Source organism: Tubulanus polymorphus, chromosome 8, assembly GCF_964204645.1.
Source record: "Tubulanus polymorphus chromosome 8, tnTubPoly1.2, whole genome shotgun sequence".
NCBI classification, from domain to species: Eukaryota; Metazoa; Nemertea; class Palaeonemertea; order Tubulaniformes; family Tubulanidae; genus Tubulanus; species Tubulanus polymorphus.
In genome coordinates, this window is record NC_134032.1 from 852779 (window position 1) to 996957 (window position 144179).

The 144179-nt window shown below is 40.8% G+C and overlaps 8 protein-coding genes and 1 long non-coding RNA gene across 13 annotated transcripts in view; 4 read left to right on the forward strand and 5 right to left on the reverse strand.

The window, feature by feature from the left end:
• The first annotated feature begins 215 nt into the window (after positions 1 to 215).
• Positions 216 to 23399, forward strand: LOC141909622 (uncharacterized). Its single transcript, XM_074800136.1, has 8 exons — positions 216 to 329; positions 11141 to 11917; positions 12325 to 12525; positions 13001 to 13112; positions 17305 to 17492; positions 20798 to 20923; positions 21608 to 21743; positions 22517 to 23399. The coding sequence occupies exons 2-8, from the start codon at positions 11153 to 11155 to the stop codon at positions 22738 to 22740; spliced, it is 1752 nt and encodes a 583-aa protein (XP_074656237.1). The 5' UTR covers positions 216 to 329; positions 11141 to 11152; the 3' UTR covers positions 22741 to 23399.
• Positions 23400 to 41963: 18564 nt separating this feature from the next.
• LOC141909575 (uncharacterized) lies at positions 41964 to 65013 on the reverse strand. 5 transcript variants are annotated; one of them, XM_074800036.1, is made up of 23 exons: positions 64897 to 65013; positions 64358 to 64408; positions 63799 to 64060; positions 63003 to 63113; positions 51414 to 51553; positions 50766 to 50838; positions 50384 to 50515; positions 50177 to 50307; positions 49826 to 49916; positions 49615 to 49749; positions 49274 to 49500; positions 49084 to 49195; positions 48546 to 48796; positions 48348 to 48456; positions 47984 to 48240; positions 46703 to 46841; positions 46211 to 46255; positions 46047 to 46091; positions 45729 to 45875; positions 44611 to 44661; positions 44439 to 44522; positions 44301 to 44350; positions 41964 to 43782 (listed from the first exon to the last, which is right to left on the reverse strand). In XM_074800036.1, exons 4-23 carry the CDS (start codon positions 63097 to 63099, stop codon positions 43585 to 43587), a joined length of 2514 nt encoding a protein of 837 aa, XP_074656137.1. In that variant the 5' UTR covers positions 63100 to 63113; positions 63799 to 64060; positions 64358 to 64408; positions 64897 to 65013; the 3' UTR covers positions 41964 to 43584. The 5 variants fall into 5 exon arrangements, with proteins under 5 accessions (XP_074656137.1, XP_074656135.1, XP_074656139.1 ...); XM_074800034.1 differs by having other exon boundaries at positions 51414 to 51556; XM_074800038.1 differs by lacking the exons at positions 63003 to 63113; positions 63799 to 64060; positions 64358 to 64408; positions 64897 to 65013 and adding an exon at positions 55527 to 55687.
• A 7885-nt stretch (positions 65014 to 72898) lies between these two features.
• LOC141909970 (uncharacterized) lies at positions 72899 to 78093 on the reverse strand. Its single transcript, XM_074800655.1, has 4 exons — positions 76606 to 78093; positions 75449 to 75647; positions 74617 to 74740; positions 72899 to 74376 (listed from the first exon to the last, which is right to left on the reverse strand). Exons 1-4 carry the CDS (start codon positions 77778 to 77780, stop codon positions 74159 to 74161), a joined length of 1716 nt encoding a protein of 571 aa, XP_074656756.1. The 5' UTR covers positions 77781 to 78093; the 3' UTR covers positions 72899 to 74158.
• A 5986-nt stretch (positions 78094 to 84079) lies between these two features.
• On the reverse strand, positions 84080 to 90939 carry LOC141909631 (uncharacterized). The gene is made up of 5 exons (XM_074800152.1): positions 89584 to 90939; positions 86888 to 86938; positions 86370 to 86412; positions 84971 to 85019; positions 84080 to 84685 (listed from the first exon to the last, which is right to left on the reverse strand). The coding sequence occupies exons 1-5, from the start codon at positions 90421 to 90423 to the stop codon at positions 84622 to 84624; spliced, it is 1047 nt and encodes a 348-aa protein (XP_074656253.1). The 5' UTR covers positions 90424 to 90939; the 3' UTR covers positions 84080 to 84621.
• Positions 90940 to 93690: 2751 nt separating this feature from the next.
• Positions 93691 to 99174, forward strand: LOC141909787 (tRNA-uridine aminocarboxypropyltransferase 1-like). Its single transcript, XM_074800402.1, has 4 exons — positions 93691 to 93943; positions 95321 to 95458; positions 97935 to 98235; positions 98770 to 99174. Exons 1-4 carry the CDS (start codon positions 93767 to 93769, stop codon positions 99093 to 99095), a joined length of 942 nt encoding a protein of 313 aa, XP_074656503.1. The 5' UTR covers positions 93691 to 93766; the 3' UTR covers positions 99096 to 99174.
• Positions 99175 to 100673: 1499 nt separating this feature from the next.
• On the reverse strand, positions 100674 to 117953 carry LOC141909630 (translation initiation factor eIF2B subunit delta-like). Its single transcript, XM_074800151.1, has 11 exons — positions 117850 to 117953; positions 112602 to 112819; positions 112248 to 112394; positions 107982 to 108030; positions 107402 to 107597; positions 106861 to 107052; positions 106131 to 106233; positions 105209 to 105336; positions 104249 to 104426; positions 102708 to 102888; positions 100674 to 101884 (listed from the first exon to the last, which is right to left on the reverse strand). Exons 2-11 carry the CDS (start codon positions 112788 to 112790, stop codon positions 101679 to 101681), a joined length of 1569 nt encoding a protein of 522 aa, XP_074656252.1. The 5' UTR covers positions 112791 to 112819; positions 117850 to 117953; the 3' UTR covers positions 100674 to 101678.
• Positions 117954 to 118143: 190 nt separating this feature from the next.
• On the forward strand, positions 118144 to 126533 carry LOC141910007 (uncharacterized). Its single transcript, XM_074800696.1, has 5 exons — positions 118144 to 118311; positions 119894 to 120099; positions 121016 to 121229; positions 122662 to 122791; positions 123788 to 126533. The coding sequence occupies exons 2-5, from the start codon at positions 120081 to 120083 to the stop codon at positions 123926 to 123928; spliced, it is 504 nt and encodes a 167-aa protein (XP_074656797.1). The 5' UTR covers positions 118144 to 118311; positions 119894 to 120080; the 3' UTR covers positions 123929 to 126533.
• Positions 126534 to 129388: 2855 nt separating this feature from the next.
• Positions 129389 to 130717, forward strand: LOC141909971 (synaptic vesicular amine transporter-like). Its single transcript, XM_074800656.1, has one exon. It carries the CDS (start codon positions 129389 to 129391, stop codon positions 130715 to 130717), a length of 1329 nt encoding a protein of 442 aa, XP_074656757.1.
• Positions 130718 to 135386: 4669 nt separating this feature from the next.
• Positions 135387 to 144179, reverse strand: part of LOC141909819 (uncharacterized) — an 18123-nt gene continuing 9330 nt past the window's right edge. Inside the window, exons 5-8 of the long non-coding RNA XR_012619790.1 lie at positions 136139 to 136232; positions 135953 to 136046; positions 135769 to 135860; positions 135387 to 135508 (exon numbers count right to left, since the gene is read on the reverse strand). This is a non-coding gene — a long non-coding RNA (uncharacterized LOC141909819). The remainder of the gene's footprint in view (positions 135509 to 135768; positions 135861 to 135952; positions 136047 to 136138; positions 136233 to 144179) is intronic.

Below are 144179 nucleotides of genomic sequence, written 5' to 3' on the forward strand. Positions count from 1 at the left end.
AATTGTGGCGTTTTTAACTTCAGTCCAAACTACGATTCAATAATAACAATATTAATACCTCGACTATGACAACACCGGCGCACGCGGGTAGTAATTATTCCGTGACGTCATCCCGCGAAACGATCCTATTGGTGGAAACCGGAGTAGGAAGTCGCCGGTATGAGTAGACATGCGCGTTTAAACCGTCGGTTCATTTTAACTGGATTCGCTGCGCTCTGACCGTTCCATCAGAAAGCCTTCACACGCATCTGTATACATTAAATTCGGATCATCTTAGCTATACGCGAACGAGAGAGAGAGATAGATTTTTATCAAAAGCTGATAAGAAGGTAAGCTTTAGTGCCGTATCGGATCTTTTCCGAGTTTTATCTCGTGCGGTATCCGCCGAGAACTTATCCGCGCGAGGCCGCCGCTTATCAGGCGCGAGATCGTGTTTGACCCACAGTCGGGCCGGCACTTGTGATACGGATGATGTTGAATTGACTTTTCTCGACTTCTTATCATATCTAGATTTATCAAAGCCACTGGATAAACCGAAGATAAAATCTATATCATTATAAACAGTTTCTTTCCATACTCAAAGCACTACTATATCGCGCTGGAATGTGGTCAGGAAAATCTGCACAATTTCGAATAGTTTATTTCGGTTTTTTTTAATACTCGCCTTAGTTCGACTATCAGACTAAGATATGATGATAAAATTAGTCACGAAAGCAAAATAGATTCCTCTCGGTCTATACGATATTGTATGTAGGCATATATATATATAGATATATAAAGCGAAACTGCTTTCGGAGGCAAATAAATTTTACAGTTTGGTGGCCTACATTGTTAATTGCTTGTAAACGACTGCAATTCCATCTGCAAGATGAATGATGATATATATATAGCAATGCTAGAGACATAAGACATTGATACAGTGCGTGGGTTTCGTAGTGAAAAAAAAAGTTTTTCCGAGCTGAATTCTCTGTAAACGAATTGCGCTACGAAACTTTGGAAAGCGAATAATTCTAATTTTGCGAGTATTTTCGAATTTGGGACAATAAAAAATACAGGGAATTTCTAGGATAAAGCTGCGAATTGAAAATGCGATTTCCGAGCGAGATGATTAGTTTCGGATACGAAGATTTTACGGATTTTACGGGTAAAGCCTCTATGAGACAGGCGGGGTCCGGATCCCCGAAATGCTCCTTGTATCCGCCTGAGCCAGTGGACCAATTCCGTAGCTTTCATATAGTTTTCGCGATCCAAATCATACATTGTCACTCAAATAATGAATAATAAGTTTTCAGATGAAATTTGTATTAGTCTTGAAAGCAGAGATATTGGCTTGATTTTAAAAGAAGGAAAGATAGGTTAGTCTCGATTGTTCCCTAATAATAAATATCGCGTTAAAAAAATCTAATTCGTTCAGTTCTCTAATAAGTAAACTCGTTAGGACCCGCTTATTCAATCAAAACCACTACCTAATTAGTTAAGACTAATTGATACACTAATTGATAGGATTGATACGCCGTGGTCAGCGCGTGGTTCGATCACTAAACCACTGTGTTTAATTGCTTCTTAGGGCAATCTATATTTTCATTGAAATAATATTCATCCGTGTATATGTGTGATCCAATAAATCTTTTTAGATGTTAGAAATATAACATTTAGTTGAAAATCCAACTCAAATATTACTTTAAATCATCATTAGTTTAGTATAGTTTATCATGGTGTCGCTTTCGCATTATTTGAAAGGCTTGTGAGCTACAAGTAATGCAAATATATCATCTGCATATCAATATGAACCGATCATTGGGATTGAAATAAAAATGATAAATGTTGAATAAGCTACACTAGCTCAAGGAATACAGTATTCCTGAAGATGACTATTAGGATATAGTCGAAATGTCAAATAAACTACACTAGCTCAAGGAATACAGTATTCCTGAAGATGTCTATTAGGATAAAGTCGAAACGTTGAATAAACTACACTAGCTCAAGGAAACATTTCAGACTCTTTTTATTCTTAAAGTGCAGGGATTTGGCTCAGAGTGTTTCATCAATGGTTTGAACCTCGACTTTAAGGAACAATATTAATGAATGGCTCTATGGGTCAGTTGCGGAGTGAAGACTTGTCTTTAGGACCGGTATGAGACCATGCATGTCCTAGCAACAATTTCAAACCAAGCTCACTTTTGCTCTTGAGCCAATCTAACCACCTAAAACCAGTCAAACTTCATTTTGTTTTTATAAACAATCTAACAACTTAGGACCCCAGTCTAAGTTCATTTTGTTTCTATAAGCAATCTAACAAATTAAGACGCAGCCTAAGCTCATTTTAGTTCTATAGCCAATCATGTAACGTAAGACCAGTCAAAATCTTTTTTGGTTCTATAGCCAATCTAACAACTTAAGATCAGTCTAAGCTCATTTTGGTTCTATAACCAATCTAACAACTTAAGACCAGTCTAAGCTCATTTTGGTTCTATAACCAATCTAACAATTTGAGACCAGTGTAAGCTTATTTTGGTTCTCAAATCAATCTAACAACTTAAGGACCAGTCTTTTTGGTTTTTAAACAAACTAACAGCTCAAAACCCATCAAAGACTTTCTTGATCCTAATGACCAAATTTACCATTTTACCATTTTTGGACATAGGTTGCGACTGCAATACTTGGCGTATAATAAATAGATGATAATTTTTGTGTATATATTTACGCGACCTCGTACGGATCTATTGTTTGTTCTAAGAAGCTGATAGCGACCTAAATCCGCTGGCCCCGACTATCTCCCTACCACACGGCGCGCGCGCGCGTATACCAATATTTGACCGTAGTCTTTATTTCATTATCGCTCGCTCTGTTTCCGAGAAGTTATCAATGTTTTTCTATCATTGAGTCACATTGAATCTCTCGCCTATCTGAAACTATCTGCAGCCCTTATCTAGGCGCACACATTTCCACCCTATAACAGTCAAGATTGCGTCGGCAAACGAAGGAAATCGTTTAACGCCGCTTCGCTCGGACCCAACCAGTTGAAATCTTCGCATTGATACAGAGATAAATGTTTCGGTCGATTTAGGCTTGTTTAACGGATAATTCGACGGTTTTAGTTTTCGCAATGTTGCGGCGGCGCTTTCGGCTCCGTCTGTTCAACAGCACCATGCGACGCAGTTCCGTTTCGAATAGTTTCCCGACGTCAGGAGACGCCGCCCCGTCGCAGGGCGTCGGTTAAAGTAAGTTCGCCGAGTTAGAAATTGTCATAAATCTAGTCAAATACACATCCATATTATTGGCTTAGTCACATTTAGATCCATTGCGTCGAAGTCGAAAATCTAGTCAGCTTTATTCAAATGTTTTTAATCTACCCAAAATATCATTAGGCCTATTACTATCATTATTATTATTATTATTATTATTATTATTATTATTATTATTATTATTATTATTATTATTATTATTATTATTATTATTATTATTATTATTATTATTATTATTATTATTATTATCATAATTTAATTTCTTATAGTCTTTGCTTAAAAGCGCAATAAGAAAAGGAGTCCCCACTATTACGTGAAAGAAAAATTTAGTCCACATCTAAGTAACGAAAAAGAAGATAATATCATTTATACTCATTGAAATTTTGAAATTGACAATTCCCATTGTTCTATCGCTTAAGCGGATTTTCTTCTAAACTATTGCTGGAAATTTTTTTTTTGAACGAATATATATTACTAGTTAAATCGATGATTTTATTACGGGTATTCCTCGCGAGAATTGCCGACATATTTTATCCGAATTATGCGTCAATTTATGTTCAGCGCAATTACGATATCGTAGATATCGCGCTATACAAGAAAATATATTATAATAATTATGATTATTATCATTATCATTATAAGTATCATAAATAATTATTATTACGAATTTAAAAACGATTTAGTTGAAAAGGACCGGTCACAAAACTACGACGTTTATGCCGAGGTGTAGGGAAAATAAATTATGCATTATAATGTATTAGTATGACGGCCTGTGCGAACAAACAATCGGCTTCCATCTTGGATTTCATCGGCGCTCGATACTTTGAAAGCTCAGATAGCCTCGGATTTCAGTTCGGACGCGACCAGATTTTGGAAAGAAAAGGTATTTTAGGACGCTTGAAAATTATCAATATCCGTATTCGATGTATGGCTTGAAAATTGCGATGGAAATTGGATCCAGCTTAAAAATCTGAAGTTGCTTAGTCGCTCGATGTAAAATTATACAAAATTATAGATCATTCGGGTTGTTCTAACTCTAAAGACGAAGTCTACCTCGCAATTGTGGAACTGGGTTTATAATCATTGAAGAAAATTAGAGTATTCACATTTTAATAAATCGGCGCGTATAGGAATTACAGGCAAAATGAGCGCACTAGAAACCTCCAGTTAAAGCCGAACATCTGTCCGTGAATTCCTCGCTGAACAAGACATAATGATGTTCACTAAATCTTTACGGCGTTCATCGCCAAACGGACGATTCCGTGCAGCATGTGTGGAAAATCTGCGGTCCGGCCGATTTCCCCCGCAAAAATCGGCAACTATTTCAACGGAAATCCCGTGATAAAATAACCGCAGTTGTTTTCAAGCCCGCAAATTCAAAATTTCGATTCATCGCCTGTATATTTAGTTAGATTATTCCCTAATTTATGAATATCATGATTACAGCGCGAAGTATGTACGCGGGGTGGGGGAGGCTGGGTCCTTCATCTTTTATGAACATGCCCAGATAATCATCCGCATATTCTTAATGATATAATGTTTTAAGTCACTATCGCTGCGGATGCCTGGATTTTTTTTCGGCGTTTACTGAAGTCCTCGTAATTGCTTTCAACTTCAGAAATATTCGCGCACAAGTTCACGCGGATAGCTATCTATATCGCAACGTGCTTGAAATCACGTAGATTTAATACAAAATCTAACCGCCGAATTTTAAATCATCTTTTTCAAAGTAACAAATTTCCCATAACGCAGACATAATATTTCCTCATTCCGATCCGCGATATTTTGACCGCACGTTTGTTGTAGTTATGTTTTAGCGGGCGATATTTTCGGACATTCCCTGAAATATTTGCCAACGCGAGCCGGTCATTGTCCATTCACGAATTGTTTAACTGAAAACATAATATAGAGCCTGGTATTTGACCAGCAAATAATACATCAAACTGGCTATGCTATTATTACTATTATTATTATAATAATAATATCCATGCTATTGTATCTTCAAGACCCGCATACGTATATATTACAATACAGAGACCTATTATTCATTCGTGACTTTTTATGATTTATTTTATAAATCGACTAATGATGTTAGTACGCGGATGCTGCTTCGTGTGCTATGTCGAAACGTTCGGGGTTATTGGCCCCCACGCCGTTCAGCATACTGACGGCCTTTTCATGTGATATTGGGTTTCCCGAAGAAAACTGGATAATTTTATTAGAAAAACAACGCCGCTTAATGCGTCGAATTACACAGAGGAATTCAACGCAGGTTTGCTCGCGTCCGTTTCGCCCAGAAAACAAAAGCGTCGCGTTCTAATTTGCCGATTGATATTAAGAAATTTGCCATATAAAATTCCACAATTGTTAAAAGGCTGAAAAGTATATTTAGAATACTCTAGAAATATATCGGTTGGTTCCTATTTTAGAATGAAAAAAAGTAGGTTAAAACCACCCGAAATATTTGTATATATTATTCATACATATATATTTGTATCTAGTTTTTTAGATTTCAAAAGTTTGAGTTTTCCAACGTTTTTCAACAGGGATTTTACATTTATTGTTTGATCGCAAATATTGTGATCTTACTAATCAAAAAGAAATTTTATTTCTAGCAATATATGTTTACAGGATCCAGTTTCACAGTTTTTGAATTAGTTCAGCGGTTCACCCGATGTCCAAAAAGGCCGGCGTTTTTTTTTAATGAAAATATTCTCAATTTACATTGAATTTCAGTTCGAAGTCTCGCGCATCAGAACTGTAACTAAAAATAAACCTGTAATAAGTTCAGGGAAATCAATTTTTCGTATGAGTAGTTTATTTATGAAAAAAATCATTTTCTGGACCACATCCCTTCATTAAGTGAAATACACGTGAATCAAGTGAATAGAGCTACAAGGTAATTAAATTACGAACGGACATTCTCTTCTCTTAAACGAACCACCGAATTTTGGATTGCAGACGCTTATCAGGGCCTTTGTTGATTATCCATATAGCTAGCTGAAGATCAAAATATATCGCATAGAAATACATGTCAACTTAATATAAAGCAGGGAAAACTAGAAGGTTTTGGTTTAGATACAAAATGTCCTATGTATTCTATTTTTGCATAGGTGGATTTAAGTTAAGAACTGGAATTCTGAATTAAGAACGTCAGTATTCTTTTCGCAAATTTATGAGATATAAAGCTGAAAAGAAATGATACCCTGTTCTCCTATATCGGCCGGGTCATTCTGTAAACTGGTGAAATTTGTTATCAGTTTATTTCTATACCTGCCGGGTCTGTTATTGTTAGCTTGATCAAAATTTCATGTAATGTACAGGGTAGATATAGGTAGCTGGGCGGGTCGACTTGAAGCTCAGCAGACACGAGAAACAAGGTATCAATTTTTTCAGCCTAAATATATTATATACAATCGTGAACAAAGACGTGATACAAACTAAGGGCTAATATACCGCATTAGAACAGTCTGAAAGGTCTGAAAGAGTTAGTAGTTTAATCGACTAATAAACATCTTCAGGAATACTATAAATGTTATAACAATATCTAGGACAAAGAGACTAATTAAGCAGTAGTGATACAAAGAAGGGGTTAATATACCGCTTAAAAACAGTTACAAAGTTGATAAATTTAAAAAAGGAGCAATATAAACGATAACGGTAATGCTGATGATAATTACTTCGATAGATGAATATTATGATGATTATTATAATCATAAATGATTAAGTATTTCCTTTATAATTACTGTTTCTATTCTCTGCGTGGGATTTTATGTAATAATAAAGTTAGCCGGATTAGATGGTAATAGTAGTATGAAAGGCGCTTGATGTAAAATGTTCGGTATCGCGGTGTATTCGGCGTCGGTACCTGGCCGCATCTGGATACGATCACATGCATCAAAGTTACAAGGGATAAGTAGCATTTACCGCTGGCAGATCCACGCAATATGTGAAAACATGTTATTTTCCCGTCAATAATGTTATCGAGCCTACTACTCATACGCCATATAGTACAAAATGGCTTCCCAAGCGGTCCATTTGAACAATATATGTATATATGAGCCTATAAGTGTATAGATAAAGGTAACCTGCCAGGAATATATGTAACATGAAATTTTGTATCTCGTAAGCCTTTATTTAGGCCGGTTTTATTTACAAGATCATGAAATTTTACTCAATTTCTCAATTTAACCTTTTATTCCACGATTGCAAACTGACGTAGAAATTATTTTTTCGATAATCTTGATTAAACATTCCATTTTCCCGATTTGTGGCAATTGCATAATTATATTATTTGCTTTCGCTATTACTGATGATTCTATCAACTCTAGAACTTACTCGACAAATTATATATTTTTCAATCGTTTTGGGGACAATTTTTGGCTCTTATATATCAAATGTATCCGAATTTTTATCATTCAGAATTGTTTCTTGTGTCCCTTACAAACCCACCACGCCTGCACCGGGAACGAAACAGGGGGTCTGATTTTGAAATCGGATATCGAAGTGCGGATATAGTTGTGTGATCGGCGGTCGAATTTACAGAATCTATTTTTTGATAATTACACAAAGATTTATTTTCTTGATATAGCGCGATATCTACAAAGTAATCTTTACGCTTCACTTGAGATTAGAAAATATGAAATGGAAAATATTTTCTAAAGCTATCGGTTCCAGTTCGTGTAGACAGTATATACCGACCAGACTGAACCCGCAAGCGACTGATTGGGGTTCATTTTTCTGCTGGCTGTTTAACTTAATGAATCGAAATTAGTAATTTAGTAATTTTCAAAATCAAATAGTCTGAAATGTTTTTGACGCCGTTTTTACGATAATGTTTGTATACATTGATACCTAATATGCGTTATTCAATTAAGGGGAGTCGGTGTGCGCTTTACGTCATCAATATTAGCCTTTTACAATAACAATTACGTTTCAGAATTCTGGCGTTTATTTTCGAATTGAAAACGTTTGATGAATTTTGAAAATCGTTTTCAGAGGATGTGCACTATACGACATCCGGGGCTAGAGACTGGTTGCCGGTCAATTCAATTCAATCATCGATATTCAAATCCAAAATAACTGTATTGATCATAAGTATTATAGAAAATTCATATCGTATTTTCATAACCGACGCTATTAACCAATATATGTGTTATTTTTGCCAGGCGCCAATAAACTTTCAAGTTAGTTTTCTAGTTTCTATAGTTTTCTATATAGTCGAGTATGGGATATTGATGTTGAGTCCGCCGCGCGGGTAGGTTCTGTTCAACCGTTTCCAGTTCAGTTTGTTTGATATAGCGGTATAGAGTTTTATGTTTGTTTGGTTTCGCGTTAAATTGACAGTTTATTTTCTACGAGGTTTTTTTTTGCATAAACGCGGCCGGCTCGGAGAGAGGGAGAGAGTAAGGGGGTAGAGATATACCGCGCGTTCATGATCTGAAAATGACGTTTCGGAGAAATAGCAGGTACCGCGCGCGCACGTTTGCACGTATTGCAGGTGCATTTTCCAGTTAGGATTTTAAAAAGAAAATGTAGAGTATGACAACATTAATATAGATTACAATTCAAAGCAGCGTTCAATCATCGCGGCTATACACTAATGTTTTGCACAGTTTTTAGATAACGTTATTGATGAAATAGCGTGTTTATTTGGCTTACCAGCCTCTCAGGATTCTGGATTCTCTGAGTGCTATTGTCAGTAGGGGCCGATTCCATAGTCATAGCTTCGAGTTAAGACCGTTCTAAGACGAGATTAGTTCTATAGCCAATTCGATATCTTAAGACCAGTCTAGTGACTTAATACTGGTCTTGACAACTTTTTGGCCGAAGTTCGACTATGGAACCGTTGTTAGGCGATCAAAATTGTTAGATTGTGCTTAGACTGGCCTTAAGCTATTAGATTGGCTTTATAACTAAAATGAACTTAGATTAGATGTAAGATTGGGTATAAAACCAAAAGTTATGACTGGTATCAAGTTAGATTGATTATTGAAACAAATGAGCTTAGAACGGTCTTGGGTTGTTAGATTGGTTATAGAACCAACATGAACTTAGACTGGCCTTAAGTTGTTAGATTGGTTATAGAACCGAAATGAGCTTCGACTGGTCTTAAGTTGTTAGATTAGCTACAGGACTAACATAGTCTTAGACTGCTGGTCATGCAATGACTATGCAACTGTCGAACTCCGACAATAAACAATTCAATGATAATATTTTATGATAATTTATCTTTAGAAATTATATTCAGTTTTTTTTGGTTGGGGAATACCTGGATACAAGGTTGCTAAGCGCGGATATTAATATCGCAGCGGAGAAAAATCGTGGAAAAATATATCTTGAAAATATCATCGTTTGTTTTCGCTTTGATTGAGGGTATTTTGAGAAACTGTTTGAAAATAAGCGAGATATTTCGGCGAAAATTGTCGAATACCTAAAATGACACTTGCTTGGATAGTTCTTAACTATCAGCCGACCTATATATCCTCCATCAGATAGCGATATTGTGTTCTAGATAAGGTCAGAAGTCCCGAAGGTTTGTTTTCTACGAGTCAGAACCTCCAAAAACCTCCGCAGAATCGGATGGATGACCGGGCTATCTGAAGGATTACAGCTTATATACGAAACACTAACTATGACTGATTCCTGGTCGATAAATGAGCTGATTAATATCTGAATATATGCGAGGTATGGATACGTATCTGCGCCGCGAGGAAATGTTTTGTGTCGCTGCTTATCTTTTTCATATATACATATATATATATATATATATATATCGGGATAAGGTCCACCTGTTTTTTTTATCGGCTGGTTATCTGCGCGATTGTGGCGCGTGCTGTCGAATAACTCGCACGCGGAATCTGGAATATCCGACGTTCTGCGAATAAGCGACGAATTCGACTCTGACTGGAGTCATTTTTACCGGGCTTGTTCTAAAGACTGGTATTTATCTAAACCCGTTAAACCCCTCTCGATTGACAATGAACGTTCAGTGATGGCTTAGATCTCTAAGACCAGTATATGCTGATTTTGGCTCTAAAACCAATCTCACAACATAAAACCAGTCTAAGCTCATTTTGGTTCTATAGCCAATCTAACAACTTTAGACCAGTCTAACCTCATTTTGTTTCTATGACCAAGCTAACAACTTAGGCCAGTCTAAACTCATAGCTTTAGTTCAATAATCAATCTAACAATTTAAGATAATTCTAAGGTCATTTTATTTCTTTATCCTATCTAACAACTTAAGGACAATGTGTTTACACAACCAGCTTCGGCGGGGCTAATCGAACAGAACCCGGGTTAAAGATGGTACCAGTCACCAGCCTCTGCTATCATGTCCAAGGTCAGATGCATTGTGTATCACATATTTGACATCGCGGTAGAAATTTCATTCTGTTAGAATTTATCACAAAAAACGTAAACAACGCCATTTTATACGTACTCACAATTTGACAATCGTTCGCTGTGTGGAATTCAATGTTAGGGTCCCATGGTTGGTCGCCCGAACTCATGGATCCAATTTTAACCCATGGGGGCTATAAAGAGGGTTGTAATATAGATAAGTAATGAATTTGATTTCGCTTGGCAAGACTTCGCAACATTATGGACAATATTTGAACGAATGAATGAATGAATGAATGAATTTATTTCGCATCTTAAAATTACGATAATAAAATCACAATTACGTAATATGGAATAAGTCTCGATATAATAATGGTCTCAAGTCCAGAGAGAAGGAAAACTAACGCTGACATAAAATTACGTTCTATGATAGAACGATTAGCATGGTTTCATGAATATCTTTTTTACAATAAGTGATAATGAAACGCTGGTGACTCAGAGAAGTAAAAAATTTATCAAAAAATATCAAGAACTCATATTCCCGTTTTCAGGAAGACAGTAACATGGAGGAAAATCATGATTCTTCGTGGTCCGAGCATTCCGAGTCCCCGAGTCCTCAGCCCAATGATCTAACGCAGGCGAACGCAGTCTCGAACGGGACACCGCCGCAGGCGCAGTCACCGAACCGACCAGAAAGCCGTCCACAGTCAACGCACTCCATCGCGCAAGCGCCGACCACTATACACATACCAGAGGACCAGGAGAACGCCATCGTCATCAAAAGCGAGCGTTCGGAACGGGATATTTCAGCGCTGAACAACGACGACTTGATGTCGAACCGCAGCAGTTCGGTACCGCATCATCTCCTACACTCCGGCAGCGTGCAACAACAACAACAACAACAACACCAGTTACACGCGGCGAACGAGTCTGAATCACCACCCATTCCTGAAACGGTAGCGCAACACCAACACGATATAGCGGCTACACCGCACCATCAGGTTTTCCATCACCAACACCTACAGGTACCCACCGCCGCTGCTGCTGCTGGTGCAGGAAACCACGTGCAACACCACCACCACCATCCGAACTCTTCGATGCTACACCAGGAGGATGTGGAAACCTTCTTCAACAGTTTAGACCGACCGCAAGCTACTAACGTGATGATCAACTCGCCGATGGCGCTGTCCGGAAGTTCGGCCAACAATTTGACGTTGCTGACCAGCGGTCAAATGTCCGCGTCGTCGATGTATCACCATAACGGTCACATGACTACAGCTCACCACAGTCCGTCCCCAGTTGAGGCAGCTAACTACCCGCACACTCAGGTACGTGCGAAATAATCTAAGATTCGGTTCCTTCGATTGTAATTCTTCTCAACTTTTCATGGAACAGTATATAGGTTTACTCGCCTTGGGACAATGTTTTATTGGCCTGAGACACACCCGGTCCTCAATGAGTTAAAACTCCTTCAATTTTGAGAATTAGGCAATTAGAATCTTTGTCTAGATTGTAGTTGTACGGTTAACTACGCATCAATCGGTACAGGGACCAGGTCTCGTATTGTAGATTAGACTATACCAAGTTAACGTGGTAGTGCCAGTCATCGTGTCGGGTTCGAATCCCGAAAATCATAACATTCTTTTTCGATGTGCGTATGGCTCGTCGGAAACCCGTGTTATCGCTGCTTCGCTGCCATATTGAATATCGTTTTTATTTCGACAAATATTTCCAGGTTTATCAACAATTACAGCAACAACGATCTCCCTACCCAGCGCAGTATTCACCGACGCCAGCTCAGCCGACAGGTTACTGGCCAGGTAACAGCAGCAGTCGCCTGGCGTATTCGGCGCGGCAAGCAAACCCGACCATAGCCCAACATTTATCATCACCAGTCAGCTCTCCTTCCGAAACCGCCTATAGATATGCACTACAGGTATGTATATAAACTATGACAAAATAAGGCTTTAAAAACGATACCTTGTATCTCCTTATGTTCGTCAGGACAGATCATAAACTGCCATGGTATTTACCATCAGTTCAATTCTATAACTGCCGGGTCTGTTATTGTTAACTGGATCATGATTTCAAAAAAATTAATGTACAGGGAAAGATAGGCGACCGGCCGGGTCAACTTTAACCTCAGCAGAAGTAAGAAAGATTTTCTAGGCTTAATATATTATCATCATTATCATTGTTACTATTATTTCATGATTATCATAATTTATTTATCAATGGTTTTGATATCTTCAAGAATATTATCATCATTGTTATTTCTGATTATCATCGTTATTACAAAATTATTGTAATAATAATTATTATCATTATTATTATTATTATTATTATTATTATTATTATTATTATTATTATTATTATTATTATTATTATTATTATTATTATTATTATTACAGGATCAACAGGCGATCAGTGGCTATGGCGGATACCTTCCAGCAGAAGCCTGGAATCACCACATCAATAGTCGCGTTAACATGTCCGGAATGACGACGCCCCCTGGTGGTATAGGTAGGCATACGTTTTAGATATTACTTTCAATATCAATATCAATATTATCAGGGTCTAGATTCACAAAAAAAGTTTCATTCTTAATAATTCTTAAACTGAACTCAATCTGAAATCGACTAAATCTAAATCGATTTGATTTCTCTACATGTTTGAGATAAATCGTAAGTTTGTTTGTTACATGAGTCACTCGCGTCAGTTTGAGTTAGGGCCTTGCGAACACTATGTTCAAATCATCCTCTATTTCAAACCAATATCATCTAATGCAAAAACCCTTTGGCAGAGGTATACCCATTTGTTTAAAAGCACTTTTTGTATATAAGAAAAGGGAAATTTATATAAAACAAAGGTAAAATTTTGTCAGAAATTTGCGAAAGGGGTCAAAATGGCTGTAAGAATTACCTCTCCGGAGGTGCAGTGACCTGTACAGCTTCTAAGACTTTCAAAGCTACTTTCGTTTGACTGTTTCATTTATTCTAAGCTATCAATGCATATGTAAATCTAAGTTAGATGAAGAAAAAGTGATGATAATTATTATTTCCTAATCAATTAACATTAAATATATTTGCTTAGGCTCTAAAAACAAATCCCGACAAATTTGAAATTCTGAAAAGGTGTCAAAGGGCTGTAAGTAAGAATAATCGCCTTTTCTGATAAATTTAATCTTAAATATATTTGGTTGGACCCTAAAAACAAAGGCACAATTTTGTCCGAAATTCGGGGGATCAAAAAGGGCTGTTAGAATTAACTTTTCCTGATCATATTTGGCCTACATATACTCGGCTAGACCCTCGGATCTAACCCCTGGTAACGACCCTGACAGCATCCGGCCGGTATATTCTCATGCGTGTATAGTATAAGTTTTGATAAATTCATATTTATTAATACGTCGAAAATCAACACAGCGGCTTCATAAACGTGTCACTCTGCAATGTCGGCTGTTTGTATAACGTGTGATTTATACCCGGGAACTAAGGCACCTGCCTAATACAATGAATGACTAACTTCGTCTAATGCGTAATTAGGGTTTTCTGCTGCATTCGTGGAAAATCCTGCCTTTTGCGATTTACCCTTTCCGCCGGGGTCCCAAACGATTCCTTAAGGACTCCTTCAAAACGTAAAAATCTTGAAACTGTGCAGCTCTATTTTGAGAAAAATGACAGAAACTCCTGAAAAAAAGGACCCTCAATCTTGAGAACGGTACTTCAGGAGTTGTACATTAGACTGCACCTAAATCAGTTCAGTTGGGGCCAGGATCTTTTTGTTACCCAATTAGGTAGCTTGATAATTAGAAACCAAAATTTAGTTATTGTTAATGGTAAACACTTGCTTATAAAACCACCGAATTCATGGTTTACTGAGATTTATTATCATAAAATAGGGATTGTCCCTGTTACTTATTTAGTTGGTAAATTTTTTTTGATATTGAGTGTCCCTTACAAACCCACCACACCTGCCGGGAGCGAAACAGGGGGTTTGATTTTGAAATCAGAAATCGAAGTACAAATATAGTTGTGTGATCGGCGGTCGAGTTTATTACAGAATTTTGTGTTTAAATCGAAGTACATAATTGGGAAATTCGGTTCCGGTTCGTTCAAACAATTTTTCAACCGGTCTGAACCGGCAAGCGACTGATTGGGTGAATTCTCTTGGCTGCCTAATTTAATACATCGAAATTTTGGAAATAGCTATATCACAAGGTTGAAGATGATTTTGTCGATTTTTATATTTTTCGAGTCGTTTAGTCGTAGTTTACTGAGATAAACAGTTCTGATTTAGGAGGAGTCTACAGTAATTCGGATATATAAAAGTGGCACACACGCTTCCTCGAAATATGAAATATTCTCCTTGAAAACTCATTATATCCATGTACAAAACGTAGCTGATATGAGAGACCATTGCACGCATAACATCCAGATTTATAGACAAAAAAAAACACCCGCGCAGTTTGTACGGGTTTTTCTGTCCCTATCGCTACCGCATATGTACATTAGAAGATAAACTGTTTAAAACAACTTTTTGCGGTATTATCATCGCGGTTGACACAAGATTAGATGTTGTAAACCAGTCATATACATGTCAGACGCTTGTACTTTCTCCATCATCGCGATAAGGTCCGGTCTTTTTCCGAGCTGAAAGGTCGTTCGGTTCCTAATTCTAGGAGAACAATTCTTAAGATTTTGAAGTCAAATTTGTTGAAATTTGACTTTTCTTTTTTGCGGTCGAAATCGGAAATTTCAGACTTTATTAGCTAGCGATAGAAATGGTATTCGTTTCAGAGATTGAGTATTTGATGCATCTTAAATCTTCGTCATTAGTATCGGTGAAATTTAGAATGAGTTAGTCTTTATTTTGAATGTAGGTAATAAACCCCCCCTCCCAACCCCCCTGGTAAAAATCCCCTAAGTTCAGTTTTTTTTTTTTATCAAACAAGTATTTCAAGGATTTTGACAAGGGGGATTTTTACCAGGAGGATATTTCATGCTTTATTTTCTCTTTGAAAATTCTCTATTTCGTTCGAAAAAGGTCTATATTTAGAGTAGACCTTTGCCACTTTGAACCGTGTCTATACGGCGAGCAACGAGGAACCTTTTACATCCTGGCAGCGAAGCAGATTTATTTGAACACGAAATCCGGTTTATTTCCCAGAGTTGTGTTTAGAATATCGCCGAACAAAAGCCACGAAATAATATCCCATTCCTCTTATACGGCCAGTAATACGTGCGCGTCTGCGATTTTATATTATAGGTACAGACTTGTCAAAAACAATCTGATAAGAATGTTTACCTGCACTGATAAGCGCCGGGGCTTACGACTTGAAATTTCGAAACTTTACCTTTGATGGCCGTTCGGCTGATAAGCTTATTGATCCGACCCATAAATTTTGATGGCTGTCGAAATTCGCAGGGTGTCTCCGGGTTCTAATGAGTCCACAGGTCGCCGCGTAGTGTAATACATAAAATAAATTGGACGTTTTGGAGTGGGCTAACACAGAATTTTAGAAAGTCTACACAGCCAAGACGAACTCGGCGAAACTATATTTATATGTTTAGCGACGTTTAGACTTGACTCATCTTAAACGCGTGATCTTTGAGTGATTCACGCTCGAGGCCAAAACAATCGCTACTTCAATTTTATTCGTCCGATTTCTTCCTTAAGTTTTTCGTATAAAAAAAAATGAGGTCGATCTCGATGGAACACTCCACAGAGTCCGTGGTGTAAAGATTGGTAAAAATCCCACGGTTATAAAAAGGAAAAAAAAAAAGAAAAATGTTTCCTTGAGCTAGTAGTTTTATACCAACGAAGATTTCTCTATTCCTTTAGATGACTATTAGGATATAGTTGAAAAGTTGAATAAACTACACTAGATCAAGGAAACATTTCAGACTATTCTTATTGTGCAGGGATTTTATATTATCTTTACAACACGGACTCAGAGTGTTTCATCAATGGTTATAATGAGGACAACATCAGTATTCCTGAAGATGACTATTAGGATATAGTCGAAACGTTGAATAAACTACACTAGCTCAAGGAAACATTTCAGACTCTTTTTATTCTTAGTGTGCAGGGAATTTATATTATCTTTACTACACGGACTCAGAGTGTTTCATCAATGGTTATAATGAGGACAACATCAGTATTCCTGAAGATGACTATTAGGATATAGTGGAAACATTGAATAAACTACACTAGCTCAAGGAAACATTTCAGACTATTTTTATTGTTATTAGCAATTATTATTATGGTGTTGCTATAATTAATGTACTTTGTACCTGAGCAAACCTTAAACATTATAATTTTTTTTGTCAAATAAAGTCATATATATTAAATTTAAGAAAAAAGACAGAATTTAGTAGAATTGAATTTGTAGGTCGTAAGATCTGGATCCAGTTCCACAGTTGTGAGTTAAAGTTAGTTCATTTTCAATGAGTTAGCCCAGAGTTATATCTTAACTCGGAACTGTGGAACTGGACCTTGAGTTAAAGTTAATTAGGTCGTACGAAATCTACCAATCAAACGAATAACAAATGGCTGTTAGCTGAAACCACTGCGGTTCCATTTCAATAATTTTACCTGAAAAGAAAATGAAATCTGCTTATTGTAGCGAACATTCTTATTTTCTCTAATTCGAAATCAACGAAATTCTACTTTTTCGCATCTAATCGTCGTCTGAATTTGTTCTTTTTTCTAGATCAAGGTGATGGATATACGTTATTTCCTGATATGGAAGGTCGCGAGTGCGTGAACTGCGGCGCGATATCGACGCCGTTGTGGAGACGAGACGGAACCGGTCACTATTTGTGTAACGCGTGCGGTCTCTACCACAAGATGAACGGACTCAATCGACCGCTTATCAAACCGCAGAAGAGGCTAGTAGGTGTAAGTCTTGAATATCAAACTCCTTGATGAAACGCTTGTTGATGGATAGATACTAAAAGAAAAGAAAAAAATGATCCTTGAGCTAGTGTAGTTTATTCAACGTTTCGACTATATCCTAATTGTCATCTTCAGGAATACTGATGTTGTCCTCATTATAACCATTGATGAAACACTCTGAGTCCGTGTTGTAAAGATAATATAAAATCCCTGCACACTAAGAATAAAAAGAGTCTGAAATGTTTCCTTGAGCTAGTGTAGTTTATTCAACGTTTCGACTATATCCTAATAGTCATCTTCAGCAATACTGATGTTGTCCTCATTATAACCACTGATGAAAAACTCCGTGTCGTAAAGATAATATAAAATCCCTGTAAACAAAAAATATTAAGGAATATTGATAGTGGGATAGTCGTAAAATGGAAAATAACATGTCCTACATTGCCAATTAGTTCTTAACGGTATTTTCGTACCAAAACTTATCCCGCATCCTAGCCCTATGCTCGCTGCTCGTAAAAATAACCCAGATTGACCATAGCCCTAGTCATAGCCGGACTCGAACCTGCCACCAGCCACATACTAGCCGAGCATGCTCGCCGCTAGACCATAGACCAGTAACGGTTGACGTGGTTTGTAAGTTTGCCTACTTAGGGTGGCGACCATTAAGCTTTGGTAACCAGTCAGGTGTGGTGACTGGTGACTGGTCGGGCGTGGTGACTGTATTCAACAAAAGAAATACAGGTTTAAGGTTTTACTCTGAAAAAACCACCGTCCTGCTACAGACCTGTTATCATCATTCGACCATTCTGTATGTCCTTGTGTCTTGCGCATTTCAATTAAAGTCGATTAAAAATTGTACAGTCTAATGGCGTGAAGATGATATAAAATCCCTTCAAACAAAGAACAAAAGCCTATCTAGAAATCCGGGTGGCATCTCAGAAACTATTCGCGTGAGACTGCAGCGATAGTCTAACAGTCGTTTCCATTTCTGTATCTGTACACAATCGTTCGAGTATTTCAAAATAGCGGGTAAGGATGGGTGTGGGGGTTGCTTCATTCAACGATGGCCACCAAGCGCCAGCTATTCTGGTCGTTCTTTCATGGGATTTCAGCTAAATCACGAAAAGGACGGTTCAAACATGTTTTAGCCTAGATCTAGCTAGTAGATAATCGTATAGACTCGAAAACAAGTATATGTTTACGAAGACTTTATGCGATTAATTTCATTTTCATTTGATAGAGTTTTAACACGCATCAAAATGATAAAAATGGGTATCTTGTGTCCATGGACGTATCTAGTTTATGCACCCATGCAGTCGTCAGAAATCTTCTCAATGAAACTCGTCAATTAGGACTCGCAATTAAACCTGTCGTTAAGATTAGAATTGAACGATTTTTTGAAATGAACGAGTATTGAATTAAGTTTAGCTGATGTCGTCTGAACCTAAAAACTTGTCATTCAATATACATAGGATAACGTCCTAGCTAAAACTATTGTAGGTTATGGGGGATATATCGTTACCCTAACCTTACCCTAATAATTTTACTGGTTAAATAGTGAAAGTTTTCTAATGAACAGTGTTATCTAAAATGTCTTTTTTTATGAACTCCCTGAAATACCTTTAAGTATTTTGTCGCTACGTCACATTTTTGCTCGCAATAAAAACAGTTATGCATATGTTTATTGACAGAGACTCTTAAACTCTCAAACCAGGAAGTTTGTGGACTTGAAATAAATTTGTTTTGAAAGTCGTAAATTTGCCAGTAATTGTAGTCCCGGGTCTGAGGGGCGGATCTAGGAATGTTTGAACAATTCATAATTTTGATAAATTGACATATACCGAGTTTTTTGCTAAGAAACAGACGAAAATAAAGAATAATTTATTAGGGTTGGGCCTGGAAATTGGAATGGGAACTTTGGCAATGCGAGGGCTACATGTGAAACATCGGTGGAGGTTCTGGTGGCCCAAAAACAATTTCGGAAAAAAGGGGCTTCTCGGCCGATTTAGATTCATTTTTCTTTTTTGTTTTAAAATTTCTTTTCAAAAATGATTTTCCAGACTTGTTGGATGTCACATTAGAAATTTGAGCCCCCCTTATATCCGCCCCTGCCGGTCTACTGCACCACATACTGGCCACTAACTGGGTTAGAGTTCATTAGCTACGAATTAAAAATCAAAAACTTGATGGCGATTTTATGGCGCCAGATGTTGTTGTTGCGCGGTGGTTGTAAATCGTAAACTCTCATAAAACCCTTTATGCATCGTATGTCGACTATATGAAATTAAACTATCGGATACAGGCGGCGCAAATAATAGGCTAATTGATATCTATATTGGTTTTGACAGCGGAATATTGCGGGCACTTAGTCAGCAGGAAATGTTAACTGATAAAGTTAATGCACGATCAATTAATTAACTCGATTCGGCACCAGATGTCGCTACGTCATAGCTTAACTATTGTTTATTCCTTCGCATACCATGAAAATGGAAGTTGAGTATGACATGTATCTTATCTTATCTATTGATCGTAAATTACTTACTGAATTCAGTGAAAAACTTTTCAAACTTGAAATACCTTTAGGAATTTTGATTTATGGAAAAACTTAGATCGAAAATCTATCAAAACAGGGTTTAACATATATAGATCCTGCAATAGAATGCATATCGTTATTATTGAAGGGTCGTTATGGCTCCTTTATTCCTTAAAAGTTCCTTCAAAACGGCCGACAAATGCTTGTGCTTGAGACTCCTTTAATTTGAGCGAAATGTGAGAAACTCCTTAATAACTCCTTTCAACTTTGAGAAATTGGCAATAAGATATTTGATTAGTTGTACTGTTGGAACCAGGAACTTTTTGATACCCTACTAGGTGGTTTCGGAATTAGAAACCTGGTTTAGTAGTGTCAAGGTTAGATATCTGCTTACAAAAACCACTGGATTAAAGGTTTACCGAAATAAACATTATGAATTTACGAGTCTACAGTAATCGGAATATGAAGGTGATGCAGTCGCTTCCTTAAAGTATTAGATCTTCTACTTGGAAACTACTTGGAAACTCCTTATATCCAGGAATGACTGATTATTTGGAACCCTGAATTGAAAACTTAAATAAAAATTCATTTCTAAAAAGGGCTTTGCAATAAGAACAATCTCAAAGCTCTAAGTAATGACTTAATGACTTTTTAAGTATTTTTATTTTCTGTTTTTCTTATTGTTATTTTCTCTTCCTCCATGGAAATGGTTTGAGCGTAGATAAATCTATTTCTAAATCATACATATTATCATTATTATTATTATACCTTTCAGTCGACTGGTCGCCGAGTTGGACTCCAGTGCGCAAACTGCGGCACTTCGACTACCTCCCTCTGGCGGAGAAATAACGAAGGAGAACCAGTGTGCAACGCTTGTGGTCTATATTACAAACTCCATGGGGTAGGTTATTAGTCTCACTGTGCGCATTAGGCCTTAATGAAAATGTTATCAAGCTTTCATCAAAAAAATATACTTAGCCCACTCCTTGGTTCCAACTTATCGCTGTGACTAGCGCCACCAAGCGAGAGAACTGGAAATTGAATGACCGTGTCCATCCTCGCTAGCCAGGGTTTGATAACCGCCCGCCGAAGCTCACGCCAACGCCAACCCAGGCCGCAAACCCTTCATTGGTCTATAGATAACATTGCTCACAATTCTGTTTCTCGATTTAATGGGATAAGGCAATCAGATGCGTTGTTTTTCACTGCCAGATTCGGTATATAGACTGGTGTCGGCCCAGGAAACCGTGGGCAATTCTAATAGATCAATTAAGGGCTTTTTGCCAGGGTTTGTGTTGGCGTGAGCCTCGGCGGGCCGCAATAAAACCCTGGCAAGCGAAGATGTACTGTGTCGATATCTTCCGTTGTATAAAGATATCATACTCACTTACCAGGGGCCGAAGCCCACGTCAACGCAAACCCTGGCCACAATTCCTCCATTGGTCTATGACACCGCTCAAGATTTCTTGGGCGGACAGGAGGACAGGAAAATTGAGTTATGTTTATGGCATACCAACGCTGTTCTGCGGATTTACAGAAATACAATTTGCTCTGCCGTTTATCAATGATACAATTTGTTCTGCAGATTAACCGTCCGTTATCGATGAAAAAAGACGGAATACAGACGAGAAAACGGAAACCAAAGTCAGCGCCACCTGGTAAAGATTCCTCTCACAACGTATCGCCGTTAAGTCACCAGCATCAACGCGATTCAGGCATCGGTGGGTTGAGTTCGATAGCGGGTCGTCTACAGTTATCCCGGTAGATGGCGCGCTTATCTATACGAAAACTCATATTGAGATTTATTTCATTTTCAATGAGCTTTCAAGGGAATTTTTAGCCTCCGACAAATTAGACAAATCCTGCCTCTTTGATAAACTAAGATTGATCATTAAGGTTTAAATCCGTATAAGCGCGACTTTTATTCATGTTCCATAGAATTTGAGAAAAATGGATGGATTTTAATTGAATCTGATAAACAAATCTGGCATCGTTGGCCTACCGCTCACTAGCGACACCTGGTGGATCCTCACTTGCCACAAGTGGAATCCTCTATTGCCACAGTAGTTGTTATCCTACAGCACACTAGCGTTCGACACCTGGTGGATCCTCACTTGCCACAAGTGGATTCCTGGATTGGCGCTATAGTTGATGTCCTACAGCACACTAGTGACACTTGGTGGATCCTCACTTGCCACAAGTGGAATCCTCTATTGCCGCAGTTGTTGATATCCTACAGCACACGAGCGTGCGACACCTGGTGGATCCTCACTTGCCGCAAGTGGAATCCTCGATTGCCGCTATAGTTGATGTCCTACTGCTCACTAGCGACACCCGGTGGATCCTCACTTGCCACAAGTGGAATCCTCTCTCGTCGCAGTAGTTGATATCCTACAGCGCACTAGCGACACCTGGTGGATCCTCACTTGCCACAATTGACTGTGGAGATAATTTTGTTATCATCAATTTCAGATTTTTCTTTCTCTTATTCCAGATATGAAAATGGGATCCTCGCTGCCGTCCCTTGCGTCCGGTATGGATCAACAGTCCGCCTACGCCAGTTACCTCCTACCCGCAAACGCGCAGATGACGTCATCGCTGAGCTCGGCGCTCATGCACCAATCGCTAGACCTACAGCATCATCATCCGTCTCATCATATGCATCATCATCCGCATCATCATCAATCGGAGATCCCGCAGACCGTGACGAATCTGTGAGACAGTAATACTGTGTGGTCGTGTACGCACACGATGAGGCAGTGCGCCCTATACGTGACGCACACGACGTAGCGCACACTACTTAGTGTGACGAGAGAGCAAATACATGGCGTTACATAACTTTCCTTCTAGTATATAAACACGTTAATGATAGGGAAGCGTGAACAAGATATCATCCAGTATTATTGTTAAACCGAAGTTGAGTCGCAGTCAAAAAAAAAACTCTCGTTTTTTTATGCGAAGTTGAGAGTTTAGTAATGTGCATTCTCCTTCGCCGGGATTCGAACCTGATGGCATCGAGAGACTCTGCCGATCAGCTGCGCGGGATTCGAACCCGGTGGCATCGAGATAATCTTGCCTTCTTTATAGAAAACCTGCTCTGGCAGCCAGCCTCGATCGCAACCAGAAAAATTAAAGCTTGAATATATAAATCACGCGTTGGCTAAAAATACAGCGAGCTGGTTTCGAAACAGTGAATTCGCCGATATTCAAATATATTCAGCTTTCGAGGAATAAGCGCAATCCGTTTTATCAATGACACTTTTCGCCGTCCTAAAAAAAAAAATATTTCGATTCCTTTAATTTATATGTGTATGACTTGGTGGGCTGGGTTTAAATCGCTTGTGCACATTCCAAGAATAAATAAATGCTTATATATATATATATATATATATATATAATGATAATATTAATTGATAGTAATAACCTATTTTGTAAATAATAATAGTCACAAGAAGAAGTTAGTGTAGTTTGATGATAGTCTAGATGCAATTGTTGAAATATTGCATATAAATGTACATAGGTCAAACTGTTGGGATACGTTATGTTGACGGGGATCTTGTACGGGGGTTTATTCGTGCTTTGTACTTGTTTACTTTAAGAGATTGTTCACTCTAACGTTTTCGATCAGCTTTGGTCGATTCTTGTTCACGATGGCGAGATGATATCTTACCCGAATTGCGACGTTGATTTCAGTCGAAATCGAGATCACCGATATGGTGTCGAATTCCGCAGTTTTGATGTCGTTACTAGGTTTTTAATCTCGCTTGACTTCGTTCAGATCTAGCTTTGCCGGGACTATAATCGCGATTGGATTGTTCATTCAAACTCACCACGCGGTTTTGAGGTGAAAGCAGCCTGCGGGACTCGAACCCGGGACTGCCGGGTTTTAAATCGGCGCATTATAGGTAAGTATCTAAACTCGCGACTGTGGAACTGTGACGCTTATGATTAAGATTGCAATCGTTACTTTGGTAAACATCGAGAAGAAGTATATCTGAGTTTAAGTTTAGTGGTTTCCAATATTTCAAGTCACATATCGGTGAACTGCATTCAGATACTTTTACTTTCAATGTTATATTCGTTCGGGTAGACTATCAATCGACACTGCTTTTTTTCTGTTTAAACGGTAAAATCGCTTTAAAAGTGGGAACTGCTACACTGGAACCTCGTTATAACGATTCATCGGATATTGCAGATATAGAACTTTGTCCCAAGCAACACAATTTGATTAATTTCATACTGGATATAACGAACTATCGTTTATAACGAACAGATTTTCTGGTCTCCTGAAGTTCGTTGTAACGAGGTTCCTCTGTATATAGAACTATCGGTTATAACGAACTGATTTTCTGTTCCCGTGAAGTTCGTTGTAACGAGGTTCCTCTGTATATAGAACTATCGGTTATAACGAACAGATCTTCTGGTCCCCTGAAGTTCGTTGTAACGAGGTTCCGCTGTATATAGAACTATCGGTTATAACGAACAGATCTTCTGGTCCCCTGAAGTTCGTTGTAACGAGGTTCCTCTGTATATAGAACTATCGGTTATAACGAACTGATTTTCTGGTCCCGTGAAGTTCGTTGTAACGAGGTTCCTCTGTATATAGAACTATCGGTTATAACGAACAGATTTTCTGGTCTCCTGAAGTTCGTTGTAACGAGGTTCCGCTGTATATTCAAACGGTTCTTGATCTCAGAGTGAGGGTGAATTTATATGTAATAGAAATCGGTGGAATTACTGCTGGCAAAATGTATTACATGTACGGTATATTATAGATTGGTCGGCAATAGACACTGTAGAGACATCTAGCGCGCTGTATTCACTATAGGGTCCAGTTCTACAGTCATGACCAATGTCTAAAGTTGTCACAAATTATGAGATTTGGCCTTGTTGATTGTTTATGGAGCCGAAGTGAGCTTGGACTGGTCTAAAGTTTAGATCGGTTATAGAACCAAAATCAGTTTAGACCGGTCTTAAGTTATTACATTGGTTATTAGAACCAAAATTAGTTTGGACTGGTCTTGAGTTGTTAGATTGGCTATAGAATCAAAATGAGCTTAGACTGGTCTCAAGTTGTTAGATTGGTTATAGAACCAAAATGAGCTTAACTGGTATTAAGTTGTTAGATTGGCTATAGAACCAAAATGAGCTTAGACTGGTCTCAAGTTGTTAGATCGGTTATAGAACCAAAATGAGGTTAGACTGGTCTTAAGTTTTTAGATTGGCTATAGAAACTAAATGAGCTTAGACTGGTCTTGAGTTGTTAGATTGGTTATAGAATTTAAATGAGCTTGATTATATTATTATTATTGGTTATAGAATCAAAATGGTCTCAAGTTGACAGATTGGTTATAGAACCAAAAAGCTCAGACTGGTCTCAAATATAAGCATTGCATGGCTGTGCTACTGGCCCCTGTATCACGGGTGTTAAATGGCAGTAAACTGTTACTGAACCCTTTTTAGTCGTTGTGACGCCTAGTGGCGCCTAAAGTGAGTGAGTACTTCTCTACTGCAAAGTTGAACCAAGCTCGAGAACGAATAACTCAATGAAGTTATATATTGTAAATATACATATCAATTTATGAAAAAATATCAAAAGAAAAACATGTCAGGCTTTTATTGCTACCCTAGGGAGTTTCGATCGACGTATGTCGAATGTCGAATGTCTCATATCGTATACGACATCCGACATAAAACTTATCTATGCAAGTCACAAGGATAGCAGATGATCGTCCCCCCTCGAGTACGGCGTTTAAATAAGATGTAAATAACGCGATATGGAGTTGTTTAATTGTGTAAATCGAATTGGGTATCAATTAATTTATGGATTAAAATGAATAAAATATCTTTTTAAAGTTCCGTATTACTTTCTTGTCGTTTGGTAGATTGGTTTAACCAGCTATCCCAAACAGTACGCATACAAATATTAGTGGGTGGCACCAGGACACGGGCCTGTTCTGACGTCATGGTGGCTTAGGTGTTCGACCGGGAGATGTTGATTCCGTTCGGTTCACGGTATAGTCAGAAAATTAACTTATACCTATTTCAATCTTGCTTCAGAAATACTGTGGTCTAGCCCAGTCAGCGCATGCGGTACATCTGTAGGCCGAGTACCGTTTTCGTGGGTGTCCCGGGTTCGAAACCATTAATTATTTCTGATTATTATACTGATTATTATACTGTTTCAGAGTGGTCCAGTACAGGGGTGTCTAGGGTTCAAACCCAGTAATTACTGACACTTATTTAGAGTGGTCCTGATGCTGAATAGAGGATGTACAGGGGTGCCCAAGGTTCAAACCCAGTAATTACTGACACTTATTCAAGGTGGTCCTGATGCTGAATAGAGGATGTACAGGGGCCTCCCGGGATCGATCCCGGTCTATTGGTACTGATCCAGAGTGTTCCTGATGCTGAATAGATGATGTATTGGCGTGTACCGGCCGTACGGTGCTGCCGCTATGCTCATCGTTAGCGGGTTTTTCATACCCGAAAAATTTTGATATCTTAACAAAAGTAATTTCTGGCACTTATTTAGAGTGGTCCTGATGCTGAACAGAGGATGTACAGGGGTGTTCCGGGTTCGATCCCGGTCTATTAGTATTGATTCTGAGTGGTCCTGATGCTGAATAGAGGATGTCCAGGGGTTTCCAGATTTCAAACCCAGTAATTACTGGCACTTATTCAAAGTGGTCCTGATGCTGAATGGAGGATGTACAGAGGCCTCCCGGGATCGATCCCGGTCTATTGGTACTGATTCTGAGTGGTCCTGATGCTGAATAGAGGATGTACAGGGGTGCCCAGGTTCGATCCTGGTCTATTGGTACTGATTTTGAGTGGTCCTGATGCTGGATAGAGAATGTACAGGGTCGTCCCGGGTTCGATCCCTGTCTATTGGTACTGATTCTGAGTGGTCCTGATGCTGAATAGAGGATATACAGGGTCGTCCCGGGTTCGATCCCGGTCTATTGGTACTGATTCTGAGTGGTCCTGATGCTGGATAGAGAATGTACAGGGTCGTCCCGGGTTCGATCCCTGTCTATTGGTACTGATTCTGAGTGGTCCTGATGCTGAATAGAGGATGTCCAGGGGTTTCCAGGGTTCACACCCAGTAATTACTGGCACTTATTCAAAGTGGTCCTGATGCTGAATAGAGGATGTACAGGGGTGCCCAGGTTCGATCCTGGTCTATTGGTACTGATTCTGAGTGGTCCTGATGCTGGATAGAGGATGTACAGGGGTGCCCAGGTTCGATCCCGGTCTATTGGTACTGATTCTGAGTGTTCCTGATGCTGAATAGAGGATGTATTAGCGTGTACCGGCCGTACGGTGCTGCCGCTATGCTCATCGTTAGCGGGTTTTTCATACACTAACGTAAGTCAACTCTGGCAATCGACGTGCTCTCCAGTAATATTCCGTAACCCTTGCTTGCCAGAGTAGACTTAAGTTAGTGTATGAAAATCCCGCTAACAATGAGCATAGCGGCAGCACCGTACGGTAAAATTTTGATATCTTTACAAAAGTAATTTCTGCCACTTATTTAGAGTGGTCCTGGGCCTGATGCTGAATAGAGGATGTACAGGGGTGTCCCGGGTTCGATCCCGGTCTATTGGTACTGATTCTGAGTGGTCCTGATGCTGGATAGAGGATGTACAGGGGTGTCCAGGGGTGTCCAGGGTTCCAACCCAGTAATTACTCACACTTATTCAGAGTGGTACTGATGCTGAATAGAGGATGTACAGGGGTGCCCAGGTTGGATCCCTGTCTATTGGTACTGATTCTGAGTGGTCCTGATGCTGAATAAAGGATGTACAGGGGTGCCCAGGTTCGATCCTGGTCTATTGGTACTGATTCTGAGTGTTCCTGATGCTGAATAGAGGAGGTATTAGCGTGTACCGGCCGTACGGTGCTGCCGCTATGCTCATCGTTAGCGGGTTTTTCATACACTAACGTAAGTCAACTCTGGCAATCGACGTGCTCTCCAGTAATACTCCGTAACCCTTGCTTGCCAGAGTAGACTTACGTTAGTGTAGGCAAATCCCGCTAACAATGAGCATAGCGGCAGGACCGTACGGTAAAATTTTGATATCTTAACAAAAGTAATTTCTGGCACTTATTTAGAGTGGTCCTGATGCTGAACAGAGGATGTACAGGGGTGTTCCGGGTTCGATCCCGGTCTATTGGTACTGATTCTGAGTGGTCCTGATGCTGAATAGAGGATGTACAGGGGTGCCCAGGTTCGATCCTGGTCTATTGGTACTGATTCTGAGTGTTCCTGATGCTGAATAGAGGATGTGTTGGCGTGTACCGGCCGTACGGTGCTGCCGCTATGCTCATCGTTAGCGGGTTTTTCATACACTAACGTAAGTCAACTCTGGCAATCGACGTGCTCTCCAGTAATACTCCGTAACCCTTGCTTGCCAGAGTAGACTTACGTTAGTGTATGAAAATCCCGCTAACGATGAGCATAGCGGCAGCACCGTCCGGTAAAATTTTGATATCTTAACAAAAGTAATTTCTGGCACTTATTTAGAGTGGTCCTGATGCTGAACAGACGATGTACAGGGGTGTTCCGGGTTCGATCCCGGTCTATTAGTATTGATTCTGAGTGGTCCTGATGCTGAATAGAGGATGTACAGGGGTGCCCAGGTTCGATCCTGGTCTATTGGTACTGATTCTGAGTGGTCCTGATGCTGGATAGAGGATGTACAGGGGTGCCCAGGTTCGATCCCGGTCTATTGGTACTGATTCTGAGTGTTCCTGATGCTGAATAGAGGATGTATTAGCGTGTACCGGCCGTACGGTGCTGCCGCTATGCTCATCGTTAGCGGGTTTTTCATACACTAACGTAAGTCAACTCTGGCAATCGACGTGCTCTCCAGTAATACTCCGTAACCCTTGCTTGCCAGAGTAGACTTACGTTAGTGTATGAAAATCCCGCTAACAATGAGCATAGCGGCAGCACCGTACGGTAAAATTTTGATATCTTAACAAAAGTAATTTCTGGCACTTATTTAGAGTGGTCCTGGGCCTGATGCTGAATAGAGGATGTACAGGGGTGTCCCGGGTTCGATCCCGGTCTATTGGTACTGATTCTGAGTGGTCCTGATGCTGGATAGAGGATGTACAGGGGTGTCCAGGGTTCCAACCCAGTAATTACTCACACTTATTCAGAGTGGTACTGATGCTGAATAGAGGATGTACAGGGGTGCCCAGGTTGGATCCCTGTCTATTGGTACTGATTCTGAGTGGTCCTGATGCTGAATAAAGGATGTACAGGGGTGCCCAGGCTCGATCCCGGTCTATTGGTACTGATTCTGAGTGTTCCTGATGCTGAATAGAGGATGTATTAGCGTGTACCGGCCGTACGGTGCTGCCGCTATGCTCATCGTTAGCGGGTTTTTCATACACTAACGTAAGTCAACTCTGGCAATCGACGTGCTCTCCAGTAATACTCCGTAACCCTTGCTTGCCAGAGTAGACTTAAGTTAGTGTATGAAAATCCCGCTAACAATGAGCATAGCGGCAGCACCGTACGGTAAAATTTTGATATCTTTACAAAAGTAATTTCTGCCACTTATTTAGAGTGGTCCTGATGCTGAACAGAGGATGTACAGGGGTGTTCCGGGTTCGATCATGGTCTATTGGTACTGATTCTGAGTGGTCCTGATGCTGAATAGATGATGTACAGGGGTGCCCAGGTTCGATCCTGGTCTATTGGTACTGATTCTGAGTGTTCCTGATGCTGAATAGAGGATGTGTTGGCGTGTACCGGCCGTACGGTGCTGCCGCTATGCTCATCGTTAGCGGGTTTTTCATACACTAACGTAAGTCAACTCTGGCAATCGACGTGCTCTCCAGTAATACTCCGTAACCCTTGCTTGCCAGAGTAGACTTACGTTAGTGTATGAAAATCCCGCTAACAATGAGCATAGCGGCAGCACCGTACGGTAAAATTTTGATATCTTAACAAAAGTAATTTCTGGAACTTATTTAGAGTGGTCCTGATGCTGAACAGAGGATGTACAGGGGTGTTCCGGGTTCGATCCCGGTCTATTAGAATTGATTCTGAGTGGTCCTGATGCTGGATAGAGGATGTCCAGGGGTTTCCAGATTTCAAACCCAGTAATTACTGGCACTTATTCAAAGTGGTCCTGATGCTGAATGGAGGATGTACAGGGGCCTCCCGGGATCGATCCCGGTCTATTGGTACTGATTCTGAGTGGTCCTGATGCTGGATAGAGGATGTACAGGGGTGTCCAGGGTTCCAACCCAGTAATTACTGACACTCATTCAGAGTGGTACTGATGCTGAATAGAGGATGTACAGGGGTGCCCAGGTTGGATCCCGGTCTATTGGTACTGATTCTGAGTGGTCCTGATGCTGGATAGAGAATGTACAGGGTCGTCCCGGGTTCGATCCCTGTCTATTGGTACTGATTCTGAGTGGTCCTGATGCTGAATAGAGGATGTATTAGCGTGTACCGGCCGTACGGTGCTGCCGCTATGCTCATCGTTAGCGGGTTTTTCATACACTAACGTAAGTCAACTCTGGCAATCGACGTGCTCTCCAGTAATACTCCGTAACCCTTGCTTGCCAGAGTAGACTTACGTTAGTGTAGGCAAATCCCGCAAACAATGAGCATAGCGGCAGCACCGTACGGTAAAATTTTGATATCTTAACAAAAGTAATTTCTGGCACTTATTTAGAGTTGTCCTGATGCTGAACAGAGGATGTACAGGGGTGTCCCGGGTTCGATCCCGGTCTATTGGTACTGATTCTGAGTGGTCCTGATGCTGAATAGAGGATGTGCAGGGGTGCCTAGGTTCGATCCTGGTCTATTGGTACTGATTCTGAGTGTTCCTGATGCTGAATAGAGGATGTATTAGCGTGTACCGGCCGTACGGTGCTGCCGCTATGCTCATCGTTAGCGGGTTTTTCATACACTAACGTAAGTCAACTCTGGCAATCGACGTGCTCTCCAGTAATACTCCGTAACCCTTGCTTGCCAGCGTAGACTTACGTTAGTGTATGCAAATCCCGCTAACAATGAGCATAGCGGCAGCACCGTACGGTAAAATTTTGATATCTTAACAAAAGTAATTTCTGGAACTTATTTAGAGTGGTCCTGATGCTGAACAGAGGATGTACAGGGGTGTTCCGGGTTCGATCCCGGTCTATTAGAATTGATTCTGAGTGGTCCTGATGCTGGATAGAGGATGTCCAGGGGTTTCCAGATTTCAAACCCAGTAATTACTGGCACTTATTCAAAGTGGTCCTGATGCTGAATGGAGGATGTACAGGGGCCTCCCGGGATCGATCCCGGTCTATTGGTACTGATTCTGAGTGTTCCTGATGCTGAATAGAGGATGTATTAGCGTGTACCGGCCGTACGGTGCTGCCGCTATGCTCATCGTTAGCGGGTTTTTCATACACTAACGTAAGTCAACTCTGGCAATCGACGTGCTCTCCAGTAATACTCCGTAACCCTTGGTTGCCAGAGTAGACTTACGTTAGTGTAGGCAAATCCCGCTAACAATGAGCATAGCGGCAGCACCATACGGTAAAATTTTGATATCTTAACAAAAGTAATTTCTGGCACTTATTTAGAGTGGTCCTGATGCTGAACAGAGGATGTACAGGGGTGTTCCGGGTTCGATCCCGGTCTATTAGTATTGATTCTGAGTGGTCCTGATGCTGAATAGAGGATGTACAGGGGTGTTCCGGGTTCGATCCCGGTCTATTGGTACTCATTCAGAGTGGTACTGATGCTGAACAGAGGATGTACAGGGGTGTCCCGGGTTCGATCCCGGTCTATTAGTATTGATTCTGAGTGGTCCTGATGCTGAATAGAGGATGCACAGAGGTGTTCCGGGTTCGATCCCGGTCTATTAGAATTGATTCTGAGTGGTCCTGATGCTGAATAGATGATGTACAGGGTCGTCCCGGGTTCGATCCCTGTCTATTGGTACTCATTCAGAGTGGTACTGATGCTGAATAGAGGATGTACAGGGGTGCCTAGGTTCGATCTTGGTCTATTGGTACTGATTCTGAGTGGTCCTGATGCTGGATAGAGAATGTACAGGGTCGTCCCGGGTTCGATCCCTGTCTATTGGTACTGATTCTGAGTGTTCCTGATGCTGAATAGAGGATGTACAGGGGTGCCCAGGTTCGATCCTGGTCTATTGGTACTGATTCTGAGTGGTCCTGATGCTGAATAGAGGATGTATTGGCGTGCACCGGCCGTACGGTGCTGCCGCTATGCTCATCGTTAGCGGGTTTTTCATACACTAACGTAAGTCAACTCTGGCAATCGACGTGCTCTCCAGTAATACTCCGTAACCCTTGCTTGCCAGAGTAGACTTACGTTAGTGTAGGCAAATCCCGCTAACAATGAGCATAGCGGTAGCACCGTACGGTAAAATTTTGATATCTTAACAAAAGTAATTTCTGGCACTTATTTAGAGTTGTCCTGATGCTGAACAGAGGATGTACAGGGTTGTCCCGGGTTCGATCCCGGTCTATTGGTACTGATTCTAAGTGGTCCTGATGCTGAATAGAGGATGTACAGGTGTGTCCTGGGTTCGATCCCGGTCTATTGGTACTGATTCTGAGTGGTCCTGATGCTGGATAGAGAATGTACAGGGGCCTCCCGGGATCGATCCCGGTCTATTGGTACTGATTCTGAGTGTTCCTGATGCTGAATAGAGGATGTATTAGCGTGTACCGGCCGTACGGTGCTGCCGCTATGCTCATCGTTAGCGGGTTTTTCATACACTAACGTAAGTCAACTCTGGCAATCGACGTGCTCTCCAGTAATACTCCGTAACCCTTGCTTGCCAGAGTAGACTTACGTTAGTGTATGCAAATCCCGCTAACAATGAGCATAGCGGCAGGACCGTACGGTAAAATTTTGATATCTTAACAAAAGTAATTTCTGGAACTTATTTAGAGTGGTCCTGATGCTGAACAGAGGATGTACAGGGGTGTTCCGGGTTTGATCCCGGTCTATTAGAATTGATTCTGAGTGGTCCTGATGCTGAATAGAGAATGTACAGGGTCGTCCCGGGTTCGATCCCTGTCTATTGGTTCTGATTCTGAGTGGTCCTGATGCTGGATAGAGAATGTACAGGGTCGTCCCGGGTTCGATCCCTGTCTATTGGTACTGATTCTGAGTGGTCCTGATGCTGAATAGAGGATGCACAGGCGTTTTCAGATTTCAAACCCATTAAACACTGGCACTTATTCAAAGTGGTACTGATGCTGAATAGAGGATGTACAGGGGTGTTCCGGGTTCGATCCCGGTCTATTAGTATTGATTCTGAGTGGTCCTGATGCTGAATAGAGGATGTCCAGGCGTTTCCAGATTTCAAACCCAGTAATTACTGGCACCTATTCAAAGTGGTCCTGATGCTGAATAGAGGATGTACAGGGGCCTCCCGGGATCGATCCTGGTCTATTGGTACTGATTCTGAGTGGTCCTGATGTTGAACAGAGGATGCACAGGGGTGCCCAGGTTGGATCCTGGTCTATTGGTACTGATTCTGAGTGGTCCTGATGCTGAACAGAGGATGCACAGGGGTGTTCCGGGTTCGATCCCGGTCTATTAGTATTGATTTTGAGTGTTCCTGATGCTGAATAGAGGATGTATTGGCGTGTACCGGCCGTACGGTGCTGCCGCTATGCTCATCGTTAGCGGGTTTTTCATACACTAACGTAAGTCAACTCTGGCAATCGACGTGCTCTCCAGTAATACTCCGTAACCCTTGCTTGCCAGAGTAGACTTACGTTAGTGTATGAAAATCCCGCTAACAATGAGCATAGCGGCAGGACCGTACGGTAAAATTTTGATATCTTAATAAAAGTAATTTCTGGCACTTATTTAGAGTGGTCCTGATGCTGAACAGAGGATGTACAGGGGTGTTCCGGGTTCGATCCCGGTCTATTGGTACTGATTCTGAGTGGTCCTGATGCTGAATAGAGGATGTCCAGGGGTTTCCAGATTTCAAACCCAGTAATTACTGGCACTTATTCAAAGTGGTCCTGATGCTGAATAGAGGATGTACAGGGGCCTCCCGGGATCGATCCCGGTCTATTGGTACTGATTCTGAGTGGTTCTGATGCTGGATAGAGAATGTACAGGGTCGTCCCGGGTTCGATCCCTGTCTATTGGTACTGATTCTGAGTGGTCCTGATGCTGAATAGAGGATGTACAGGGGTGCCCAGGTTGGATCCCTGTCTATTGGTACTGATTCTGAGTGGTCCTGATGCTGAATAGAGGATATACAGGGGTGTCCAGGGTTCGACCCCGGTCTATTGGTACTGATTCTGAGTGGTCCTGATGCTGGATAGAGGATGTACAGGGTCGTCCCGGGTTCGATCCCTGTCTATTGGTACTGATTCTGAGTGGTCCTGATGCTGAATAGAGGATGTACAGGGGTGTTCAGGGTTCGATCCCGGTCTATTGGTACTGATTCTGAGTGGTTCTGATGCTGGATAGAGGATGTCCAGGGGTTTCCAGGGTTCAAACCCAGTAATTACTGACACTCATTCAAAGTGGTCCTGATCTGAATAGAGGATGTACAGGGGCCTCCCGGGATCGATCCCGGTCTATTGGTACTGATTCTGAGTGGTCCTGATGCTGGATAGAGAGTGTACAGGGTCGTCCCGGGTTCGATCCCTGTCTATTGGTACTGATTCTGAGTGGTCCTGATGCTGAATATAGGATGTACAGGGGTGCCCTGGTTCGATCCTGGTCTATTGGTACTGATTCTGAGTGTTCCTGATGCTGAATAGAGGATGTATTGGCGTGTACCGGCCGTACGGTGCTGCCGCTATGCTCATCGTTAGCGGGTTTTTCATACACTAACGTAAGTCAACTCTGGCAATCGACGTGCTCTCCGTAATACTCCGTAACCCTTGCTTGCCAGAGTAGACTTACGTTAGTGTATGAAAATCCCGCTAACAATGAGCATAGCGGCAGCACCGTCCGGTAACATTTTGATATCTTAACAAAAGTAATTTCTGGCACTTATTTAGAGTGGTCCTGATGCTGAACAGAGGATGTACAGGGGTGTTCCGGGTTCGATCCCGGTCTATTAGTATTGATTCTGAATGGTCCTGATGCTGAATAGAGGATGTCCAGGCGTTTCCAGATTTCAAACCCAGTAATTACTGGCACCTATTCAAAGTGGTCCTGATGCTGAATAGAGGATGTACAGGGGCCTCCCGGGATCGATCCCGGTCTATTGGTACTGATTCTGAGTGGTCCTGATGTTGAACAGAGGATGCACAGGGGTGTTCCGGGTTCGATCCCGGTCTATTAGTATTGATTCTGAGTGGTCCTGATGCTGAATAGAGGATGTACAGGGGTGCCCAGGTTCGATCCTGGTCTATTGGTACTGATTCTGAGTGTTCCTGATGCTGGATAGAGAATGTACAGGGTCGTCCCGGGTTCGATCCCTGTCTATTGGTACTGATTCTGAGTGGTCCTGATGCTGAATAGAGGATGTACAGGGGTGCCCAGGTTCGATCCCGGTCTATTGGTACTGATTCTGAGTGTTCCTGATGCTGAATACAGGATGTATTGGCGTGTACCGGCCGTACGGTGCTGCCGCTATGCTCATCGTTAGCGGGTTTTTCATACACTAACGTAAGTCAACTCTGGCAATCGACGTGCTCTCCAGTAATACTCCGTAACCCTTGCTTGCCAGAGTAGACTTGCGTTAGTGTATGAAAATCCCGCTAACAATGAGCATAGCGGCAGCACCGTATGGTAAAATTTTGATATCTTAAAAGTAATTTCTGGCACTTATTTAGAGTGGTCCTGATGCTGAACAGAGGATGTACAGGGGTGTTCCGGGTTCGATCCCGGTCTATTAGTATTGATTCTGAGTGGTCCTGATGCTGAATAGAGGATGTCCAGGGGTTTCCAGATTTCAAACCCAGTAATTACTGGCACTTATTCAAAGTGGTCCTGATGCTGAATAGAGGATGTACAGGGGCCTCCCGGGATCGATCCCGGTCTATTGGTACTGATTCTGAGTGGTCCTGATGTTGAACAGAGGATGCACAGGGGTGTTCCGGGTTCGATCCTGGTCTATTGGTACTGATTCTGAGTGGTCCTGATGCTGAATAGAGGATGTACAGGGTCGTCCCGGGTTCGATCCCGGTCTATTGGTACTGATTCTGAGTGTTCCTGATGCTGAATAGATGATGTATTGGCGTGTACCGGCCGTACGGTGCTGCCGCTATGCTCATCGTTAGCGGGTTTTTCATACACTAACGTAAGTCAACTCTGGCAATCGACGTGCTCTCCAGTAATACTCCGTAACCCTTGCTTGCCAGAGTAGACTTACGTTAGTGTATGCAAATCCCGCTAACTATGAGCATAGCGGCAGCACCGTACGGTAAAATTTTGATGTCTTAACAAAAGTAATTTCTGGCACTTATTTAGAGTGGTCCTGATGCTGAACAGAGGATGTACAGGTGTGTCCTGGGTTCGATCCCGGTCTATTAGTATTGATTCTGAGTGGTCCTGATGCTGAATAGAGGATGTCCAGGGGTTTCCAGGGTTCAAACCCAGTAATTACTGGCACTTATTCAAAGTGGTCCTGATCTGAATAGAGGATGTACAGGGGCCTTCCGGGTTCGATCCCTGTCTATTGGTACTGATTCTGAGTGGTCCTGATGCTGGATAGAGAGTGTACAGGGTCGTCCCGGGTTCGATCCCTGTCTATTGGTACTGATTCTGAGTGGTCCTGATGCTGAATAGAGAGTGTACAGGGTCGTCCCGGGTTCGATCCCTGTCTATTGGTACTGATTCTGAGTGGTCCTGATGCTGAATAGAGGATGTACAGGGGTGCCCTGGTTCGATCCTGGTCTATTGGTACTGATTCTGAGTGTTCCTGATGCTGAATAGAGGATGTATTGGCGTGTACCGGCCGTACGGTGCTGCCGCTATGCTCATCGTTAGCGGGTTTTTCATACACTAACGTAAGTCAACTCTGGCAATCGACGTGCTCTCCAGTAAAACTCCGTAACCCTTGCTTGCCAGAGTAGACTTACGTTAGTGTATGAAAATCCCGCTAACAATGAGCATAGCGGCAGCACCGTCCGGTAAAATTTTGATATCTTAACAAAAGTAATTTCTGGCACTTATTTAGAGTGGTCCTGATGCTGAACAGAGGATGTACAGGGGTGTCCCGGGTTCGATCCCGGTCTATTAGTATTGATTCTGAATGGTCCTGATGCTGAATAGAGGATGTCCAGGGGTTTCCAGATTTCAAACCCAGTAATTACTGGCACCTATTCAAAGTGGTCCTGATGCTGAATAGAGGATGTACAGGGGTGTTCCGGGTTCGATCCCGGTCTATTAGTATTGATTCTGAGTGGTCCTGATGCTGGATAGAGGATGTACAGGGGTGTTCCGGGTTCGATCCCGGTCTATTAGTATTGATTCTGAGTGGTCCTGATGCTGAATAGAGGATGTCCAGGGGCCTCCCGGGATCGATCCCGGTCTATTGGTACTGATTCTGAGTGGTCCTGGTGCTGGATAGAGAGTGTACAGGGTCGTCCCGGGTTCGATCCCTGTCTATTGGTACTGATTCTGAGTGGTCCTGATGCTGAATAGAGGATGTACAGGGTCGTCCCGGGTTCGATCCCTGTCTATTGGTACTGATTCTGAGTGGTCCTGATGCTGAATAGAGGATGTACAGGGGTGCCCAGGTTCGATCCTGGTCTATTGGTACTGATTCTGAGTGGTCCTGGTGCTGAATAGAGGATGTGTTGGCGTGTACCGGCCGTACGGTGCTGCCGCTATGCTCATCGTTAGCGGGTTTTTCATACACTAACGTAAGTCAACTCTGGCAATCGACGTGCTCTCCAGTAATACTCCGTAACCCTTGCTTCCCAGAGTAGACTTACGTTAGTGTATGAAAATCCCGCTAACAATGAGCATAGCGGCAGCACCGTCCGGTAAAATTTTGATATCTTAACAAAAGTAATTTCTGGCACTTATTTAGAGTGGTCCTGATGCTGAACAGACGATGTACAGGGGTGTTCCGGGTTCGATCCCGGTCTATTAGTATTGATTCTGAGTGGTCCTGATGCTGAATAGAGGATGTCCAGGCGTTTCCAGATTTCAAACCCAGTAATTACTGGCACCTATTCAAAGTGGTCCTGATGCTGAATAGAGGATGTACAGGGGCCTCCCGGGATCGATCCCGGTCTATTGGTACTGATTCTGAGTGGTCCTGATGTTGAATAGAGGATGTACAGGGGTGCCCAGGTTGGATCCTGGTCTATTGGTACTGATTCTGAGTGTTCCTGATGCTGAATAGAGGATGTATTGGCGTGTACCGGCCGTACGGTGCTGCCGCTATGCTCATCGTTAGCGGGTTTTTCATACACTAACGTAAGTCAACTCTGGCAATCGACGTGCTCTCCAGTAACACTCCGTAACCCTTGCTTCCCAGAGTAGACTTACGTTAGTGTATGAAAATCCCGCTAACAATGAGCATAGCGGCAGCACCGTCCGGTAAAATTTTGATATCTTAACAAAAGTAATTTCTGGCACTTATTTAGAGTGGTCCTGATGCTGAACAGAGGATGTACAGGTGTGTCCTGGGTTCGATCCCGGTCTATTAGTATTGATTCTGAGTGGTCCTGATGCTGAATAGAGGATGTCCAGGGGTTTCCAGGGTTCAAACCCAGTAATTACTGGCACTTATTCAAAGTGGTCCTGATCTGAATAGAGGATGTACAGGGGTGTTCCGGGTTCGATCCCTGTCTATTGGTACTGATTCTGAGTGGTCCTGATGCTGGATAGAGAGTGTACAGGGTCGTCCCGGGTTCGATCCCTGTCTATTGGTACTGATTCTGAGTGGTCCTGATGCTGAATAGAGAGTGTACAGGGTCGTCCCGGGTTCGATCCCTGTCTATTGGTACTGATTCTGAGTGGTCCTGATGCTGAATAGAGGATGTACAGGGGTGCCCTGGTTCGATCCTGGTCTATTGGTACTGATTCTGAGTGTTCCTGATGCTGAATAGAGGATGTATTGGCGTGTACCGGCCGTACGGTGCTGCCGCTATGCTCATCGTTAGCGGGTTTTTCATACACTAACGTAAGTCAACTCTGGCAATCGACGTGCTCTCCAGTAAAACTCCGTAACCCTTGCTTGCCAGAGTAGACTTACGTTAGTGTATGAAAATCCCGCTAACAATGAGCATAGCGGCAGCACCGTCCGGTAAAATTTTGATATCTTAACAAAAGTAATTTCTGGCACTTATTTAGAGTGGTCCTGATGCTGAACAGAGGATGTACAGGGGTGTCCCGGGTTCGATCCCGGTCTATTAGTATTGATTCTGAATGGTCCTGATGCTGAATAGAGGATGTCCAGGGGTTTCCAGATTTCAAACCCAGTAATTACTGGCACCTATTCAAAGTGGTCCTGATGCTGAATAGAGGATGTACAGGGGTGTTCCGGGTTCGATCCCGGTCTATTAGTATTGATTCTGAGTGGTCCTGATGCTGGATAGAGGATGTACAGGGGTGTTCCGGGTTCGATCCCGGTCTATTAGTATTGATTCTGAGTGGTCCTGATGCTGAATAGAGGATGTCCAGGGGCCTCCCGGGATCGATCCCGGTCTATTGGTACTGATTCTGAGTGGTCCTGGTGCTGGATAGAGAGTGTACAGGGTCGTCCCGGGTTCGATCCCTGTCTATTGGTACTGATTCTGAGTGGTCCTGATGCTGAATAGAGGATGTACAGGGTCGTCCCGGGTTCGATCCCTGTCTATTGGTACTGATTCTGAGTGGTCCTGATGCTGAATAGAGGATGTACAGGGGTGCCCAGGTTCGATCCTGGTCTATTGGTACTGATTCTGAGTGGTCCTGGTGCTGAATAGAGGATGTGTTGGCGTGTACCGGCCGTACGGTGCTGCCGCTATGCTCATCGTTAGCGGGTTTTTCATACACTAACGTAAGTCAACTCTGGCAATCGACGTGCTCTCCAGTAATACTCCGTAACCCTTGCTTCCCAGAGTAGACTTACGTTAGTGTATGAAAATCCCGCTAACAATGAGCATAGCGGCAGCACCGTCCGGTAAAATTTTGATATCTTAACAAAAGTAATTTCTGGCACTTATTTAGAGTGGTCCTGATGCTGAACAGACGATGTACAGGGGTGTTCCGGGTTCGATCCCGGTCTATTAGTATTGATTCTGAGTGGTCCTGATGCTGAATAGAGGATGTCCAGGCGTTTCCAGATTTCAAACCCAGTAATTACTGGCACCTATTCAAAGTGGTCCTGATGCTGAATAGAGGATGTACAGGGGCCTCCCGGGATCGATCCCGGTCTATTGGTACTGATTCTGAGTGGTCCTGATGTTGAATAGAGGATGTACAGGGGTGCCCAGGGTTCCAACCCAGTAATTACTCACACTTATTCAGAGTGGTACTGATGCTGAATAGAGGATGTACAGGGGTGCCCAGGTTGGATCCCTGTCTATTGGTACTGATTCTGAGTGGTCCTGATGCTGAATAGAGGATGTACAGGGGTGCCCAGGTTGGATCCCTGTCTATTGGTACTGATTCTGAGTGGTCCTGATGCTGAATAGAGGATGTACAGGGGTGCCCACGTTCGATCCTGGTCTATTGGTACTGATTCTGAGTGTTCCTGATGCTGAATAGAGGATGTATTAGCGTGTACCGGCCGTACGGTGCTGCCGCTATGCTCATCGTTAGCGGGTTTTTCATACACTAACGTAAGTCAACTCTGGCAATCGACGTGCTCGCTCTCCAGAGGCCTTTTTATGAACACTCGATTAGTATATTCGAGTATGCAAAACGTTTTTATGAGCATGGATTATGTCATAATCCGTCATTTTTATGAACATTGGTTATCATAATCGATTAGCATACTCAGCATACTCGCTCGGCGAGCAAGTATGCCGATTATCTAATCCAACCGAAATGGTGTTCTCGGTAGAAGTCGCTGCTGAGTAGGCCATAAGTGAATAATTTCTACCTGGCGTTTTTATCAACCAACATACCCGGTTATGCTAATTGACACTAATCGGCTATATAATCTAAATAGCTAATCTATTTCGATTTTGCTGGTTCATAAAAAGGCCTCAGTAATACTCCGTAACCCTTGCTTGCCAGAGTAGACTTACGTTAGTGTATGCAAATCCCGCTAACAATGAGCATAGCGGCAGCACCGTACGGCAAATCTTTGATGTCTTAACAAAAGTAATTTCTGGCACTTATTTAGAGTGGTCCTGATGCTGAATAGAGGATGTACAGGGGTGTTCCGGGATCGATCCCGGTCTATTGGTACTGATTCTGAGTGCCGGGGTCCTGATGCTGGATAGAGAATGTACAGGGTCGTCCCGGGTTCGATCCCTGTCTATTGGTACTGATTCTGAGTGGTCCTGATGCTGAATAGAGGATGTACAGGGGTGCCCAGGTTCGATCCTGGTCTATTGTTACTGATTCTGAGTGTTCCTGATGCTGAATAGATGATGTATTGACGTGTATCGGCCGTACGGTGCTGCCGCTATGCTCATCGTTAGCGGGTTTTTCATACATTAACGTAAGTCAACTCTGGCAATCGACGTGCTCTCCAGTAATACTCCGTAACCCTTGCTTGCCAGAGTAGACTTACGTTAGTGTATGTAAATCCCGCTAACAATGAGCATAGCGGCAGCACCGTACGGTAAAATGTTGATATCTTAACAAAAGTAATTACTGGCACTTACTCAAGGTGGTCCTTATGCTGAATAGAGGATGTACAGGTGTGTCCCGGGCTCAAAACGGTGAAATGTATCTAGAAAACACCATATTTGGGATGCAAGCTACCCTTCCTTGTGTTTGTCGGGTCTTCCGCGTAAGATATTCATGACGTCATCAAAACGACAGAAAAATAAAACGCTAACGACTGTTTAATGGTTATATTCAAATTATCTTCTGAAATTAATTCATTCCTTTTTAGTTCATACAATCAATGAAAATATGGATCCAGTTTCATAGTGCTGAGATTTATCATAACATTTAAGATTTCACCGCGAAAAGTGGAACTGGAACCACCTGCCGGTTGCATAGTCATTCATGGCTTAGACTTTCGACCAGACTAAGACCAGTTCTACAGCCAATCTGACATAAACTTAAAACAGTCTTAAGATTTAATATTAGACCTAAGACCATAGTTCTATAGCCAATCTAACAACTTACGACCAGTCTAAACACATTTTGGTTCTATAACCAATCTAACAACTTAAGACCAGTCCAAGACCAACTTAGTTCTATAACCAATCTAACAACTTAAAACCAGTCTAAGCTCATTTTGGTTCTATAACCAATCTAACAACTTAAGACCAGTCTAAGACCAACTTAGTTCTATAACCAATCTAACAACTTAAAACCAGTCTAAGCTCATTTTGGTTCTATAACCAATCTAACAACTTAAGACCAGTCTAAGACCAACTTAGTTCTATAACCAATCTAACAACTTAAAACCAGTCTAAGCTCATTTTAGTTCTATAACCAATCTAACAACTTAAGACCAGTCTAAGACCAACTTAGTTCTATAACCAATCTAACAACTTAAAACCAGTCTAAACTCATTTTGGTTCTATAACCAATCTAACAACTTGAGACCAGTCTAAGTTCATTTTGGTTTTATAACCAATCTAACAACTAAAGACCAGTCTAAGCTCATTTTGGTTCTATGGCCGATCTAAAAACTAAAGACCAGTCTTAAGATTGAAGACCACTTTTGGACTCAAGTCATGACTATGCAACTGGCCCCGGGTGGGGGGCAAAAGTAGTAACAATAAACTTTTAATTGTCACTATTAATAGTCAACTATCCACTGGTAACTATAACAACCAACTTAGAGGCAACTGACTCCTGCACAGTCATAAACAAACATTAGAAACATATTACAAATATACAAATATTAGACAGATAAATACTTATTTACAATTTATTATTATTTAAAGAATATGATGTCTTGATTTTTATAAAATTCGACTTGGACAAATTATTATTTATTATTATCATCATCATTACTTTATTTCCTGCATAAATTATGACATAGAATAATCCTGTTCATCAGTTTTTTAAGACAGAATATGATTATATGATCATTATAAAAATCTTACAATATATCGGTGGGACAACATAAAGAAGCAAAGCTTGTCGCATATGCTGACCGAAAAATAAAAATAGTTAGGCTAAAAAAAATTGCTACCTTGTTTCTCCGCTCTGCTGAGCTTAAATGTTGACCCGGCCGGCCGCCTATCTACCCTATACATTACTTTTTTTTAAAATGGTGATCAATTTTACCATAACAGACCCGGCCGCTATAGAAATGAACTGTTTATAAATTTTATCATATTTTTAAAAAATGACCCGGCCGCTGCGGAGAAACAAGGTATCATTTTTGTTTAGCCTTACAGATAATAGATAGAAAAAACAAACAACACAAAAAAGAAATGAGAAAAGAAAATTCAAAACGATAGGAATTGATTGTCACGATTGGGATTTATAATTCACTGGTTTCAGTGTTTGTTTAGTTCTGTTAAAGGTATCGCAGGTCGACTGAAGTCTAATTCACCGTACAATCCGACGTCTTCCTCGGCGCCTAGGATCACTCGTGGAGCAGTACGCCCCCTAGAGGTGCTCGGTTGAAGCCTCGCGGTGTCCGGTCGGGACATGTTGTCTAGTCGTGCATAGATCGTCCCATCTTCACCGATATCCTGGAGACAAAAAAGATGTTTAATTATCTCGCAATTTATGCGGGTATTAACAACCGTTACCGCCCTCAGTGTGGACCCCTCACCCCCTCAGTGTGGACCCCTCACCCCCTCAGTGTGGACCCCTCACCCCCTCAGTGTGGACTCCTCTGTCGAAACCCTGCACCCCCTCAGCCAGAAACTTGCATTCCCTTCAGATTGTTGAAGTGTTGGCTCCATGCTATAGATTGAGGGAGTGTGGGTGGCTCCACGCTATAGATTGAGGGGGTGTGGGTGGCTCCATGCGATAGATTGAGGGGATGTGGGTGGATCCATGCTATAGATCGAGGGGGTGTGGGTGGCTCCACGCTAAAGATCGAGGGGGTGTGGGTGGTTCCACGCTTTAGATCGAGGGGGTGTGGGTGGCTCCATGCTATAGATCGAGGGGGTGTGGGTGGCTCCACGCTATAGATCGAAGGGGTGTAGGTTGTTCCATGCTATAGATCGAGGGGGTGTGGGTGGATCTAGGTCGGGATACAAACCTCAATATAAACACTTTCAGCCGTGAAATCATCATCTTCGGCATTCTCAACTAGAAAAAAAAAATACATTTCAGAAATAGAATCGGTTTAAGAAATTCAAAACGGATTCCGGCTGGACGCGAGGACCTGCGCGCGCACCTTCAATGAAACCGACACCAGCAGCAGGTGGAGTAGCTGGAGTAGATGGAGCAGCTGGAGGAACAGTTCGTCTGCCGATCCGAGCTACAAAACACAGAGAAATATCGCGTTATCACGGAGAATTCCGACGGAGTCAGTTAGGTCATTTCAAACATGTTAAAACACGAGTTACCACTAGCGCCAACGGAACATTCATAAACGACATCCGGTTCAGAAACCACATCTGAAAAAAGAAATAGACGAATATTTAACAGTTCAGTGAAATCATCGCCACATTACAACCTGTCGTCTCTATATTTTGAGTCTCAATTTGTATTTCTAATTCATTTTACTAAGTGTAAGTCGTCATTTGGATAAGTCGTCACATTACTGAAGTCATCTCTATTTTTTAACTCCTAATTCTTATTTCTGATTCATTTCACTCTAAGAGTTTCACTGTATTTCTCATCAACAGTAAACTTTTTTAGGTCAAGGACTCGATGAGTTTTAGGAATAGTTTGTTTCGGAATTAAGGAAGGACTAGTACCGGTACTAGTACTGAACTGTTCACTGCACTAGCCAAATCTACGGATTAGAACCTACAGTTTATAGTTAATTTACGGTTCATATGGTTGCCAGTTATTAAGAGTAAGACAAGAAAATAAGATAAAAACCCACTATCTACAAATTAAAAGAATTCAAAAACAAGAATTAATTTATTCAATCTAAAATATATAGAATACTCGACGTTTCGATCTCACCCAAGATATCATCGTCAGGTGTCTGAGATCGAAACGTCGTGTATTCTATATATATTTTAGATTGAATAAATAAATTCTTGTTTTTAAATTCTTTTTAATCTGTAAATAGTGGGATTTTATCTTATTATCCGTTCACCACGTTTGAGTGTGGTTATCGTTCTATTACAAGAAGTTTTGAGCACCAAATGATAGAACGATATCGGGTATTGTAATCAGGTCATCACACCTGACTGGTCACCACTCGACTGTGATGATTGCTTAGGGCTAATTCCACACGTCTATGTCTTGCCTAGATCATAAATATTTGGTGATAATCTTCGAGTCTAAAAATTCATATTTCTAATTCAATTTTCTAAGTGTAAGTCATCATTTGTATGAACTGTCAGCATCATTATCGGGTTCCTGACTAATATAGACAATCTCTAGATATTACAATAATTTATGCATGGAATATTCACTAGGTTCCGATGCTGATGAAACTGGATTTACAGCAATATTACGACATTGAGTGACGAGTTCTCAAACCCCGTGTAAAAGATAAACAACAAACCAGTAGTATCCCTGTTATACATGTTTCTGCGGTGTATATACAACACGACCGTTACTACGATAATGATTGCGATCACAATTGTGAAACCGATTGCACTGCCAACTGTTGCCCAGAAACTAGCCATCGCAGAACCAGCATTTTTAGAATCTGCAATTATATAAAACCCACCAGTATGTACACAGTTTCAAATTAATTATTTTCGTGGCATTTTTGTTTCAAAAAAAAAAGTTTTTTGAGTAACATGATTTAATCGCGGTATTTATTTCGCAAATGAATGTAAACTTTCTAAACCTTTGGTGATCAATAAAAATAACTCACTTGATGTTGAGGTGGTTTCTGTGACTTGTGTCACTGTTGATGGTCCTACAATTATAAATATATATATGTTTGTTCAATTTTAAAATGGTACCTAACCCAACCTGCAAGGGGCTCATGTAACCAATTGATTGTACACTTTTTAAACATCTGTAAAAATAACTCACTTGATGTTGAGGTGGTTTCTGTGACTTGTGTAACTGTTGATGGTCCTACAATGATATATTATGGATTTTGAATATGGTTCGACTCGTGGCGCCGCCGTGTTTTAACTGAAGTTCAAGTAACAGGACTTAGATTCAACTCCACACTATCAAACAAACTAACAACTTACGCAACCATTTTCGGGCTTAAGAAGTCACAACTGTGCAGGTTGTGCTACTCACCAAAACCTACAGTGTTTAACTCGATGTACTCATTGTGGTACTCACCAAACTGTACAGTGTTTAACTCGATGTACTCATCGTGGTACTCACCAAACTGTACAGTGTTTTTTAACTCGATGTACTCATTGTGGTACTCACCAAACTGTACAGCGTTTAACTCGATGTACTCATTGTGGTACTCACCAAACTGCACAGTGTTTAACTCGATTTACTCATTGTGGTACTCACCAAACTGTACAGTGTTTAACTCGATGTACTCATTGTGGTACTCACCAAACTGCACAGTGTTTAACTCAATAAAAGCCACTTGATTCGATCTAATGTATGTGATGGCGGATGAGTAGATCATCGTTTTTGTTGTGTCAGCGACAAATTGTTGATTCGGGAAAATCTTACTGGAGATCATTGTGAACTACAATGAGAAAATCATCAGAGATAGATTTAAAAACCTGAGTGAGGTGTGAGGTGAGGGAGTGAGGAGAAGCGAGAGGGTATGAGGAGGGTAGAGTAGAAGGGGAGATTGTGAGGGGTGAGGAGGTGAGAGAGTGAGAGGGTGTGAGGTGAGAGTGAGAGGGTGTGAGGAGGTGAGGGAGTGAGGAGTGAGAGAGTTAGTGAGGAGGTGAGGGAGTGAGAGGGTGTGAGGAGGGTAGAGTAGGAGGGGGATTGTGAGGGGTGAGGAGGTGAGAGAGTGAGAGGGTGTGAGGTGAGAGTGAGAGGGTGTGAGGAGGTGAGGGAGTGAGGAGTGAGAGAGTTAGTGAGGAGGTGAGGGAGTGAGAGGGTGTGAGGAGGGTAGAGTAGGAGGGGAGATTGTGAGGGGTGAGGAGGGGAGATTGTGAGGGGTGAGGAGGTGAGAGTGAGAGGGTATGAGGAGGGTAGAGTAGGAGGGGAGATTGTGAGGGGTGAGGAGGGGAGATTGTGAGGGGTGAGGAGGTGAGAGTGAGAGGGTATGAGGAGGGTAGAGTAGGAGGGGAGATTGTGAGGGGTGAGGAGGGGAGATTGTGAGGGGTGAGGAGGTGAGAGTGAGATGGTGTGAGGAGGGTAGAGTAGGAGGGGAGATTGTGAGGGGTGAGGAGGGGAGAGTGAGAGGGTGTGAGGAGGGTAGAGTAGGAGGGGAGATTGTGAGGGGTGAGGAGGGGAGATTGTGAGGGGTGAGGAGGTGAGAGTGAGAGGGTATGAGGAGGGTAGAGTAGGAGGGAGATTGTGAGGGGTGAGGAGGGGAGATTGTGAGGGGTGAGGAGGTGAGAGTGAGAGGGTATGAGGAGGGTAGAGTAGAAGGGGAGATTGTGAGGGGTGAGGAGGGGAGATTGTGAGGGGTGAGGAGGTGAGGGAGTGAGAGGGTGTGAGGAGGGTAGAGTAGGAGGGGAGATTGTGAGGGGTGAGGATGGCGGTGAGAGGGAGTAAGGGGAAGAGGGCAACTGGGAACCTGTATTACTTATTGTTCATCGAGAACTACAACAAGAAAATCATCAGAAACAAATTGTAAAATTTGAGAGAGGTGAGGGAGTGAGGAGGAAAGAGGGGTGAGATTTGTATTGATTATTTCAATCAATTCACCTGAAAAATGTAAATCGTTGATGATCCTCGATTCCAGATAGCGACGCGAGTAGGTTGACCTATATTACGAGCAGGTTGACCTACATTACAGGTAGGTTGACCTAGATCACGAGTTTTGGTGGTTAGCATCTGTATCTGGTGACCTGTAGTGATGTGACCGAGTCGACTGAAACCAGATTGAACTCCATTCGATCCAAACAGATTCATATAAAGCTCCTCAGTTTCTTTATCAGTTTTAATCTTGATTTTCCATTCAACTGAAACAATTAAAACTGTCATTAACAATCACTGTGTTTATAACTGATAGTTATATTCATCAATATTTGTGTTGAGAAATTCATCAAATTCAGATCTAATTTTGCACCTTCTCTGGTTGTATTCGGGACCAGAGAAACTTCGTTGTAATCGTTTCTACCCAAGAGAACATTAAAACCGAAATACGTTTCAGTGACGTTATCAGATTTGAGTTCAACCTGAAATAATGTGCATAAACAAGTGTATAAACGACTGTGAATTCATTTTACCAGTCCGGACTACAGTTTAGGACTTATTGACAACTTACTCGTTTTAGGAACCACCAATTTTCTCCATATCCTGGTTCGCATTTTATTTTTACAGTTTTAGGTTTTCCAATATTTCTCGTGAAGATGATCACATCTTTTCGTTCTCTGTGTTCCCCGAATAGTGAACCTAGATATGTAAACTGTGATTCATTTCGGTCACCGATAATCTGAATATCAACTCTTCCACTGGTATAGTGTAACCTGGAACTACTCCGCTTGATTCCACTAAAAACAGCGATCTGCCATTTAACTAGAAATAACAGGAAAAAAATATGACTTTTCACACTTGACCTCGATCTGTGAGGAGGGACCCTTTTACGACCTTTGAGGATAATTCAAACACCGGATAATCATCATTATCACCATTATTTCAGCGTGGAGCCTTAGTAGACTTTACACCTTGCCCGCTTGGGGCGTTAAGTTGCTCATAACTCAGGTTTTAAAAGAACAGGTTTGTTAGCCTAGGCTTACCGCCACAGTCTAATTATAAGTTCAGTTCATAAGGTATTCTGCGTTCAATAATACGTTTTAACGAACCTGGTTTATGAATTCTTGATTGATAATTACAAGTCTTTGTGTCTGCATAGCTGTTAATACAGTTATACATGTACACAACATTGTCACCATCTATCACACCTACTAGCGCCACCTATTGAATATAAATATATGAGTTAATATCAAATTCACACCGGCCTCTCTCTCCCCTCCCTCTCCATATTTCTATAACCTGGATGACGCGCCAGTTTGTAGTCAGTGCAGTTTTCAGCATGAGTTTTCTCGGTGGATGTGGATTTGTGATGTTCACTGGTAACAACAGTTCGTGAGTCTTGTTTGACCCGGCCTTGAACTCGGTTCCCAGGTGGAAGTACGTGACGTCACTACCTGTCTCACCGAAACCTAACATGACAGTTTGTGTTGTACCTGTATCCCCTGTAAACACTATCACCTGCCAAACTGAACCAGAAAGAAATAACAACTGATTTATGTGGTATCCATGGATCTCATCAGTTTCAGAATTTCGTTCAAATATTTCAGTTTTTACCATTTTTATCATTAAGCTATCTTTACCTTTCCCTCGTACAAACCGCCAGGACAGTTTGAACCCGACATAGTTTCTAGAGGTGTCTGATGTGAATTGTATTGTTATATTTCCAATGTATAATCGTTTACCAGGAGCTGTCCAGCCACAATACTTATCACTCCCTGATGAAGAAATAAATCTGATAAAACTTCATGAATCATAAAAATTATTCACGTTGTGAAGTGTTTAGATTTTTACCGGTTTCACTCCTTATCGTCAACTCGTCACAACAAACAACTTCACTTTTGGTCTCTATACGAAAATTCTTGTCAAATGATATTTCAACCAGCTGCAAAAATATATATATACGAACTTAGAATTAAATTATCATTCATTATCTATTTCAGGAACCGTTTATTTTGATCAATTTTAACTTAAACCCGGAATTATCGGTTAAACTAAATCCCGGGATAAGGTTAGACCTAATCTTAGCCCCATTGAGTTTCTACTAGTGCAAATATTACTCACTCCTGAGACCTGCTCGTGCAGAAATCGCGACAATATCATTTTTTTTTCTCTAGGATCAACATTTCACAAATATATATTTACCATGTTTTCAGGGGATTTAATTATCCAGTAACAGTTGTGGCCGGAATAATAGTCGTCCGGATAATTGGGACTGGTAATGTAACCTGATGTATCATCCTGTACTCTAGGTTTCTTACTACAAGTCGAATCAACTACAAATAAATATTGAATTGAATTGTTTTATATGTGATTTACTGATTCCATGATAAACTTCTCATTATGAGCTACCTTTTAATATCCTCCAAATCAGTTTAAACCCTTTATAGTTTTCACTGTTGTCTGATCTAAACTGTATATACACATTACCGGTATAGAATAGTGTAGAGGGCGCTGTACTGCCACAATAGTACTTTCCCCTTACTGTAATACAATAATCATAATGATTCTAATATATCTTTATTCATCTCCACTTTTACTAAATAATTATTATATAAATACTGATAAAAGATGAAAGTTAAAAGTAAATACACAAATATAATTCAGAGTTCAGTTTCACTGACAAGATTTAAAACCATTCTAAAGAGTGAAGACTATTTTTGGACTCATGCGAAATTAAATCATGATTTGTTTCGTAAAAAGAAAATAATGAAGAACGTAATTCGATTCTTACTCTCTATATAGTCAACGCAATACCCGTTATGTTTGGGCTGCAGGTCGAATGTTTCAAACGATATTTTCAGTATCTGAAATAAAAATAATTTAGATTCATCGTTATTGAAATGTGTTCGCACCATTCTAACTGGTTGTAATCATTAAGGGTTAGCCCTATTGATAATGAGTGATGTAATGTAATAGTTAAACAGTTCAGCACCCGATTGTCAGGTTCAAAGAGAAAAATATAAGTTCCGTTCCAAACTCGTACAAAATGTGCTGACAAAAATATTCTTCCTAAAGCCCGGCGCAAACCTGTGCGATCGATCGTATGATTGCTTCATCACATGGTTTTATCGCTTCGCCGTAAAGGTATGCGGTGGCATCCGGAGCCGATTACATCGCATCATCGCAACAAATCAAACATGTTCGATATTTTCGCATGCCATTTTTCCGTGCTATCAAAATCGTAAAGGTCTGCGGGCTACGCTGCCGATTTTCCGAACGAAGTTTTTTTTAGTAGCTTTTAGAAGTTTTTAGGGGATGATGCAATTTTCATTGTGTCATCGCATGCGATGATATGATGATCGCAAAGGTGTGCGCACCCGGTTTAACAGTGAATATTTCTCACTCTTGAGATTCACAATTTCCTGTGTTTTATATTTACCGTGTTTACAGGTACCGGAATCATCCATAAACAGTAATGGTTGTAACGATAACTGTCCGGAAACCCCGGACTAGTGATGTACCCTGATCTACCGGTCTGTTCTCTATATGACCGACTACACGTTGAATCTGTGTTCTTGTCTGCTAATATAGAAAAAATATCAATGAACTTATACAGAAACTGCTGCCGCCTGATATCATGGCGCGGAAATACTATCAAAATTAAAGCAGCAAATTAATTTTATTCAAAATTCTGTCTCATTTCACAACACATTTTATAGACATACGGCGCTGACTATTAGGGGTTAAGGTTAGGTTGAGGGCTGGTAAAAGATTCCGACTGTATTTGACTGTGCCACGGTGGTCTAGTAGTAAGTAACTGTGCCAGCGCTCGCAGGCCTCAGTTTCAATACTGTTCTATTTTCTCTCCGCTGTATTTTCTGTACACATTTTTAAAGTCGCGCACCTCAGTGCGCATGCGCGGTGTAAATTAGCCAATCAGAGCGAGTTATCGGCAAAATAGTGTTTACAGGAATAATTATGCTACGTCGGTGAATCATCGCTCGCCCCCAAAAACCTGACCTGGTCTGAATAAAGATGGCCGACTAGCGGCCATTATTCTTCGCTGAAATCCGCACTTTAACACATTCTAAAAATTTTTAAGGGAAATTTTAAAGATGCTTTGATCAGTTCATCTTTCTTACATTTGTATCTCCCAAGCGCCGATCGGCTTACGAAATAGGTCGGTCGGCTGTGTGTGATCGTTTTGTTCCCAAAAAGGTCGACTGATTTTGGTTTCACCTTTTGCTCTACGATCCTAGACACTAGGTTCGCGGTGTAATTTATGCCTGAATTCAGAGACCTTCATCTATTCCTCGCTTGCAAGGGTTTGATTCCCTACCGCTAACACAAACCCTTCAATCGACTACTATATTGCCTATGCTTTATTGAAATAAAAGAATTGCCCATGAAAACTGCTTGCTACAGGTCCGGAACAACGGGTCATATTGGCCATTTACTGAAGTAGAAAGTCACAGTTTTAACTGCTGTCAATGTGTAATGTATAAATGCGTCACGTCAAAATCTAATCTATTAATAGATTTACAATCAACTTCCTATTTGATGTGATATATACGAATATGTGCTTGAAATCATTGAGAAAAATCATTTCAATCTATTTTGAATCTTGTGTTAAAATTAGCAGGACTGCAACCTATAAAAACTGCCATCAGTAACAAACTGAATTTTCTATTGAAATATGAAAGACAATTAATCAGTAATCGACAGTAAGACCCTCAGTAACATCTTTCATATTTCTGTTCAAATTAATCAGTAATCAACAGTAAGACCCTCAGTAACATCTTTCATATTTCTGTACAAATTAATCAGTAATCAACGGTAAGACCCTCAGTAACATCTTTCATATTTCTGTTCAAATTGATCAGTAATCAACAGTAAGACCCTCAGTAACATCTTTCATATTTCTGTACAAATTAATCAGTAATCAACGGTAAGACCCTCAGTAACATCTTTCATATTTCTGTACAAATTAATCAGTAATCAACGGTAAGACCCTCAGTAACATCTTTCATATTTCTGTTCAAATTGATCAGTAATCAACAGTAAGACCCTCAGTAACATCTTTCATATTTCTGTACAAATTAATCAGTAATCAACGGTAAGACCCTCAGTAACATCTTTCATATTTCTGTTCAAATTAATCAGTAATCAACAGTAAGACCCTCAGTAACATCTTTCATATTTCTGTACAAATTAATCAGTAATCAACGGTAAGACCCTCAGTAACATCTTTCATATTTCTGTTCAAATTGATCAGTAATCAACAGTAAGACCCTCAGTAACATCTTTCATATTTCTGTACAAATTAATCAGTAATCAACGGTAAGACCCTCAGTAACATCTTTCATATTTCTGTTCAAATTAATCAGTAATCAACAGTAAGACCCTCAGTAACATCTTTTATATATCTGTTCAAATTAATCAGTAATCGACAGCGAGACCCTCAGTAACATCTTTCATATTTCTGTTCAAATTAATCAGTAATCGACAGTAAGACCCTCAGTAACATCTTTTATATTTCTGTTCAAATTAATCGGTAATCGACAGTAAGACCCTCAGTAACATCTTTCATATTTCTGTTCAAATTAATCAGTAATCGACAGTAAGACCCTCAGTAACATCTTTTATATTTCTGTTCAAATTAATCAGTAATCGACAGTAAGACCCTCAGTAACATCTTTCATATTTCTGTTCAAATTAATCAGTAATCGACAGCAAGACCCTCAGTAACATGTTTCATATTTCTGTTCAAATTAATCAGTAATCGACAGCAAGACCTGCAGTAACATCTTTCATATTTTTGTAAGCATCAAATCAAATCAGTATTTCTCTGGATAAAGAAGTAACAAATACTGAAAATCTAGAACAGTTCACAGTTCTGTATTAGTTCATCTTCGATGATTTAATCCTAGAATCATAAACTCAAGTGGAACTATGGAACTGGATGCTGATAATTATTAATCTAAATCTTTGAATAAAAGGATAGAGCCTGCACCAGTGGGGGGAGGGTTTATGAAGAGAGGATGCTACAGTATCCTATCACAACCATGGAGGAGGGCGTGTTACAGGGATCCACACATCAGATATACTTGCAGTCTTCTATATCGTCTTCGGAGCCTCTGGCAATTTGAAAATTGATCATCAAACCCGACCCCAAATTTAATCATTAAGTGTATAAAATAAATCCTGGACCTTCGTAATCTGAATTGAAATACTCTATGATAAAGGAACGATGACTGATATCTACCAGAATCTATTTATCACCTTGCCTTCCTTGTAAATGGTCTCTATTTTCGAAATAACTTAAAGCCCGGCGCACGCAAGTATTGGAGTCATCGAATCAACCTTTTTTGATCTCGTGACAAGTCGGGCAGCAGAGTTTTGGATAAGCCGCAACTTTTTTTTATATTGTACAGACTTGTACCAAGTAACAGACTATTGCAGTAATCAAGTCTAGAAAACAATGAACTAATCTTTCTGTGATTGGATTATTTAAAAAATGTCTAATTTTGCCTATTTTGTAAAGACCAAAAGAAGCTGTCTTGCAGACTTGTTTAACATGGTGATCCATGGTCATATTGATGTCAAAATAATCACCCAGATTCCGTACCACTTTGCTAGGATGTATTGCACAATCTCCGATTTGTATAAACTCTAAAAACTCTGATCTACTTTTTCTTTGAGATTTTGAGGTAAAAACCATTAATCATTAGGTCATTAGACAGTAGATCATTAGACAGTAGATCATTAGAACATTGAACAGTTCATCATAGTAGTGTTACATAACAGTAACATAACAGTTCATCAGTAGATCATTAGACAGTAGATGATTAGACAGTTCGTCATTAAATCATTAGACAGTAGATCATTAGAACATTGAACAGTTCATCATTAGATTATTAGACAGTTGATCATGAGTGGAAAAGGATAAAACAATGATATTATAAATAAAAAATTATAAATAAAATATTATAAATTAAAAAAAATAAATAAAATAAATAAAATAATAAATAAAAATAATTAAAAAAATAATTAAAAAAAAAGATCATTGGGCAGTTCATCATTAGATCATTAGACAGTAGATGATTAGACAGTTCATCATTAAATCATTAGACAGTAGATCATTAGAATATTGAACAGTTCATCATTAGATCATTAGACAGTTGATCATTAGATCTTGGACAGTAGTTGGAAGCTAGAACTTTACTTCGGGTTTGAAAAACAGTATTGTTACTATCATAAGATCATTAGACATTTAAATAACTGGAACATGAAACAACAAACAACGGATTATTAGAACATTAGACATCAGATTAGACAGTTGATAATTGCATTTTAAAATATGGATCAAAACCTCTCCTTATTGTCTATAGTTCTAGATTATCTGTGACTTGCATCTGAATACATCAATTAATTAAAAATGATGTAGATAATAAGGAGAGTGCCTCCTAGGTCGTCGGAGCGTTGAATCAAACGTGAGAATGAATCCATTGACATCGATCGCCCAGAGATATTGATATAAATATGCGCTTACCAAGAGAATTCCCGACGTATAAAAATACAGCGACTACAAACAAACTCTTCATCGACGCCATATTGAGACTTATCGATACTAAACAACTAACTGTGAACCACTAACAAAAACTGTGTTTATATAATATTCACACGGACATCGATATCATCAACTTTATAAATCAGAAAACTGCGTCGCACTGTGCGTTAAACTATCAGGACACCAACGTTTTTATATGAAAATTTCACTTCCTTCTACAAAAAACATGTCCATATAAGGAAGAATCATCGTTTAACAACTATCAGGGCGGATATTAATAAATTAGACGAGAAGATTCACAATATTTGTGTATGATGATGATGATGAGAAATCCCACCAGGGATCATTCATTTATTACGTACGCATAAAATTTGACTTTATCAACCCCCCCTCCCCCTCTGTACGCAAAATCAGCCATTTTTTCATATACATTAAGCATTACAGTACGCAACTGCACTGACCCCTCCCCCTCCCCTAATGCGTACGTAATAAATGAATGACCCCCAATAATGAAGCTAAGATTGAAAAATTCGTTGAACTTCACATTTGAATTGGAAGTTGATGGAAAAATCCCATTTTTAGATGTGTGCATTCATAATTATTTGTCGTGTTTGAAATTCTCAGTTTATAGGAAACCCACTCATTCTGGATCCTACTTGCATTATTTTCCCTTTACCGCTTATAGCATAAAACTCGGTGTTGCTCGGCGATTATTTCTTCGCGCTTTTAGGATTTGCGACCCCCTTTTTCTCGATGATGAACTCACCCAGATCAGGAATTCCCACGGATCACGGATTCTATGACACAAAAAATGGAAGGGTGGCAGGAGGGAAAAAAATTTAAAAAAAATTTTTCCAAAAGACCTTGTCAAAAAGTGGAAGGGTGAAGGGGAAAAAACAAACAAAAAATAGAAATTTTCCCATTTATTGCCTGCTATTATGGGATATCCTGGAAATATAAAAGAAAAAATATAACTTGAAAACGGGGGTGAGAAAAGGGCCCAGAGGGTTAGGTTTAGGGATCCCTTCACGGCTAGGGGAGGTTGGGGTAAACCTTCAGACGATTTGCGATCATCTCAGAGATTGAGATCTCGTTTTTGAATGAGAAAACTGCGTTGTATCAGTGCATAGGAGACCATCATTTTTTGGCAGATAATTTCACTTCCTTGTACGAGACGTTATTTTGTGAATGACCCGGGATCATTATCTCTCTCTCTCTTCTATTGACGCACTCTGATTAACTATTGGAAACTAGAACACATAATCGTCTCTGATTGAAATATCAAGAGGGGTAGGTCTGAGGGGTAGGACCAGGAGAAGTCATATATACCCTAGGGGAGGTTAGGGTAAACCTTCAGACGACTTGCGATCATCTCAGAGATTGAGATCTCGTTTTTGAATGAGAAAACTGCATTGTATTATAGCATAGGAGACCATCATTTTTTGGCAGATAATTTCACTTCCTTGTACGAGACGTTATTTTGTGAATGACCCGGGATCATTATCTCTCTCTCTCTTCTATTGACGCACTCTGATTAACTATTGGAAACTAGAACACATAATCGTCTCTGATTGAAATATCAAGAGGGGTAGGTCTGAGGGGTAGGACCAGGAGAAGTCATATATACCCTAGGGGAGGTTAGGGTAAACCTTCAGACGACTTGCGATCATCTCAGAGATTGAGATCTCGTTTTTGAATGAGAAAACTGCATTGTATTATAGCATAGGAGACCATCATTTTTTGGCAGATAATTTCACTTCCTTGTACGAGACGTTATTTTGTGAATGACCCGGGATCATTATCTCTCTCTCTCTCTTCTATTGACGCACTCTGATAAACTATTGGAAACGGGATACACCCATAATACCTCCACCCATAATACCTCCGCCTAAAATCCCACACCCAGAATCCCTCCACCCAGAATACCCTCATATGTGTCCAAAATACCTCCACCCAGAATTAAAAAAGATACTATAATAAAGAAGTTTCCAGTTTCTAGGCGCCATTTTGTGGCGGTCCCTCGAGGTCGCCATTGTTGCGATAATTTGCGCTCATTTTTGAAACAAAAGTTTAGATTGAATATCATATAGCTCTGCAGTCCCTTGATTAACTTGATTTATACACCGCTATGAAGGAAATGACATCTAGATTTTTCCTAGTGATTCTAAAATATTTTGACTGCAACAATTGGGAGCAGTAATGATATTAAACCAGGGACCGCATATTTTAACCGCGCGTCAAAAAAATCGCAAAGTTCATGCATTTTAAAATATCTAAGTATCTGGTAAAGCTATCTTTCTCATTTTTTCTATGTTTAAAGAACATTATTTGCAGTTTTGGCCTGCGTTGAAATTTTTCAAATATCTTTCCTGACGACTGATCTGTGACCGCTTGAGTTTGAGATTACGCGCCGCGGGAATTTTCCACTGCGCACCGCCGTGTCACTGAACATGGAAATATGCGAACGAAATCGCTAAAAGTTCATATCGTTTTCATGGATACATAACGGTTTCGTAAGATTTACCAAAAATCGGGAAGAAAGATAATTGCTGCGTAAATGGCTGTCAAAATAGAAGAGATAAACCAGATGAACAGAGCGCACGTAAAACGTTTGCAGTTCCATCGACCACCGGTCCCTGGTTTAATATCATTACTGCTTTATTCTATTATTTTAAAAGTACCACCAATATTAACTATAATACATTTATAGGATCATATATAATGTATAACAATATATATATATATATATAAACCTATACTGAATAATAATTGAATAACAATTAATGACAATGAAATGTTCACTTCCAATTAGTTATGGCTGGGAAATTTACAAATCGACCCAATTTGAACAAACAAGGAGATAGGGATTGTAGAATATTAATTAGTTCACCTCATGTCTTTAATCTGATACTAGATTTCTCTGGAAACAATTCAATATTTAGATTATAGAATATTGATTAGTCCTATAATCTAAGAAAACAATGTACTACATTTCGGTTTACACAATGAATTCAGTTTATTTCCATTTAACTGCAACAATGATCTTCGAACAATATACTGAAATCAACATTATACTTTGTTAACTGCTTTTAAACTACAGAACTTTGGTTTATTTGAATATGGCCTGTAAATTCAAACATGGATGGGGACAAATTCTAAAAATTATATTACTAATAGGTTCCTAATTTTTGTCCTTCAGGCATAAACCCATTAGATCTAGGGCCTGGAGATATTTTGGAAACATATGAGGGTATTCTGGGTGGAGGGATTCTGGGGGTGTGGGATTTTGGTTGGAGGTATTTTGGGCGAAGGTATTATGACAAGGATTCTGATTGGAAACTAGAACGCATAAAATTGAGAGAGGGTTAGATTTAACTTTGTCATATACATCGGGTTTGTCTAAAAGAGATTTACATTATAATCATCAAGATCGAAGAAAATAATTTCTCCACCTTTATCCAGTTTTGAAATTCTAACGGATATTAATTTTTGGAGTTTTTGAAGAGCGAGGCAATGGGGTAAAAATAACTCGTTTTGAGTTTGAAACAAATCAGCTGAATGTTCATAAATATGACATTATACGTTTTTGAATGAAAAAACTGCGTTGTATTATAGCATAGGAAACCATCGTTTTTTGACAAATAATTTCACTTCCTTGTACGAGACGTTATTTTGTGAATGACCCGGGATAATTATCTCTCTCTCCTCTATTGACGCAATCTAATAATAAACTTTTGAAAACGAGAACACATAATCGTCTCTGATTGAAATATCTAGAAGGATAGGGGCTTGAAGGTGGGCAGATAATTGAACATAGCTTCCTTATATCATAGTCGATATTGCCAAAAAATGAATGATAAATTGAGAGATTTTTATATGTATAATAATCAATTTCGATTCCTGCTCGAGTTGCGTGGTTTCAAAATGCTTCACAGATATATTTGCATTTTCTAAAACCCTTTCGAATTAATTCGCGTTATTACCAATTTTCCTCAGGGCGAGAATCAATCTGCGAGGTCCAAACAGTCGACTTATTTCCCACTAAATCAACACGAGTTTCCATTTAATACTTATTGGCTTTCATTAGTTCATTAATTAGACGCGGTTATTTTCTAATCATATTTCTACTATCATCCATTCTATCTTTATACTAGTTACATTAAGTGTATAGAATAAATCCTGGACCTTCCTAATCTGAATTGAAATACTCTATGATAAAGGAAGGATGGCTGGATATCTACCAGAATCTATTTATCATCTTGCCTTCCTTGTAAATGGTCACTATTTTCGAAATAACCTAAAGCCCGGCCCACGCAACCGCTCGGCAACCGGCGACAGAAATCGCTCGTCGTCGAGAGGATTTACTCCGCGTCGCGCCCCAATATCAAACATGTTTGATATTCATGCGCGGATCCAGACTATCGCACATGCAGCACGTGCGGTAGTCGCAGTTTTCAAATGCCCTCGAAAATTTTTGTTTCGGGAAAAAGTAAATAAAAAGGCACACAATTTGTGAGCCATAAAAAAATAATTACCTTTCTGTACTAGGACTAAAGCAAAATGTGAATGGAAATAAATTGACCGAAATCATAAAAGGCAATCTAAGGCATTTTCCTTTACCCAAAAAGGCACTATTCTAAAAGACACATCATTGTTGCTCTATAAATATAATCGAATCTAAAAAAGGCACAAGCAAATTGAATGTTAACACAAGTTAAGTGGCATGATACCAATAAATGGCACTCAAACTCAAACTCGCTCGCTAGGCATTAATACTGGCCCTTTTCAAAGTTGGTGCCCTTTTTTCACTGTGCTGTAGTCAGCGAATGGCTCTGGATCCGCGCCTGATATTGGGAAATTGCGGTCGTGTGCGCGCTGCAGCTGGAAACGCCCGTCGACAAGCGAGTCATCGACTAGCCAATGAATGAGCGAATAATTATCACGTGATACTTTGCGGTCTGAAGCGCGCATAAATGATAAATGATGGCTGTATAATAAAACACCCGCATCTATTAGAATCATCATCTTGTCACATTTCACACTAGCTGCGCCTTCCTTGTATATTGTCACTATTTTGGGAATGATACAAGAGATCATTGTCTCTGAAGAGCTTTTCCAAAAAACCCTCGGAAATATTATCTCAATTTTGCTGCCTTGCTTTTTATTCTAATCATTCGGATTAAACTAAAGAACGTTTTTGTTTAAACAAACTTTCAATTTTGAAATCGAAACTTCATCATTTTTTTGATAATTCTTTTTCTTTCTCTGCTAAACCATAATTAACTTCCAACTGTTATAGCAATCAAATAAACTATAGATTTCTACACATAACCATAACTATATCAGGAGCTGCAGATGCTGAAAGATTGGCTAAGAGTTAACCAGTCGATAGTTGACATAAGTCGCGATCACACGGAGACGATTTGCCTCGGGCCAAATTGGCACGGATCAGGCTCGGGTCAAATTGGCACGGATCAGACCCGAGTCAAATAATACAAACCAGATAATACAACAGTAATTTCATGCTAAACAGTTCCTGGAAATTTCTGGAAAGACTCAAAAGTTTTCCAGAAAATTTCACCCTTTCGATATAGGCCTACTTATCGGTTATGATCTCTGCTCGCAAACCTGGGTCGCAAAAAAAAAACTACGTTCACCCGAATTCAGATTATATTTATAACTCAACATTACAAACCCTCATATGATATAAGAGCGCATTTAAAGAACTTCTTAAAAAAGCTACGTCCGGGATGTTTAATGCGGCGACAATCGCCTATATTTAAAACAAGATGATGGTGTAACCACGCGTAGCCACTAAGACCCAACTCTAGTAGCCGAACTCAATCCAGCAAATTCTGAGAGTTTGTTACCGTTTTATTTCCAAACTCAAACCCGCATCGTACCTTAGAAAAGTCGATGATATTTTTTTCTATTTTTTTGGAATTAATTCTAATTACTAATTTGCACGTAGATATTTCGTTATTACTAAACTAGAAATATTTGTTAATAGAAATTTTTAAAACTAGGATAATATAATTTCTGATGCATGTATCGCGCGTGTTGCTTGCTGAGTCACAGAATGACGTCATTTTTGACGTGAGTAGCTAACTAAAAGTCACCGATTATCCAAGGCGAATATTCGGAAAAACGCCGCGGAGAATTTGACGATTGAAACTAATCAAGTTTTCCGACGTAAGAATATCGCAGGTTCAAACACGCGTTCAATGCAGAGTTTTCCCGCAAAACCCGAGTTTTAGAAACATCGCATTTTTGCTGGTGTAGACAGTAAACCGGGATAGGTACCGGGTCTTGAGCGTTAAACACCTACGGAGTGAATGATATAAAATCACCGGTGTTAGATATATTGCTAACTCATACTATTCCTGTTTTCAGGTGGTAGAATAAGCAAGTTTTCGCGGTAAATTGGACAGAAACGGATCGGGCCATTAACCTGTGTTTGAGATAACCGGAGACATTTAGATGGATGGACTCGTCTTACAGCAGTTATCAGCGGGAAACACGAATAACCAGTTTTCAGAGTAGAATTCCGAGGTGTAGATTCATTCTATGATATTGAGCCCCAGAATCCAAATTTAGAATTCTGGAGAAACTTTCGATCTGCAATATTTCATCAGAACCTAACCGCACTTTCAGGGTTAACGATGATACATTTGATGGATTTACAAATATCCGCTATTTCTGATACTTGTGTGAAATAAGCTTCAGAATAACATAGCATACGAATATTAGTGTTCCGTTTATGAGGATTGGTTTATGTTTCTAAGGATTATCTGGTCGAGGTTGTTCCAGGATTGACAGTAGTTCCAATTTCATGTAGTCATAACGTGGCTCATTTCATATCATTCTGTAGTTCAGTTTTCTCACTTTGTTTCTAGTCTCTTTCTAGTGTCTGTAAATCTTACTGTGAAGTTGTCACTTGCAGTGTATTTTTATGAGTGTTCTCAAACAGTGGATCATTTAGTGAGTTGAATTGACTGTAGACGGCAGCACTAGCTGGTTAACGCATACATATCTCAAAACATCCTACAAACCAGTTTAATAAATTCCATCAAAATAGGATTAGATGTTTATAGATCCCTCTAATAGTTGATATATTGTAAATAGTGGATGTTTGTATCATTAACAACTTTGTTATATTTTATCGAGAAAAGTTCCTAATTCCTAATACATTATTTTACCTATTCCGTTCACTCATAACATTATAATTTTATTGGCGTTTACTGTTAAAATTTGAATTTCTGGCGATTTGTTTACAAATATTTTCACGAATTAAGAGAAAAATAAAAACATTTCAATGAAAAACATAACAAGGTTATTTACAATATATACAAATACATGTACTATTTACTAAAACACACGACAGACAGAAGGATAGAGATTAGACTGGTTGCCGGTCTCTTATTACCGATTAGATTTATACAATTAAACCAGTCTTACCTGTGTTTGAGGAGATTGAGATCCACTTACGTCCAGCACTATTCACAGAAGGCGAAATCAATTGACAGATTAAACGTCTGAATGAGTTGTCAATCATAAATCAAACTCCGCCTAAAATAGAAAATCATACATAACACAATAAGAAGTGTTAACACACGAGAGAGGGCCGTAATCTGGCGTGGACGTGTAATTTTTAAAATCTTTTTTTCAACCCGCTAAGCGCCACGCAGGGCATTAAAAGCGGGTTCGACGTTTCTTTCTCCCGATGGGGTAGAGACCGGAGAAGAACCTTCGACCGATAAACTCTGTCGCCACCGGGGTTTGAACCCATAAACCCTGGATTGACGAGACCAGTGACCGGCGGCTTAAACCAACTCGGCGACTGCGTCGCTTGTATCATTCCTCGTGTTTGTGGTCATTCGTAGAATTACCATCAAACTTCTCCTTATACGGGTAAGTCTCAGTTGTAGATCAGGCAATACCCGAGGTTAATCAATAAGAGTAGAATCCAATGACAAATGAATTGATAGCTTAAAAGTTAATCTAAAATATTAGAAATATTTCGGGTTTCTTCGGTCTGAAAATGCATATTTCTAGACTGAAGAAGGATCTTAGGAAACACCTGCAATATTTCTAATATTCTAAATAAACTCTTTAGGTATCAATTCATTTATTGTGTAATTTTACGGGTAAGTCTTGTTTAATTGTATAATTCTACTCATTTCCACGATTCACACGCAATTCTACGAGATTTCGAATGAAAAATTCATTTCGTCGATGAATAAAAAGTCCGTACCGACTACAGTTGTGCAGATCCTCGCCAGAGTATTCTCAGAAGTTCCGATCATCGGCTTATTATAAAACTGTGCAAACGTGTCTTCGCAGTACGACCATCTGAAAGTGTTCGCGTCGAGCTGCTTCAACAGCTGAAGCAACCGCTGCCCGAGTTGAATGACTCCCACATCTAGAAGTATCAGTTCCTGTATCCGACACAACATCTTTCATTCATGACGTATATATTGTGTCTCTCGATACCCCGGCATCAGGCTCGATACGACCTATAAATAATTGATCACAAAAACCGGCTCGATTTTTAGCAGACGACAGTCAAATAGAACTCAAAATTAGCGGACGACAGTCAAATAGAACTCAAAATTAGCAGACGACAGTCTAATAGAACTCAAAATTAGCAGACGTCAGTCAAATAGAACTCAAAATTAGCAGACGACAGTCAAATAGAACTCAAAATTAGCAGACGACAGTCTAATAGAACTCAAAATTAGCAGACGACAGTCAAATAAAAATCAAAATGAACTGATTCAAATTGTCCTAGAGTCACAGATCCTGTAAGTTACCTCTCACACGCCACACGTCAGCAGGCTCTGCATCTCGAGATCAATTTCTTCCTGCAAGGTTAAACGTGAACTCGATTATTACACACCTCGCGATACAAGACCTGAGTAGTATATATTAGACAACTCGAGAAGAACGCCCTACTTTCCCGGTTCCTTGAAACAAATCCGTGTTTAATGAATCAGTTTAGTTCAACTGTTTAGATTTATTTTACTATCAATCAATCAATACGCTCTGTTAGGAGCTGAGTTAGAGAGCTACTGTAGTTAACCTTAGTCTGATTTGTGAACAAATTATATTTTATCGAAGCCAGTGAAAAGAACAACATTCGAATAGATCGTTTAGAACCAATCACACTGACGTCTCCGGCTTTCCTGGAACCAGGGCAGGTTCAAATCCCAGAAAAAAGGCCATTTTCAAGGGGCACACAGGAGCCTCGAAGCCCCTAAGAGGGTCGGGGAATTTTTCGAATTTTAAAAGCCTCAGTCGCTAGAAGCCGTTTCCTGCATTCTGAACCTTGGAATATGAACAAGTTACTCACCACTTACACCGCTATTGTCTGTGTCTCCGTCAGAAAACTTTTAAACTGAAGCACCCCGAGGAGGATGATCATTCTGTATCGCTTGCTGATTGTGAACAGTATTGAGATCATTTGCCGGTTGTATCAGAAGTGTAATAGGATCAGCAATATGATTTGGCTGTGGTCGATTGTCAGATGATTGTGGAATTGGATTATCGAAACATCAGACGATTGTGGAATTGGATCATCAACATGATTTGGCTGTGGTCGGTTGTCAGATGATTCTTAACTGAAATTATAAATAAACTAGAATTGTAAAAAAATCTTTGAAGTTAGGCTAAAAAGAAAATTGATACCTTGTTTCTCTGCTCTACTGAGCAGATAACTTGACCCGGCCGGCCGCCTATCTACCCTGTACATTACTTTTTTTTTGAAATTGTGATTTTACCATCCAGCCGCTATAGAAATGAACTGTTTACATATTTTACAAAAATGACCCGACCGCTGTGGAGAAATATTAAGGTGCTATCATTTTTGTTTAGCCTCATCTAAAAAAACCGATTCATGTAATTTCATTCGAAAGTAAGGGGAATCTTTTAATAAGAAAGGCAATTGACCGGGATGAATTACTACCTAAAGACCCTGTATTAATGGACGACACATATCGACAATCAGAAGGTTTAGGATCTTAAAATCTAAATACTGAAGACAGCATGATTTTATTTTGTAATTTTCCGCAATGTGAATGTCAGTAAAACGGCTGCTGCAGAAAGAGGCGTCTAATGGGATGAATTGAGGCAAAACTAGAGGCGCGTGATGGGACAGTGAGCCTCACGAGGGGAACTTTCCAGAAGTGACAACTTTGAAGGGAATATAAATCAGTGTTGAAACTAAGCTTAAAACAAAACAAATGCATTATCATTTAGTTATTATTATTAGTATTAATATTATTGCCAGGTTTATGTTTCTAAACTGATTAATGTCATGAAGATGCTATTATGAATTTAAGAGGCCAAGTTTGATTTTCAGCTATTCTCTTTATGAAATTGATAACAGATAAAATGGTATTTTTCATCGGAATTTAAATCAATTTGCGATCTAGCCTAAACTTTGCCCGCGAGTGCTACGAATGTAATGATCTTTACATTTTTAGTCTATCTCCACGAGTTCAGGAGATATTGAAGTTTGTTTCTATGAAATATTGCCTTCTTAAGATCATTATTGTATTGAAACGTGAAGTCGACACTTTTCGCCGAAATTTTCAAACTTCAGATCGCGATATCTCGAAAACTACCGAAGATATTTCAAAAATGTGAAAAGCATATCGTTATTCGAGCCCACCCTGTTCTGACTAGTTTTATTTCGGTAAGATTGGAGCTATCTGAATTTTTTACAGAGGCTAGAACCACAGGGGCTCGTTACGATAGCTGGGGGTCCAAAATCAAAGATTTGACCCAGTATCCTAGGTACCACCTATAAAAAAAGAAAAGGGAGCTAACATTTTGACATACAAGAATTGACCTTCTCATTTCAACCCCTCATAACTTCGTAACCGATCGACCGATTTACACGAAATTAGATTCGTTTCATTCCCAAGAGGTGCCTTTTTCGTTTGAGACCTTCCCCGATGAAATCGGACCGGAGACGCCCGAGAAATCACGACTCAAATCCGAAAAAACGGGTCAAAATATCCAAAGCCGGAATTACTAGGACGGCTTGAAGTGCTCAATTTCCGACGAAAAACGATGATTTGACGCGGTTCCCGGACGTTAATCTTCACATATCATACATCGCTGGAAAGCTTATGAACTGACCTTATTGAAAGACGCGTTTATTTGATAATCCGTTCCGATACCCGCGACTGGCGAGCTGATAATCCAGATTGATGCGATAAATACGATTTCCAAGTGTATTCCGGCCGCCATTAACTGCGTGACGTCATGAGAAATCCCAGCATGCAACGCTAGATAATTGACATATTCAGTCGACCAATCACGTATCGCGAATTTATCAGTCCTCAGAGCCCGTGACGTCACACCCTCAATGGCGGTTCAGTGACGCTTAAAGTGCGTATTTATCGGTTCGGTGCGTATTATCACCTCGCTTGTCGCCGGTTTCGGAACGGATTATCAAATAAACGCATTTTTCAATAAGGTCAGTTCATAAGCTTTCCAGCGATGTATGATATGTGAAGATTAACGTCCGGGAACCGCGTCAACTCATCGTTTTTCGTCGGGAATCGACTACTCCGAGACGTCCTAGTAATTCCGGCTTTGGCTATTTTGACTCGTTTTTTCGGATTTGAGTCGTGATTTCTCGGGTGTCTCTTATCCGATTTTGTCGCGGAAGATCTCAAACGAAAAAGTAACCTCTTAGGAATGAAACGAAACCAATTTCGAGCGAATCGGTCGATGGGTTACGAAGTTATGAGCGATTGAAATGAGAAGGTCAATTCTTGTATGTCAAAATGTTAGCTCCCTTTTCTTTTTTTATAGGTGGTACCTAGGATACTGGGTCAAATCTTTGATTTTGGACCCCCAGCTATCGTAACGAGCCCCTGTGGCTAGAACAGAGACCAGCAATTAGTCTAGAAAATCAAAATCTATCGTTTATTTTATCATCACTAAACGATGACGCAATATTACTAGTGACACCTAGCGGATTCAACAGAAGTCAGCGGCTCTGACAGTTCTATGAATAGTCTATATGTACACGTGGCGATTTGAACACAGACTACACTGGACATTAAAATAGTGGATAAAAAGCGTCTTTCTTGCAAAATTGACGGGGAAAATGCTGATGTTTTTACATGTCGCTGTTGCATCGACTTGTTCCTTGTCTCATGCCGAAGCGAGCGGTCTTTAGTCGGCAGTTTTTATCTGAAAATCATGATTTTATGCGCAGCGACACAGAAACAAAACAAATCGGCGCCATCCATTTCCGACTGGTTGCCTGATGACCCATCCAATGAAGTTCTAGACTGGTTACCGGTCTCTATAGAATTAGACTGGTCGCCGGTCCTAACTTTCGAGCCGCGAGTGGTACTGGTTTCGATCATATCTTTTCCCGTAGATCAGTAAACGCAACTTCAATCCTTCAAATGTATTTAAATTAACTCTAATATCAGGATCTCGTGTGTTAATTAATTCACTTTATTTAATTTCGCTCTGATCTAGGTAGAATTCATGTTAAATGTTGTGAACTATGGAAGACCTCAGACGACATACAAGATATGAGATATAACATACGAGATATGAGATGCAACATACGAGATACGACATATGACATACGAGATACGACTTATTTACAGTATGGGTGTCCGTCCGCTAGCGCCACCGCAGTGTATGTTTTTTCAATATTTACTGCATATAAATCGTTTAACATGGTGACGCGTACAGTCATCGTCAATTATATGAAAACCAACATAGTCAACATTTTATTCAAACCAGAAATAGATTTCTTTTGGATAATGGACACCTGGACCGGACACAACGATATTAGGCCATACTGTGAACACCCTGGACTAGGCGCGCCGCCGGCCGTTCCTCTCCCGCGGGCGACGAAAAGTTTTTCAAATCACAAAACTAAAAAGATATCAAACTGTTCAAGTTCATAATATTATGCTATTTCTTGTCTTCCTTTGGTCTTAAAACGGCCTGGTGTTCAGGAGCCGGGGTTCCGGTTACTCAATGCCTGCAGAAAAAATAACTACTGTTCACCGCCCGCCGTAACCGCCTGCTTTTCTGCATCAGAAATCAAAATTCTAAAAAAAACTCCGCAGCCGGAAATCCCGGCCCCCTTGTACCCCTCATCCGCTGTTTGACACCCCTGCCTGAGTTCTTGAATCCCAAACAACCTGGGAACCCGTACATCGCCCTGGTATCCAGATTAAGAACTCCCGTGCTCTCTCTCAAGGTTTGAAATCCCCAGCTAAATTCCATCCCTATCGAGCTACTGGGGCAGACTGGTGAGTCCACTAGACCAGCCATTGAGAGTCGAGACTGGCCAGTTTTCGCTAACCGCCAGGGCAGTATGCGGTACTGTCTTTCTGAAGCCATAGTCTGGGGTCCTCCCCTGAAAATTTGTTCAATTTAGGTACTTGTGTATTCTGAGTGCTTTTTGGCTATCTTTCTTTTCTGACATCTTTCATGAAAAGGGCCAATGGCTGAATCTGAATAACTTTCATAATCGGAGAATCCAATTTAAGATCATTCTTATCAATTGTCATGGTCAGTTTTAAAACTGTTTATTGACAAAAGTACAGGACCCACATGAATAAGTCTTCAGCAAAACACAACAGCTCTTACATTTGTAAAGATAAGAGATCCATGGAAATATCAAGTAACATTTCTTTAGACCGGGGAATTAGCGGAACACCGGAACGTTGCTCGTATGGTGCGTTTGCACCCGTCGCAAAAAACGTCGTGATAAATGAAATCAGCTGGACTAGGGCCAGGAGCTGAGAGTGATACAATGGAACTCCATTCTGATATTTAATGAATAATTCATTCAATAGATCTATGTTATCTTTAGTATTTTTAATTCATGTCCATGTTTCAATTCATTCGTTGAAATCATAGTACACTAAACACAGATTCCGCGTGTGTCGGACTTTTTTTTAACTCTTTGGTCATCGGCATTCGTAATATACATACATCTTTCATTTTTCATCGAAAACCCTCGATCGAACGCGAAGTTTAAACCCTTGACTAGGCGCAATTCTTAGTGACCACCAATTTGAAGGGGCCATGGCTAACTCTTTTTGAGGGATTTTTGTACACTCAAAAATGGAATTTGAGGCGTTTTTGGTGGATTTAGGGGCTGTAGCCCCGTATTTGGAGCCAACTCGAATCACCGGACCATCGGTGTCTCACACTACTAAGAGTGGCCGCCCACTGATGTCACAGCGAGAAGCCGGTCCCCGGGAGTGGTTGATCGAATATTTTTAAATATTTTTCGTTTCAAATGAAACGTTTTTCGCATATTGATATTCATAGTTAATGTATACGCCACTGCCTGCGCACGTGTCGTAGTATACGCCGCAACGCCGAGTAGATGTTGAAAAATATACACTGCGGTGGCGCTAGCGGACGGACACCCGTACTGTAAATAAGTCGTATCTCGTATGTCATATGTCGTATCTCGTATGTTGCATCTCATATCTCGTATGTTATATCTCATATCTCGTATGTCGTCTGAGGTCTTCCATAGTGAACAGTGATTCACCACTATGAAACTCGTTCTCACATCCGCCTCATATCTTGACTGTCTGGTGCTGCCCGTGCAAATAACGACAGCGGGGAAAACGCGAACTAACGTAATACTCAGATAATAAGATAAAATCCCACTATTACAGATTAAAAGAATTTAAAAACCAGAATTTATTTATTCAATCAAAAATATATAAAAGACACGACGTTTCGATCTCACCCTAGAGATCATCGTCAGGTGACGGTCGTCAATTCTGGTTTTTAAATTCTTTTTAATCTGTAAATAGTGGGATTTCATCTTATTATCCGTTCACCACGTTTGAGTGTGGTTATCGTTCTATAACGTAATACTCGCTTGCCACAAACTTTGAACCTGTCAGCCAGATTAAGCGCCTATACGACAAACGAACTCGTGGTGTTACAGTACATACAGTACCGCCGCAAGTTTGAGGGGACCCGATACATGCAGCAAGTGCAAGAAATTAGTGGAGGGTCTTTTTCGTCTAAACCTCTCACAAACAACAGCATCACCCTAACTCGTGACTAAGATATTTACACTATATACAAGTCTAAACGAGGTCTGTATAGGACATCAACTATGACGCAACGACTATTCGCAGGCAAAACCAAATGGGTAAAGTGACTTGAGCACTTACCGACAAGTATCTTATAGATTTAAGGACGCCCCAAGTTAGGCTATCTCATTGTCTAATACCACTTGGTGTCCCCTGACATGTTGAAAGTTGAAGGTGATGTTTTGCGACAGCTTATGCAGAAGTTTTTCATGAGTGGATCCACTAAGTAAGACCGAGTATGACGTATTTCGCCGTAACCCGAGTTTGAGCAACTGGCCCCTGTTGCCTGTAGAGGGCGATGATAACAGCGGTAAGTTCCCCCCTGTTATTTGTAGGAGAAAAAACGGGTCCGTTTGAGTTGAGAGTTTTGCGGCCCCAATCAATACCAAAACCGGCTTTGATTCCCCGTTTCTAATACATAAGCCGTCGGTGTAAATTTCAGAAATGTCTTCAGGAAATGTATCGAGGATATCGAATGAAGTTTGGTTGACCGGAAATTTGTTCGGGTCGGATTCGCTTGTTTACCGAAGCAGATCCGCTTGATGAAAACGTTGAGGTTTTTCTGTTCACAGGCTTCTGTAAATCGATATTTTTTGTATGGGCATTGTCAAACAAATCGGAGCACGTTTTCGGGTAATAGACCTTTAGACTGTTAAAACCAGTTTTTTTGAAAGCATTTATTTAGCGACTAGTGACTCAAATTGTTCGTGAACGAGCTATCGATTTGTGCCAGTTTGCCACGTCGAACGTTATTATCAATTATCAAATTATCAAAGGTCACCGATAATGTGCTTTCAACAGCGTGATTTGCAGTGTCTATCCTCTAGATATTACCCGTTTGATATCCGACATTTGCAGTGAACTTTACACTTATAAATAAAAACGTTAATATTTCTTAAAATGGTACGTTTTATAACACGATATTTAAAAGATTCAACCGTGGGGCCTTCGTTGTATGTTTGCCGGAAGAGCATTTACAAGCGTGGGACACAGATATTAAAAGCACAGTCGCCAAAAGAACGGTTTGAGACAGGAGGTAATTAATTAGACGGGTGCTATCCTGACTAGAACGAAGAGCCCGTAATTAAGGCTTATAAACTGCACGCCATAACATAAGATAAACAAAAGTAAAACCATGCAAACACTTATAAGAAGAATTTTGAAATGAACACGGGCGGAAATTAGAAGCCAATGAAGCGTAACCAAAGCTGCAGTAACATGGACACATTTTTTAGTTTTTATGATGAGGCGAGCTGCGTTGTTTCGGACTAACTGCAGACGATGAATTCGGGTTGTATTTGCACCAATGAGAAGAGAATCTGCCTAGTCCTAAAAACAAATATTAGATGATGCATTTTACCATTAGAGTACAAATGAAACTTGACAGTTCTACGAAAGGAATTAAAACGTGATCTGTTAGAGAAAGGTTTTCATTTCTAATTTTGTATCATGGAAAAATTGCGCTCAGCAAATAGTAAGACGAAGATTAATATCAGTTCTCAGTGTTATAGATTGTATTCCGGTCATCAGTCCTCAGTGTTATAGATTGTATTCCGGTCACCAGTCCTCAGTGTTATAGATTGTATTCCGGTCACCAGTCCTCAGTGTTATAGATTGTATTCCGGTCACCAGTCCTCAGTGTTATAGATTGTATTCTGGTCACCAGTCCTCAGTGTTATAGATTGTATTCCAGCCACCAGTTCTCAGAGTTATAGATTGTATTCCAGCCACCAGTTCTCAGAGTTAATTGTATTAAGGCCGCCAGTCCACAGGGTTATAGATTGTATTCCAGCCACCAGTCCTCAGTTTTATAGATTGTATTCCGGTCACCAGTCCTCAGTGTTATAGATTGTATTCCGGTCACCAGTCCTCAGTGTTATAGATTGTATTCCAGCCACCAGTTCTCAGAGTTAATTGTATTAAGGCCGCCAGTCCACAGGGTTATAGATTGTATTTGGGCCACCAGTCCACAGGGTTATAGATTGTATTTGGGCCACCAGTCCACAGTGTTATAGATTGTATTCCAGCCACCAGTCCACAGGGTTATAGATTGTATTTGGGCCACCAGTCCACAGTGTTATAGATTGTATTCCAGCCACCAGTCCTCAGTGTTAATTGTATTAGGGCCGCCAGTCCACAGGGTTTGAACTATACTTCCATTGAATGAGTGAACAAACAAATATAGTTTTAAATATGACAGTTTAATCAATATATATATATATATATATATGATCATATATTACTCAAAAATGTGTTTTGCTTTTATTCTATGTATATCTTTTAATCTGTTTTATCGATACGAATAAAGATATTAAAATCGAGATTATCATAATATCGAAAATAGAAACATGTCTTTAAACTCTTAATAGGTTATAAACACTACGGATGTACATACAATTTCATCATAGCTTTAAGCCACGCAAAGAAATACCATTGTTTCTCATCAGTCCTTTTTGGAAAAGTGACGAGGGCGGCAGCACTAGTCGATAGTAGCTTCGTCAGATAAATGGGTTCAAATCCTCCCCAGCTCTCTTTCCTGGGCGCGTCTTGCTGCTCGTGGGCGGCGTCTAAATTCTACACATTTCACAATGTTAATAAGATAAAAATCCACTATCTGATCGGAATAAATCGTGAGTATAGCACCGTAAATCATGGAAGCACTATTTTGATATTCTATGTACAGATATAACTCTTCAGTATAATAGGCCTACTTATATTAATAACTAGAAATAAAAATATAATATATGCTTAGGCAAAACAATACCTCGTTTCTCCTAATCGGCCGGGTCGCTTTTGAAAACTGCAATATTTTTTATCAGATCATTTCAATATTGTCGAGTCTGTTTTTATTGTTAACTTGATCATGATTACAATTTAAATGAAATGTACAGGGTACATAGGTGGAAGGGCCGGGTCACTTTTTTAAGCTCAGCCGAAAATGAGAAACAAGGTATCCATTTTTGTTAGCCTAAATATCACTCACTTTTTCATTTCATATCATGTCGAATATAATGTAGTCTGATTGCTTGGTTCCTACAGTTAGGCCTAAATCAGTTGAAAATTCCCAAGATTTTCACGGGTGATTTTTCAATTTTTCCAAAAAAGAAGTGAAAGTACCAAGCACATGATTCTTTTGTCCAAGAGGTACAACAGAATCTCAGCACACAGTTTGTATCATTCATACTAAGTATAATGAGCTGGCGAAAGATGGTGTGTGTCAAAGGCCGAGGCCGTATTTTGGAGTTTTCAATGACTTTCAGGTATTTTGCTCAAATTCAAGGACCTTGAAAAACGTTTTTGGTTAAGAAATTTTCACGGAATCAAGGTTTCATTCTTCATTTTCCTTAACGTTGGGAGTAGATAGGGCAAGCCCAAAACTGTATTCCTCTTCGACAAATTCAGTTAGTATCTCAGGTAGTTCGTCATAACCCCAATTAATCCCCAAACACTACCAGGCCTGTTAATGCAATTCAATCCTGAATTTAAGTAGCATCTCGATTAAGATTTACGAGCAAAATACAAATCTTTCCTCAATGTGGTAACAACACACGGCATTTGTTTTTCTCTTCGCGCCGTTCCGAATTCATCCGCAACTTTACGCTGGACTCGTGTCAACATTCTTAGGAGGTCCAACGAACGATGATGTTCCTTCAAAACTTTACACAGGGTTTGTATAAACCATGATCCTTCCCCTGCATTCCTCCAGGAAACGTAACCTATGGAAAATAGCGAAACAATTGTGGTTCAAAAATGAAATAGGGGGTGAGGTTATAGGCCTACATAAATCTATTTAGAAATTTCCTTATTGGAAATGATGTTATTGGTATTTTTTAAGGCTTTGACAATGCGGTAAAAAATAGACCCGGATACCAAAGATTTTTGATATTAATACAAAATTTTCTAACCCGCGGTTTCAATAGGTTTTTACCGATCTGAAGCAGATACATAACTCTTACCTGGAACGGTTGCGTAGGCGATCAGGACATCAGCTTCATTCGGAATTCTCAAACCTTCATTACCATCAATTTGCTCAGAATCAGTGAATAATACACCTTGCTCTCGAAGCAGTCCCCGACAAGCCTGTCAATCAGAATATTACCAAAAATCAAAGTATGGTGCTCTTGAATAGTTTAGGTTTGGGTATCGCAAGGGGACAGTGGAGAGTAAGATATGATCCCCCGAACCCGAGAGACACGATTAGTTCATATTTATTCACTTCTCCACAACTTACACAAAACAACCTTTGATAGCATTTCATGAATATCAAAAATACACTAAAGAAGAGATACACGATGCAAATATACTACTGTGCATCCCTACGTCGATTACAATGGTAATGTTTATTCTATGAACCGCGTTCCATATTTTTCCATACATAAACTATTTGTCCAGGGACACCACGCTAAAGCAAAAGTCCATAAGAATGTGTAAAAAATGCTCGTTTGACAAAAAGGGCTGACATCGGCCATCTTGATTCTGACCTGGCCAGTTTTTGGGCTGAAGATGTGTCCTGGGTAGATACATGTATAAACCAAATATCAAGACATTACCTTGAATCGTCTTCAAAACTTCCCAAAATAACTGGATTCTATTAACGGAAGAAAAATGATTGCAATGGCAAACTGAGATTTAAGTCTCAAGTGGGCTTAAAATTTTCGAAATTGTCAATTTCTCAAAATTCAAAAAGTTTTCGCGGACTCTTGGGAAATTAGCTGAAATTCATTTTTGGAGTTATCGAGGACACAAGGAATCGTAGCGAGCCATCGTAACTTCCTGAATACTGTTTACCTGAATAAAGAATAGTTTTGGTTTTCCAGCTAAAGCTTCACACGCATCACCTTTGAATGGTTTGACTAGTTCTTCAACATGAACAGTGTTACCATCAGTTCCAATAACTTTGTCACCCTTTTGCACAGTGTTTAAATCGGTTAATTCCAATTTCGCATTAGAATCATATCCACAAATGGGTACAATATATCCTTTGAAACTAGCGATTCATGGATACTACGAGCCACTTTATCCACCCTGTCCATTATTACTCTTCCAAGTAATACTAGTAAGGGTGGAAGCAGATGGCTTGAGGAGTAATAGTCAGGGTGGATACAGGTGGCTTGAGGAGTAATAGTCAGGGTGGATACAGGTGGATTGAGGAGTAATAGTCAGGGTGGATACAGGTGGATTGAGGAGTAATAGTCAGGGTGGAAGCAGATGGCTGGAGGAGTAATAGTCAGGGTGGATACGGGTGGATTGAGGAGTAATAGTCAGGGTGGATACTGGTGGATTGAGGAGTAATAGTCAGGGTGGATACTGGTGGATTGAGGAGTTATAGTCAGGGTGGATACAGGTGGATTGATGAGTAATAGTTAGGGTGGATACAGGTGGATTGAGGAGTAATAGTCAGGGTGGATACAAGTGGATTGAGGAGTAATCGTCAGGGTGGATACAGGTGGATTGAGGAGTAATAGTCAGGGTGGATACAGGTGGATTGAGGAGTAATAGTCAGGGTGGATACAAGTGGATTGAGGAGTAATAGTCAGGGTGGATACAGGTGGATTGAGGAGTAATAGTCAGGATGGATACAAGTGGATTGAGGAGTAATAGTCAGGGTGGATACAGGTGGATTGAGGAGTAATAGTCAGGGTGGATACAAGTGGATTGAGGAGTAATAGTCAGGGTGGATACAAGTGGATTGAGGAGTAATTGTCAGGGTGGATACAGGTGGATTGAGGAGTAATAGTCAGGGTGGATACAGGTGGATTGAGGAGTAATAGTCAGGGTGGATACAGGTGGACTAATACACCGCAGTGCTGTGTATTAGCCAAACCCCAATTCATGTAGACAAACTGATGGGTCCAATTGGAAACCTCTCGTTCATTCTAGGAACCATTTTCGACCGGGGTCCGACCCTACGCGCTGACCTACTAGGTACTGATCTAGCCTAATTGTGGACTCGCTGAAAGTTGAAATAGTCGAACTCTTTCTTATACTTGCCGTCACGCATTTTCGATTTCATTTCCTCCGCAGTCAAATTCTCATGGACGACAACTTCGAAGCCTAAATCACTAAACACCTCGCTTAAAGACTCCACATCAAACTCGGTGCCAATCCGATTTTTGCTGGTGTCAAATTCCTTATTTGATATAATAAGAGCGAGGCCTCGTTGTACATGATTCATATAGTATTGATCTATTCCACCCGATTCACACACATTCCCTCTGACATCTGGAGCTGGTTCCACAGTGTCTATATTGTAGAATCTCAATGAGTACTGATTATCACTGGGATCATCACTGTAATCCCAGTGATTGATAACTACAGCGTTACTGTTAAACACGTGATGTATGTCACCTGTCCTACTGTCTGTAGAGTTCAGTATTATACGCGGGTGATCTATAAACCCCACATCATTATATCTGATACTAATAACAGCACCTCTTTTACCAGTATCAGAGTTCAACGATAGCAATACTTGATTATCATTAATGACACACGGGGATCCCATACATGGATTAAATGTTAAGTCGCAATCTTTCATCCAGATCAAACCAATCCGTTCTGCTTCTGGTGTTAGATACAATAATCTGTGTGTATGCATACAGTAGAGAAACATCCGTCCCTTTGAATCGACATCTAAACAGTTGATATATTTGTAATCTCCATCCGGGAGCTGATATTTCTTCACTCGGTTTCTATCAATCAATTTGTTTACAGGGTTTTCTATTAAACGTAAAACATGAACGTCACTAAATAACTGTATATAGATATTGTGATCACGGATCACTAAGGATACACAGCCTCCAGGCAGGAGATTGATATTTTCTTCGAGGAGTTTTCTCTGATTTTTATATTTTCTCAGGATGTATTCACTGTTTTTCCACGCGAGTACATTCAGAAACCCGTTACCATCAGCAGCGAGTCCATGTATCCAACCATCAATCTCTATGTATCTCTGTTTATTATCACCATTCACACTATATATATAATCAATGGAGTTATACTGCGCACATATAACACGTGACTGTTCACCCACGTGTTCACCGGGTATTGACGTCATCAGTTCGGGTCTGAAGTCTGTATCTACCTGTTTATTCAGCGTCAATGAATCGATTTTCGCTTCCATGTTACGAGTTTAACCCCAACACAAGTTTAAAACAAACCAACAAATAACTGATGACTGATTGATGTGATCTCCTCTCCTCACCGACGACCGAGGTGAAATCTCCTCCGTTATAAAATGATCTTCTTCGGATTCACGATTAAACTGCTAACAAATAGTTCACTCAGTTGTATTCACTGCGATTAACTGATTCCTAAAATTGGCGATAAAATACCGTCAGTGTCACCGCTGCACAAGGGCGAGTACTGGATCGTAGAGCGGCTGCCGTTGAATGTGTTTGATCGGGTTTGACGAGCCGGTTTTAATTCGACACAGACTCAAGATGGCGTTTCACAAGAGAGGGCGCCACCAAACGACAGCTTCACAAACGTTCCACATCAGGAGCGCTCCGTCCAGGTTCGAGGTGGTACCGCTAGTAGGATGGCTTAGCGTTTGTTTTTGAATTGTTACCGGGTGGACGAATTCACGAAAATTGGCCCAGATGTTGATACAAACCTAACTATCAATTTTAGAAGCCGGGAGCCGGCGGGCTCTCCATCGGGATCCAATTTTTACGTTTCCTTGGCAATAGTTAGTTACCTAATCGTTGGTGGTAAGCTTTTTATAATCGGATGGGCTTATACCAACCAATATCCGATCGTGAAACTAAACCACAGACAGGTTACTGACTACCATGGCAACTGAATGGAAATCCTATTATATTTCAGATGTATATAAGGAATAGGAACACGATAGGTAAAACACAATATCCGTGTTGACGCGATGAGGAGAGAATCCCACAATGATAATAAAAAGTCCGAAAATGAAACTTCGAGATAGTAGTTTATTCAACGTTTCGACTATATCCTAATAGTCATCTTCAGGAATAATGAGATACTACAGAAATTATGAGTAAACCTTAACAATGGTTTTTCACCCCATAATAAACTTATATCAAAATTCCTCTGTAAACTGGTTAAACTCAACACTTGATTTCCCCTTTGATTATTTGTTATTTGTTCTCTCATCAATTTCGTCTCTGACTTAACTTGTATTCACCTTTGTTTTAAGTGCCCCCTAGTTTGTCTTTCTTTTTACTACTGACTTTAAGTTTCATTTATATTTATACTCACTATTGTTGTTTATAATCACCCCTTAGTTTGCTTCCCTTTAATCTATTTTAGCGTGTAACTGTTTCTACGTTAATTTTCCTTTAGTTTGTATCATCTCTGATTACTTGAATTAGTCTCTTTGTCCCTGGATTGTATATATATCTCATAATTTCTGTAGTATCTCATTATTCCTGAAGATGACTATTAGGATATAGTCGAAACGTTGAATAAACTACTATCTCGAAGTTTCATTTTCGGACTTTTTATTATCATTGTGGGATTCTCTCCTCAAGGAATAGGAAATTATAGAAAATTATTGAAATTTAGTCACATATTTATTCCAAAATAGATTTAGATCATTCCATACCTTCCTTGTACATGTTTTAAAAATGTATCCGTTATTTGAAACGATTAATGGAACTTGTGGTTAAGGATGCATCACAGAAAATGAAACACTTCCATCAATATAGCCTAACATATAGCCTTATGATGGTTATGGTTTTTAAATAACATGTCCCATTCGTTAAATTGTTTAGTCAGTATAACAAATGCGCAGAGAGAATCTGAGTGTCAGTGTTATATCGCTATCGGACACACGCCCATGCTTTTCGCAAATCTCTCAATGTTCAGTGAAATGGCGGTGCGCAGTGGGAGACCCCTTTGGCTCAAACTCAAGCGGTTAGAGATCAGTCGTCAAGAAAGATATTCAAAAAATGTCAACGCAGGCCCTTAAAGCAAATAACATTCTTTAACCTCAGTAAAAATGGGAAATCTAGCTTTAATAACCACTTAGATATTTTAAAATCAATAAAAAACCGTAATTTTTTGACGCGCAGTTAAAATATGCAGTCCTTGGCTTCACATCGTTACTGCTCTTAATTCTTGCGATCAAAAAAATCCAAGAATCACCGGCAAATATCTGCATTTCATTTCCTTTAAAATGGTCTATGAATTAAGTTAATCAAGCAAGGGACTGCAGAGCGATTTGATATTCAATCTAAACTTATATTTTAAAAATGAGCGCAAATTATCGCAACAATGGGGACCTCGAGAGACCGCCACAAAATGGTGCCTAGAAACTGGAAACGTCTTTATTAGGTCAGTAAACTTCTTTATTAGGTCAGTAGGTCAGTCGCGAATTAGGCGACATTGTCCATATCTTCGTCACGCCCAAAGTAACATATACGAGTAGTTTGAATTGGTCAGTAGTAGTCAGTGATGGTCAGAGATGGCCAGTTTATGAATTTGCAATAATGAATCCTTAGTAGTCTAAAAACAAACGATGACTTGAACAATTTCCGATATTCGAAGTCAAACGTTCAGACTCGGGGATCATATCTCAATTTGGTCAGTTTCTGACCGTCCCGGTGTCACCATTGTGGTCTACAGCTGAAATGAAATATTTGTAGATAACCGACGAAGAGGCCCAAAAGCACAAGTCCCTGACTGGAAAAGGTAGTCTCTCGATGAACGAAACCAAATCGGACAGGAAAATTAATTTGGAAAAGCCACTGGTTTTTCTACGAAGCCCACGCGATGGCGTATTGGTATATCGTGTATGAAATCTTTTTAAAACACCATAATACATGAAGTGATAAGCATCATACCGCATCCCCCCCCCCGCAAAGAGGGGTTATATAGTTCAGCAAACCGCAGTTTACATTGGCCTATCTAGACTAACCTCCATCGTTCGGGCAGTCGGGCAAACCGGAAAACTCACCATAGAGTAGTTGATTGGAGCATACCGAATTGAGTGAAGATGTGGACATTCCTGACACAGATTAAAGTGCTTGATTCAATTCAATGAAAACTTTACATCTGAATCGAGTCTCGCACACCGGCGATTATGAATAATTAATTGGGAAGTTAATTGATTGCTGCAGATTTCTAGCGAATATAACCATTACATAATCGTTATTCCCTAATGAACAAAGCCTCGGTAAAAAAAAACTCCGTTATTGTCAGGTCTAATATCTGCAATGAGGTCCTTTAATGGCTGCCTAGTAGGTTTTATATTCACCGCTCTGATCTGCTGTATACGTTACCCATGCCGGGCACTGCCGCAACAGCAGCGGCGGCAGATGTCGCTTAACCGGTCTACGGCGGGCACTGGTGCGAGATTGTCCGTTTCGGCGACCGTTACAAATTTGAAATCACGGTTACGATGTTCGGAAGCGTGCACCTTGCGAGCGGATTGCCGTGCGATGAGCTTCACGCGTCGCGGTGCGAAATCATCCGTTTGTCAACTTTTTCGTAACAAAATTCGTTGATTTTGACGACTGCTTGTTTTGGTTCATCGAGATTTTGGAAGTAACTATACCATCAGGGGCTGAACATTATTTTTTTCATTTCTCATATTTTAGGGGTTATATTCTAGAACATTTAGAATTTCTATTCCTATTTTCATTGATTTAGTCTACACGCACATAGGGGGGCGCTTTAATCGATGGTAAGTGGAAATGGAAAACTTCGAACGTTTCGATAGACTACGATTACTGGACCGACGGCGAACCGAATGACGACCCGAATTCGGGTCCGATCTGTTTATCCCTGTTGAACGGCGAACTGACTTGGATCGACGTGAAATGTAACAACCCTGCTGAAACATGGCCGTTCGTGTGCGAAAAAGTGCACGGTTAAAACGCCGCAATAAACAAAGTTGTTTCCAATTTATCGCGATAACATTCATATTTCTCACGACATCGTAGAATTTATAATTCACGAATTTGAAATCGAATGTAGATATAGTCAAATCGCTCGGCAAATTCGTTTCGCGATTTGTCGCCGCTGTCGTAATTGCCTCAAATTTTGTGAATATTTTTTCTTGCTTCGCAAAACTAAGCGCGGAGTACGCATTGACGATACAAGCCAGTATAAAACTCTACGTACGAAGCTCGTCTTTGGTCGGAAGAGATTTAGAAAAACGAAATTTTTACTGATTTTTTTGTTGTTGAATCGATTCAGAGCCAAACATCTTTTCCGAGGTACTTTTAGAGGTAACATCAATACATTTTTACCTCCCTAAATGCGGATGAAATATCAAGGTTCACTTAAAACTGTCCGATGTTTGTTTGAACCCTGGAATTTTTTGCCGGTCGTTTCTAATACGTAGTAACAGTGATGACCAATAGATGGCGTGTGAGTAAAAGGAATTGCCAGTACAGAAGAATAACATCGCCTCAAACTCGTGCGAACTGGGAACTGGTTTGTTCGGAGTATACACGATCTGGTGATGCTAATGTATAGCTTCATCATAGGCCCGTGCCTAGCATTTCAGTTTTTTTTTAGGGGGAAGGGTGTGGGGGTTGTAGGGGGGGGGGGGTGTTGGAGGATCCTAAATAAGGAATGTTCTATTGGATACAGCCTACGTCACATTAGTATTTGTGAGGGCACTTTTCCAAAATATCTGGGCAGCAACCTTGGTACGGGCTCTGCTACAGGCGACTGGGCCTAACTACTTCCCGACTCGTTGTATTTGGTCTAACCCAGGTTTACACGGCTCATCTACAAACCCTCTCGTCACGTACCGTATACGTGTAGTTTATTCGAAGTATCGTAAGATGGCGCTAGAAATTGAGAGTATATTGCGCTCGTAACTAGACATGATTTCAATAAAATGAGTATCTCTACCTGAGTGGGGAATGGGGATAGACTGGGTACTGACGTTATCTAATCCGTAACCTGCAACTAACCCAGCTAAACGATATCCTTACGTAACTGCCAATGTTCAGCATTTGTGTGCTTTTAAAGGTGGTCGTTAGTAAGCATTCCATTCTTAAAAATAATACCTCAGTTTGTGAAGTCCTGGACACGGAACACGGCCATGAATGGACGATCAGCTTTCGAAATTGTGCTGATGAAATGTCTAATATCTGGTGTTTGTAGTTCATTTTCGATTAAAAATGCCTCAGGTGAAGTTCTGAACACATGTGAAGTGTGGACGATCAGTTTTTGAAAGTGTGCTGATAAAATGTCTAATGTCTGGTGTTTGTAGTTCATTTTCAATTAAAAATGTCTCAGGTGAAGACACGTTTGGACCAGGGCGCGGATCAAACCAAGCCGGTTTTGGTTTCTTTTACACTTCCCACTCTCGCTATTTCGACACAGAAGTCATAAAGGTATATTCAATCTTTATCGTGTGGTAGGTCTATAAACGGTTTGTGGTTTTATGGCGTTTTTATTCGTCAATATAGTCACTTTTTATTTGGCTACCGTTCGGTATAAAAGCATAAAAGTGGCTTTGTAACGCGCCGCCTCCGTTTGATAGCCCAAAACCGCTTCGCGTTTCGGTGAAAGTTTTAGGATCTTTTATTGTCGTCATTGTATCCTACGCGTTTTGAAGTCGGTGTTTATCGATTTTGAGAGTCGTGAAATGAAAAGTTCTTGTGTGTTTTACTTTATTTCGTTGTTTGCCGGTCGACTTTTCTCAGAAGAATCTCTGTGACGTCATCAACAAAATTAGAACAAAGTTACAAAAAATCTAAGCCAAATGATCAAGATTTATTTTACCCTCAAGCTAGTCAGAGATTTCTAGTTTCCTTGAGCTAGTGTAGTTTATTCAAAGTTTCGACTATGTCCTAATAGTCATCTTCAGGAATACTGATGTTGTCCTCATTATAACCATTGATGAAACACTCTGAGTCCGTGTTGTAAAGATAATATAAAATCCCTGCACACTAAGAATAAAAAGAGTCTGAAATGTTTCCTTGAGCTAGTGTAGTTTATCTAACGTTTCGACTATATCCCAATAGTCATCTACAGGAATACTGATGTTGTCCTCATTATAACCATTGATGAAACACTCTGAGTCCGTGTTGTAAAGATAATATAAAATCCGTGCACACTAAGAATAAAAAGAGTCTGAAATGTTTCCTTGAGCTAGTGTAGTTTATCTAACGTTTCGACTATATCCTAATAGTCATCTTCAGGAATACTGATGTTGTCCTCATTATAACCATTGATGAAACACTCTGAGTCCGTGTTGTAAAGATACTGTAAAATCCCTGCAAACTAAGAATAAAAAGAGTCTGAAATGTTTCCTTGAGCTAGTGTAGTTTATTCAACGTTTCGACTATATCCCAATAGTCATCTTCAGGAATACTGATGTTAGCCTCATTATAACCATTGATGAAACACTCTGAGTCCGTGTTGTAAAGATAATATAAAATCCCTGCACACTAAGAATAAAAAGAGTCTGAAATGTTTCCTTGAGCTAGTGTAGTTTATTTAACGTTTCGACTATATCCCAATAGTCATCTTCAGGAATACTGATGTTAGCCTCATTATAACCATTGATGAAACACTCTGAGTCCGTGTTGTAAAGACCCTTTAACAATTAAAATATGTTTAAGATTATAGGAACTTTATTTTCGACAGAAACATATTTTATGATTTAATTATCTTACAGAATTTATCCTTATTTATTTGCACCGGTAAATTTAACAATATCAACTCGTTTTACTGCGGACCAGAAACGGGCGACTCGACTCTCAAGGGGGGAAATAGCATCCGATGACATCGTTTTAAGAAGACGACTTTTACTGGCTAAACCATTATCATGAAAGATCAGATCGTAGATTTCGCGCATTCTCGCTCGAGTATCCTGGGCCCAGTTCCACAGTTGTGAGTGAGTGTTAACTCTGAGTTAAAGTTAGTTCATTTTCAATGAGTTATCTCAAAACTGTGAGACTGGACCCTGTCTGTTTTTGTCGGCTGGAAGTCCCTCGAAGTCCCACCAGTAACAGTCGCCGTGGTTACGAGTAGAATTCTTTCTCGATGTCAGCGATTAGGTCCTCTTCTTCGAGGTCATATTCAACCCTTCAAATAGAAAACGACAATGAAAGCAATATAGCCGCAAAGCAGCAATAACGGATATATTTAAGGCGGCTAGAGCAGAACTGCATTCAAAGAAAGGAAGAAATATATCTTTGTTTCCGGACTATAGTTCCGACCAACTGACATTCGGTTTCACTTAGTTCTTGGAGTAATCATTTGACAAATGATTACTCCAAGCTTAGTTCGACTATAGTCGACTAACTCGACTAGTGACGTCATTATGGGGTCTGAATTTGAACGTTTGCAATGAAATGTCTCCGTGCGTACCTAGTCTTCGGTTCAGTGGTGTCTGCGTGGACCGGCCGAGGTTCATTATCTGCAAATAGAACAAGACTCCCGCATGAAGGTATCGGTGCACACTACCAGCGCGGATCTGGCACGATACCCGGGTTTTACGATTTACATACGAAAAATTTTCCCTTAGATTTAAAACAAAAGAATTCCCACTTGATTGATTTAACGGGAAGGGATCGTTATCGTTTTTTTTCCATATTTCGTGACTTGGCTTCGAGTTTTATTCGAAAAAAAGTTGTATCGATTTTTGGATCGAATGTCGATTTCCGAAATGCGGCAGTGAAATATTAGCAGACGACCGCGACTCGTGCACGTGATGCGTGCGTGCGTGCGGTCAACCATGTGCGTAGCTCATCGATAAAAATTATTACACGAATATCGATCGTCCACTATAAGTGACTAGTTACTTCTTATATTAGTAACCATAGTTACATCATCCCCCATCAACAAAACCGGAGAAAGCAATGTTAGTAGAACCAGCATGTGATTAATGCACTCCAGCTATTTCACCATCGACCGCAAATACAATACGACAATTTTTCCCTTTTTATCACGTGATCTCTCTCTTTATCTCCTAGATTTTGAATTCTTTAACCTTGTGTAGTTATTTCCAAAATATCATCGATGTATTGAATTGGGCAGCCAGCTATCGTTAACCCCAATCAGTCGCTTGCCGGTTCAGGCTGTTTGGAAGATAGTGTGAATGAACTGGAACCGAATTTCCCAAATTATGTACTACGATCTCAAACAAAACATTCTTGACCGCCGATCACACAACTATATCTGTACTTCGATTTCCGACCTCAATTTCAAACCCCCTGCTTCGCTGCCGGCAGGTGTGGTGAGTTCGTAGGGGACATCGAATCAAGACAAATCGAACGAAATCTACCACTCAAATAAAGAACAGGGTCATCAGTCCCTGAACAAGATCTAAAAGATTTTGAATTGGACGTTACTTCGATCTGAAGCGGCTAAAAGGTAATGGTTAGATTGGTTCTGATTTAATAAGTTTTAGATTGCAACTTAATAAGATTTAGATTGCAACAGAGTGCAACTTTTGAGATTGGATATTGGCAGTTTGTTTGAATGGTTTTATCAAACTTTCCAACAACAAACGAGTTTCGTCGTGGGTTGGGATTCAAATCCAACACAAAGTAGAAATGATCAGCATTATTTTGACGTAAAATGACCGGTATTGATATTGACTACTGATTCTTTATACATAGTGCTAATTACGCTTGTTTTCTAGTTTCTGCTCATTAATTTCGGTTGCCTTTCAATTTCGATGTTTCTATTTTTGCAAAAAAAAGTTTTGTCGTCTTTCAAAGTCAATTCGACGTCTTCGTTAGTTCACGTGCATATATCTAATTACCTGAACTCAATTCTGTAGTTGCGGGATCCATTGGGTTGGTGTTCTGTAAAATAGAAATATTCCGAGATCAGTGAACTATATTAGATTTTCAAGATAGCGGAACTGTTTGTAGGGTATGCTCGCGGAAATGTCGGGTCTTGGGAGTTTTTTTTTTGAAACTTCTAGCTTATTTGGGGTGAAAGCTAAATTATTTGCTTCTTTTTCATTTTTGCCTAAAAATCGACTAACTTTGGAAGCATTTGCATAAACTGAACGAATACGAATGAATAAGTGTTACCAATGAGCGTATGTTTTGAAATCGATGCTTTAATTTTCTGAAGGCTGGTATCTGGGAGGACTTTTGTTAAAACGAGCGGGGATTCATTTGAATCCCCCGATCCTGTCCATACAGGCCTAGAATTAGTGAAATACAGTTAAAAAGGGTTCCCCTAAAACAACGAATACGACCTTTCATATGAACCCGTAGATCTGGCCACAGTCACCGATGCTCGTTAATCTACATGGATCAATTTTCTTACCTGCGGTAAATTAAAAGCTTTGAATTTACCGGTGTCAAATCCTTTGATATTCTGAAAAATAGAAAATACGTTGTAAAAACATTAGTTTCATTAAACATAGTTCATCATCGAAATAATTATAGCATATTATCTAAAATTCATACAGCGCGTTTCTCGGAGGCTCTAGCGCTCACAATAAGTTGATTAACCTACTAACAGTAAGATAAAAATAACTAAGAGCTTTACAGAATTTCTATATTTCACTTTGCATAAGAATTTCCAAGGATTGTTGAACCACGAAATTGAAAACGGACTGAAAACGTCTTGGGAGGTGGTTAACAAGTTATTTACGTCGTTTCCGGTATCTGTAGCGGCTGTATCGCCAAACTGATCGGCGAAACAGGTGCGTGGGTAATATCGAAATGTATTTTGTGATACTAAACGTATGCATAATTTATAGCTTGTTTGTCGCTGTCCGTCGTTTGATGAATGTTGCGATCAGACCGGAACGTCTGCGATGGTTAACCGCCCAACCAGCGAGGGATCGGAGCTTTTGGGAAAAGGGCGTGCTCGCTTGCCAGGGTTTGATTTCCGCCCGCGCCAACGCAAACCCAGGCCGCAAAACCTTCATTGGTCTATTACATTGCCCATGGTTTCTTGGACGGACAGGTTCCAGCGCCCACCAGTCTATATATCTAGCCAATCAGAAGCGTGATATTTATAGAGCGGTAAAAAACGTGCGCCTTGGATATTTTGCCCCCACCCCCTCCATTTCAAAATTCGTGGATCCACCTACTACACGTGTAACATTATGTGGACACGTTCCTCATAGTCTCATGTCAGTATGACCTCGGTAGACGCGGTAGAGTCTGGTTGTTTCGTTGTGTCACGCGTAAACAATCCGCGGGTGAAATAGAACCGAAGAGAGTGCGTTGGTGTGATTGCCATCAATGAAATATTCATGCTATAGCAATTTAAACTATGTATCGATATGACCGTGCGCGTTACAGATCGTTGGGTTAGTTAATCAGCTAGGGCAAAACTTTGCACATATTTTATATGATTGTAACATAGACAAAAAGTACACGTACCCGACGAATCGATTAAGAAAATAACTGAAATTTGCAATGTGCCCTTAAAACAGTCAGTGTAAAAAATTTGGGTCAAGATTTCTTCGAAATTTGGATACAATTTTCATGTCTTTTTGGTGAAAATAAAAATGAAATCAATCTCAAATGATTTATTTAGAGATATTCAATTAGTGTCCTTTTCCAATAGGAAAGCGCTCCTTTCTACAGCGAAAAGTGTCATTTTTCTTGAATAGAACGGTACTCTGTGAAACGAGCTCGGCACGAGCCTCTGGCTGCTCTGATCTTTCACGCTTCATTCACCGGCCATCCTCCATCTGCAGGGACTCGAACCTGATGGCATCGCTACACTCAGCCACGGCACGAACCCCTGCATCAGTAGACCGGGTGCGCAGGTACATGCGCAGCTTTCCGAACGAAAACTGGCGGCACCAATCAGATTGCTCGTTGTATAATCGTTTCAAGGAAGAACTATAAATGGGAAAACCCGGGCTAGAATAAAACGGGATTTCTGATTGGCTAAAAATCACATCATCTGAACTGCGCATGTATCTGCGCACACGGTCGATTATGGCAGGGTTTCGTGCCGTGGCAATCTCGATGCCATCAGGTTCGAATCCCTGCCGGGGGAGGATGTTCACCGGCCTGTTCTCATTGAACAAACAAACCCGTGGACGGGGATGACCTCAGTAACATGTCGACGCTCCACTCAATCTGACCTACGAGCAATTATCTGGCTCGTAGATCTGACTCAATCCCTCAGATGATGGGTGTCGTGAAGTTCATGCTGTTTATCAGTAAGATACACTCGTGTTGTTTGTCTCATTTTCACTGGTTGACTTAAAATTCATAACTGGACGAAGCGAACACACCTAGTATTGTCTTATTTACAACGTATATATCGAATTCACACCAGCAGCCACCACCGTTGATTATCCATATATGAGCATCCGATGAGAAATTATCGATTTTATTGATCGTTTATCATTATTGATCGAAAATATCGATAAAGTATTTATGAAAGAGAATGCGATAGATTGTGTCGGTAACACGCGGTTACAATAATTAACCCTCAAATTCCCAATCTCGCTATTCAATTTAAAGGTTTTGTTTTTAAACCATTGGAGAAAATGAATGAATGAATGAATGAATGAATGAATGAATAAATGAATGAATAAATGAACGAACGAACGAACCCACTTTGTTGGGTTCGTTCTGTAGCTCAGATGAGAAGACCCACCAGGTGTGCTATATTAGTGTGCAGTTGGACATGAGCTAGGCTTACTGTAACGCACTGTGGATTCCACTTTCGTAAGTGAGGATCCACTAGGTGTCGCTAGTGTGCAGTAGGACATTAGCTAGGGTGCACTGAAAAATTCCACTTATGGCAAGTGAGGAGCCACCATGTGTGCTAGTGTGCAGTAGGACATCAGCTAGGGCTACCTGTTGTGCACTGTGGATTCCACTTGGATCAACTAGGTGTTGCTTATGTGCAGTAGGACACCATGCTAGGTCTACTGCGGTGCACCGTAAATTCCACTTATGGCAAGTGAGGATCCACCAGGTGTGCTAGAGTGCACTGACCATCAGGTCCGTTATTTGCCGGGATATCTCACTAGCGCTACTTACCGGCACGGTATCTATATTCCAATCCTCCGAAGCGCGATCGACAGATTTTTGATCCCGCTGATTTTTTACGTCGTTATTAGTTATCGTGTATTGTTGACGATTCATTCTCTGAGCGTATGTTTCCGGGTAGTCCGTCTGTACTCGTCGGCGACTGTCGGCACTTTCCGCCGCCGACGATTCGGCGTATTCCGTCAATATTCGTTCCTCCTCGTGTTGCCAGTCCCATTCCGGGGTCGATGTATGTCGTGGTCCCTGGCGGCCGTTCTTATCGTCTGTTGTTATTTTCGTGTAACTATTTCGATAGTTTTTCGTCTCGACGGACGACGCATTAATACCTAGACCCGAACTTTCCAGTTCCTTTTCTAAAATATCCAAATCGCTTTCGTATTTATTCCTATTTCCAAACGTAGCTGAACTATCCTCGTCCATCTTCGAACGCTCACGAGGGGGCACCACTGCCGTTTTTCTGTTCGTGAATCCAGAATGATCCAGCACGTGTTGCTGTTGCTGCTGTTGTTGTTTGATAGGTGGTAACTTTTTCGGCGATGTCAACAGTTTTCCGTCGTTGCTAAGCGACGACGGATCACAATCGGTATTGTTATTGACGCCGTAATTGCTGTAATTAACGTCGGTGTTGTCGGTTTCGACGTCAACAATCGATCGCGCTGCGACCGCTGTAGATATATCGTTCTTTCCACCGTCGGCCGCCAAGTCGTCCTGGTATCGTTTGGGACACGCCGCAGACGATGACGACGTATCCACACCAATTTTACGTCTGCCCTCCCCAGCAGACGTAGCAGCGGAATCAACTCCACCACTCTGACTTTGCCCCGACCCCATAGTTTTATGAATGTACGCGAAAAATGCCAAACACCGTCAGCATTTAAACCGTATCAAGCGTTAAATAAATGAAAAAGTTTATTCATTTATGTAAATCCTATCGAGCAAGAAGTCATATCACTAAACGACGCTTTACCGAAATTCCGTTACACTAAGCGTATCCAATATTCTCAATTTTTCACTAAATCCTTTAGAAAAGTTCCAACAACGTCATAATCGTTGGTTTTCAAACTCGAATTCCGAATAGTCAACGAGAAACGCGACACCGGTGATATCAAACACTCTTGACGACAGACTCTGGACACTCGATTTTCTCGTAAGCGTCGCAAACACGTACTCTAAACACCCCTCTAGACATAGCTCATAATCCATATACCTACAACTACTTACAAAACCGTTACTTATAATCACTAGTAATAAACATGTATTGTATAAGCGTAGTCCAAGCGACGTTTAGGCCTGTGAGTGTGTGTGTGTGTGACGCGGAACCCATTAGCGCTGCTCGGCGGTGGCACGGCTGTGGTTTTTGCAATAATTGCGAAATAATCTTGCGTTGAATTATTTCATTCACGGAAGCGGCGCTCGCGCGCGCGCGCGGATTTAGAGCTCTGAATAGATCTGTACACACAGAACTAAAGCCTTTAGAAAAAGGGACACATCCCGTCGAGGTTCACTACACACGTTAAGATCGCGGTATTTACGGAAACTGTTTTATTTCATGAATAAGTCACGCCAGCCGCTCAAACACAGTCTTTTAAATCTCTCAGTCGGTTTAGTCCGTCGTCGCTCCCTAACGCAGGCCGTTGTCCGGCATCCGTTCGCTAATAGACCGTCACACTAACGCTAATTCCGCGAGATAAATCTATCACCCGTAGGTTAAGTTAATGGAATTCTAAATGAAGCCGTTGCAAAGATCGATGGGGGGCGGGCTAATGGTGTAACGCGCCGACGGCGGATTTCCCCGTTCGTGATCCCTGAAGTACCGGCGCGAATCATCAGTTCAATCGTGCTCGAAGGTCGATCTTCACATGCATAGTCTGACGCGTGCTTTCGTGACGGCCTGCGGGCCATTGAGAGTGGTAGTCACGAGATACGCGGTGACAGGGACACAAACAAATCAACGCCAGCACTCCAGTGGAGGTGTACCTGGTTGGTATATGATCCTCATGTCACGGTTTGTTGGCTGGGCGGCTTTTTGGGGATGGGGACCGGGTCCAGCTGTATTGTATGGTAACAAACCCATAACAACGACCGGGTCCGTGCGTTCTGTTATATTTTCCCTTTGGGAATCCAGCGACGAGCTGTGAACGGGACCCGGGGACCAACCGGCGATCCTGTCCCAAAAACCGAACATGCGGAAACGGTTCCCGAACACGGCCCAGCTTAGAGATGCCTTCGCTTCAAGTTCAGGACGAAATCACGTGGGCTTGTCACGATAGCTGGGGGGCCCAAAATCAAAGATTTGACCAAGTATCCGAGGTATAAAATATACAATGATTTATTTTAAAACGGACCTGCTATTTGTTTGTTATTTTGAGAGTAATGAGTCTTACTATAACGCGTATGGATGGTCGAATAACTGGTCGAAAGATCCGTTTGTTTTCAAAAATCATGGTAATTTTTACTTCCAGGCTGGTGCGATACAGACGGATTTTGCCGATTTTGTCGGATTAATCGCACGATTTAATAATCTCAAAGGCATTGAAATTTTTCTCAAACTACTCGGTCTAACGCAGAAATTCGTTATCTTTAAAAATAATCTTACTGTAACGGGTTGGATTATTAATAACAAAGTTACGAACTGTTGAAGTGACATATCTATCGACCGATCTGACGGAGAGTTGGCTGCCGTTGTCTTTTTATATATTGTACCTAGGGGATACTTACTGGGGTCAAAATCCTTTTGTGTCGAGTACGACCTAGTGAAAGTGGTGGCCAACAAGCATAAGGTTATTGTCACTGGAGGTCCCTTTGTATCTGTGAGGGCACGAAATCTCATGAATTCTTATCTTTTAAACCAATATCATAGTTCGTACATTTAGAATCATTGTGGTTCTTAAAGTCTTTAACAATTGAGGCAATAGTTTCATCGTAATAAAGAATTGAGCGCACTCCACGGTAAAACTAGCGCGATTTCCTCCGTCGACCGTCTAGTGCTGCCCCTATGCATAACGATAGCGGGGAAAACGTGAACTAAAATAATACTCGCTTGCCAGAGTCTTCGAACGGCCGTAGTGGACGAACTAATTACCGATTTGCGGGCCAGATTCCGAGGAAATTCTCAAACTCTGAAAACTGCCCAGACACTATTGAACCAAACAATTTTCATATAAGAGAATAAGCATTAAAAGAGTAATTTGAATCGGGATATTTCTAGTATCGTCTGGCAGAGAGTGACAGGTGGGTGTATGTTCTCCGCTTATTTGCACGCAATTAAAATAATATCGCAGGAAAAATATGGAAAGTTTGTCAATTCAGATGATAAATAATCATTCAAAAATGTAAATGAATAATCTAGTCTGTATATGAATATTAATTAATTGTAATAAGTAAGTGGGAATTTTAGCTAAAAAGGAATATCGTTACCTAAAGATCCAAAATTCATAAAATATTCATAGTATCATATTTAATCAGAATTAGGCGACACAGTGGTCCGTATTGTACGTAATAAGGAAATTATATTCCGGCGGTTAATATGCTCCGCTATTTTAGTTCACAGAAATTCCGCTATCGTAATTCATAGGGGCAGGACTGTACGGTTGACATCTAGCTTAACCTCGCCATCTTACTGCGGCATGCGAGTAGTACAGCGTGGGTTTTTAACAGAATTTCGTTGTATATTGACAATTCTATCAATCTTTAAGCTTTATTTAAGAGGATCTTCTATTTAAAATGTTATTCAAGCCATTTTCAATAGAACCTTTCTGTCAGCGGAATGTAATAGCGTAAAGCGGTAGACTCACATGCCACAGAAAGAATTTCAAGCAAATTAAATTTTATTATCAAAAATGCATCAACTAATACTGCCATCAACGTTGCAGCACATGAACCATGAAACATCCTTTTTAGGTCGAGCCTTCTTGGTCAGGATTAAAATCAAGAATTTTACAAAAATAAAGAAATTTCCCTTTTCCAGTTATTTATGTCTTTGCAAAGATTTTCAACCCCGGGAGTTTTGCAGTGTATGACCGCTACCGTGGCAAGCGAGGAAATATCCGGTAAAGGAAAACACGGTAAATCCTCCGCGCGCGATAGAGAAGACCCGAGGTCGCCGACTGTCGCGAAAAATTTTTTCCGAATTTTGAAACTTCACGTCCCTTTTTGGGCCCGAGATTGAGGGGTAATGGAGAATAGAGCTTTCCCAAAACTAAAAATCAGCTCGTGCGATTTCCTCGATCGGATAGAGGGCAGAACGATCTGCGCTTCGTGTAAAAAATCTCGTAAATTCTACTGTTACAGCTGTTATAAACCGGTAATAGACCCGACCAGTGAACACGGTCGCAAAATACCCCGAGTGAAGGTAGGCGAGAATGTAGACCAGATTTTCAATACAATCGAAGTGCCTATAATGTCTATTTCAACTTGACTTGATAGTACATCAGGGTAAGATTCAAGAATAGGGGACTACTGTCTGTCACACATGCTCTTCGTGCGACGTTTTGGTTCGTAATTTCGTTAATAATCGGTTGATCTGTAAATATTATGCATCAATTTGTTCAGTAAGGAATTTGCATTCAGAAATAAATCATGAACTGGCATAAATTTGTTTGTGTTTTCATCTATCAGCGATAGTTCACCCAGCATACGCTCGCGTAATGCTGAAAAACGGCTTTTATGGCCCGTCACTTGGCGCCACCTACTGCATTTTGATATGCTAATGAGCAGGTGATGACGTCACTGTAACGTTTCCGAGCGTCCGCGGAGCTGATTTTTCAGCATTACGCGAGCGTATGCTGAGTAAACTATCGCTCATAAATGAAAACAAAAACAACTTTAGTAAAAATTGTTGTTTATTTCTGAATGCAAATTCCTCACTGAACAAATTGATGCATAATAAAGGTAGATAAACCGATTATTAACGAAATTACGGACCAAAACGTCGCACGGAGAGTAGGTGTGACAGACAGTAGTGGTTAGGATTAGGGTTAGGATTAGGTTTAGAGATAGGTTTAGTTCCCTATCATTAATTACTATATACATTACTATCATTATTATATATCATCATTATCAATTACTAATATTATTACTTAATTGATTACTATCACTACATATATATTGCTATAGTCCCCTATTCTTGAATCGCACCGTACATCAGGTGGCTTAGCTCAGTCAGTTTTGATGGTACATATCTGATAGAAATTTATAAGGACCAGAATTTAGAAAGCACTGGCAGTCGACCTAAAACATTGAGTTTCAATCCATTCTTAACTCAATTGAAGGATATCCAAAAAGTCTTCATTGAACAGACTGGATTAACAGATTATAGTTTGTAGACTATGGGCTCATTCATTTATTACGTACGCATAAAATTTGAATTTTTCAACCCCCCTCCCCCTCTGTACGCAAAATCGGCCATTTTTTCATATACATTAAGCATTACAGTACGCAATCGCACTGACCCCTCCCCCTCCCCTAATGCGTACGTAATAAATGAATGACCCCTATCTATAACTATGATACCAAGCCCCTGTGGTAGTAGGCCTCTGTAATCAATTTTGATTATAATTAAACCCCGTGGTTAATTAGGTTTTGAGAAACGCCCGACTTGTTTCAATCATGATTAGTGATTTAAGCGTAATCAAGGGTTGATTACCCTTCGATTAACTCCGTTGTTTTGTAACTCCGTTGTTTTGTCCGTCGAACCTAAACTTGAATTCCTAAATTTCTTTATTTTCAGTTGCCGATTAAAATCGACATCATCAAACATCCTAAAGAAGTTGAAGGTAAGAGCACGGCTATCCATGCGGCGGTGCTCGCGCCCGATGATGTCAACATGTATACATATCCTTCTATTCCCGATTACGACTTCGACAAGGTACGACGCGTTTAAAACACGTTTTCGACGGGATTACTCTAAAACATGGCCCCCTTCGATCTCAATCACCTTTTTAGTGTAAAGTGTGGACAGTCTCTGGGACCTTATGTCTATTTCAACCTGATTTGAGAGCATTCCGGGTGGCCTAGCCCGCTCATTTTTGGTAGTACATACCTGATAGAAGTCTTATTAGGAACAGAATGCATTGATCATGTGATCTCTTTCTGTACTGAAACCCTCCCTAGGAACAGAACGCATTGGCAGCTGACCTTAAATATTGTTTTTTAATCCACTTTAAACTGTATTGAAGGATATCCAAAAAATCTTCATTGAAATGGGTTCCTAAGAGAGACTCCTTGATTTGAAAGTTTAACAATATGTCTCCATACCTACCAACTGAAGTTTGGTACGTAGGCATGGAGACATATTGTTAAACTTTCAAATCATGGAGTCACATCTCTTCATTCAACTCCTTTCAGTGAAGACTTTTTGGATATCCTTCAATACAGTTTCAAATGGATTAAAAAATGATGATTTAGGTCGACTGCCTGTCCTTTCTGGTCCTATTAAGACTTCTATTAGGTATGTACTACCAAAAATTAGCGGGCTAGGCCACCCGGAATGCTCTCAAATCAGGTTGAAATAGACATTAGGCCTATTGGGATCGAAAGTGGTGGTAAAATCTACGAGTTTTTAGTTCATTCGTTAATTCATCATCAATTTAGAATTTCGAGATGTTATTTGTCTCCTATATTCTACAGGTGGTCGTAATTTTCCCGAGCGACAACGCCGAAACTTTGGAGCAAATAGTCGTACATTAGGCCTATTGGGGTCGAAAGTAGTGGTAAAACCAGTATTTAGTTCATTTGTTAGTTCATTTTCAATTAGAAATGTCTCAGGTGAAGCACTGAACACATGTGAAGTGTGGACGATCAGTTTTTGAAAGTGTGCTGATAAAATGTCTAATATCTGGTGTTTGTAGTTCATTTTCAATTAAAAATGTCTCAGGTGAAGCACTGAACACATGTGAAGTGTGGACGATCAGTTTTTGAAAGTGTGCTGATAAAATGTCTAATGTCTGGTGTTTGTAGTTCATTTTCAATTAAAAATGTCTCAGGTGAAGCACTGAACACATGTAAAGTGTGGACGATCAGTTTTTGAAAGTGTGCTGATAAAATGTCTAATATCTGGTGTTTGTAGTTCATTTTCAATTAAAAATGTCTCAGGTGAAGCACTGAACACATGTGAAGTGTGGACGATCAGTTTTTGAAAGTGTGCTGATAAAATGTCTAATGTCCGGTGTTTGTAGTTCATTTTCAATTAAAAATGTCTCAGGTGAAGCACTGAACACATGTAAAGTGTGGACGATCAGTTTTTGAAAGTGTGCTGATAAAATGTCTAATGTCTGGTGTTTGTAGTTCATTTTCAATTAAAAATGTCTCAGGTGAAGCACTGAACACATGTGAAGTGTGGACGATCAGTTTTTGAAAGTGTGCTGATAAAATGTCTAATGTCTGGTGTTTGTAGTTCATTTTCAATTAAAAATGTCTCAGGTGAAGCACTGAACACATGTGAAGTGTGGACGATCAGTTTTTGAAAGTGTGCTGATAAAATGTCTAATGTCTGGTGTTTGTAGTTCATTTTCAATTAAAAATGTCTCAGGTGAAGCAGTGAACACATGTGAAGTGTGGACGATCACTTTTTTGAAAGTGTGCTGATAAAATGTCTAATATCTGGTGTTTGTAGTTCATTTTCAATTAGAAATGTCTCAGGTGAAGCACTGAACACATGTGAAGTGTGGACGATCAGTTTTTGAAAGTGTGCTGATAAAATGTCTAATGTCTGGTGTTTGTAGTCCATTCTCTATTAGAAATGTCTCAGATGAAGCACTGAACACATGTGAAGTGTGGACGATCAGTTTTTGAAAGTGTGCTGATAAAATGTCTAATGTCTGGTGTTTGTAGTTCATTTTCAATTAAAAATGTCTCAGGTGAAGCAGTGAACACATGTGAAGTGTGGACGATCACTTTTTTGAAAGTGTGCTGATAAAATGTCTAATATCTGGTGTTTGTAGTTCATTTTCAATTAGAAATGTCTCAGGTGAAGCACTGAACACATGTGAAGTGTGGACGATCAGTTTTTGAAAGTGTGCTGATAAAATGTCTAATGTCTGGTGTTTGTAGTCCATTCTCTATTAGAAATGTCTCAGGTGAAGCACTGAACACATGTGAAGTGTGGACGATCACTTTTTTGAATTGTGCCCCGATTATGAAGTGTCCTAAAATCGGGATGATTTCCTGCAGTTCATTTTCAATTTAAAAATGTCTCAGGTGAAGTTCTGAACACATGTGAAGTGTGGACGATCAAAAATTTGTGGATTGTGATAAAATATTGCAGCAGTTTGGGGTCCGATCCTGAGTAAGGAACTGACGATTGAGATTCATCTTCAGATTTTGTTCGTCTCTATTTTTTTCAGGTGGTCGTAATTTTTCCGAGCGAGGACGCCGAAACTTTGGAGCAAATAGTCGAACGCCTGGAGCAGCGGTCGGAGCGACAAGTTCCCGTCGAACCGGAGGACGAGAAGACGAATAAATCGAATCTCGCCGATGAAAACGACGACGATTTCAAAGCGTTGAAGCGGCCGCACGCCTCGGATTCCGACTGTCCGTCGAAACGTATTAAACTGCACCCCCGACAAGCTCCGTTCGAACGGGTCGTGTTCATCGATTCAACCTGGTATCAATCGTCAAAAATATTCAACGACGAACGATTAAAACGTAAATGATATAAATAAAAAGTCTGTCTCATCAAACCTGCAACTTTTAAAACTTCAGGGTTTCTAGGTTCAGGGGCCAGTTTCCTAGTCGTGGCTTAGACTTAAGACCAGTCTAAGACCAACTTAGTTCTATAACCAATCTAACAACTTAGGACCTCTTTTGTCTTTTGGACTTAAGTCACGACTGTGCAACTGGCCCCATGGGCCGGTTCCATAGTCAGGGCTTAGACTTAAGACCAGTCTAAGACCATTTTAGTTCTATAACCAATCTAATAACTTAAGACCAGTCGCAAGATTTAAGACTACTTTTGGACTTAGTCTTGACTATGGAACTGGCCCCTATGGTCACTATCGTCCAAAAGTGGTCTTAAATCTTAAGACTGGTCTTAAGTTGTTAGATTGGCTATAGAACTAAGTTGGTCTTAGACTAGTCTTAAGTCCAAGCCGTGACTATGGAACCGGCCCCTGGGGTTTAACTCTAGTTGATTTGAAATCTGAATTTCGTCGATTTTAATTGTCGTTTTTTTCCCCCCAGGTTTACGCTGCATCAAAATGGACGAGCACAACACGAAATTCTGGCGAAGTCAGAAAGATCCGATGCCCGACTCGTACCTGGCGACGATCGAAGCTATCTATTATTTCGTGCGCGAGTTCCACGATCAGTTCGTCGCCGTCGCCGCGGAAACGGCAGACGGACGCGAGCTGGCGCCGTACGACCATCGCTACGACGACCTGCTGTTTTATTTCGAGTACTTCTATCAGCGAATGTCGACGCTGCACAACAACGGACGCAAAATTCGCGCTTTCGAACGACGCGAAAATAACCGACGATCGAAAAACGCGAACGAAACCGATTCGTGAAAATTAGTCCCTTTTTTACCACCCTCGATCTTTATACAGTATATTTCGATGAAGTTTAAAATAAAAACACCTACGATTACGGGTTCGACTTAGGTTTTGTGATTGTGGTCGGATTAGGCTAAACAAAAATGATACCTTGTTTCTCCGCAGCGGCCGGGTCATTTTTGTAAAATATGATAAAATTTATGAACAGTTCATTTCTATAGCGGCCGGGTCTGTAATGGTAAAATTGATCACGATTTTAAAAAAAAGTAATGTATAGGGTAGATAGGCGGCCGGCCGGGTCAACATTTAAGCTCAGCAGAGCGGAGAAACAAGGTAGCAATTTTTTTTTGCCTTAGGTGGAACTTTGTTATCGGACTCGGATTTAAGGGAACCAGTGGCGGATCCAGCCTACCACTCGAGAATTCCTGCCGCACATTTTCAACGCAGTCAATATTTGCCTGCATGTGACTTTACACATGCTTGTCTGTCGGATTGTTTCATTATCTCCCCCTATGACGTCATTACTATACCCTACAGATTATGAAATGGACGAATCTAGGACAATTGCCTCCACCCGGGAATAAAATCCTTTTGATTTGGATTAACACCACGTAAATACTTTACTTAGAAAATCATTTGTATATTATTGAATATATATTTATAAGATAGAATTACTGATGTTGCGTGCAGATCAAAAACTTGAAATCTGTCCTTGTGTAATTATAATTCACTTACCAGATTAAAGGAAACTTAATTAGTCCACTTATTAGTGCATTAGTTAACGTTGGCTGATTCATCGGAATTAGTTTTAGCGTTACTTAAGCCAATCAAAAACTTTAAATCAGTCCTAGAGTAATTAGATAATTAGTTAGAAATTAATATCTGCGTTACTTTAAGATTAAACAATTAGTTAAACTTAATTTCCGGTAGTCCACTTATTAGCGCATTAGTTAACGTTGGCCGATTTATTGGAATTAGTTTTAGTGTTGCTTAAGCCAATCAAAAACTTTAAATCAGTCCTAGAGTAATTAGCTGCGCTAATTAGCTAGAGTAAGTTCGCTTTGTCTAATTAATTAGAAGTAAATATCTGTGTTACTTTAAGATTAAAACGATTTAATTTGGGGGACAATTGTCCCGATACCGAAATGGACCATTGCTGGGAAGATGGCTGCCTTCATAAATCCCCCTTATATCATCAAATACCCCCTGTAGATAATTGCAGAGGAGGCTGCCTCGACAAATCCCCCTATGACATCATGAAATTGGCTGCATAGACCCTTCAAGAAAAGAATGTCGAGCAGAGACATTATCACTCGCAAAGAAAAATTGTTGTTCTCCATATCATGTCATTGTTTACAATCATACAGTAGAAATGGCTGCTTCCATAAATCCCCCTATGACATCATCAATTCACTTCTGCAGTAAATACCTGTAATGTAACCAATAGACCGCAGGGGCGGAAGAATTCTCGATTAGATTGTCAGAAAATCAGGGCTGCTAACCCGGCCCCCACGCAGACAGGGACAGAAGGATATCTGATGAGGAACTTCGGATTTTTTCAAAATCAAAAGACGAAAAAAGCAATTTCCTTTTCCAAACCATTTTATTTTTCAACAAAAACCCGACCGATTTTTGAGTTCCGATGCAACGAACAGATTACGTGTAGCATCGAGACATGACGCCAAATTAAGATCGGCGCCCTCTTTTATCGACTCTCTGAACAAAAAATACATTACGCGATGTACATTCAGATATTCAGCGCACTGTGGCATGTGTAGCAGACGCAATGAAAGAAAAATTCTCCTTTAAGCAATCGAAAAATTGGGTGACAAGAAAAAGATTTCTTCATTTCATACATCGTTTAAAATGTACAGAAGAATTTAACGAATCCTTGTCAGCGCGAAAATCGACTCCTTTATGCTCAAATTTAACTCAAAACCAGCTATTTAGTCTTTGAGTTCTAATAACAAGAAACTCATGACGATCACAGTTTAATGAGCGAAATTTGACAACTAGGGTCCAGTTCCACAGTTCTGAGTTAAGATTTGACTCAGGGTTAAAACATTGAAAATGAACTAACTTTAACTCAGAGTTAACTCTAACTCACAACTGTGGAACTGGGTCCAGTTCATTTGTAACAAGATTTTGACCCAGAACTGCGGAGTCCAGGAGCCAGTTTTGGAACCAGTTGTTACTGTGATAATTGGGCTCAAAATCCTACGCCTAAAGCACTCTGGGCTAAAGGAGAATTGTTATCAATAACCGTCCAACATATCATATTTATAGGGGTCGGTCTCATCGAACCCGAGTAAGATGCAGTCTGCTGTAGTTCCTAACTTTTACTTAGTACATGACACCAACGCGGGGTAATGATTTTACCAGTCTCAATTTTACCGCAGTATCAGACAGAATGAAGTACAATTCACAGATTCTTCAATTCACACATTCAGAATCGAATTTTTGCCCCCATCCATGATAAGAATTTTTCTGCATTTTTCTATCAGATTGAGTTGCATCCGAAAAACGATATAATATTACATTAAAAAAAAAAAATCGACGAAAATACCATCTTCGCGAAATTCAAATCTATCGAAATATTTAACCTAAAGTTTCCGCCTGTCGCACGCGTAACACGACCGGTACAGACGTGCACGGTATCATTCCTTTCTCCGTGACGACCATCGTGACGAACTCGGGCGGCGTAACGTCGTACGCCAGGTTCAACAGGTGCAGGTTGGCGTCGTCTTTCCAGTGCGATAGCGAATTCGTTTTCCGCTGCGTGTCGACGAGGTCGTTCGGGTCGCCTGAAAAAAATAAAACACGAAACCGATTAATGAGAAAGTTTTCGTCGGTATTCTGCGCGAATAACTTTTAATAAAATTTTAGGATCGTTTTCGAAGAATTCTTCCTCAGCGGGGATTTCAAAGTCGATGGCGTCGCTCCAGCCCCGTTACAAACCCCTGCCTGATAAACCCCAGCGCGTATGTACTAATGTCTATTTATCAATTGATGAGACCTGTTTTTCTGGGATATTTTGCTTACTTTTTGGGGTACATACCTCATTTACATCTTAACAGAATGCCAAAAATCGCGGACAACAACTGAATATCCGATATTATTCCAGTTCCGTACCAATTAGAAGGATTGCTAAAAAGTCTCCTTTAATTCAGTTGTATGGGAGAGAAAATCCTCCATTTTGTGAAATTTCTTGGATTTGAACATTATTGTTAACATGCCTACGAAATGAGGTCTCATCCATTAATAAATAGACATTAGCCCGTGAAGCCATGAGGTCATTATAAACAGCTACAGTCAAAGCCTGTCACCGTCATAACGGACTTTGTAATAACAAACCACATTAGCCTGGGTTATTCCATTTATTACTGCGAATTTTCCTCAGCAATCTTGTGATGCCATCAGGTTCGAATCCCTGCCGAGGGGGGGGGACGCTTTGAAGTGGATTCTATTTTGCGAATCCAAGTATCACCAAACTGGACCTAACTGAGTATACCTCATTACTTAGTAGCGGAGGACATGATGAATAATTGCGTTTGATTATTAATAAGTGTGTAATCACACCCAGAGACCCCCTAAATCTGCCCCTCCCCCCCGGAGACCCGTACTCACCTAATTCATTGGATACGAACGAATCGGTTTGAACTCGTTCGCAGAATTTATACGTCTCGCAGCAGACGATCACCGGAACGTTGTACGACTTGGCGACGAGCGAGATCTGCGACGTACCGACGCGTGACATCACGTAGCCGTTAGCCAATAACGCGTGAGCGCCGAGAAATACTTTAGTGGCCTGAAAAATGATAGCATAGCACGTTACAGACGCTCCACATTCTGCTGAGTCATTCAGTTAATTCTATATTTTTGTTATGGTACTTTTGTTTTGATATGGTGCTAGCGTTAACCCTTTCAGTGCTGACTAATCAATACCCTATAGTGCTGGAGATAATTTGAAAATTCTGAAAAATTCCGCCCTAGTGTGTTGAATAAAGGGAATACCACTATAGTGAGTCTACACCGCGGTGCGGTGTATCGTTAGTTACTAGTATTTCACTATGTTTAACAGGTGCTGCTATCTTTCATGAGATAAAAACTAATTACCAATTACACCAATACACCGCAGTGTACTAGCAAAATCTATCACTGATTCATACATCCCACTGCGGTGTAGACGCACTGAAAGGGTTAACTGTTCAATTTTCTTGATTTTTGTTAGGCCTGCATAGATTGTACATATGTTTACCTATTCTTTGCAAATAAATATAGTGAAATGAATTGAAATTGCTAAGTTTTTAGTCACACCATTCAACATTTCTATTTATTCAGTGAGGAGATTTATTCGTTTATTACTTCTCGTCGGAAATGAGAAACTAAGTATATTTCTAAGGCTGAAAAAATTGATACCTTGTTATTCCTTTCTACTGAGCTTAAAAGTTGACCCGGTCGCCTATCTACCCAGTACTTTACTTAGTCAAGCTTACAATAACAGACCCGGCAGTTAAAGAAACCAACTGATTATAAATTCTAACGCAGCAGTTTTCAAAATGACCCGGCCGATTAGGAGAAACAAGGTATCATTTAATATTAGCCATATATTTGCCTTTCTATTTTAGCCTAACCAAATTTAGACTGATAATCTGGGGCCAGTTGCATAGTCGAGGCTTAGACTTACTTAAGACCAGTCTAAGACTATTTTCATTCTATAGCCAATCTAACAACTTCAGATCAGTCTTAAGATTCGAGACCACTGTTGGACTTAACCTCTTCGCTATCATGCGTGACGTATATTTGAATATATTCATTTACTACAATTGCTGGTGCGGTGAGTCACTACGCAGCTGGTGTATAGACGTACTAAATGATCGTCCGCTTCAGTTTAGTTACACCGTTTACTCATAGATGGCGAATCTGTGCCTCAAATACTGAACTGAATCGAAAATAAATATGAATATGGGAAAAATGCTCTGGTGAGGGGCGTTACATCAACTATGGTAGCGAAGAGGTTAAGACTATTTCCGTTCTATAGCCAATCTAACAACTCGAGATCAGTCTTAAAATTCGAGACCATTTTTGGACGCAAGTCATAACCGTGAAACTGGGCCCGGAATCAAAGTCCTCGATCGAGACCATGATGTAGATATATACCGACTTACTTCTTGCATTACGTAAGAGGCAGCGTTGATGAGAACGTATGAACAGTTGATGCCGTGTTTCACTAATCTGCGCAGCTGTTCCTTGCCTTCGAATTTCGGCCGTCCGTCGACGACGATCACGCGGAACTTTTTACCGCTGTTCGACGCGTCGCACAAAACCTTCTTGATGACGGACGAACTACAAAACAAATCGGTCAGAAAAACGTAGCTGTCAATCAATCCGTTTCTGTAGCCCCACCCCCTCGGAAGTCTGGACGAACGAAAACATTTTTCACAAACGTTGAATGTACGTCTAAAATTCACGGTTCCAACACGACTTCCGAATTCGTTTTCAAAGTGTCCGTTGTGGTGATTTCAAAACACGCAAAGGTACCGATATAAATACGAAAATTTAGATATTCGATATATTCGATGTATTCGACTCCCCCTGGTGGTGAGAACTAAACTATCATACGGCGGTCGAGAAGTGAAAACTTAATCGAAATCTAGAGGCGAATTTATCGCGTCAAATTAAATCCGATTTCGAGTAAAAATCGTTTTTATCCTGGCATAATCAAATTTGATTTGGTCTAATTTTTTAATTTTAACTCGGTTTCAAATTCAAATCGATTTGTCAAATCATCAAATCACCTCCGGAGGTGATTTGATACGATTTGAAGATGGTGGACTCAGAAATTTTTTTTCTTAAAAAAACTGATATAAAATGGTCAAAACTGAAAGAGACACTGAAACTCGTTCGTAGGAAATAATATTTAAAAAACCAGGGCAGTATATTTTCTAGTCAGCCGTTTGGATCAAGGCGTCAAATTCATCTTGTTGTGCAAATCTTATTTCAATAGATTACACGTGACTAACAAATTACGATTAGGAAAATCAGATCTGATTTGACGAGATAAATTCGCCTTCGATCTCGGGGGGTTTTGTAATAGAAAACTTGGTCAAAGGCCTAGGTTCACTCACCAGCCGTAGACGAGTATCACATCACCGTCCTCTATTTTTTCGATACAAGATTTTGAAATGGCTTCTCCGGCCAACAGAATCTTCTCTTGCAGGAAATTATTCAAACACTCGTACAGTCGACGTTTAGCCTGAAATAAGATTAAATTAATATCTACACAATCCACAATAATCGAACAACGATACTTCAACAAACCTACGATCATTTTATGACCATCTGAGTTCGAAACGGAATCTAACAAGAAGATTTTAGTTAGGGATCATTCATTTATTACGTACGCATAAAATTTGAATTTTTCAACCCCCCCTCCCCCTCTGTACGCAAAATCAGCCATTTTTTCATATACATTAAGCATTACAGTACGCAATCGCACTGACCCCTCCCCTCTCCCCTAATGCGTACGTAATAAATGAATGATCCCTTAGTTACCTAATCATCGGTGGTAAGCTTTTTATAATCGAATGGGCTTACACCAATGAATGTGGTTTGTGATAATATTACCAAAGCCCTTATACAAACGCCCGATGTCGATTGTGAACATACGCAATCGTGAAACTAAATCACAGACAGGTTACTGACTAGTAAGATATCAGACCACTCCTGAACTGAAGTCACGACTGTGCAAACGGGCTGTAGAATAGCTCAGTTGATTTACTAACCCTCTCCCCCTCGTACCATCTCGGTACTTATTTCATTGAATTCCCGTCAAAACCTGTTTATCACGAACAACACTTTCTCTTTCGGCCGTCCACAAGATTCCAATAAACGAATTTCCACAGTACATTATTCCCTCGACACAAATGTACTATTTAAACGCTCGCTTATGGAATTCGAGTGCAAGTTCAGTGGATTCGAGGGTAATTTTCACGGTACTTCGGTGACTTTAATTTTCAATTATTTTCTGGGACTGTTGCCGAGACTCACCTCCGTATCGGACATATTCGCCGGCGTGTGAGTAATGTGCCATTTGATGTACTTGATCGCGGTTCCCATACTGACCGATAGGGGACGACACTGGTTTATAAAACTGAAAAGTCGAAACGGAAACGTATTAAAGGATATTTCAGAACCGTTTCAAATATCAGGACCTCAGAAAATCAATCGACGCGCTAGACATATTAGGACATTTTCACTAAGTATTCATTCACACTTCACGTGCGTTCAAGACTTCACACGAGACATCTATAATCGAAAATGAACTACAAACACCAGACATTAAACATGTCATCAGCACACTTTAACCCTTTCAGTGCGTCTACACCGCACCGCGGTGTATGAATCGGTGATGGATTTTGCTAGTACATCGCACTGCGGTGTATTGATGTAATTAGTAATTATCTCTCTTGAAAAATGGCAACTGTCAAACATAGTGAAATACTAGTAACTAACGATACACCGCACCGCGGTGTAGACGCACTATAATGCTTTTCCCATTATTCAACACACTACGGTGGAATTTTCCCAAATTTTCACATTTTCTCCAGCACTATAGGGTATTAATTAGTCAGCACGGAAAGGGTTAAAAGTATTGTATTGTCCATACTTCATACATACAGATGAGTGTTGCACACTTTATACAAAACGATGATTGACCTTTTAAAGGTTTCAATTGTTTCTAAAGTCCATCGTCCCAAGATTTCAATTCGGATCTCACCTGATGTTAGGTTTGAGTTTAGCCTCGAGATCTCTGGCGAGCTCTTTTTGCGGAGGCGTCGAGTAGTCGGCTATGTATTGTTTGATAGCTCCCAGTAATGCTATACACCTGGCGTTCGAACCGCAGATAACGCCCTCCGCGTACTGAACTCCGAGTTTTAAAAACGCCGGATGAATTCCTCCGGATGCGAACCTACCGAGAATACAGAAATAGAAATACATCGGTTACGCTAAAAAAAAATTCATTCATTTTTCATCGAATCGCGCACTGATAAAGAACCAAACAAATCATTCAAAAGCATTATCTAAACTCGCTAAGTTTTCCAGATTTTTGGTAAAATCTGTCAAATTTCCCGCGTTTAACCCGTCCAATTTTTCTAGATTTTCCTGATTCCCTTCCGGATAAATTTGTCAAATTCCGTGAGTTAACCCCAATCTTTTTCGAAATTTTTTCCGATTCCCCGAGTTTTCCACAGATCAGTGGCGCCACCCCGTTTTATCCGACCCCGCCCCGCGTATTCAGAAATCGATCTTTCACGTACGATAGTCCTTGCGTGATTTTATGGGCCTTGTCGTACTGATGGAGGTGGCTGAACAGACCGACTTTCTTCTGCGTCGTCTGCCTCAACGGTATGTCCTGACGCTGTAGTTTTTTCGCGAGACGTTTCTGACTGTCGACGTCGTCGGCCCGCATCAGATCGGGAACTCGCTTCTCCGATTTCTGCTGCTTCGGCGTTCCTGAGAGAAGATAGAAGATGTGCAATAACTTTAGACAGACACAATAATACAAGAAGAGAGGAAACGTCAAACGTCCCATTTAGTCCCACATCTCTCCTTGGTCCCACAATTTCTTTCACACCTCATTGGTCCCACAAATCCCATAATTCATCCCACGTTCCATTTAGTCCCACATCTCCATGATCCCACAATTTCTTTCACATCTCATTAGTCCCACATCTTGTAAGTCTCCCACATCCCATAATTCATTCCACGTCCCATTAGTCCCACATCTCCTTGGTCCCACAATTTATCTAACTTGATTATCTAAGTTCATTACACACATTCACCAAGGGTCGGGGTATTAGATCGTCACAGTTGAAATTGACTCAATAATATACCTACCAGCCGGCGGCCCATCTTTCTTGGCTTGTTTGGCCGCTCGCTGGGCTTCCTAAAAGTAAAATAGCGAAACTCTACAAAGCCAGGTCAAAAATTTGAAATGAGGGATAACGTTGATGATGACGCCCGGTGGCTGGTATTATAGATTGATATCTACTTTAAACCCAGGGCCAGTCGCATCTAGTCACATGAGACCAATCTCAGACCAGCTTAGTTCTATCTTGGAGTATTACTCCAAGGTTCTATAGCCAATCTAACAACTTAAAACCAGTTTGAAGATTTAAGACCACTCTTACAGATCAGTCATTCCTGGATATAAGGAGTTTTAAAAGCAGAAATATTTCATAATAACTTTGAATAACGGGAAAGCCACTATAGTGCGTCTACACCGCGGTGCAGTGTATCGTTAGGTACTAATATTTCTCTATGTTTGACTGGTGCTACCATTTTTCAATAGAAATAATTACTAATTAAATCAATACACCGCAGTGCGGTGTACTAGCAAAATCCATCACTGATTTATACAGCGCACTGTGGTGTAGATGCACTGAAAGGGTTAAACTCTGTTTCTAATTCAGTAACCGCATAATACGGTAACAAAAAGCTCCTGGCTTCAACTGCACTGATTTAGGCGTAGTCTAAATGTACATCATCTAAAGCCACTAACGGCCTATTCCTCAAAATTGAAGGAGTTTTAAAGGGTTTTTTCAGACATTTCGCTCGAACCAAGCAGTTTCAAGGGGGATATCTTCAAAAGCGTTTTGCGTTTAGAAGGAGATTTTAAAGAATCAAGGCGTCGTAGAAAGCCTGTAATAAAACCGGGACCAGGTTAGGGATGAGTTTGGCTACTGCATCAAATCATAGTTAAGAGCGCCATGCCCGAGGTTGCCGTGAGAGTGATATCTATTTTAAGACACTGCGGTATTGATAATATGTTTTATTCAATGTCGTTACGCCGCGAGGCTCGACGACAAATTAATGTAACGATTATTTGCATATATATATATATATATATATATATATATATATATATATATATATATATATATATATATATATATATATATCGAAGAAGTGAGAGAGAACTACCGTAAACCAGTAAGAAAAAAAAAAAATTTGCTGGCACCGTTACAGAAACCGAATGCGATACGTGTCAGCTGAGGATCGATTGAAAACTTTCATGTGCTAATACGTTAAATGCGCCAATGTCGATTCGGTTTCATTGTTGCGAAACATTTGTTCGAAGTTGCGCAATTGCAAAAAAAAAACTCTGTCACCTGAATCAACTCAAAATGTGGCGCGAGGTTTTTATTTGACTTTTGCAAGTTCACAGTCGGCGTCGTTATTGAGTAGTGAGGCCTATATAAGAGTTTAATGGAGGTGGTGAGGGAATGAGGTCGGGATGAGAGGACTAAAGGTGACATAGACGTTTAAGAGAGGGAGAGTGAGGGTCAAGATACAGATAGCACTAGAAGAGAGTGGAGAGGGAGGAGTGGGGTTAGAGAGACAGCAAGGAAAGAGAGAGAGAGGAGAGTGGGGTTAGAGAGACAGCATGGAAAGAAGAGAGAGAGTGGAGAGGGAGGAGTGGGGTTAGAGAGACAGCAAGGAAAGAGAGAGAGAGGAGAATGGGGTTAGAGAGACAGCATGGAAAGAAGAGAGAGAGTGGAGAGGGAGGAGTGGGGTTAGAGAGACAGCATGGAAAGAGAGAGAGAGTGGAGAGGGAGGAGTGGGGTTAGAGAGACAGCAAGGAAAGAGAGAGAGAGGAGAGTGGAGAGTGGGGTTAGAGAGACAGCATGGAAAGAAGAGAGAGAGTGGAGAGGGAGGAGTGGGGTTAGAGAGACAGCATGAAAAGAGAGAGGGAGGAGAGTGGAGAGTGGGGTTAGAGAGACAGCATGGAAAGAGAGAGAGAGGAGAGTGGGGTTAGAGAGACAGCATGGAAAGAAGAGAGAGAGTGGAGAGGGAGGAGTGGGGTTAGAGAGACAGCAAGGAAAGAGAGAGAGAGGAGAGTGGGGTTAGAGAGACAGCATGGAAAGAAGAGAGAGAGTGGAGAGGGAGGAGTGGGGTTAGAGAGACAGCAAGGAAAGAGAGAGAGAGGAGAGTGGGGTTAGAGAGACAGCATGGAAAGAAGAGAGAGAGTGGAGAGGGAGGAGTGGGGTTAGAGAGACAGCATGGAAAGAAGAGAGAGAGTGGAGAGGGAGGAGTGGGGTTAGAGAGACAGCATGAAAAGAGAGAGGGAGGAGAGTGGAGAGTGGGGTTAGAGAGACAGCATGGAAAGAGAGAGGGAGGAGAGTGGAGAGTGGGGTTAGAGAGACAGCATGGAAAGAGAGAGGGAGGAGAGTGGAGAGTGGGGTTAGAGAGACAGCATGGAAAGAGAGAGGGAGGAGAGAGGAGAGTGGGGTTAGAGAGACAGCATGGAAAGAGAGAGAGAGGAGAGTGGGGTTAGAGAGACAGCATGGAAAGAGAGAGAGTGGAGAGGGAGGAGTGGGGTTAGAGAGACAGCATGGAAAGAGAGAGGAGAGAGTGGAGAGGGAGGAGTGGGGTTAGAGAGACAGCATGGAAAGAGAGAGGAGAGTGGAGAGGGAGGAGTGGGGTTAGAGAGACAGCATGGAAAGAGAGAGGGAGGAGAGTGGAGAGGGAGGAGTGGGGTTAGAGAGACAGCATGGAAAGAGAGCGGAAGGAGAGTGGAGAGGGAGGAGTGGGGTTAGAGAGACAGCATGGAAAGAGAGAGGAAGGAGAGTGGAGAGGGAGGAGTGGGGTTAGAGAGACAGCATGGAAAGAGAGAGGAGAGAGAGAAGAGAGGGAGGAGTGGGGTTAGAGAGACAGCATGGAAAGAGAGAGGGAGGAGAGTGGAGAGGGAGGAGTGGGGTTAGAGAGACAGCATGGAAAGAGAGAGGAGAGAGAGAAGAGAGGGAGGAGTGGGGTTAGAGAGACAGCATGGAAAGAGAGAGGGAGGAGAGTGGAGAGGGAGGAGTGGGGTTAGAGAGACAGCATGGAAAGAAGAGAGTAAGAGTGAATGGAAGTAAGAGAATGCGGAGAGAGGGGATGGGAGGCCGTAAAATTATGGGAGGCCGTAAAGGGGAGGTATCACCTCTTTAAAATAGAGGTCGGTTTTGGCAGCCGCGATGTCAGGAGTTAAAAATAGACTGACTTTAACAAACGCACACCCAAGGCGTGCGATATATTTGAATCAATAAACCTTGAACTATCGACACGTATGTGCGTACGTGCATGCATGGTATGTGTCGCAATCGATGTAAGATCAACGCTTGTTTCCTGCCCAGAGGATATACAGCCGCGTACGCCCCCTTGCGAGAAACCTGCGAACTACGACGGAATTTCATACATCGAATATCGCTTCACACCAAAAAGATACACGAGCAAATTTCGATTTATAATCGTAATCTATTGGACCAATCGACCTGTAACGTAACAGTATCGCAACTGTTTTTTTAGATCTTTTCTGTTAGGCTTACACTTTGTTAAACCCATGCTGACTACAGGGGCCAGTTGCACAGTCGTGACTTAAGTCCAAAAATGGTCTGGTCTTAAGTTGTTAGATTGGCTATAGAACTAAGATATTTTCTAGACTGGTCTTAAAGTCTAACCAATGACTATGCAACCGGCTTCAGGGGGCTGGTTGCACAGTCGTAACTTAAGCCCAAAATTGGTCTGAAATCTTAAGACTGGTTTTAAATTGTTAGATTGGCTATAGAACTAAGTTGGTCTTAGACTGGTCTTAAATCTAAGCCATGACTATGCAACTGGCCCCAGGTCTAACACGCGTATACGGGCTCCCTACAGATCGGTCGGTCGGTTCGGGATAAAATCTAAAGTCCAAATGAAGTCTCACCTCGTAACAGTACTTTTCCACTTACTTTCGCTTAGTTTGACAATCCAGAGGAGCGCTTTTGAATTATGTTTATTGAATAACGGCGCTTTATAACGGCACATTATTATCATTATCATTCTGTTTAGAAGGAGGTTTTAAGGAATCGAGGGGTCGTAAGGACGCCATCTTCACCCGTCGACAATTCTAACCCGCTAAAGCCGTTCCCCGAACCCCTTGTCCTCGCGAGTCGTCAGGGCCGTTACCAGCCGACCAGAATCCAGTCGGGACCAATCACAGCGCTTGTAACAAACGACATTAGGCTTCTGTCGGATTTCTCGTTAAATGGACTGATAAAAGAAGCCGCCCAATGGATGGTATTCAGCTAGTACATCGTACAAGGTAGCAGTGATTTTATAGCACGAAAGATAAATGTCGCCTACCTGCAACGCTCTGCGTTCGGCCTTCATCTGGGCCTTTGATTTCTGAGGGGTATCCGCCGTCTGACCTTCACCTTGACTCGATCCGTCTGCTGGCGCTATCGTTTTGCCGCCGTCTGTCGACAACTTTTTCGTCGACGCGTTCAAATTCTGCGAGCAAATTTATCGTAATCATATTTTCAGAACATGCGTTAAGAGACCGTTTAGCTAAAAATCGCCACAAATCTTTTGCAATTTCTAATAAATATCTCGACGAAAAGCTTCGGGTGAAATTTCTTTAAAAAAAATTTTCTAGAGAAATCCCAAGTAAAAAAACTTTTATATATAAACTATATAAAAAGTACAAACGATACTTACTTGGTCGGATTGAGTATTCTTCGGTTGCTTTTTATTTTTTGCTTGCTGTTTTTTGCCGCTGGTCGCGTTCTGCTGCTGCTGCTGCGCCCCGGGCGTTTTCTGATTCTTCTGCTGCAGCTGCGGCGGAGACGACGCATCCGTCTTCACCGATGCGACGACGTTGTGGTCGTGTTGGTTACTATTCGACATCCCGACACCAGTCAGCGTTTGGTCGTCGACTGCGGAAAACGGAACCATACATTTCACCGACGATGAAAGCATTTTTTTTCTGAGCGGGGAAAAATTCGCGAAGAACAAAAAAAAGGAGGCGAATTTCGAGTCTTTTAAAACGCTTCGAATATTCGTAAATTTCTAAATCAGTAAGCAATTAAAAAAGCGTAGCTCAGTAAGTTAAAGCGTGATGCTCCGCTATCGAGAAACAAGCGGGTTTGATCCTGCTGGTGCAACACTTTAAATACCGCGATCCAATAGACAGGTTAAATGAACAATCCGATCGGGTTCAGTCTCTGGGAAACCAAGATCCAAGCGACGTAGAGCCGATACAAACCAAACAACAGTTTTGAGATATCGATATCAGTTGAAATGGCTAATTAGTCCGAGTTAATTAGAAGAGCGCGATTATATTAATTAGCCGATAATCCAATTAATAGCCAGTGCGAGTAGATATGTATGTTTACAAGCCGGTATGCATTACGTTGAGATCGGTTTGGGATCGAACAACTGAATGCATCGTCCCCGTAACTATCATCTACCAGCAGACGTGAAAACACGATCGACCAATCACGCAACGGTAATCTCAACCGACGCCCATATTCAATCAGAGTCATTCATTCAATACGCAACTGAATGGAATCCATTCACTCAAATCTAGGCTGAATGGAAATTCTTTTTTCGCGGGGTTCTAGAATGTTCCGCCCGATGATTTCATTTGGCCGAAAAGGGGGCCCGAATTTTAGAAAATATCTCAAGCCCTTAATTTTACCGTTCAACATTATATTTGGTTTAACCCTTTCAGTGCGTCTACACCGCAGTGTGGTGTACGAATCAGTGATGGATTTTGCTAGTACACCGCACTGCGATGTATTGATTTAATTAGTAATTATCTCTATTGAAAGATGGCAGCACCTGTCAAACATAGTGAAATATTAGTAACTAACGATACACTGCACCGCGGTGTAGACGCACTATAGTGGTATTCCCGTTACTCAACACACTAGGGTGGAATTTTTCAGAATTTTCAAATTATCTCCAGCACTGTAGGGTATTAATTAGTCAGCACTGAAAGGGTTAAGGTATCATGATGCAATCTAATTAATAACAAGAAGCTTACTATGTACATAGACCCGGCTTAACCACCGGACCAATTCAATCCGAATTTTAATCTAATTCCCGGTTAAGATCAGTTTAATCCAGATTTCGCACTAATCTCGATTAATCTAGACATTAGTTAAGGACCTAACCCTGATTCCTACACAACTCGTGTAAAATATGATATTTAATCGGTAAACAACAGAAGGGCGATTACAAAATTTGGGGGAAGCACATCGCAATATGGCATTGTCCACATAGCTTTAGCTGGAATGGATCTCGGCTAATATCAGGGGACAATAGATAGTAGTGTTAGATGTGAAAAACACTTAAGCGTTTTAGGCCAGGATCAAAGGCCCCAGTCGAAATTTTAGCACGGTTCAAATTATCGGGTGTGAATTGTAACCGGTTTACGTGTGAACCTCACAGTCTATAAACTAGCCACAGCTGAATTTGATTGCGATATAAAGCCCTACTAGTACATTCACATACTGGCTAGGACTTTCCCGAGATATGAGTGATTTCTAAAATCCACGAAAGAATTGAGGGCTTCAAAAATAACTCTTCTATTTTAAGCGGTCCAGTAATGTACGCAAAAAGCCAGATCATAATTTACTCTTATCAGCAACAAGGCAAGGGTAGAACTTTAGCTGCACACCAGCTACAGCGCGTAATAGTGTAATTGTATCTAGAACATGGCCTCGCCCTTCCCGTAACACTTCCTCAAGGTTCAGATTTACTCAAACGTCAGCAATTTATCCATATATGGATTTGTTTCATGGAGAGTAACGCGATGAACCGCGCGCCTCATGAATATTCATGAGTCGTCGGATAGCGTTTGCAAGCGGCGCGCATTTTAGTTTGATCACGTCGATAGGAAAATGAATGAAGCCGATCTTATACGTTTGGCTTGAGGCTTGAGAAAGTTCGGGAGGTTTTGGATAATGAACTTGGCTCTTAATGTATGGACCAAGAACGCTTTGAAAACATCACATTTTATCGCAACTTTTTTCAAAAACTGATCGTCCACACTTCACATGTGTTCAGTGCTTCACCTGAGACATTTCTAATTGAAAATGAACTACAAACACCAGATATTAGACATTTTATCAGCACACTTTCAAAAACTGATCGTCCACATTTCACATGTGTTCAGGACTTCACCTGAGACATTTCTTATTGAAACTGAACTACAAACACCAGATATTAGACAGTTTATCAGCACACTTTCAAAAACTGATCATCCACACTTCACATGTGTTCAGTGCTTCACCTGAGACATTTTCAATTGAAAATGAACTACAAACACCTGACATTAGACATTTTATCAGCACACTTTCATAAACTGATCGTCCACACTTTCAAAAACTGTGTTCAGAACTTCACCCGAGACATTTTCAATTGAAAATGAACCACAAACACCAGAAGATGGACATTTCATCAGCATTCTTTTGAAAAGTGATCGTCCACACTTAAAATACCAATTATAGGCCTATACCAATAGATGGTGAATGATTGAGTTGGTTGACCGATTCAAAAATAAATGCACTATATTCATGGAATATTTATGGAAGACAATGACCTCGATGTTAAAACTGCTGCATGTCATCGCAGAAACGCGAACCCGTCTCAGTACTGCAGCAGCTATCTGTGCAAAACTGTGTAGGCAGTTTAAGGTGTGGTTGCGTTCAGAGATCAAACAACTCTAGAACAATCATCTAAAAGTAAAACCCCGAGGGTTCTGCGTTCATTTTCGCTTTGAAATTGATTTTATCTCGTGACACCATTAAAACGGAACACTGTGATATCACTTCAGAACTGGGTTACGTGTTACTTTTCTAGACCTTCCAATGGGATACCGGCGAGGCTACCGAGGGAAGCGAGGATTCAGCGATAATCCGCCAGGTGTCGCTAGTGGTACTGGGTTACCGCCCTTCAATTTCTTCTACATTTCAATAAACTTCGAGTCAAATTTTCTGTTTAGTAAATCAATTTTCAGTGAAATCAATACGACACACTGAGTGAGAAAGGAAATTTTATATCTATTCGATGACTCGTTTGATAATTTCCGGATTTGGAAGCCTAAAAATGATGTTCAAATTTCATCGAAAATGAACTGATTTTCACCACGAGTAACCCGGTGTTTAGTTGCGCCATCTGGTGTTGCCGGTATTCAATTCGGACTGTGCGAAAATTGAAACTAATCGGCCTACATTACGATAAGCTAGGAATTAAGCTCTACGTTAAAAAAGGCCAAGTAGGCTTTATGCAAAACGGCACAAACTGAAACTGGATCCAGAACTCATAGTTCACAGTTCCGGGTTCATAGTCTCCATGACCAGTCTCATTCCGTGACTTTCAAGCACCTTTTTGCCCCCAATTCAAAGAACCGATTCGTTGATCAAATTGACAGTAATAGATCACAATTAACTGACACCTGACTATTAAATATATTTTATCAAAATACTTTGAAATATATTTGATACAGAAATATTAGGTTCTCCAATGCTACTAATACTGAAACCTCGATGGCATATCTTATACCTGGCCTCCTTACATCTTTACATATATCGACCCATCGGCTATAATCGTCACGCAGAATCATGAAATCTACATTTTCCAGGCATTCTTGTAATAAGCAGATTTCAAGAGCTGTATCACGATTGCTGTATCACGACTATTTCTACGTTAATTTTTCCTTTAGTTTGTATCATCTCTGATTTCTTGAATTAGTCTCTTTGTCTTTGGATTGTATATATATCTCATAATTTCTGTAGTATCTCATTATTCCTGAAGATGACTATTAGGATATAGTCGAAACGTTGAATAAACTACACTAGCTCAAGGAATACAGTATTCCTGAAGATGACTATTAGGATATAGTGGAAACGTTGAATAAACTACACTAGCTCAAGGAATACAGTATTCCTGAAGATGACTATTAGGATATAGTCGAAACGTTGAATAAACTACACTAGCTCAAGGAATACAGTATTCCTGAAGATGACTATTAGGATATAGTCAAAACCTTGAATAAACTACACTAGCTCAAGGAATACAGTATTCCTGAAGATGACTATTAGGATATAGTCGAAACGTTGAAATAAACTACTATCTCGAAGTTTCATTTTCGGACTTTTTATTATCATTGTGGGATTCTCTCCTCTTCAAGAGCTGTAACAGTGAACTTGTAACTTTGACCTGCAGATGATAACTAATGACTGATCTAGTAAAAAGCCATTTGAAAATTTGTTTCAGCAATAATTAAATTAGTATGTTATCATAGTAGTACATATAATTAGAAACAACTGTAATTGATTACCAGTAGATACTAGCAGTTGTTTCTTCATCAGAAGAGCCAAGAGAACAAAAGCAGGCCGCCCATTTGTTTGAGTTTGACTTTATCTGCCGTCTAAATTGGGGCCTGAAGAAATCAAGTATCAACCAGGCGCATTATAATAGTCCGGGTGGCAAGTGAGGATCCACCAGGTGTCACTATAGTGTGCAATTCGATATCAACTACTGCAAATTGGTTTCAGTTGAAACCAGTTTTTTTAAAAATCATGGTCTCTGGCTGGTGCAATACAAACAGACTTCGCCGCTTAGGCTATTGGCTTTTTCGCACAATCTAAATTCAACGACCCTAACCAGATTCAAAACTTCAATAATCTACTCGATCTAGCCTCTAGGTTACTAGAAATCTATCTTAATTCTAGGTCAGAATTCTTTTCGCAACAGACCCCTGTCTGATTTTTATGCAATAGAATTTCATTTATTCATTCTCATTTCTCGATCTCTGGCCAACAACAATCAAACATGGCCAAATTAAATTGACTGAGTCTGACCCTGACATGGAACCTCGAAAACACACAACTTATTGACACTTATTATAATTAAGCGCACAGCGTCAACTAAATTTCGACATGTATTTATTGATTACCTTGAAACTGTTTAATTAATTCCCACTGGTCTTAAACTGTTAAAACACCACCAATATGTTGTAATCAGACCGCACACCACAATTCAATCAAATTATATTGTCCGACCGTCAGCTGGCGCCGTCTATGTATTTGAAATATTTTAACATCCAATTCCGTATTTTAGTTTACGGTGGCCACTAATGCTCGGTTGGGGATCTATTGAATTTCCTAATCCGTATTTTACTGTACGGTGTCCACTAATGATCGGTTGTGGACTTATGGCAATAAAGCCGTTAGCCGAAGTTTAGTGATTTTTTCCCTTAAAAAGCCGTCAATCTGTCAAAATTTTGATTGTTCCGCTGAATTTGCTTTTTTTCACCGATCAAAATTAACTGCAGCTGATTCTGAGTGTAAAACGCCGCTGCTTCCACACGGGTCGATGTTGTTCTGAAGCCTGAAGGCTGGAGTTACCGCAAATATTGGTGGGCCTTTTTTTTTAGTAAATTTCTGTGGTTTTCTGACTCTCTAAGTCTCATCTAAATGTCTGATTTTTCGTTGAATATTAAACTTACTAATGTCTATTTATTAATGGATGAGACCTGTTTTTCTGGGATATTTTGCTTACTTTTTGGGGTACATACCTCATTTATGTCTTAACAGAATGCCAAAAATCGCGGACAACAACTGAATATCCGATATATTTCCAGTTCTGTACCAATTAGATGGATTGGCAAAAAGACTCCTTAAGTCCAATTGAATGAGAGAGAAAATCCTCCATTTTGTGAAATTTCTTGAATTTTTACATTGTCACCATGCCTACGAAATGAAGTTATTTTTCTTGTGGGGTCTCAACAACTAAATCAGGGTGGCGTAGGCATGGTAACAATGTTCAAATCCAAGAAATTTGACAAAATGGAGGATTTTCTCTCTCATTCAACTGGACTTAAGCAGTCTTTTTGCCAATTCATCTAATTGGTACAGAACTGGAAATATATCGGATATTCAGTTGTTGTCCGCGACTTTTGGCATTCTGTTAAGACATAAATGAGGTATGTACCCCAAAAAGTAAGCAAAATATCCAAGAAAAACAGGTCTCATCAATTAATAAATAGACATTAGTAGTTTGTTCTTCATTCACTTCTTGGTAAGATTCAAGAATAGGGGACTAGTGGTTAGGATTAGGGTTAGGATTAGGTTTAGAGATAGGTTTAGTTCCCTAATCATCATTAATTACTATATACATTACTATCATTATATATCATCATTATCAATTACTAATATTATTACTTAATTGATTACTATCACTACATACATATTGCTATAGTGCCCTATTCTTGAATCGCACCCAATTCTTAAAAGAATGATAGGCCTTCTTGCTAAAGTCTATTTATTTTTTCGATTGGCGCCGATCTTTTAGGGATATTTCGCCTAATATTCCGCACGCATCCCTCAAATAGGTGTCAATCGAAGTAAGAGCAGGTACAGTTGTGCAGTCCAGATAAATCATCGTTTGTATCCATATATCACTGTTTTGAAGGATTGATGATTATTCTCGAAAATTGAGCTTTAAATCGGCAAGATAGACCGAAGTAGTAATAGAAATAATCTTTGGCTGATGATGCGACGCCTAATTATTATTAGTAGCAGTCGCTATGTGTGGCGATCCTGTTTTGCAATGATGAAATTATTTCTGGATTAGGTGGTAGGCGTACACAGTGGTAGGGCCTCAGGCCTATATAAATTCCATGCCAAATTTTCTCCCAAGTGGTGCACCTTGCAGCGAAATATCAGCTGCCATTCTTAGATCATCGAAATATCAGCTGCCATTCTTAGATCAGCGAAATATCAGCTGCCATTCTTAAATCAGCGAAATATCAGCTGCCATTCTTAAATCAGCGAAATATCAGCTGCCATTCTTAAATCAGTGAAATATCAGCTGCCATTCTTAAATCAGCGAAATATCAGCTGCCATTCTTAAATCAGCGAAATATCAGCTGCCATTGTTAATAAGATGCGTTGACAGGATTGAATTTAATGAACGTGTGTTTTGTCTCTAATCCGCAGCTGCGCGCACAGTATCAGCTGCACAGTGGAGGACGACGATAATTCATCAGGTGCCGATTCTGGAGTCTACGAAGACGAAGATGTTACAGCCCCGACACCGGACGTCCCGCTACCCCAGGCCGGGGGGCCGCCCGCTGCGGTGACGTATCATCATCACCAGCAGCAGCAGCAGCAACAAGACGAGAGGATGGAGGTGGAAGAAGATGGTATGTCTCTGGTTACTGGGTTACTGAAAATAGTTCCTCTTCGTTGGTTCTCAGACTTCTGTGAGACCTTAATTCTTGTAGACCTACTGTCTGTCTTTCTGTCTGTCTGTCTTTCTGTCTGTCTGTCTGTTTGGCTGTCTGTCTGGCTGTCTTTCAGCTACCTATGCAGCTGTCAATCTGCTGTCTGTACCCACCCCCTCAGACAATCAGTTTTTGTTTGTGTGGCTATAGCCTGTTGATAAATTGTGTAAGGGTGCATCGTTTGGGTGTAGCATTGCGAACTAGGTCAAGATGGCGAATGTCTGTCAAATTCATTGCCATTGAAAAATGATCTGTCTGATTTTTACAATAGTGTCGAATCACATTTTTGAATTAACCCTTTCAGTGCCGACTAATTAATACCCTATAGTGCTGGAGATGATTTGAAAATTCTGAAAAATTCCACCCTAGTGTGTTGAATAACGGGAATAGCACTATAGTGCATCTACACCGCGGCGCGATGTATCGTTAGTTACTAATATTACACTATGTTTGACAGGTGCTGCCATCTTTCAAGAGAGATAATTACTAATTACATCAATATACACCAATCTACAATCTATAATATACAAATATACAAATCTATCCCTGATTTATACACCGCACTGCGATGTAGACACACTGAAAGGGTTAACAGTCAACAGTCCTGCGCATTAAGCTCAATTGGTTGAGCGGAGGACTTGGAACCAAGAGGTCCCTGTTTCGAAACCACCTCTGGCGTTGGCTGTTGAGACACCTACATGGACTAGCCCTGCTGATTTAGTCAGGTTGTTAGTCATAACAACCTATAAAAAGGCCCTGGTCGTCTCTTAAGACCCACACTAGGGTTACACTACTGCTACTCGGGGACGTAAAACTCTACTTCTCGTTTCTGCAGATGATTCCGGGGATGATGTGGAATTCGAGGTCGGTGCTGCAGCGGCGGCGGGAGGCGGCGGCGGAAGCCGGGCGGGCGCGACGCGGTATTCGTTTTACGCCCAGCAGATTTCGCTCGCCGAATTCGAGGAGGAAGGCCGAGTTTTAACGAAGGCGGCCGTCGCCGAACTTATGCAAACGGAACAATATCAGAAAATGGTCAATACCTGTTCCAGGTACGTTATCATCGCTCGATACGGGATCAGTAAAATACTCCGTTCTAATCGGTCTGAAGTTAGGATTCGAGTTTAGACTGGTCTTTAGTTGTTAGATTGGCTATAGAACCAAAATGAGCTTAGACTGGTCTTAAGTTGTTAGATCGGTTATAGAACCAAAATGAGTTTAGACTGGTCTTAAGTTGTTAGATTGGTTATAGAACCAAAATGAGCTTAGACTGGTCTTAAGTTGTTAGATTGGCTATAGAACCAAAATGAGCTTAGACTGGTCTTAAGTTGTTAGATTGGCTATAGAACCAAAATGAGCTTAGACTGGTCTTAAGTTGTTAGATTGGTTATAGAACCAAAATGAGCTTAGACTGGTCTTAAGTTGTTAGATTGGCTATAGAACCAAAATGAGCTTAGACTGGTCTTAAGTTGTTAGATTGGTTATAGAACCAAAATGAGCTTAGACTGGTCTTAAGTTGTTAGATTGGTTATAGAACCAAAATGAGCTTAGACTGGTCTTTAGTTGTTAGATTGGTTATAGAACCAAAATGAGCTTAGACTGGTCTTAAGTTGTTAGATTGGCTATAGAACCAAAATGAGCTTAGACTGGTCTTAAGTTGTTAGATTGGCTATAGAACCAAAATGAGCTTAGACTGGTCTTAAGTTGTAAGATTGGTTATAGAACCAAAATGAGCTTAGACTGGTCTTAAGTTGTAAGATTGGTTATAGAACCAAAATGAGCTTAGACTGGTCTTAAGTTGTAAGATTGTTTATAGAACTAAATTGAGCTTAGATTGGTCTTAAGTTGTCAGATTGGCTATAGAACTAACTAAGTTGGTCTTAGACTGGTCTTAAGTTGTTAGATTGGTTATAGAACTAAAATGAGCTTAGACTGGTCTTTAGTTGTTATTTGGTTATAGAACCAAAATGAATTGAGACTGGTCTTAAGTTGTTAGATTGGCTATAGAACCAAAATGAGCTAAGACTGGTCTTAAGTTGTTAGATTGGCTATAGAACCAAAATGAGCTAAGACTGGTCTTAAGTTGTTAGATTGGCTATAGAACCAAAATGAGCTTAGACTGGTCTTTAGTTGTTATTTGGTTATAGAACCAAAATGAATTGAGACTGGTCTTAAGTTGTTAGATTGGCTATAGAACCAAAATGAGCTAAGACTGGTCTTAAGTTGTTAGATTGGCTATAGAACCAAAATGAGCTAAGACTGGTCTTAAGTTGTTAGATTGGCTATAGAACCAAAATGAGCTAAGACTGGTCTTAAATTGTGAGATGAACTCACAAATCCTAAAATTACCCGATCTCTTAGTCTAAATAGTACTGAGTTAGGTACTGAGTTAACTTTAGGACCAAAATAACTGAAAGCCTCTTCTCTCATGAGACCCAGTTTTATAACCGTGTATTTGAAATCGAACTTGCTGATATTTTGTAGTTGCCACGCGTGTTGGTTGTATCAACAGATAACTGCTGATTGCAGAGAATGCGGAGGTTTCGCCATTCAGAGACCCTGTCCCGTCTGTGATGGTCGATGTATGCAAACTTGGACGCGAGATCCGAAAATGGTAAGCTATCCCCCGTTTGAAAAATACTTTCTCGATTTCTGGGTAGGGAATGAACTACCAGAACCTAGTTAACATGGGCATCCCCAGGATTTTTAATGGGTGGTTGAACTTCCCTTCAAAAAGGGCTGAATCAATATTTAATCGATAAGATTTTTTATTTTGATTTTTAACAATCAATCTAGACCTTAAAAGGCCTTACAATTAATATGTACATAATGCTTGTTTGATATAGGTTTAAGCTGTTTAAGCTACTCTGAAATATACTATTTTAGGCTAAAAAGTGATACCTTGTTTCTCCAAATCGGCTGGGTCACTTTCTAAACTGCAGTAGATTTTGTAATCAGTTGATTTCTATAGCCCACTGGGTCTGCTATTGCTATGGCTCGATCATGAATTTCAAAAAGTAATGTACAAGGTAGATAGGCGGCCTTATAAGCACAGCTAAAATGATAGTATTTATTTCTTATATACAGTTAGTTCCATATACATTTCATAAGCACTAGCGAAAATGCAGTCTCTGATTCAAACGTGGGTTCAATGCGATGTGTTCCTTCTTAACCCTTTCAGTGCTGACTAATAAATACCCTATAGTGCTGGAGATAATTTGAAAATTTGGAAAATTTTCCACCCTAGTGTGTTGAATAACGGGAATAGCACTATAGTGTGTCTACACCGCAGTGCGGTGTATCGTTAGTTACTAGTATTTCACTATGTTTGACAGGTGCTGCCATCTTTCAATAGAGATAAAAACTAATTACTAATTGCCATCTTTCAATAGAGGTAAAAACTAATTACTGATTACATCAATACACCGCAGTGCGGTTACTAGCAAAATCCATCACTGATTCATACACCGCACTGCGGAGTAGACGCACTGAAAGGGTTAAAGAAGAGTTTCTTAAACACAGGTTTTGTGTTGAGCTCTGCATTGAGCCATTCTAAGCTCGAGGCGGGTTGAAGTTTTATCTCGATAATACTGTCGCCTTTTTTTTCCAGACCCATTCATTCCAGAAAGCTCATTGGAACGGCAAGTGCGCTTTGCCTCACGAACAACAGATGGCGCTGCTGTTCCAGAAGTGCGTCGAGTCCGACGAGGACACGATCGTCAACGGAATGGAGGATTTGCACACCAGTTAGAATCAGTCGTCGCGTCGAGAAAAACTAAACGATATCATCGAGCGAATTGTGCATATCATCATCCGTAGTCACGAATCATGGAACTAGAATCGTGAATTTACGTTCGCATTTTTACACAGCAGTGGGAAATACAGTAGACTACGCGTAGCGAGAATGAAAAAACAGTACAAGGAAAATGTAACTGAAGCTCAGGCGCGGATCCAGGGCCATTCGGTGACTACAGCACAGTGAAAAAAAGGCACCAACTTTGAAAAGGGCCAGTATTGATGCCCGGCGAGCGAGTTAGAGTTTGAGTGCCATTTATTGGTATCATGCCACTTAATTTGTCTTAACATTCAATTTGCTTATGCACTTTTTCGATTAAATCTATAGAGTCTCTTTTAGAATAGTGCCCTTTTGAGTAAAAAAAAAATGCCGTCGATTGCCTTTTATGATTTTGGTCAATTTATTTTCATTCACATTTTGCTTTAGTCCTAGTACAGAAAGGCAGTTATTTTTTATGGCGCACAAATTGTGTGCCTTTTTATCTACTTTTTTCCCGAAACAAAAATTTTTCGAGGGCATTTGAAAACTGCGACTACCGCACGTGCTGCATGTGCGATAGTCTGGATCCGCGCCTGAAGCTAGTATAACGGTATAACTCGTTTAATTCCGATCGTTTTTATATTCGGATTTTCACTTATTTCGGACTAAAACTCCAGGACTCAGTTCCACAGTTGTGAGTTGGAGTTAACTCTGAGTTAAAATTAGTTCATTTTGGATGAGTTAACTCTTGAGTTAAATCTTAACTCACAACTGTGGAACTGGGCCCAGTCTCTTCTAGTTTCGATTCAAATGAGAGAGCGCTTAATTCGGATTTTGTTTAATTCGGATAAAATGTTCCGGTCCCGGGTGATCCGAATGAAGCGAGTTCTACTATATTCAGTGATCTGTCCGAACCAGTAGCATAATGAACAGGTTTTCCGCCCCTTGTGTTTGTTAACGTGAAGAAATCGGAAAATCTTTACCGGTATTTGTCTAAACTGGAAATATTTTGCGGGTCCCGGCACTACCATACCCATCCTCCCCCGGCAGGGATTCGAACCTGATGGCATCGAGATTGCCACGGCACGAAACCCTGCCATAATCGACCGTGTGCGCAGATACATGCGCAGTTCAGATGATGTGATTTTTAGCCAATCAGAAATCCCGTTTTATTTTAGCCCGGGGTTTTCCCATTTATAGTTCTTCCTTGAAATTTGCCTCAACGATTATACAACGAGCAATCTGATTGGTGCCGCCAGTTTCCGTTCGGTAAGCTGCGCATGTACCTGCGCACCCGGTCTACTGATGCAGGGGTTCGTGCCGTGGCTGAGTGTAGCGATGCCATCAGGTTCGAGTCCCTGCAGAGGGAGGATGTACCATACCGCTATAGGCGGAGTCTACTATAGTATTTATACGGATGACGACCCATTATCGAACTAGCCTAATACCAGGTTATTTCCGAGAATCAAGTATTATGGTTATGAACTTATCGAATTTAACGCCTGATATATCTCCATACGTACTCGGGCCCGGATCCAGACGCAAATTTAGAAGGACTTGTTGTCACATCTCAAAAGAGCACTTTGTCGTCCACGAAGGCAATGCAGTGGAACCTAGTTACGGCGAACTTCACCGGACCAGAAAAGAAAATCTGTTCGTTATAAACCGATAGTTCGTTATCCAGTATGAAATTAAATTTTCTTATGGGACAAAATTCTATATTTGTAATATCCTTTGAATTGTTGTATCGGAGTTCGTTGTAACGGGGTTCCACTGTACTAGGGATGCATTGAAATGCACCTGTTATTTTTGTTCACAAAATAGAAAAGGACGAAATATTAGAAATATTTCATGTACTTGTACAAGTCTCACAAGTTCTGCTGGATCTGTCTCTGGTGCGGTCTATACCATCGAATACCGTAGTCGCTGCTGTAGGACCTGACTGGAATTCCAATTTATCCAAGGCGCTTTGAGGTGAAACTTTTTTTGACGGTGGTTAATGTCCTATTGTAGACCAGCGCGCACCTGTCGATCCTCACGATGAAATCGATGATGAATAAACATAATTTATGCATAGAACAAAGAAAAAATCTAAAATAAATTTTTTATTTGTTAACTATACTGAGATTTATATCGGTTCACTATAGTCAACAAAGAAACACGTTTCTGATTTATGTCGAATTCGAAATGAAGCTGTTAGAATATTTTGTTACGTTGAATTATGATGTCAAACCTCCCCTCATGATGATCTGTATTTGTCCTTAAAAAAACGTGCGTGTTTCAAACACAAACGTCGATAGTATCAGGGCGCCAATACAGCGCCAACTAGAACAATGTGTAATTATGATTATGTCTTATTGATTGGTTAATAATTATGGTAATAATCGAATTATTTGTTTGCCAATGAAATATTGAAATATATGTATGATATTGTAAATCTAGTGGCTCGTTATCTCATGGTTCGGGGCAATTTTTACGTGTCTGCTACATTTTGAAAAGAAATTGTTCAAGTCTTCGGTATTCGTTCATTTTCCCTCCGGTTATTTTCCCTCCAGTCATGATCCCTTAGTCATTAACCCTCTGATCGTTTTCCCTCCAAAGAATATAATGTTATAAAAAGAAGGGACTTTTGTAGGGTTCACTTTTCTAAAATTGATAGCAGAAAGAATGTCCTATTTCAGTATGTATAAGGCAACTTATGGATTCATGGAGAAATGCTCATTTTAGTAAGATAAAATCCCACTATTTACAGATTAAAAGAATTTAAAAACCAGAATTTATTTATTAAATCTAAAATATATAAAAGACACAACGTTTCGATCTCACCCTAGAGATCATCATCAGGTGACGGTCGTCAATTCTGGTTTTTAAATTCTTTTTAATCTGTAAATAGTGGGATTTTATCTTATTATCCGTTCACCACGATTGAGTGCGGTCATCGTTCTATTCTGTTTAGTTTTAGAAAGAATAACTGCGGTCAAAAAAGCGTTAATACATTGAATAATTAAATCCTTCGATCTAAGAAACAATGAGGATTAATTAGATTAAAGGTTTTATTAAATCATGGACGTATAAACTAGTCTATACGTCCATGATTAAATAAAGCAAATTGCATTGCTATTGAGTCAGGTGAGTCAGGTGGAACTTGAATTTAGCTCACATGCTTAGGCAACATTATATTATACTAGACATTCTGTTAATGTCCATCTATCAAAAATGAATTTTCGTAATCAAATCATTTATTTCCACTTATTTCATTAATGATATTAATTTGAACACTTGGAGGGAAAATTTATGTTTTGGAGGGAAAGTAACTGAATGGATAATGATTGAGGGATTTTGTGTGGAGGGAAAATGGCCGGAGGGAAAATGACAGTGAATCCTTTATTTCTGCGTGCTTTCCACAAAAAATGCTTATTTTTGACTTTGTTGAGAAGTTTCGTCTGATATATCAAAATTATTGTCATTTCTTGGTGATACCAAAAATTTAGTCATCAAAAGCCAGGTACACATCACTTTTGGGCAATTAACTTGTCAGATGACATAAGTGAAATTTATTGGTTACTACATTTACGTACTGACCTGTACCCGTCCCTGCCAAATTTTGGACACCATAAAGAAATGTATATTTTTGGCCTTATTTGACTACAGAATTATGCATTTAATTTCAAAAAGACATGTACAATAATTGTACATGTAAATTATCTTATTATATTTCTCATCACGTCACTGTTTTGGGGCTGGCCAGGTTGGGACCGGGATCCCCTACCCCTCTGAGACCCCTCTGAGAGTCCCTCGGTCGTTTCCCGATGATGGCGATTTATTGACTGGAATACTGTCCTCACCAGCCGTTATTGGACCACGCGACCTAGTTTAACTGTTCCCGCGGAAACCACCTACAACACTAGGCTGGCTACATCTTCACCCGTCAAGGGATTCGAACCCACTAAACCCGCCAAAGCTGTTCGCCGAACCCCTTGACCTCACGAGTCGTCGGTGTCGTTACTAGCCGACCAGAATCCGGTCGTACCAATCACAGCGCTTGTAACAAACGACTCTAGGCTTCTATTGGTTTTCTCGTTAAATGGACCAATCAGCGAACGTTTTACCGAACAAGGAAGTATTTCGCAAATCGATATATGACGTCATGCGCAACAGCGCCAGTAATGAAATCACGCTTCGCGAGGCCAGGGGGCTGGTGGAAATGAGTTCGGGAGTTATACCTGACCCCTGGCAAGCGAGGATGGGCTGGCTACAATCGTCCAACAAACTGCTAATCATTTTGGCACATCTAGTGTCTCCACTCACTACACGTAAACGCTGTCAAAAATTAAGTATGTCCTAGATTTAAAAATTCAATGATTCTGATAGATTACGCATGCGCATAAACGGCAAAGGAAAACAGTTTTGGGCGGGTTGATTAAGTTGGCATAGTGTAGTCTAACAAAGCCAGGGCGATCTGCCCTAATATAGCCCGCTGAGAACTTTGTTTTGTTTTTGGCCTTACGTCACTTGCACGTGTCCGCTCAATTTCCATTCGTCGGGGACTCGATCTGACGTGTACTTTTTGTGGGTACACCCATCACGGACGTCACTTCATCCACTAAGGATTAAAGAAAAAATATATATATAAATGGACAAAATGATCTTCAACCTTGTAATATAGCTATTTCCAGAATCTCATTGTATTAGATGAGGCAGCCAGAAAAATTCACCCGAATCAGTCGCTTGCCGGTTCAGACTGAATGGAAGATTGTTTGAATGAACCGGAACCGCAATTTCCAATTATGTACTTCGATTTAAAAATATTCTGTTAACTCGACCGCTGATCACACAACTATATCTGTACTTCGATTTCCGATTTCAAAATCAAACCGCCTGTTTCGCTGCCGGCGGGTGTGGTGGGTCTGTAAGGGACGCTCAATCCAAAAATCAAACAAAATTTACCAGCCCAATAAATAAATAATGGGGACAATCCCTATTCTAAGATCAAGGATTGGGTGCCGAGCGTTAATAAACCTGCTATTGGTACTGAAAAACTGTGCGCCAAAACAAACATATGGTGATAACCCTATGAATGAAATATGCAGATCAAATTGCCATTGAATTAAGTAGGATCATTTAATAATGTGATATTGAATAATGAATATCGCCATGTATATGCGCTACTGAAGATCTGAATCCGTGAATGCAGGTAACAGATGAAGTAATTAAGCCGAGCTGTTTAATTGCCCGTTGATGCGTATTAATATCACCCTGTGTCTGAGCATAGTTTAAAATAAATGTAATATATATATATATATATATATATAATTCCCCACGCGCCCGCGGGAGTCGGAACTTCTCATCTTCTATGTGGTAGATTTCCAGAATCAAGTGACGTTTCAAAGACAAGCTATAAGTAGGTCAGCGATCACGTGGCCACCTTCGCGAACGATGCTTCATGAATTGAACGTTAACAACGAGAAGGATGAAGATTCTGTTGAAGATAAGGGTTACGGCAGTATGGACTCATTCTGCAGTGCAGAAGACGCCATGTCTAGTTCGTGTAGCCTTCGTTGTCAGCACAGGCCCAGCCCTATAGCTATCGTTTGTATCGTGAGTACAGCGTCGCTGATAATCGAAGTAACGCGAAGCGCTGTAATCACCGTCACTTCCGAGATCCTTCACGATGTTGAAAACGATACCGCAGAAGATCACCGGATCGCTTTCAAAATAGCGACTACCCAATCCGCGTATAACTTCGGCCTGATTTTCGGAAACGTCCTGTGCGCGCGAGTGGCGTACAGTCGCGGACATTTATACCCGTTTTGGTTTGGACTACTGACCGGACTCGGCGCTACTTCCATATCGGCGTTTGCGTCCGCGTGGTGGGTTCTGGCGTTAGCGAATTTACTCGTCGGACTTTCAATTGCGTTTGTTGCCAATGCCGGTTCGACGATGGTCGCTATCGCTTTCGACGATGAAGATGATAGGGCCAAAGCCCTAGCCGCCATATACAGTTGCCGATACGGTGGCACTTTATTCGGTTACGCGGGCTGTTTGTACGTGGTGAAATGGACCGGGCGCGTGGCTCCATTTTGGGCCCTCTTCGCCGCTTTAGTCGTCACGATCGCTATTCGAGGTTTCACGAATATTGAAAATAACCGCGACGAAAATTCAATAAATAAACCTTTTCAACTCAGCGTCGTGAAATCGATGCTTACCGATGCCCAGACGTTAGTGTTATTTGGCTTTAACGCAATGGACGCAGTCTCTAACAGTATTTACTACAGTTTAGTACCGTTGTGGATTATAGAACACATCAGCGCTAAACATTGGCAACTAGCGACTATAAGACTATCGTCGGCGACTCTTTTCGTTTTCAGTACAAACGTCTTCGGATTTTTTGTGTCGAAAACTAGAAGCTATCGATGGATTTATACTTTTATTAGTTTCATGCTGGTGGCTGTATCGTTCATTATCTATTCGTTTATTCGGAATATCTGGCAGGCGTTCGGCCCGGCTTGCGTATGCACGTTAGCGTTCAGTTGGTTCGGCGCTTTCATTCACTCGTGGCTGTCGGATGTGGCCGAAAAGAAATTCGACGAAAATTACGCGACGATGTTCGCTATCGATGTTGTCTTCTGTCGTACGGTCTCAATTGTACTAACATTATGTACAGGTTTCGTGCAGCCTTATGTCGGATACCCGGCAATATTTATAGGTCTCGGTATTGTGGATTTCATCTATTCGTTCAGCTCCTATAGTTTACGAGGTATATGATATGATATGATATGGTATATAGGCGGATCTTGTCTTGGGGAGGGGCGCCCAGTTAGAGATTTATGTAAAACACCTGGGCGAACTTCAGTTTTCGTTTTTAGTGGGCTTGGTCGCATCACCTACTATAGTTCGGTCGTAACGTATTTCACAGTGTCGGCCATATTGTAAATATCGCTCAATCCCGTGGTCGACCATTTCCGGACCGACTAACGGACATTCGGTTTCAGATCATTTAGCTCGACTATAGTCCAATAACCGAAGTTTGCCCTGGTTGCGCAGATTCTGTTAGCGCCATAGGCGCACGAAACACAGGGCGGGGGATACGGAGTCATCCCCCGGAAAATTTTGAATTTTTTATCATCTAACATCGCGATTGCGTCGTGTAGTTGATATATCTTACGTATCTTATCATCGTATCTTACGTATCTTACTTATCATTATCTTCTCGCTCTGAACAAAAAATATCTCAGTCTTATAGTATAGACTAGATAGTAATACCCGTGGAAACTACGGGTGATTTCCTTTGGCCCAGAACTCCAAACTGTTCAATTTATTCGCAATGGAATTAAGTCGGGCCGTTTAAAATCTGTGTCCATGCCCGTGGAGACCCTATGAGCTTTCATGACCTGTCCCCGTGGACTGGGAACTGTCGGAGGCAAACAAAATATGAACGGGGCTACGCGGGACTTGAACTCCTGACCCATCAGCTGTAAGTCTTGTACTCTACTAACTGGGCCTTTGAAACAGTATAACGGAGTGATATTGTAGAATTGTTTTGGTGCAGTAAGAGTCTATAATTAGAAATCCTGCTTACCGATTGGCTGAAATTTTGGCTGCCTCCGTTTGGCCCCCTATAAATATCTTCACACCCGTTTATACCCGTTGCATTAGTTTATACAATGATTGACTACCACACAAAATTTCAAGGCCCAATTCTTCTCCACGGCGACGCTATATATAGTGTATATATATATATATATATATATATATATATATATATATATATATATATATATATAATAATCTTCCTAACCCTAAACCCTTGATTTAATGTGAGTTTTGCTTTGCCTATCGACCTTTCTGATAGTACCTCAGCTAAACGTTAGCTCGTTGATGTCCCAGCTCTTATGGACTTGTCAGAATTATTCGTCAATTTTTGCAAACCAAGACGATTTTTGTCTCCAATCACATTTTGTTCTAGAATTTAAGAAGAATCAATATAGAATCTTGAGACACGCGCATTTTTCATTACTCGTAATGATTCGTTTTATTGCGACAGAAATCTATTAGCTGTTTACGAAAGCGACGCCTCGACGCGCAATAAATGATGAAATTACAAGATGCCGCAATCATTCTGACCATATTTTGAAATTGGTTCATTATCGTCGCGAACGAACCTCTGCCGATCTTCCCGTTCAGAGTCGACCTAAGGTTATCTATCGCTGATCTGAGGTCGAAAGCTTTTTTAACCGAATACAGGCATGAAATGAGCACCAAGGCCAGAGTTAAACTACGCTCACTGCTGCTGCTGCTGTTAGAAGGTCGATTATTTGTAGACATTGTTTCTCTCGCCGCCCCTGCGCGCCTCAACGTGAAAATCAATCGGACAGTTATCAGAACCACGGTCACCGTCGGGATTATTGTGAATAAAGGACCGTTTACAAAAACGTCATAGTATTTCAAATTAATGTTTTAACCGAATGCAGTCAACTTCTGCGTCCATCTCTCGTGTCCAGTGCACGGATTAATGGAACGACGAGTATCATATTTGAAATACTGTTTTGACTTATTCCCAATTGAAAGTATCGACACAAAAATAATGCATATATAGCTTTTATTCATGCTTATCATTCTAGCCGCTTTCAGAGGCCAGCAAACAACGATATATCTGTCTACAGCTATTAGCAATGTAATCAGATCGCTAACGTCCGAGGCCAGAAGTCGAATGTTTTGGGTGTACGAATACATGCGCTTCATAACGTGGTTTCTTTCAGCGGTCATGTCCAGTAACAACGTGTGACTGTAGAGCCGATACTGAAAGTCAAATACGGTATAAGACACACAAATAAACATGTCCGCGACGGCTAAACATCTCAAATAGAATATGCTGGTGTTGTTCGAGCGCTCACGCGTGAGGACGAGTAATGATAGCAAATTTGCACCGAAACCGAAGATAGCGAAACTGAAAATAACGCAAGTCGTTACTCGTAATAATAGATTCACGTGAAACGGTTTGTAATCGGCGTGATGGATGTATTTACACCGCGGATGAGGTTTAAACCCCGCCTTCTCGGCGGTGGTTGCCGGGTCCGTTCCGTTTAGCGGGAACCAATCGCTAGCGAATACACTTCCCGAAGCCATCATTCACGCGCAGGCGGTCGCTGATTGATGATCGAGAATCAATCGGTTTTACCTATACCAAATTTATATCTGACAGCAGATAAACTTGATGAGCGAATGTCGGACGACGACCAGCCCAAGCGGCGGACGCGAATACGCACTGAAGCTGACACAAGAATTCTACGCGCGTAGAACCTGCTATATTTTTAGGACGGCTATACGATTACCAATTACATGTACGTGGCGAAACTGAACCGTTAATGAGCGATGGATTTACGTAAGTTGTTCGTATCGTCTACTGCAAAATATGATATCATGTTTAAAAACGTGAGTATAGCGTAGCAATAGAGGGGTTCTGGTTCCGCTAACTTGGGCTAACTATTGGGCTTACCATGGGCTAACTATTGGGCTTACCATGGGCTAACTATTGGGCTTACCATGGGCTAACTATTGGGCTTACCATGGGCTAACTATTGGGCTTACCATGGACTTACCATGGGCTAACTATTAGGCTTACCATGGGCTAACCACGGGCTAACTTTGCCTAATTATTGGGCTAGCTTCTGAGCTAATTGATGCTAACTATTTAGCAACTTCCGATTTTGTTGATTTAACACGCAGATTTAAAGATAAATTTTATTTCTTTGTCGTTTTATCTGTAGGGAGGTAAATTCGTTTTAATTGTGCAGGTTTCAGTCATATGAAATAGTCAAACCTGCGAGTTTTGCAGTAACGAGGATCCATTATTGCGGGTATCAGAATGGAATCAAAACACTTCCAAGTGCCTTATAGTGATCACTTTTATAAGTCAGCTGATCGAATTCTAAATAAATGTCAGGCGTGCAGTTCATTTCTTATCTTTTGATTTCTAATCTAATTTTCTGGTATGAAGTCTTAATGATCGAAAATTGAAATTAATGGTGATAAAGTGTCAAGTGTTAGAGGGGTAGCAGGGTCCAGGCTGCAGTTTGAGTGTAGCAGGGTCCAGGCTGCAGTTTGAGTGTAGCAGGGTCCAGGCTGCAGTTTGAGTGTAGCAGGGTCCAGGCTGCAGTTTGAGTGTAGCAGGGTCCAGGCTGCAGTTTGAGTGTAGCAGGGTCCAGGCTGCAGTTTGAGGGGTAGCAGGGTCCAGGCTGCAGTTTGAGTGTAGCAGGGTCCAGGCTGCAGTTTGAGGGGTAGCAGGGTCCAGGCTGCAGTTTGAGTGTAGCAGGGTCCAGGCTGCAGTTTGAGTGTAGCAGGGTCCAGGCTACAGTTTGAGGGGTAGCAGGGTCCAGGCTGCAGTTTGAGTGTAGCAGGGTCCAGGCTGCAGTTTGAGGGGTAGCAGGGTCCAGGCTGCAGTTTGAGTGTAGCAGGGTCCAGGCTGCAGTTTGAGTGTAGCAGGGTCCAGGCTGCAGTTTGAGGGGTAGCAGGGTCCAGGCTGCAGTTTGAGGGTCCAGGCTGCAGTTTGAGTGTAGCAGGGTCCAGGCTGCAGTTTGAGGGGTAGCAGGGTCCAGACTGCAGTTTGAGTGTAGCAGGGTCCAGGCTGCAGTTAGAGGGGTAGCAGGGTCCAGGCTGCAGTTTGAGGGGTAGCAGGGTCCAGGCTGCAGTTTGAGTGTAGCAGGGTCCAGGCTGCAGTTTGAGTGTAGCAGGGTCCAGGCTGCAGTTTGAGTGTAGCGGGGTCCAGGCTGCAGTTTGAGTGTAGCGGGGTCCAGGCTGCAGTTTGAGTGTAGCGGGGTCCAGGCTGCAGTTTGAGTGTAGCGGGGTCCAGCCTGCAGTTTGAGTGTAGCGGGGTCCAGGCTGCAGTTTGAGTGTAGCAGGGTCCAGGCTGCAGTTTGAGTGTAGCAGGGTCCAGGCTGCAGTTTGAGTGTAGCAGGGTCCAGGCTGCAGTTTGAGTGTAGCAGGGTCCAGCCTGCAGTTTGAGTGTAGCAAGGTCCAGGCTGCAGTTTGAGTGTAGCAGGGTCCAGGCTGCAGTTAGAGGGGTAGCAGGGTCCAGGCTGCAGTTTTAGTGTAGCAGGGTCCAGGCTGCAGTTTGATGCCAGCATTAATTCATAAAACGGTTTAGAATCGATTCAAACTCGTTGTCTGTAGTCTATATATAATACTGATCGCTATAGCGACTATGATGTCTGAATCCTATCAGTTACAACCAACATTTCATCATAGTTGGTTTTGGCAAATTCTCACACTTTCGTTGATCCCAAAAATTAGCTGCCAACCCAAATTAAGCGATACAAAATTCTGAAATCTGATTGATTCAGCTCGCTCGTGATTCGGCCGCGTCCTTTTTAGTTTTTTAATCACATCCATTCAAATCCAATATATCCATAATAAATTAATTACAACAGATGATTTTATGACAATCAATTCAATTTATTAGAATTCAAATAAACATAATATTTACAAAATTTATCATGCGTTAAGATAACCTTGCACATGTTCATGAATCCTCGATCTCCTGACATCATCATCAGTGCCCTACAAAAATTGAAAATTGAAAAACTAAAATCACGATGATGCTGAAACTGTCCATTAAACGAAAGTTGGGTGTGACTGGTGGGAATTCCCCCCATCTGTTATTGCAGCCGAACCCAAGCGGCGGATTAAGAGGAGACGCTGGAATCGTGCCTTTCTTTGTCCAGCGTAGACTAGGTGGGGCCTTATAATACCAGTCAATTGATATCATTACGATTGCCTGTTGTTATTTGCTTTAAATTATTTTTGTTTTTCATACACACCAGTGGGGCCGAAGTAGTAACTGCGGAGCAACGGTTTATAAGACGCACATGCTTGCCCCAGTTCCCGAGTCTAGTTGGGAGGTACCAGCTCACTAAAAAATGAAGATATCAACGTCTGCAATAAATTTGATGGTAGATAAATTTTTAGGAAGGTTATTAAATTATTTTTGTTTTTGATACACACCAGTGGGGCCGAAGTGTAGTAACTGCGGAGCAACGGTTTATAAGACGCACATGCTTGCCCCAGTTCCCGAGTCTAGTTGGGAGGTACCAGCTCGCTAAAAAATGAAGATATCAACGTCTGCAATAAATTTGATGGTAGATAAATTTTTAGGAAGGTTATTAAATTATTTTTGTTTTTGATACACACCAGCGGGGCCGAAGTGTAGTAACTGCGGAGCAACGGTTTATAAGACGCACATGCTTGCCCCAGTTCCCGAGTCTAGTTGGGAGGTACCAGCTCACTAAAAAATGAAGATATCAACGTCTGCAATAAATTTGATGGTAGATAAATTTTTAGGAAGGTTACTAATGTTTTATGAACTTTTATTCGTCATATAAACATTAGTGATTTTCTATGAATAATTTGTTTTATTGTAATTTTCCTACATTTCATATACTTCAGACACAATGGTAAGATGAAGAGGGATACTTTCCCGATTTACAAGTAGAAGATACGCTTTATATGACATGTTTGCACTGCATGATCCTCTGACATACGATTACAACTGATACAGAGGATAGTATTTATTTAGTATCTAAGTCATTATTCAGTTTTCATTACAAACATATTATACTATATTTCCGTATGTTAATTATATCAAAAGCAATATTGTCTTTATCTCTTTAATCCTAACCTTATACACTTCACTCGGCACTGGTCATTCGGACTTTGTCCTACTGACGTCTGGCCATTGTCTAGTGGAGCAATATAAATTCATGTCTCTCTATTCCTCGCTCTCTTTCTCTTTGGCTCTCGTTCTCTCTCTGAGCTCTTTTATCTTTGACTCGTTTCAACAATAAATCAAGCTTTAAATTATTTCAATATCGTTTGTGTTTGGTGACTATTCTGAGCTAGTTCCAGGTATCACAACGACGCAGACCGGTTCCAGCAGCTCGAGTTGTTCGTGCTGGTGTTCAGTGGTGCCTGGTTCACCAATAGGTATTTGTCAATTCGACATAGAGCAACCGGTAGATCTGTCCATAACTGCATCTTTTGCAGACAGACCATTAGCAGTTGATACGCCTGTAGCAGGCAGACCTTTGGGCACACCAATCCAAGATTTTCCACTGGACCTGTCCTTAGGTACATCGGCGGTTGACCAGCTATTGGATCTGACGCCCAGCGGGTGTTTAGACCAATTGTTGGAAAGTCAGTCGGACCTTAGCCCCTGTGCATCATGGACTATTGAAAGGATTGACGATATTCTTTAGTCATCATCAACCGAAGAGTTGACTGGGGAAAACGTCGCTCGCATTTGGGAAAATGTGCTTTGTTGGGCTGATCATCAGGATCAGATTTAATATTTCAAATAGTATTTATTGTAGGGATCACTTAATTTGAATTACTCTGGATCAACAATATGATGACAACTAGAAGTGGGACGGCGTATGGGCAGGACAGTGCGGGTGGTTTACAGGGTCAAACCACTACGGAGGGGGGACCCACAGGGTCGGCCCCCGGTTAGCGATGACACGGTTCTGGAGGCCCTCTCTGGTATACGCGAACAGGTAGATACGGCCACCGCTTTTATGAAATTTCTCCATGCTCCCCAAATTTACGGGACGGGACGATCAGCGCGTCTCCGATTGGTTCAGAGGGTTTAGGCTGTTCGTGTTGGATATCAAATCATCGCAGGTGATCAATAACGATTACTGGATTGCAAACGTAGGTAAAATTCCACATTCAATGATTCATTTAATTCGTGAAGAAGAATTCACGATTGATTTATATTACTTATCTTATGTCGCGATACATCATAGGACGATTCACACTGTAGAGTTTATGAATAGTTGTTTTTAAACCCAACTTCGTACAATACCATTATAGTTTATAAATGTTAGCTACGCATTTTGTAATTTTGGATAAATACATCTCGGGGACCATCAGCTCTCAGCGACGATGTGTATAAGATTACGCTTTCTGTACGAAGTGGAAAGAAGATGCTCTCATCATATCCAGTTACTTCTGGTGACAAAAAATATGATGCTGTGCGCAAAAATGCAGCGAATAAGTTGTCTTCGAAAGCATACACACGTCAAAACATAAACAACAAAAATGAAATCGTATTCCAAAAACAAGAAAAATTGTTCCCAAATCTTCAGCCATTGCCTCAATTATTGTTTCAAGAAGGCGAGCCATATGTTTGTTTTTATGAAAAGAAAATTCACTCTGTAAGTACAATTTGCTTATTCATATTGATACACGGATGTTTGTATCAATAACTGCAATCGATTGCAAAATTGTAGCTAATGACATGTCGGAGTCGGACCCAAGGGGAACCGGGTACGGCTGCGGATAGTTCGGTCAGCAATGACACAGTCATGCGGGCACTGACCGGCCTACAAGAGCAGATGGGCTCAGCAGCAGCGTTTATTGATTATAGCCTGCTTCCAAAATTCACAGGCCGGGACAATCAAGATGTGGATGAATGGTTCAGGGGGTTTGATAGGCTCGCTGACCTCAGAGGCTGGACTGCTGCGGTAAAAAAAAAAACAACAGATTTTCTGGTTTCTGTCCGGACCAGCTTTCGTCCTGTTCAACGATCTGCGCATCGACCAAGAGACTGATGCGGCTGGTCACCGTAAAATGGCCCCGTGGGATGATATTGTGCTGCTTTCAAAAAACAGTTTAGCCCGACAACTTGGGCCATAGTCAGAGAATCTGCCCTGACAACTATGAAACAGGTGAGGGGCAACCGAAGTCCTGGACCGGAGCATACTGGTCGTGGAGAGAGAGGTGGCGCCGCCGGTAAAGAGTAGAAAAATCCTTTATCTATTTATAATTATTTCTCTTCTATTCCAGAGATCCCGCAAGAGATATTCAACCGACGAGGTGGACATCATTCGGGTAGCATTCGCGGAGGAGTACGCGAGTCCTGCCCAAATTAAAGAGGCGTTAGGGGGGACCATCAGCTCTCAGCGACGATGTGTATGAGATTACGCACTCCCTACTCAGTGGAAAGAAGATGCTCTCATCATATCCAGTTACTTCTGGTGACAAAAAATATGATGCTGTGCGCAAAAATGCAGCGAATAAGTTGTCTTCGAAAGCATACACACGTCAAAACATAAACAACAAAAATGAAATCGTATTCCAAAAAACAAGAAAAATTGTTCCCAAATCTTCGGCCATTGCCTCAATTATTGTTTCAAGAAGGCGAGCCATATGTTTGTTTTTATGAAAAGAAAATTCACTCTGTAAGTACAATTTGCTTATTCATATTGATACACGGATGTTTGTATCAATAACTGCAATCGATTGCAAAATTGTAGCTAATGACATGTCGGAGTCGGACCCAAGGGGAACCGGGTACGGCTGCGGATAGTTCGGTCAGCAATGACACAGTCATGCGGGCGCTGACCGGCCTACAAGAGCAGATGGGCTCAGCAGCAGCGTTTATTGATTATAGCCTGCTTCCAAAATTCACAGGCCGGGACAATCAAGATGTGGATGAATGGTTCAGGGGGTTTGATAGGCTCGCTGACCTCAGAGGCTGGACTGCTGCGGTAAAAAAAAAAACAACAGATTTTCTGGTTTCTGTCCGGACCAGCTTTCGTCCTGTTCAACGATCTGCGCATCGACCAAGAGACTGATGCGGCTGGTCACCGTATAATGGCCCCGTGGGATGATATTGTGCTGCTTTCAAAAAACAGTTTAGCCCGACAACTTGGGCCATAGTCAGAGAATCTGCCCTGACAACTATGAAACAGGGGAGGGGCAACCGAAGTCCTGGACCGGAGCATACTGGTCGTGGAGCGAGAGGTGGCGCCACCGGTAAAGAGTAGAAAAATCCTTTATCTATTTATAATTATTTCTCTTCTATTCCAGAGATCCCGCAAGAGATATTCAACCTACGAGGTGGACATCATTCGGGCAGCATTCGCGGAGGAGTACGCGAGTCCTGCCCAAATTAAAGAGGCGTTAGGGGGGACTATCAGCTCTCAGCGACGATGTGTATGAGATCACGCTTTCTGTACTCAGTGGAAAGAAGATGCTCTCATCATATCCAGTTACTTCTGGTGACAAAAAATATGATGCTGTGCGCAAAAATGCAGCGAATAAGTTGTCTTCGAAAGCATTCACACGTCAAAACATAAACAACAAAAATGAAATCCTGTTCCAAAAAAACGTGAAAAATTGTTCCCAAATCTTCAGCCATTGCCTCAATTATTGTTTCAAGAAGGCGAGCCATATGTTTGTTTTTATGAAAAGAAAATTCACTCTGTAAGTACAATTTGCTTATTCATATTGATACACGGATGTTTGTATCAATAACTGCAATCGATTGCAAAATTGTAGCTAATGACATGTCGGAGTTGGACCCAAGGGGAACCGGGTACGGCTGCGGATACTTCGGTCAGCAATGACACAGTCATGCGGGCGCTGACCGGCCTACAAGAGCAGATGGGCTCAGCAGCAGCGTTTATTGATTATAGCCTGCTTCCAAAATTCACAGGCCGGGACAATCAAGATGTGGATGAATGGTTCAGGGGGTTTGATAGGCTCGCTGACCTCAGAGGCTGGACTGCTGCGGTAAAAAAAAAAAAACAACAGATTTTCTGGTTTCTGTCCGGACCAGCTTTCGTCCTGTTCAACGATCTGCGCATCGACCAAGAGACTGATGCGGCTGGTCACCGTATAATGGCCCCGTGGGATGATAATGTGCTGCTTTCAAAAAACAGTTTAGCCCGACAACTTGGGCCATAGTCAGGGAATCTGCCCTGACAACTATGAAACAGGGGGGGGGGGGGCAACCGAAGTCCTGGACCGGAGCATACCGGTCGTGGAGCGAGAGGTGGCGCCGCCGGTAAAGAGTGCCGTATAGAAAAATCCTTTATCTATTTATTATTATTTCTCTTCTATTCCAGAGATCCCGCACGAGATATTCAACCGACGAGGTGGACATCATTCGGGCAGCATTCGCGGAGGAGAACGCGAGTCCTGCCCAAATTAAAGAGGCGTTAGGGGGGACCATCAGCTCTCAGCGACGATGTGTATGAGATTACGCTTTCCCTACTCAGTGGAAAGAAGATGCTCTCATCATATCCAGTTACTTCTGGTGACAAAAAATATGAAGCTGTGCGCAAAAATGCAGCGAATAAGTTGTCTTCGAAAGCATACACACGTCAAAACATAAACAACAAAAATGAAATCGTATTCCAAAAAATGAGAAAAATTGTTCCCAAATCTTCGGCCATTGCCTCAATTATTGTTTCAAGAAGGCGAGCCATATGTTTGTTTTTATGAAAAGAAAATTCACTCTGTAAGTACAATTTGCTTATTCATATTGATACACGGATGTTTGTATCAATAACTGCAATCGATTGCAAAATTGTAGCTAATGACATGTCGGAGTCGGACCCAAGGGGAACCGGGTACGGCTGCGGATAGTTCGGTCAGCAATGACACAGTCATGCGGGCGCTGACCGGCCTACAAGAGCAGATGGGCTCAGCAGCAGCGTTTATTGATTATAGCCTGCTTCCAAAATTCACAGGCCGGGACAATCAAGATGTGGATGAATGGTTCAGGGGGTTTGATAGGCTCGCTGACCTCAGAGGCTGGACTGCTGCGGTAAAAAAAAAAACAACAGATTTTCTGGTTTCTGTCCGGACCAGCTTTCGTCCTGTTCAACGATCTGCGCATCGACCAAGAGACTGATGCGGCTGGTCACCGTATAATGGCCCCGTGGGATGATATTGTGCTGCTTTCAAAAAACAGTTTAGCCCGACAACTTGGGCCATAGTCAGAGAATCTGCCCTGACAACTATGAAACAGGGGAGGGGCAACCGAAGTCCTGGACCGGAGCATACTGGTCGTGGAGCGAGAGGTGGCGCCACCGGTAAAGAGTAGAAAAATCCTTTATCTATTTATAATTATTTCTCTTCTATTCCAGAGATCCCGCAAGAGATATTCAACCTACGAGGTGGACATCATTCGGGCAGCATTCGCGGAGGAGTACGCGAGTCCTGCCCAAATTAAAGAGGCGTTAGGGGGGACCATCAGCTCTCAGCGACGATGTGTATGAGATCACGCTTTCTGTACTCAGTGGAAAGAAGATGCTCTCATCATATCCAGTTACTTCTGGTGACAAAAAATATGATGCTGTGCGCAAAAATGCAGCGAATAAGTTGTCTTCGAAAGCATACACACGTCAAAACATTAACAACAAAAATGAAATCCTGTTCCAAAAAAACGTGAAAAATTGTTCCCAAATCTTCGGCCATTGCCTCAATTATTGTTTCAAGAAGGCGAGCCATATGTTTGTTTTTATGAAAAGAAAATTCACTCTGTAAGTACAATTTGCTTATTCATATTGATACACGGATGTTTGTATCAATAACTGCAATCGATTGCAAAATTGTAGCTAATGACATGTCGGAGTTGGACCCAAGGGGAACCGGGTACGACTGCGGATACTTCGGTCAGCAATGACACAGTCATGCGGGCGCTGACCGGCCTACAAGAGCAGATGGGCTCAGCAGCAGCGTTTATTGATTATAGCCTGCTTCCAAAATTCACAGGCCGGGACAATCAAGATGTGGATGAATGGTTCAGGGGGTTTGATAGGCTCGCTGACCTCAGAGGCTGGACTGCTGCGGTAAAAAAAAAAAAACAACAGATTTTCTGGTTTCTGTCCGGACCAGCTTTCGTCCTGTTCAACGATCTGCGCATCGACCAAGAGACTGATGCGGCTGGTCACCGTATAATGGCCCCGTGGGATGATAATGTGCTGCTTTCAAAAAACAGTTTAGCCCGACAACTTGGGCCATAGTCAGGGAATCTGCCCTGACAACTATGAAACAGGGGGGGGGGGGGGCAACCGAAGTCCTGGACCGGAGCATACCGGTCGTGGAGCGAGAGGTGGCGCCGCCGGTAAAGAGTGCCGTATAGAAAAATCCTTTATCTATTTATTATTATTTCTCTTCTATTCCAGAGATCCCGCAAGAGATATTCAACCGAGGAGGTGGACATCATTCGGGTAGCATTCGCGGAGGAGTACGCGAGTCCTGCCCAAATTAAAGAGGCGTTAGGGGGGACCATCAGCTCTCAGCGACGATGTGTATGAGATTACGCTTTCCCTACTCAGTGGAAAGAAGATGCTCTCATCATATCCAGTTACTTCTGGTGACAAAAAATATGATGCTGTGCGCAAAAATGCAGCGAATAAGTTGTCTTCGAAAGCATACACACGTCAAAACATAAACAACAAAAATGAAATTGTATTCCAAAAAACGAGAAAAATTGTTCCCAAATCTTCAGCCATTGCCTCAATTATTGTTTCAAGAAGGCGAGCCATATGTTTGTTTTTATGAAAAGAAAATTCACTCTGTAAGTACAATTTGCTTATTCATATTGATACACGGATGTTTGTATCAATAACTGCAATCGATTGCAAAATTGTAGCTAATGACATGTCGGAGTTGGACCCAAGGGGAACCGGGTACGGCTGCGGATAGTTCGGTCAGCAATGACACAGTCATACGGGCGCTGGCCATAAAAGTGTGTATACCTCTGCTCGATATAACTATAATTCTCCTACAGTGTCTCATCAGTTACTATAAAAGCATTGTACTGATACAGAGGACGTCAACATTCGCATTTAAAATATATCATGTAATACATATCTATATTGTAATTCTTAACCAACTTTATCCTTATCATTTCAATCCTAACCTTTCACTTCACTCGGCGCTGGTCAATGGACTTTGTTCTACTGACGTCTGCCATTGTCTAGTGGAGCAATATTAATTCATGTCACTCTATCCCTCGCTCTTTTTCCTTTCTGGCTCTCGTCTCGACAATAAAGCAGGCTTTTAATTATTTGAATATCCTTTGTGTTTGGTGACTATTCTGAGCTAGTTCCAGGTATCAGTACTCGAATAATTCTCTCTCTCTCTCTCTCCCTCTCCCTCTCCCTCTCCCTCTCCCTCTCCCTCTCCCTCTCCCTCTCCCTCTCCCTCTCCCTCTCCCTCTCCCTCTCACTTGACTCGTACATTCGGAGGTTATTATACTTGGCTGGTAATCTTGACAATTCGGGTGAGGACTCTCTATTGCCCTCTACTAAGGCTGTTGTAATTGGGAAATGCCCGATAAATTTTGATCAGGCGATCACCTACTCCAGACTATCACATGAGTTAGAAAAAATATCCCCGCCACAGGCATCAATTAGATCTTTAAATTTCGACT

Coding starts and splice junctions, on each gene's coding strand:
- LOC141909575 (XM_074800034.1), bottom strand. CDS start 63,099: ATGATTGACAACTCATTCAGACGTTTAATCTGTCAATTGATTTCGCCT. Junction 50,308..50,383: donor GATTTGGAGGATATTAAAAG/GTAGCTCATAAT, acceptor ATTTATTTGTAG/TTGATTCGACTTGTAGTAAG. Junction 46,092..46,210: donor AGAAACCACCTCAACATCAA/GTGAGTTATTTT, acceptor TTATAATTGTAG/GACCATCAACAGTGACACAA.
- LOC141909971 (XM_074800656.1), top strand. CDS start 129,389: ATGCTTCATGAATTGAACGTTAACAACGAGAAGGATGAAGATTCTGTT.
- LOC141909787 (XM_074800402.1), top strand. CDS start 93,767: ATGGAGAATAGAGCTTTCCCAAAACTAAAAATCAGCTCGTGCGATTTC. Junction 93,944..95,320: donor GCAAAATACCCCGAGTGAAG/GTAGGCGAGAAT, acceptor CTTTATTTTCAG/TTGCCGATTAAAATCGACAT. Junction 95,459..97,934: donor CCGATTACGACTTCGACAAG/GTACGACGCGTT, acceptor TATTTTTTTCAG/GTGGTCGTAATTTTTCCGAG.
- LOC141909631 (XM_074800152.1), bottom strand. CDS start 90,423: ATGGGGTCGGGGCAAAGTCAGAGTGGTGGAGTTGATTCCGCTGCTACG. Junction 86,413..86,887: donor AAGCTTTTAATTTACCGCAG/GTAAGAAAATTG, acceptor TCTATTTTACAG/AACACCAACCCAATGGATCC. Junction 85,020..86,369: donor AACTACAGAATTGAGTTCAG/GTAATTAGATAT, acceptor TTCTATTTGCAG/ATAATGAACCTCGGCCGGTC.
- LOC141910007 (XM_074800696.1), top strand. Junction 121,230..122,661: donor ATGGTCAATACCTGTTCCAG/GTACGTTATCAT, acceptor GATATTTTGTAG/TTGCCACGCGTGTTGGTTGT. Junction 122,792..123,787: donor GGACGCGAGATCCGAAAATG/GTAAGCTATCCC, acceptor TTTTTTTTCCAG/ACCCATTCATTCCAGAAAGC.
- LOC141909622 (XM_074800136.1), top strand. CDS start 11,153: ATGGAGGAAAATCATGATTCTTCGTGGTCCGAGCATTCCGAGTCCCCG. Junction 12,526..13,000: donor CCTATAGATATGCACTACAG/GTATGTATATAA, acceptor TTATTATTACAG/GATCAACAGGCGATCAGTGG. Junction 17,493..20,797: donor CGCAGAAGAGGCTAGTAGGT/GTAAGTCTTGAA, acceptor TATACCTTTCAG/TCGACTGGTCGCCGAGTTGG.
- LOC141909970 (XM_074800655.1), bottom strand. CDS start 77,780: ATGGAAGCGAAAATCGATTCATTGACGCTGAATAAACAGGTAGATACA. Junction 75,648..76,605: donor TTCAACTTTCAGCGAGTCCA/CAATTAGGCTAG, acceptor ATGAATCGCTAG/TTTCAAAGGATATATTGTAC. Junction 74,377..74,616: donor CGCCTACGCAACCGTTCCAG/GTAAGAGTTATG, acceptor TATTTTCCATAG/GTTACGTTTCCTGGAGGAAT.
- LOC141909630 (XM_074800151.1), bottom strand. CDS start 112,790: ATGTCGAATAGTAACCAACACGACCACAACGTCGTCGCATCGGTGAAG. Junction 105,337..106,130: donor CGAATATGTCCGATACGGAG/GTGAGTCTCGGC, acceptor ATCTTATTTCAG/GCTAAACGTCGACTGTACGA. Junction 104,427..105,208: donor GTGATACTCGTCTACGGCTG/GTGAGTGAACCT, acceptor TTTGTTTTGTAG/TTCGTCCGTCATCAAGAAGG.